Source organism: Bufo bufo, chromosome 10, assembly GCF_905171765.1.
Source record: "Bufo bufo chromosome 10, aBufBuf1.1, whole genome shotgun sequence".
Classification (NCBI taxonomy): Eukaryota; Metazoa; Chordata; class Amphibia; order Anura; family Bufonidae; genus Bufo; species Bufo bufo.
In genome coordinates, this window is record NC_053398.1 from 34906824 (window position 1) to 35051002 (window position 144179).

The 144179-nt window shown below is 44.4% G+C and overlaps 1 protein-coding gene across 2 annotated transcripts; it reads right to left on the reverse strand.

Annotated features, from left to right (window-relative positions):
* Window positions 1-28555: 28555 nt before the first annotated feature.
* LOC120980977 (PRKC apoptosis WT1 regulator protein-like) lies at window positions 28556-95481 on the reverse strand. Of its 2 annotated transcripts, none has more exons than XM_040410395.1 (7): window positions 77357-77465; window positions 47540-47926; window positions 40206-40274; window positions 32483-32517; window positions 30482-30572; window positions 29693-29797; window positions 28556-29465 (listed from the first exon to the last, which is right to left on the reverse strand). In XM_040410395.1, the coding sequence occupies exons 2-7, from the start codon at window positions 47915-47917 to the stop codon at window positions 29361-29363; spliced, it is 783 nt and encodes a 260-aa protein (XP_040266329.1). In that variant the 5' UTR covers window positions 47918-47926; window positions 77357-77465; the 3' UTR covers window positions 28556-29360. The 2 variants fall into 2 exon arrangements, with proteins under 2 accessions (XP_040266329.1, XP_040266330.1); XM_040410396.1 differs by lacking the exon at window positions 77357-77465 and adding an exon at window positions 95169-95481 and having other exon boundaries at window positions 29325-29465.
* Window positions 95482-144179: the final 48698 nt, after the last annotated feature.

Below are 144179 nucleotides of genomic sequence, written 5' to 3' on the forward strand. Positions count from 1 at the left end.
TGCAGAATTATTAGGCAAGTTGTATTTTTGAGGATTAATTTTATTATTGAACAACAACCATGTTCTCAATGAACCCAAAAAACTCATTAATATCAAAGCTGAATATTTTTGGAAGTAGTTTTTAGTTTGTTTTTAGTTTTAGCTATTTTAGGGGGATATCTGTGTGTGCAGGTGACTATTACTGTGCATAATTATTAGGCAACTTAACAAAAAACAAATATATACCCATTTCAATTATTTATTTTTACCAGTGAAACCAATATAACATCTCAACATTCACAAATATACATTTCTGACATTCAAAAACAAAACAAAAACAAATCAGTGACCAATATAGCCACCTTTCTTTGCAAGGACACTCAAAAGCCTGCCATCCATGGATTCTGTCAGTGTTTTGATCTGTTCACCATCAACATTGCGTGCAGCAGCAACCACAGCCTCCCAGACACTGTTCAGAGAGGTGTACTGTTTTCCCTCCTTGTAAATCTCACATTTGATGATGGACCACAGGTTCTCAATGGGGTTCAGATCAGGTGAACAAGGAGGCCATGTCATTAGATTTTCTTCTTTTATACCCTTTCTTGCCAGCCACGCTGTGGAGTACTTGGACGCGTGTGATGGAGCATTGTCCTGCATGAAAATCATGTTTTTCTTGAAGGATGCAGACTTCTTCCTGTACCACTGCTTGAAGAAGGTGTCTTCCAGAAACTTGCAGTAGGACTGGGAGTTGAGCTTGACTCCATCCTCAACCCGAAAAGGCCCCACAAGCTCATCTTTGATGATACCAGCCCAAACCAGTACTCCACCTCCACCTTGCTGGCGTCTGAGTTGGACTGGAGCTCTCTGCCCTTTACCAATCCAGCCACGGGCCCATCCATATGGCCCATCAAGACTCACTCTGTCACGGGGTTCCGAAGGTGCACTCGGTCCCCCATTGCCCGCAGAACTGTTGCTTAGCTTTTGGAATGAGGTTCTGTGTTTGACCTCATTCCCAGGGCGGCTTTACTAGCTGGGTGGCTCCTTGCTCCTAAGTCTGCCTTGAGCGCCGAGCTGATCACTCGGTGCTCGACTGGTTGGTCTGTCGGTCATGTGACGCTGGCCACGTCACATGACCCTCACTCCCCACTATAAATACAGGCAGCCTGCTGGCTACAGGTTGCCTGTTAATCTGTAACGGTCGCGTACACACACACACACAGGGGGAAGGGAAGTGACCACTGCGCTCCACCCTTACCCCTGGCCCTGCCTACTTGCCTCGCGAGTCCTAATGACAGGGGACAACTGGACGGCAATCCCTAACTTGGAGTAAGTGCAGGGATGACAGACAGACAAACAACAGGACGTGAACGGACCGAGTCAATACCAGGAAAGCTGCAAAGTACAGATGGAGCAAGCAGAGAATTGTCAGGAGAAGCCGGGGTCATAAATACCAGGAGAGCAGAGAAGTACAAGAGGAGTCCTAAGAGAGTAGTCAGGTGGGAGCCAAGGTCACAATACCAGGACGAATGCGCAGTACAGGAGGATCAGGCAAAAGGATGGTCAAGGAACAGGATCAGGTAAGTATTCAGCAGTCCAACAAATACCAGGAACCTAGAAATTAACAGGCAACCTGTAGCCAGCAGGCTGCCTGTATTTATAGTGGGGAGTGAGGGTCATGTGACGTGGCCAGCGTCACATGACCGACAGACCAACCAGTCGAGCACCGAGTGATCAGCTCGGCGCTCAAGGCAGACTTAGGAGCAAGGAGCCACCCAGCTAGTAAAGCCGCCCTGGGAATGAGGTCAAACACAGAACCTCATTCCAAAAGCTAAGCAACAGTTCTGCGGGCAATGGGGGACCGAGTGCACCTTCGGAACCCCGTGACAGTCTCTCATTTCATCAGTCCATAAAACCTTAGAAAAATCAGTCTTGAGATATTTCTTGGCCCAGTCTTGACGTTTCAGCTTGTGTGTCTTGTTCAGTGGTGGTCGTCTTTCAGCCTTTCTTACCTTGGCCATGTCTCTGAGTATTGCACACCTTGTGCTTTTGGGCACTCCAGTGATGTTGCAGCTCTGAAATATGGCCAAACTGGTGGCAAGTGGCATCTTGGCAGCTGCACGCTTGACTTTTCTCAGTTCATGGGCAGTTATTTTGCGCCTTGGTTTTTCCACATGCTTCTTGCGACCCTGTTGACTATTTTGAATGAAACGCTTGATTGTTCGATGATCACGCTTCAGAAGCTTTGCAATTTTAAGAGTGCTGCATCCCTCTGCAAGATATCTCACTATTTTTGACTTTTCTGAGCCTGTCAAGTCTTTCTTTTGACCCATTTTTCCAAAGGAAAGGAAGTTGCCTAATAATTATGCACACCTAATATAGGGTGTTGATGTCATTAGACCACACCCCTTCTCATTACAGAGATGCACCTAATATGCTTAATTGGTAGTAGGCTTTCGAGCCTATACAGCTTGGAGTAAGACAACATGCATAAAGAGGATGATGTGGTCAAAATACTCATTTGCCTAATAATTCTGCACTCCCTGTATTGCCCTTTTATGTCCATCTATAGATACTGTATAAGACTGACTATAATAAGTCTAAGACATACCCAGGGACATGGTTTGCAGAAACTGGAATGTCGCCCCACGTACTGACACCTCGACACGTGTTTCGCCTCACCAGGCTTCGTACTCTTGTTCACCTGCTTGTCATCTGTCTACAATTTTGGAAGCTATTGATACTTATGGTCTTTTTGCACTATCTATTGATATTGAGGTAGAATTATAGTGAGGGATAATTCCCTTATATTTATAGGATATTCTTTTCATGGATTGTGCAGTGTTAGGGCCATATTCTTATGATTTTGATGGATGATTATTACTCTGTCTGGTAATGTGCCCCATGTATATTTTCTGTATTGTATTTCCATTGTGTTCTTTTTCCTTCTAATACCTGATCAATATTATGGATTTTTGATAAAGATTTTCCCATTGCTTAGTCTATGTTTATAGATCTATGGGCGATTTTTTCAGATGATGAAGTTGTTGTAAGTGTTTAGGGTTGGAAGAGATAACTGTTGGCCAAACAAGCATTCAATTGGCTATCTGAAGTGTATGGTCAGCTTAAGTGTCAATGTAGTTATTATCGAAGGAGGTCACGTTCAGCTCCACTGCTTTAGGGCGACATGTCACTGCTACAGCCAGTCACTGGCTGCAGTGACACGTGACCCCCATCCACTCCAGAAGTTGATAAGGAGGTATCCAGAGCACAGCAAACTGAAGGAGCTTGAAACAGACAATGGATGTGGAACTAACTGGTTTGATCTTGTCTTCGCTGCAGGGGAGCCACCAGGCTGCTACCTCTTGGAATAGTCTCAGACACTGGTGAAATGCACCAAAGGGATCAGGCAATACTCACACACAGAACTAGGCTGAGGTCAGGCAGGCAGAGTACATACAAATCCGAGAAACAGTCCCAGGATCAGAACAGGTAGCATAAAGTCAGAATCCAGGTAACAGGCACAAGACAGAGCACAGGCAGACAAACAGATCAGCGTAACTGGCACAGATCAGGTGAGATAACAGACAGAGTCGGCCCGAGAGTCATGCAGTACACACTTCAGACAGACTAATGGATTATAACAACTTCACAGGATCAAGCAGACTAGAAAGACCAGTCAGAACCTGAGTGACTGTAAGGTTGCACAGGCAAAGGGTGGAACAAACAGCCAAACATTTACAGCAGGGCAAATAAGCACCACACAGCCTAGCACCTGCACAGAGAGCAAGAGGGAATAATCCATGCATTGCTGGGGGGTTCTGAAAGGGTTCAAAGAATAAACCCTAAAACACACAGAATACTGGCATGTAACAGAGCTGAAACCAAGAAGCAGAGGTGCCCCATGAGAATGGAGGGATGGTGCCCATGCGTGATCACTGCTCTATTCAGTTCTATGGGACTGCTGCAAGTACTGTACTCAGCAATCCAATAGAAGCAAGATGAGTAATGGTTGCACAAATTGCACCAATGCTTTATTCTTATGGGGCATTCGGGGACCTCTGTTTGCGTGACCCTGTCAGTCTTGTGCTTGTTGTACCCAAGCGCGGCTCCTTTCTGTGACCAGCCCCTCTCTCACTGCTTTGCCACTGTCTGGTCCTGTCCGTCAAAGCACCAACAGAAGGGCTGGCCACAGAAATGAGTTTAGCTTGGGTGCAACCAGAATACATCTGGTTCTTATCATCCATTGCCTAAACCAGCTCAGACCTTTATTTAACTTTCCACAAAGTATACTTTCACACAAGTTAGTGGTAATAAAAAGAGGATAAGAAAGTAGGAACAGTGCCAATCTAGCTGGCAAAAACAGAAAAATATAAGCAGCAACAAATTATATAATCCAGGGTGTTCGCGCACTGGATCTGGCTCAGACTTTATCTAAAAATTTAGATAAAGAAAAAACAACAGCACTCCAAAACTGTTAAAAAGCAGTCTTGTTTTATCCACCCATATGTTCACAGGCAACATTTCAGCCCACCATCTTGACACAGGGGCAGATAATGGTGTCTGACAGCCCCCATGCACATTAGGATTAACGTTGAGCGAATCGAGCCTCAGATCCTAGATCCGAAGTCAATCCATTCGAAATTGAAGATTCGTCTCCGTACTGCATTCAAATGTATGGGCTCCGGCGAGGCAAATTCGTTATCACCAAAGTCTTGCGATACTTTGGGATTTGACTTTTAAACTTTAAAACCGTTTTAAAGCATGGATCCGAAGCCGACATCAGATCCATGTTTTAATATGGTTTTAAAGTTTAAAAATCGTTGGCCAAAGTTAGACTTCACGAGACTTCGGTGATAACTCTGTTCACCTCGCCGGAGCCCATACATTTTAATGCTGTATGGAAATGGATCTCCGTACAGTATTAATCCAAAGTTTTGAACGAAGCAACTTCAGATCTAGGATCCGAAGCTCGATTTCTTCAACACTAGTTAGGATCATTGAACATGTCAAAAGATCGCAACAAAAAGGTAGTATCACTGGATTCAAAAACTTTAGACTGCAGTCTGGATCCACGAGCTGGGAATTATCCAATCTTATTTTATTGGATTCTCCTCCAATTCACTCCAGTGTAGTCGGAGGTACTGTATTCATGCAAAGTAAATGGTCAACTCTTATCCAATCTCCTTAAAGAGTAACTAAACTTTTGTATACTTTTTTGTTAACATGTCCCTAATGCCATAATAACAGTTTTTGTAATGTACTTTATAAATGTTGTTTGCATTTTTAATAAACTTTTCCCTCCCTAAGGCCTCATGCACACGACCGTATGTGTTTTGCGGTCCGCAAATTGCAGATCCGCGAAAAAAAGGATGACGTTCCGTACGGCATCCGTTTTTTTTGCGGATCCGTTTTTTTTGCGGATCTATTGTAATAATGCCTATCCTTGTCCGCAAACTAGAAAAAAATAGGACATGCACTATTTTTTTTGCGGAGCAACGGAACGGACATGCTGATGCGGATAGCACACGGTGTGCTGTCCGCGTTTTTTGCGGACCCATTGAAATGAATGTGTCCACATCCTATCCGCAAAAAAAACGGAACGGACACGGAAACAAAATACGGTCGTGTGCATGAGGCCTAAGGCGCACGTTTCGCTGTGCGCTTAAAATCTACTTTTCAGTACACTGCGGACCTCTCAGCGGTGTACGGAGAACACATTTTATCAATGGGGCTGCAGCGCAGTAAGTACGGGCGGAAGCGCACATTGCTACTCCTACCAATACCCCATTATGGTTTTCTAAATCCTGGTATAGCACATGGGTACCCTCTACCCATGTACTATGCCAGGATTAGCTGAGCGGCGCGGGCTCTTGCTTCTGCCTGCTCTGCTAAGCTCAGTGCTGACATGCAGGACTCTTAGCTCAGTGGAGCAGGCAGAAGCAGGAGCCCACTCCGCTCAGCTAATCCTGGCTGGTTACAGGGTACCCATGTGCTATGCCGAGATTTAGTAAACCTCCGGGGGGCACGGGCAGGAGCAGCAATGTGCGCTCCTGTCCGTACACACTGCTGCTGCAGCCCCATTCATACAATGTCCATACTCCGTACACCACTGAGCAGTCAGCAATGTGCAGAGAAGAAGATCTTAAAGGGCTTCTATCACCAGATTTGATCCTATTTAGCTGACTGACACTAGCGATGTGTTAGTGTCAGCAGTCCATAACAGTGTTCTTACTTATCATCTGTCTGCTGCCGTTCACCTTAAAAACGTACTTTTATAGATATGCTAATGAGCCTCTAGGTGCTATGTGGGCGTCATTAGCACCTAGAGGGCTCCGTCCACTAACCATTTCAGCCGCCCATCGCGTCCCTCCAGCCCGCCCCGCTCCTGTTGATTGACGTGAAACTTCTCAGTATCTCGTACCAATTCCCGTGCCTGCGCCGTGCGCTTCTGTATTCGGCGCAGGCGCAGTGAGTGAATGCCGCGCTCCTGGTGCCGGCTTCCTCACTGTAACATAGTTGGCGCAGGCGCAGTGAGGAAGCCGGCGCCGGGAGAATACAGAAGCGCACGGCGCAGGCGCGGGAATTGGTACCAGATACTGAGAAGTTTCACGTCAATCAACAGGAGCGGGGCGGGCTGGAGGGACGCGATGGGCGGCTGAAATGTTTAGTGGACGGAGCCCTCTAGGTGCTAATGACGCCCACATAGCACCTAGAGGCTCATTAGCATATCTATAAAAGTACATTTTTAAGGTGAACGGCAGCAGACAGATGATAAGTAAGAACACTGTTATGGACTGCTGACACTAGCACATCGCTAGTGTCAGTCAGCTAAATAGGACCAAATCTGGTGATAGAAGCCCTTTAAGCGCACAGCAAAACGTGCACTTTAAGGAGGGAAAAGTGTATTAAAAAAACTAAAAACTTTAATAAAGTATATTACAAAAAAAGTGTTATTAGGGCATTAGGGACAGGTTAACAAAAACGTATACAAAAGTTTAGTTAGTCTTTAACATTTCAATAGATTACATTTCTAGCTAAATGCAATTACATTCCTTGGTATAATTTTTCGGCTTTATTTTTTGGCTCGTGGAGTTGTGCTTAGCCCATGCCCCCTCTCAGGCAAAGCCATGCCCCCTTGTTGGGCGAGCTGTAAAAACCTTAGAAATATATAAAACAGTTGGTAAATGTGATGCAAAGCATGCACGCCAGTTTTTTGGCACAAAATGTGCCAAAAATGGTGCATTTTCAATAGTAAATATGTCCCAGTCCCTTTCAGAACTGGCCAAAAACATATAGTTAAATCATGCAATAATTGTACCACTGATCATGTACATGGTAATGTTATTCATCAAGCGAGCTCTCTAGAGCACATCATTGCTCCTGCCCACTCCTCTAAAGCCTGGCATAACACATTTAAAGTATCTCACAAAAGTGAGTGCACCCCTCACATTTTTGTAAATATTTTATTATATCTTTTCATGGGACAACTCTGAAGATCTAACACTTTGATACAATGTAATGCAGTCAGTGTACGGCTTGTATAACAGTGTAAATTTGTTGTGCCTCAAAATAACTCCACACACAACCATTAATGTCTAAACCGCTGGCAACAAAAGTGAGTACACCCCTAAGTTAAAATGGCTAAATTGTGCCCAAAGTGTCAATATTTTGTGTGGCCACCATTATTTTCCAGCACTGCCTTAAGTCTCTTGGACGTGGAGTTCACTAGAACTAAACAGGTTTCCACTGGAATCCTCTTCCACTTCTCTATGACAACATCATGGAGCTGGTGATGGATGTTAGAGACCTTGCGCTCCTCCACATTCCATTTCAGGATGCCCCAAGCTCAATAGGGTTTAGGTCTAGAGACATGCTTGGCCAGGCCAGCACCTTTACCCTCAGTTTCTTTAGCAAGGCAGTGGTCATCTTGGAAGTGTGTTTGGGGTCGTTATCATGTTGGAATAATGCCCTGCAGCCCATTTTCTGAAGAGAGGGGATCCTGCTCTGCTTCAGTATGTCACAGTACATGTTGGCATTCATGGTTCCCTCAATGAACTGTAGCTCTCCACAGCCGCAGGACTCATGCAGCCCCAAACCATGACAGTCCCAGCACCATGCTTGACTGTAGACAAGACACACTTGTCTTTGTACTTCTCACCTGGTTGCCGCCACACAGGACACCATCTGAACCAAATAAGTCTATCTTGGTCTCATCAGACCACAGGACATAATTCCAGTAATCCATGTCCTCAGTTTGCTTATCTTCAGCAAACTGTTTGCGGGCTTTCTTGTGGATCATCTTTAGAAGAAGCTTCCTTCTGGGATGACAGCGATGCAGACCAATTTGATGTAGTGTGCGGCATATGGTCAGAGCACTGACAGCCTGACCCCCCCCCCCCACCCCTTTAACCTCTGCAGCAATTCTGGCAGCAATCATATGTCTGTTTTGAAAAGACAACCTCTGGATATGACGCTAAGCACGTGCACCCAACTTCTTTGGTCAACTATAGAGAGACCTGTTCTGAGTGGAACCTGTCTTGTTAAACCTCTGTATGATCTTGGCCACCGTGCTGCAGCTCAATTTCAGGGTGCTGGCAGTCTTCTTATAGCCTAGGCCATCTTTATGTAGAGTAACAATTCTTTTTTTTCAGATCCTCAGAGAGTTCTTTGCCATGAGGCGCTATGTTGAACTTCCATTGACTAGTATGAGAGCAATAACACCAATTTTAACACACCTGCTCCCCATTCACACCCGAGACCTTGTAACACTAACGAGTTACATGACACCGGGGAGGTAAAATGGCTAATTGGGCACAATTTGGCCATTTTCACTTAAGGGTGTACTCACTTTTGTTTCCCGCGGTTTAGATAAAAATGGCTGTGTGTTTAGTTATTTTGAGGGCACACCAAATTTACAGTGTTATACAAGCCGTACACTGATTACTTTACATTGTATCAAAGTGTCATATCTTCAGTGTTGTCCCATGAAAAGATAGTATAAAATATTTACAAAAATGTGAGGGGTGGACTACTTGTGAGATAATGTATACCAATCTTTAGCAGGGCAGGCACAGGCAGGAGCAGTGATGTGTGCTCCTGCCTGTACAGCGCTTGCTGCGGCTCCAGTGGAATCCATACACCAGAGCACCTTTGACATGTCAGACATGTATGAATGTAGGGATTCCAAAACACAATAGATACCTGACCTATTTTGCAAGGAAACGTGAAAAAAATAGGTTATTTAGAGTAATATAGAGTAAGTTATTTAAAAGTTTAGGTACACACTTTAAGAGTGTCTTTCTTTGCCCGGAAGGCGTAAGCATCTACTGCTTCTTCTTGTGAAAATTTTAGGGATGTGACAATAAGTTTTTTACGTTTTCATGGAGTCCTGGGGGATCACCTTTCGTTTGGATTATCCCAAAAATTACCCACCTGCACATAGTGTTAGGGTTTAATGTTAGGGCTGATTTTTGTGTTTAAGGCATGCTTAGCAAAACTTCTCACATTTAAAAAAAAAAGGAAAAAACCATAGAGAGTGTTCAGGAGTTTTTATTCAACTATTGCTGCTTATTTTGGCACTTTTACAGTAGAGGGTGTGATCATTTATCACTGATCACCCTAAAAGTAAACGTGTAGGAGTCATATCAGTCTAGAAAAGCGAGATAAAGTTACACGAAACCTTTTAACTGCTTTTAGTGATAATCAAAGTGAAAGAGATTTCTCCAAAAGGCCACTTTCACAAGGTCAGTGTTTGGTTAGTAACTTTTATAAGCCAAAACCAGGAGTAAAAAAGTATAATGGAAAGCTTTGAGCCTCTTCTGTGGTTTGAACCTGCTCCTGGTTTGAATTATAAATACTAATAAATAATGCTGACTGTGTGAAAGTCAGCAAAGACATATAATGAGTCAATGTAACAAATATTAGTTCTTCGCATACATAGATAATAGATAAGATGCTGTCTACTGCAGCGTCCCTTCTGTCGGCTGAATTAATAAAGAGAAACCTGTCACCCGTGGGTATATATTGGCTGCTGCTGTGTTGTCCCCATACTTTACAGTGCTAAGCAGGTTATTAAAGGGGTTGACCCATCTCATCCCAGACATTGATGGTATATTGCTAGGATATGCTATTCAGGGTTGCCAATCGTACAGAAATTTCTGGACAGTCCGCGAAAATAGACAACTTTTTTCCTGTGTCCTTGAAAAAAAAAATAGACATGTCCATGATTATTTCGAGGCTTGTGGTAGATTTGATTATTTTGGTGTTAATTATCATCATTGTAGAGCTCACTGTAAATTCTGGTAATGAGTTCTTAGCAGTGTATTGAGTTATAGACATGTATCACTTATACAGTAATCTTCATCATTCAATTTGCTGAGGAGCGGGAGGGTGGGAGTGGCCCTGATGATCATAATGTGTCATGGTGTACTCCCTCTTTGGGGACGGTGCAGTGAAGGAGGGGCACCCTATGTTCCCTCAGGGCACTCCCTGTAACTATGGGCACCCTGCCTGATGGTAGTTCAAGGGTGCTCATGGTGTTAGCACCCATGTGGGTACTAGGCAGGGCAAGTGATAGAAATGAAATGGCCAGCCTGTTGTGTTAAGAGGGTCCAGGAACTAGGCCAGAATGAACTTAACAAAAGTCTCTCTTAACTGTGAGCATAATAGGAGTTGTAGTATATCCAGCAGTTATCTGTGCAAAGTGCAATTTCCGTCCCAGAAGTCCAAGCATGAGCTAGACAGGTTGTTGCAGCAATAGCCTCTGGCGACTCCTTCTCTTGCTAAAGTCCCTGTTACTGGGATCTCTGGTTGACAACTACAATCTGGCAACCATGGCTGTAGGGTCCACTTGTCGGTTGCATAGGGAGCCTTGTTTCCCCTTTGCAGTAGCAGGGTCTGGAACTCTTTAAACTGGATAATATTGCGCTCTCTCTCCCTCTCTCTCTCTCTGTAGCCATGCAAATCCTCTTGCTTGGTTTCAACTTTTGGAGCTAGTGAAGGTGACCGGGCTCCAGGGCTCTGGAATGGAGTCAGGAGGAGAGAACTAGGGGGTGGAGACAGTCCACACCCTGAGCTCCGCAGAGGACTGGGCCAGGATAGTTAACTCTGACCATGCCTGTCTCATGCTTAGACACACTGGAAGTAAGATGCATTACATTAACATTACAAAACATTACATAACATTGCATTGCAAACCAGACATTGCAGAGACCCCAGGTCTGGGGTACTGTATGTCTGCTAAGTGTCATTTTCTTCTCAGAAGGAAAATCTTTTGCCCAGTCTGAGGTCCAAAGCCCTCTGGATCAGATTTTTATTAAGAAAACTTTGCTCCATTCAGATTTCCCTTAAACCTGACAAGTCTCCCTGTGCCAGCCGCTGAAAAACACCCCTACACCATGACGCTGCCACCACAATGCTTCACTGTAGAGATGGTATTGGGAAGGTGATGACGAGCAGTGCCCCGTTTCATCCACACATGACGCTTAGAATTGAGGCCAAAAAGTTCAATCTTGGTTTTATCAGAACAGAGAATCTTGTTCCTCACAGTCTGAGAGTCATTTACGTGCTTTTTTTGCACTTTCATGTGTCTTTTACAGAGCAGAGGCTTCTTTCTGGCCACTCTGTCATAAAGCCCAGATTGGTGGAGTGCTGCAGTGATGGTCAATCTTCTAGGAGATTCTCCTATCTGTACACAGGATCTTTGGAGCTCAGGCAGAGAGTCAAGATTACTTAGGTTGGGCGGCCAGCTCTAAGAAGAGTCCTGATTGTTCCAAACATCTGAGTAGAAATGCCGACTGAGTGCACATGGATTGTAACGGACGGAGACGCAGTAGTCTAAACATGGCAGAAAAGAATATGAAACGTATTACTGATTTTTATCATTTTATGGAATATCAAATGGATTTATGAATAACTGTTTAATCTAATTTGGTCCGTGGAATACACTTGTGAAAGTGCTTGTTCCAAACTTCATCCATTTAAGAATTATGGAAGCCACTGAGCTCTTAGGAACTTTTAGTGCAGCAGCAATTTTTTTTGTCCTCTTCTCCAGATCTGTGCCTCCACACAATCCTGTCTCTGAGCTCTACAGGCTGTTCCTTCCTTCTCATGGCTTGGTTTTTGCTCCGATATGCATTGTCAGCTGTGAGACCTTATATAGACAGGGTTGTGTTTTTCGAAATCATGTCCAATCAACTGGAATTTACCACAAGTGGATTCCAATCAAGGTGTAGAAACATCTCAAAGATGATCAAGAGCAATGGGAGGTTCCCAGAGCTTAATTTCAAGTGTCCTAGCAAAGGGTCTGTATGCTTCCAGGGAAACTTTAGTTTTCGCATTTGAATAAATTTGCAAACATTTGTAAAATGCTATTTTCACTTTCTCATTATGGGGGGGGAACTTTTTTTTGTATTTTAGCACAAGGCCACAACATAACAAAAGGTGAAAAAAAGTGAGAGGGTCTTAAAACTGTAAACACACACCAGCAAGAAGTAAATAGTGATAATGCAAGTGATTTAGAGCACCCCTTCTTTGTCCATGGATATATGATATGCCACAAATGTTTGACAGGTTCAACAGTTGGGATTCCAACCTACGACTAGAATTGAAATCCCATTGTACACATCAGTAAGAGAAGGACCAAAAATCAGTCTGTGTACTCTCCATTTTAGTATATGGGCATTTGGTTGTTTCTCTCAGAAAGTATAAAGAAGTGTATCCTCTTAAGAGCAACTAAAACTCTGGTTTCCTCTTGCCCATAGCTTCATGGTCCACAATGTGACTCCTGTAACAATGTTCCTATGAATTCACCATAAATGATTCTGGTTCAAATAATACTATAATCAAAACGGCTATTCCCATTCATCTGACAACCTTTATCATAACAGAAAAAATGAATTAAGACACCACACAAATGCTGTAATCAAGACAACAACACAAATGCTGGAAGCAAGACAACAACACAAATGCTGGAATCAAGACAACAACACAAATGCTGGAATCAAGACAACAACACAAATGCTGGAATCAAGACACCACACAAATGCTGGAATCAAGACAACACAAATGCTGGAATCAAGACAACAACACAAATGCTGGAATCATGACAACAGCACAAATGCTGGAATCAAGACAACAACACAAATGCTGGAATCAAGACAATAACACAAATGCTGGAATCAAGACACCACACAAATGCTGGAATCAAGACAATAACACAAATGCTGGAATCAAGACACCACACAAATGCTGGAATCAAGACAACACACAAATGCTGGAATCAAGACAACAACACAAATGCTGGAATCAAGACAATAACACAAATGCTGGAATCAAGACACCACACAAATGCTGGAATCAAGACAACACAAATGCTGGAATCAAGACAACACAAATGCTGGAATCAAGACAACAACACAAATGCTGGAATCAAGACAACACAAATGCTGGAATCAAGACACCACACAAATGGTGGAATCAAAACAGCACAAATGGTTGAATCAAGACAACAGCACAAATGGTGGAATCAAGACAACAACACAAATGCTGAAATCAAGACAACAACACAAATGCTGAAATCAAGACAACAACACAAATGCTGGAATGAAGACAATAACACAAATGCTGGAATCAAGACACCACACAGATGCTGGAATCAAGACAACACAAATGCTGGAATCAAGACAATAACACAAATGCTGGAACCAAGACAATAACACAAATGCTGGAATCAAGACAACACAAATACTGGAATCAAGACAACAACACAAATGCTGGAATCAAGACAACAACACAATATCAAGGATCTGAAAGACTTTATTAATGCCATAGCAGTGATAACACACAGATACTGGTAAAGAAGTGTCCCATGTACACACCAGAATCTAAGGCCTTATTTCTCTATAGATTTCTGTCATTTATAAACCCCATCACACATTTTATTGAGCAGTCAAATGGATTATACACACTTTATTAACTGTAAGAAGAGTATTTGCATTTGTAATATAAACTGCATTATAACATGGTCGGCAAACACCTACATAAATCTGGCTGTAGATATGAGACTCACAGAACTGAACAAACTCTCCCCCTATTGCAGTTCATAATATGACATTCCTTTAAACTGAATTGCATTCTTAGCAATGCATTAATAAATATCTAGCACCTTAAAGGGGTTATATTGTGATTGATATAAAAAATGAAAACCAGACATCATATACAGTAGCGCATGACAATCTCTTTCTAACAAAGCTAGAAACAGCCTTGTGCCTCATGTGGATCCAGAAATCTCCCCATTCATTGCTCCAATTGGTAGATTTTTTTTCAAGTTGGCAGCTCAGGGGGCATGTCCTTTCTGCTAAAACTCTTCTCCGATCACAGCTCAGGGGAGCGGTCCCTTCTGCTGCAGCTCTCTCCCTGCAACTGTCACAGCTTCCAACAGAAGATACAGGTGGTGGCAGTTAAAGGCTGGAACTGAGCATGTGTGACCACCGTAGCCAAGTGGACAGAGAAATACAGAGAAGTAGAAACAGCTGGTGGTGCTATACAGATTTTTTTTTTCTAATACCTCAGTGGCTACACTAAATTTCTAATTACATGCAATTACCAAAGTATTAATTATTTTTTTCCATATCCTCATATATTTTAATTTGTCGGGAGTACTGGGACCATTCGTTTAGTGAGGGGAGGGAGGCAGATCCCCAGTTTTTAATTAAAGTAACTTTTGCCGCCATCAGACCCCTCATCCAGGTCTGTCTAACCCGGGCCGAAATTACAGTGTCTGGAGCAAAATATCCCAGCATCACCGTCAAGGCTCCAAGATTATAAGAAGAGGAGGACTCCTTTTTTAAGGTTACAAAGACCTGGTCCCAGAACCATTTTAATTTGCTACAGTCCCAAAGTAGACGGCCGAAATCCACATTCGGGCATCCACACTTCGGACAGCAGCACTCGCGGCCTTTATTTTGAGGGAATTTCGCTTGGATTTTAGTCGTATAATACAGTCGGTGTAAGATCTTAAATAGAATTAATCTATGGGCATTAGATATTGTAGCCTTTCTAACATTTCTGTAAATACTAGCCCAATGCAGTGGAGGGCAGTGCAACTCCTGTTCCCATTTGCCCAGACTCTTAAATACAGTTACAGCTGCCAATGTCGTTCGGAGTTTAGAATACAGTCTGGCTATCTTGACCCTCTCATCTGCCAGAAGAAAACAATAATCAAAAAATAAGTTCTCCCGTGACAAAATATGACTTTTGTTACTAGTGGCCTCATATGCGTGTTTTAAGCTTAAATACATAAACATATCTAATGGCGAGCTATTAGTGAAGTTATATTCCAAAAAAGACTTGAAATGTCCCGAAGAAAAAAGGTGACATACGTTAAAAACACCTTTACGAAGCCAGTAGGTGAAGTTTGTGATTTTGAAGAATTCCACCAGATTCCTATTCTCCCACAGAGGTGTAAAGGCAAAAGTATGAGAAACTTTAAGTATCATCTTGAGCTTCTCCCAAACCCTCTGTAGGGTCCAAGGTATCAATAGGGACTTCTTCAAACCCAAACAACCAGTTTCCAGGCAAGTGAAAATATTATCTATTGGTCTATCCATAACGTGTGGAGAGCAGCACGTGTGACCAATTAGATACAGTTTAATATCATTGTTTTTGATAAAGTTTCTGTGACGACAGCCAATAGGGGGTGAAGGGGGGAGGATATAGGTTGTTTTCCACATTAAATTGAAATATATTGTGATATGAACAAGTTATGCAGGATATTGTTATTCTCCGACATGGCATTATTTGATATAATAGATATCCTGTTTTAGCTATTTTTCTATTGTAATGTGTATACTTTTTATTGTGAATTTTAAAAAGTAAAATAAAAAAATGTAAAAAAAAATTTAAAAAAAATTACCAAAGTATTCAGACATCCAGGTGCTGCTTTGAGAAATGTAGTCATTTTTTTTTTGTGGGACAACCCCTTTACTAGTTTACATGGTAAGTGATTTGAGTAAAATTGCAGGTTAGTTGTGGAGAATTGTGTGGAGTACCAATAACATCTAACCGTCACTGGGACACTGGATATTATCATTGACATATGTAACAGTGAGGGTAAAGGAACCTGTAATATACAGTAAATATTCAGTTGACTCAAAGTAATGAGATTTCCTCAAACAGAAATAAAGTAAAATAAAAAATAAAAAAATAAAGTAAAAATAAAATCAGTATTAAAATGAGTATCAACAAGAGATAGAGAAAAGACTAGAGTAGTGTGTGTGAACCTAAAGTGTATGCATGAACCTACTGAAAATGTGTGAACCTACAGTATATGTATGAACATATATTTGTGAACCCATAATGAATATTTCACCTTATTGGACATGTGTGAATCTATTGTGTAGGTATGAACACATATTTGTGTAACTAGGGTGTGTTTATGACAGGGGTGCACCACCAATAAGGCCAGGTGAGGCGATCGCCTTAGGCAGCCCCAGGTAGGGGCAAGAGGGGGGCAGCGGAAGGGCCATGGTCAATGAGCGCTTTCATTGTGGCAAAGGGGTTAGGTTAAGAAATTGTCATGGAGGGGGTGCCATTTCAGGCCCACACATACACTATAGGTTGACACATAGCGTATAGCTGTGATGGCTAACCTCCGGCACTCCAGCTGTGGTAAAACTACAACTCCCAAGAGGTACATTTGCTTGGCTGTTCTCAGAACTCCATAGCAATGTATGGAACATGCTGGGAGTCATAGTCGATAGCCATAACTGGATAGGATATATGGGAACCTATAATGTATGCATTCAATTGTGGAGACAGGCATCCTTATATTAAATTAAGTCCTCCTGTAATTGAGCCCCTACGTCTAATAAAATAAAATGTCTAAAAGATATCACAAAAAAAAAGAATAAAAATTCACATAAATTGAAAAATTACTATTAGAAATTCTCACTAAATACAAATAACTCATACAATCTGTGATGTTCATATATATACATAAGTATGGCAACTCCTAGTGGAGAACTGTTAAAAATCCATCAAACATATTATTAAAAGGGTTTTCCTGGCTTCTGATATTGATGACTTATTCACAGGATAGGTCATTATTGTCCGATCAGTGAGGGTCCAACACCCCCACTGACCAGCTGTTTCCTAAAGCCTCTGCCCTTGGAAAGAGCACTTTGAATGGAACAGGAAGCACAGCGCCGGTCAAAGTGTAGTGGCGAACCTGGGTTACTGCCCATTGAAGAGAATGGGAGCTCAGCTGCAGTAACCCATCATGGCCACTACACTTTGAACGGAGCTGTGCTTCCTGTTCCATTCAAAGTTCTTGTTCCAGTGCCAGAAGCTGCAGGGAACAAGTGATCAGTGTGGGTGGGTGGTGTTGGACCCTCACTGATCAGATATCAATGATCTATCCTGAGAACAGTTCATCAATATCAGAAGCCTGGAAAACTCCTTGAACTTATCAACACTTTCCTATATTTCATCTTGCATATCCTGCTGTCAAACAATAAAGATAAAAAATAAATAAAAGAACTAAGGAGCACATTTATTAAGACCAGCGTCTAAAACTTAATAAAGCCCCACTGCTGGAGGTGGATCCACCAAAGTTATGAAGATGCGCCGGCCTCTCCATAACTTCGGCGCATACAGCCCCAGTTCTAAATGTTAGACACCTTTCGAGCTGTCTTACATTTAGACCATTTTCTACTCCTAAAACAGGCATAGAAAATGGTGAATGAGACGGGCCTGCAAGCCTGTCCCCTTCCCTGCTCTTGCCACGCCCACAATTTTAGACTTGGCATGAGCGGGGTGAAGTCGCAGACACCGGCGCGACTAACCAGTGCGCCGCTAATACGCCAAAATTAGGCCTATTTCAGAATAGTAAATGACCCCCTAAGTTTTGATTATCAATTATGCCGAATGACTGCACAACTGAGACAGTAACAACCTCTACTAAACTTAAAGGGGTTGTCTGGTTTTAGCAAATTAAGGTTATTTGCCTAATGAAAAGTTATACAAATTTAATATGTTTGCCATATCAGTTCTTTACGGTTTTCGAGATTTTTATTTGCTAGCATTAATTTTAGAACCTTCACAATCTTGTGTGTGATGGGCAACTGTCTCTATTAGGCCTCTTTCAGACGGGCGTTGCGGGAAAATGTGCGGATGCGTTGCGGGAACACGCACAATTTTTCCGCGCGAGTGCAAAACATTGTAATGCGTTTTGCACTCGCGTGAGAAAAATCGCGCATGTTTGGTACCCAAACCCGAACTTCTTCACAGAAGTTCGGGCTTGGGATCGGGGTTGTGTAGATTGTATTATTTTCCCTTATAACATGGTTATAAGGGAAAATAATAGCATTCTAAATACAGAATGCATAGTAAAATAGCGCTGGAGGGGTTAAAAAATAAATAAATATTTTTTAACTCACCTTAATCCACTTGCTCACGCTGCCGGCATCTCGTCTGTCTCCTTCTTTGCTGAACAGGACCTGTGGTGAGCATTCATTCCAGGAACAGGACCTGTGGTGACGTCACTCCGGTCATCACATGATCCATCACATGACCCATCACCATGGTAAAAGATCATGTGATGGATCATGTGATGACCAGAGTGACGTCACCACAGGTCCTGTTCAGCAAAGAAGGAGACAGAAGCGATGCCGGCAGCGCGAGCAAGTGGATTAAAGTGAGTTAAAATTTTATTTTATTTTTTAACCCCTCCAGTGCTATTTTACTATGCATTCTGTATTCAGAATGCTATTATTTTCCCTTATAACTATGTTATAAGGGAAAATAATAATGATCGGGTCTCCGTCCCGATCGTCACTTGCTTGCGGATGCTTGCGATTTTCACGCAACCTCATTCACTTCTATGGGGCCTGCGTTGCGTGAAAAACGCAGAATATAGAGCATGCTGCGATTTTCACGCAACGCACAAGTGATGCGTGAAAATCACCGCTCGTGTGCACAGCCCCATAGAAATGAATGGGTCGGTATTCAGTGCGGGTGCAATGCGTTCAACTCACGCATCGCATCCGCGCGGAATACTCACCCGTGTGAAAGGGACCTTAGAAGACCAGAATTCAATTCCATCCTCTGCTGAATGACAACAAGTAAAGATCTTAAAAACCATGAACAAAAGAAACAAAAAGGATGTTAGAAAATTGCATAATGAAGCAGTGGCAGATTTTGGCCGTTTGAACATACCCTGACATGAATGACACCTTCAGTTCATCCAGACACCACATACTGTAAAGCTCACTCTTGCACAGCAGAACAGAAAACTGGCGCATGCACAGTGTGTGCGCTTGTGTGAACAGAGCAATCACTTTTGTTTTGCCCATGCTCCTCTTTCAAAATCACTTTTTTTCCTTATGTTTTATTCAGTATTTTTCTTTTGTTTATTTTTTATTGTTATGTTTCCCTATTTTTTTATCTAGTTGTGCCAATCTACTTTCTTGCTATATCTTCCATACCTGTTCTTAAAAATATAATACCAAACAAAAATTATGAAAAAAAAATTATATTATTTAAATATATTGCAATTACGGGAGAACTTCACCACTAGGAATATTCTGCATTTGGAGGGAAGTATTTTACATCAATCACATAAACCCTTTAGTCCCCCATTTATCATGCCTTCAACACGGAATTCTGACTTTGAAAAGTAGCAAAATGGGACTTTTGAGACCTTTTGGGCTCACTTGCGAAAAAATGTTTGTGACCTTTTGCATTTTTATACCACTCACTCCAGTTTTGAAATGTGGGTGGGCGTGGTTTGTTATGTTAATTAGTTAAACCCCAGTAAGGGTACTTTCACACTAACGTTAGAAGAATCCGGCAGGCAGTTCCGTTGCCGGAACTGCCTGCCGGATCCAGAAATCCATATGCAAATGGTTATTATTTGTTTGCGGATCCATCTGACAAATGCATTGCAATACCGGATCTGTCTCTCCGGTGTCATCCGGAAAAAAGGTTCCTGTATTTATCGCTTTCACAGATTTAAAGGTCTGCGCATGCGCAGACTGGGAAAACGGATCAGTTTTTCCAGAACACCTGATACCTGATCCGGCATTAATACATTTCAATGGAAATGAATGCCGGATCCGGCAATCCAGCAAGTGTTCCGGAATTTTGAAATACCGCAGCATGCTGCGGTATTTTCTCCGGCCGAATACCGTAAAAGGGACTGAACTGAAGACATCCTGATGCACACTGAACGGATTGCTTTCCATTCAGAATGCACTGGGACAAAACTGAAGCTTTTTTTTTTTTCGGTATTGAGCCCCTATGACGGAATTCAATACCGGAAAACTTTAACGCTAGTGTGAAAGTACCCTTAAAGGGTGGATTTGTAAAACTGTAGTAGCTTTTCTAAACAAAAGTGTTTAAGGGTTTGAGGATAAGATAAATATATCAAACATGCAACATTTGATAAATGTACGCGTAGGTCAATGCAGACTCAAGCAAAACTGACTGCAAATATTTCCCTCATGATAAATCCCCTCAATGTCTGCTTCTTTTATGTATATTCAGTCCTTAGTTTCATAAATCTGAAAAAATTCAGCATCCAGTGTCAACAATCTTAAGCAAGTATGACTACATATACAGGTGAAACTAAAAAAATTAGAATATCGTGCAAAGTTTATTTATTTTAGTAATGCAACTTAAAAAGGTGAAACGAACATATGAGATAGACTCATTACATGCAAAGCGAGATATTTCAAGCCTTTATTTGGTATAATTTGGATAATTATGGCTTACAGTTTAGGAAAACCCCAAAGTCACAATCTCAGGTACCCTTTGCTCAGGGGGGTATGGATGAATTAGCTGTCTAGAGTGTGACACTTTGAGCCTAGAATATTGAACCTTTTCACAATATTCTAATTTTAAGTTGCATTAATGCAACTCCTTTTAAGTTGCATTACTGAAATAAATGAACTTTTGCACGATATTCTAATTTTTCGAGTTTCACCTGTAGTTATTACTCACAGCTCAGGGCTAAGGAAGGGCTACATTTAGCTCAAAATGTATGACGGGTGTTCTCTCTCCTGCAATGGATTTTAACTGGTATCAATAAAGCCTAAGAAGTTTCTATTTATGTTGGATGCTAGATTTTTTCTGTGAGAAGGTGCCTGAACAATAGGTTCTAGTATTCCTGCAGAAGTGTGCTAATTCCTATTAAATGAGATTTGACCCTTTCCTGCCAGACTTTTGTATTGATATGGTGCTGCCTGCCATGACCCTGAGCCACATTTTCGGAAATAATTCGCTTTGCCTGCCTTAATTTCGGTTTGTTCCAGGACTATGGTTTTTCCTGATCTCTTGGTGCTCTACACTGGTGTCTCTTGACCACTGTGGGTCAGCAGCCACTGAACTGAGATTACTCCAGGAGGTAGCGTATTGGTGGTTCCCCTGCAGCAGAGCCCAGATTCCTGACCAGGGGTTAAAAGGATGAAAACCAGGGGGCTGTCAGGGTAACACTCTTAAGAGTAGTCCCAAGCCAAATCAGTGGCACAGCAGACCTACTGTACATTCGCCTCCATAGAACATAAGAGGACACCAGTATTACAAAAGGCAATTGTTAATAGGACACAGGAGCTTCAAGTCTTTTGTCTGGTTTTATCATTATTATTCAAAAACGCAGTAACAGACTGAAAAACTACACTGAGCAGAAATGAGCTGCTCCCCTAGTTTAAATACTATATAAAATCCTCTTTGAAAATGTTAATAAAAACTATTGTTCAAAAAAAAAAAAAAATAAATCCTCATGGAACTGGTATTATAAGGGAGGGGTGACATCTATACAGCTCCTTACTCATCACTAATTTAGGAAAAACTTGGAACCGCCAGCATCAATTATGCAACTACTACTTGTTAATTACAGGTACTTCCACATATTTGAACATTTATTTGCATACATAATTATAACATATCAATATACATAAACTAATAAAAAGTTACGCAACTTTCTAATATACTTAGGGGCACATTTATTAAGACCAGCGTTTTAGATGCCAGTCTTAATAAACCCGTAAGCTGGGGGTAGTTCCGCCTAAGGCTATTTTAACACCTGGGCTTTCCCTTTCCGTTATTGAGATCCATAACACACACAAAAGCGCTGCAAGCAGCAGTTCTGAGTGCATCCTGGGATGCGGAGAAACACGGACCCATCATGACTCACAATGTAAGTCAATGGTGACGGATCCGTTTTCTCTGACAAAAGAAAACGGATCCGTCCCCCGTTGACTTACAATGGTTTTAGAGATGGATCAGTCATGGCTATTTTAGAGATAAAACAACCGGATTCGTTCAGAACCGATGCAGACGGTTGTATTATTATGACGGAAGCGTTTTTGCTGATCCATGACGGATCTAGCAAAAACGCAGACGTGAAAGTAGCGTAAGGTGAATCCTCCACCAGTTCTAAATGTAAGACTGCTTCCGAGCTGTCTTACATTTCGACCTTTTTCTAAGCCTGAAACAGGCGTAGAAAATGGTAAATGAGACGGGCCTATTGGCGCGTCCCCTTCCCCGCTCTCGCTACACCCACTTTTTTAGACTTGGCGTGAGCGGGGAAGAATTAATATAGGCGTATTTCAGCGTCATAAATGATCCCCTTAGTTTTAATTGTGCATAATTTCAGTATCTCAGTTTACTGGCAGTGAATGAGAAGTTCCCTGTTTACATAAAGTACATACCCAGCACTATGTAAAAGATACTTTGTTACAATTGCATCCAGTCCAGTAAATCGTCTGAATACATTTTACCTTAGGGCCCTTTCACACTTGCGTTCTTGTCTTCCGGCATAGAGTTCCGTCGTCGGGGCTCTATGCCGGAAGAATCCTGATCAGTTTTATCCTAATGCATTCTGAATGGAGAGAAATCCGTTCAGGATGCATCAGGATGTCTTCAGTTCCGGAACGGAACGTTTTTTGGCTGGAGAAAATACCGCAGCATGCTGCGCTTTTTGCTCCGGCCAAAAATCCTGAACACTTGCCGCAAGGCCGGATCCGGAATTAATGCCCATTGAAAGGCATTAATCCGGATCCAGCCTTAAGCTAAACGTCGTTTCGGCGCATTACCGGATCCGACGTTTAGCTTTTTCAGAGTGGTTACCATGGCTGCCAGGACGCTAAAGTCCTGGCAGCCATGGTAAAGTGTAGTGGGGAGTGGGGGAGCAGTATACTTACCGTCCGTGCGGCTCCCCGGGCGCTCCAGAGTGTCGTCAGGGCGCCCCACGCGCATGGATAACGTGATCACATGGAAACGTCATCCATGCGCATGGGGCGCCCTGACGTCATTCTGGAGCGCCCCGGGAGCCGCACGGACTGTAAGTATACTGCTCCCCCGCTCCCCACTACTACTATGGCAGCCAGGACTTTAATAGCGTCCTGGGTGCCATAGTAACACTGAACGCATTTTGAAGACGGATCCGTCTTCAAATGCTTTCAGTTCACTTGCGTTTTTCCGGATCCGGCGTGTAATTCCGGCAAATGGAGTACACGCCGGATCCGGACAACGCAAGTGTGAAAGAGCCCTTAGGCTAGGAACTCTTAGGCTAGGAACTCCGGCAGGCTGTTCTGGCGGGTGAACAGCCTGTCGGATCTGTGCTGCCACTAGTGCACGCGTGCCTCCGATATACCGCTCCGGCCCCTTTGACTATAATGGGGGCGGAGTTCCGGCGGCAGCACGGCAAACATGCCGAGAGGAGGACGGAATAAAAGTACGACATGCACGCGTGCACTAGCGGCAGCACGGATCCGACAGGCTGTTCACCCACCAGAGTTCCCTAGTGTGAAATTACCCTTAGATGTTCACTTTATGACAATTAATTGCAAAGTTTCTTGGACATCCCATGTCTGTATGGCACATTAGGCACTGGGTCTCCTCTATGAGCCACAGTAAAGAGACACCCAGTACACCCAAAACATAGGTTAATGGGGATTCCCAGGAGTTCAGTCTGGATGACCTATCCTCAGGAAGGGTCATTGGTATCTGATCAGTGGGGGTCTTACTCCCAGCACTCTCACTCAGCTGTTTGAAGAGACTGTGGTGCTCCTAAGTGTCTCTTCTTAGGCCAGTGATGCTACGTTTATCAGTCACATGGCCTATTTTCAGCTCTGCTCCATTCAAGTAAATGGGCCTGGGCTGCAATACCAAGCACAGCCACTATACAATAGATGGCGCTGTGCTTGATTTGCTATGAGGAGGCTCACCAAAGCATTGCATCCTCCTCAAACAGCTGATTGGTGGGGATGCTGGGAGCCAGACCTCCATCAGATATTAATGACCTATCCTGAGATTATTATTATTATCATTATTGTTATTTTGCATACTTATATAGCACTGCAGTGCTTTAGAGACATTATTATCACTCACTGTCTCCTATGGGGCTCACAATCTAAGGTCCCTATCAGTATGTCTATGGAGTGTGGGAGGAAACCGGAGTACCCGGAGGAAACCCATGCAAACACGAGGAGAACATACAAACTCCATGCAGATGTTGTCCAAGGCACCATTGCTAACCACTGAGCCAACGTGCTGTCCAGGCCATCAATATTAAACTCTAAGAAAACCCCTTTTATGACTGTACATATCAGGAAATGACAGTATATTATATATAATAGATAACTCAAATGGCATCAAAATCCTCCAGAACGATGTGTCTGCTCCTTGCCTTTGTTACTTAGGACCTGTAGTAGATGGCTCCTTTGAGACCAACAGATCGATGAGTTCTGAAGTCCACCCGCAAAATGGTAGAGTATTACTGGTGGACCTGGCCCATCTAAGATACTACATTTCTCTTAAAGCAACTGCTGGACGCAACGTTGAGAGAAATAGGCAAAGTTTACCTCCAACCCCATAACCAAGGTGTGGCATGCCCATACATATATTTTGCTAATATTCGCCAAGCAAGAATAGACTTCATTCCCAGTAAATATTACCATTCATATGAGAAACTAACTATATTTTATATAACTCATTGGTAGAGCCACGGAGGTATTGTGCTGTGGTACTGAAGTAGCCAGGAGCGTAGCTAAAGGCTCATGGGCCCTGGTACAAGAGTCCAGCTTGGGCCACCCTTCCTCAGTGCTTTGTGGCCAGGGGCAGGGAAGCACATAGCCTTCATGTTGCCTGGGGCAAAAATTGAAACGGCACCCCCCCCCCCATGTCAAATAATTCTCAACCTAACATCTTCCCCCCAACCAGAGGTGTAACTTGACTAGCATGCACTTTCTATAATACTGGTGTCTTCGTATGCGGCACATGGGTCTTTGGCCCCCTCAGGCTCCCGGCTACCTCCGCACCCCCTATAGCTACACCCCTGTAAGTAGCTATATGGCAATGTTACTGTCCTATATTCAGACGCTGTCTCACGATTTTTCGGTAAACATAACGTTTTTAGTGACTGAGAAGAGTGAACAATCAGGCGCATTAATAGTCCTCAAGGCCGTAACAGCGGCTCACAACCCTCTACCCTATGAGACTCATTTGGGTCTAGTAATGGACACCATCTGAAGCTACAAGTAGAGTAGATGACTTTTTACTCCATTAGCAGCTGTCAACACTCACATTAGGTGGTCTCACTGTATCTGCACGATGGTAACACTAATCTGTACCCTAGGACCCCTGTTTGCTTGCTGTGTAGACACATGAAACATGCTTACAGCAGCGAAGTTTACAGGGCAACAAGGCAATAAGAATATGTTCATTCTAGTTAGGTTTTGAGATATAGTCAAATATTTTATTGCCTATTAGGAATTAGGGTATGTCCACGAGGGATATAAAATACACAATGGCATAGCTAGCAGCAAAAACCACCACAATAAAAAACATTAACTGCATGCACTTTTTGCTGCAAAAAAGTCTATGAATTTCTCCCTCTTCATTGCAAAAGGTAAAATCCATGGAGGAGTTTCAAATCCGCTCCGGAGGTCAATTTACACTGCTGATTTTTTACTCAGCGTGTGGATGAGATCCTCTACAGCATCCATAGTGTATCCATCCACCCTTATATATGCACCCATATGTAGGTCAGCACTCAATGCATTTCTGAGAAAAGGGAATCAAAACAACCTATTTTACTAGATAAAAAAATGGGTGAATTGTTTTCTGTATATAATTTTTTTAAATCACTCCATATCTACTAATGTATTTTGCACTTCAAAAGACGCGTCTTATAGAGCGAATACTAAGAGAGCTACCATTATGAAAGAACTCATTAGCACACAGTAGGACTGGGGAGCGGTGAATACAGCACCCCTGGTGCTGGCTTTACTCAGCGCTCCCTTGTCTTCTGCTGGCGCCGCGGTTTGTCTTGACTGCATAAAGAGTCAGGACGTAGTGCACGTAAGGACACTGTGCAAGGTCAGGTCACAGTGCAGGGCTGCAGGGACAGCATGCTGGATCTCCCAAGGTGGTGCTGTCCGGAGCAGGAAAGGTAAGTTCCTTTATTTATTTTATGTCTGATCTGAGGTCTGGTGAAGATTGTGGGTCTGATGTGGGTGTCTGATCTTAGGTAGGATGAGGATTGAGGATCTGATTTTGGGGTCTGGTGACGATTGGTCGTCTGATTTTAGATCTATGATTTTTATTTTATTTTTCTCTTTTCCTCCTCTAAGTTCATCTTATGGTCAGGTGCATCTTATAGAGTGAAAAAATACAGTAGTCCCTGTCTACAGTTTATAACTTCATGTTTGTCTGGACAGAGAGACTCACTGAACACTTTGTCAGACCATCAGTCAGACTAAAGACGAGTAAGAGGTGGTGACTCAGTTAGAGCACCCTACCTCGCTTATGCTATCCCAGTGGTGTGACTGGTCAAGACTTCTCACATTACACTTATTTATGCACTGCTCCTCTGTAAGGCCTATCAGGAGCAGAATAGAGCTATACTATCAGTCATTACACGTCTTCACCTACTACTGTAATGAACTAAACAGCTAAAAATTCAAACATATATATATATATTCTACATATATTTGGGTTCATGTATGAAAGACCAAAGTTATATGCCTATCTTTGATATCCCCCACGACATAGGAGGATGTGCTTAATTTATGACGAGGCAGAGGCTGAGTGTCTAGACTGAAATCTACTCCAGCTATTAGCTGGAGATGACTTTAATTATCATTTACATCAGTAAACTGGCCTAAGTGACAGTGAAGGAGCTGGGGTCACACCATGGTCCTGCCACTCTTTCTATTCAGAAGGTGATGTAGAAATGGCTACTAAGCTTAGATGCAATGGCATAGGGGGTCATAATAAATAAACCCTATTGAGTTAAAAAAATAAAATAAATGTCCTTGAAGTCCAACAAAGACTTTCCCTGCTAAAACCTCTATTTTTCCTGCACCAAAGTACGGTAGTAGACACAATAAAGCACTTGGCTCATCCTAAGTGCAATGTTCCATCTTTCCTGACAGTCCCAGTGTAATACTACAGTTGTAAAGCTACGGTGTATGCAAAATGTTTAAAGTCCCCTGATATTTACTAGCGCTTCCCTCTACACTTGCCAAGTAACAATTAAAAAATTATGCACAAAGGTGACAAGATGCCAGATCCATCAGATCCACTAAAATGTTTCCCATTCTAATAAACGGTCTTGGGTCTTTTGAGGGACATGATTACTTTCATAACGTTTTCAAGTACCATATTAAATATGGCTGCCGCGAGTTCATATTTCAAATTGTGACTTATAACAGGCTCACCTTCTGTTTCCATTCAATTTTCTGCATTGTATGACTTTTCATATTAAACAAGACAGACCTGCAGGAATAGACATAGTCCCCCACACATCAACACTATTGTGGAGGTAGGATATTTATAAAGAACATTGGGCCGTGGAAAGCGTCAAATTAGGACCGGCCTTGTTTGCTATTTTAAGTCAGTTTTCAGTCCAAATGAAACATCCTTATAGTGTCAAGACAATATTGCCATACATACACGCCACATGTACCTATGACACTGGCTGACTATGTGCGCTTGGCATCAGAAGGCATCTGTGTTGGTCCCATATTCATATGTGTCCGCATTGCTGATAAAAATGATGTTTTAATATATGCAAACAAGACTATAGGAGCAACAGGGGCGTTGCCGTTACACCTAGAGGCTCTTCTCTCTCTACAACTGCTGCACCCTCTGTACTTTGATTGACAGGGCCAGGCAGTGTATGTGTGTTCATGCCTGCTTAGCCCCGTAAATCAAATTTGAAGAGGGCGTGACAGTTGCAGAGAGAGCAGAGCCTCTGGGTGTAATGGCAACGCCCTCGTTGCTCCTAGAGGCTCATTTTCATATATTACAACTTCATTTTTCTCAGCAATGAGGGCACATATGAACATGGGACCAACACAGATGTCTTCAGCTGCCAAGCGCACATGTAACAGGTCAGCCAGTGTCATAGGTACAAATCTGCTGACAGATGCGCCTAAGTCCAGTAGAGCTCTCCAAACTAATAGATGGTAATTCTGAGTCATAGAAAACCTCCTACTAGGGTATTAGGAATTTTAGATCATTGGGCACAAGAAAACCCCTTTAAGCCCTAAACCTCTCTTACAATTACAGGCAAAATTAGCCTTTTAATCGTCAGTGACGGTGAAAGACTACATGAAGACAAAACTCATACTATATGCTTAAGCAGCCAAGCATGCACAGTAATTTCAGAGTCCTAGGTTAATAAATACAAACTAAGAGCGGTGTGGAGCAGTATTTTAAAGTTTACAAAAGATGCATTTAAGTGGTATTCCCTTCTTGTAATGTTACGGCATATCACTAGAATGGTATGCTACTAACATTACGATTGGTGGGATCTGGCTTCTGAAACCTGGGCCAATCACAACAACTAAGGGCCCAGGGTCCCTTCGGCTAATTCACTACACAGTGGCTCTCTCTGTCACCTGCTGTGCAAAGAACTGCAACACTGCCTTATTCAAGTGAATGGGGATGCTTTGTAGTTCTCTTCATAGCGGGTAGCCAAGAGCGGACAATCTGTGTAGGAGCACCAGCGCTTTTAACTTTGAGGATTGAGAGGGTCCCAGCAGTCATATTCTCTCCAATATATTAGTGAGGGCATATCCTAATAATATGCCATCAGTTAGTATTGTGGGAATACCCCTTTAACTTTGCATCCTCTTTCACATATTACTCACACCTACATGGACCAGAAATGTTCCAATCTTCTCCTTCATCACATTTAAAACCTGTTTCTTACCCCAGCTTCTAGCTTCATCATTGTGTTACAGTCCCTGGTAAATGGCTTTGTAGCAAGTAACTTGTGGATGAATAACTTATTAATCAGTCAATAATTTAACTGATTATTTTAGTGAGAAAATTTCAGTCAATTGATGAGAAAGCATCAAGAAGTTGAGTAGCTATGATAGTCTTGAGTCTTGGCTGCTCAACTGGCCCATCATCTTCAGCAGCATCTGGTTCTCATCCTTCAACCTCTTGCTTTCATCTTCAGCTCTCTTCATTTTCTGCAACAGACATCAGAAGATCATCAGAAAATGTTCCTGATGAGTACTTCTCCAAAATGTGTCTATGGTTCCTCATGACTGATCATCACAGGTTCTTGACCATAAAGAAGACAAAGCTACAGAGTGGGCAATATCTACGGTATCTATCAGATGTGAAGTGCCCTCTTCATGTGTTAATGACATCTTCAAACTATGTTACAACACTTACCCTTGTGTGTAAGATTTACCTGATTTAAGGTCTTCATCTCCTTTTGGAGTAGTAGCATAGACCCCTCCTTGTCATTGAGTTGAATGGTCAGTTTGTGATTGTCTTGTCTCTTTTCTCTAACTGCCTAATAAAAACACAAATACAGTTCACAGTACCAATCACCAGTACCATCAAGCACTTGGAGAGTCCTTTTCTATACTTGACTTGCCTGTAGGCTTTGGCGCTTAGGTCAATGGTGTATCATAATTACAAAATTACGATTAAAGCTGGCATACATTTGATGTATGTCAGCCGAACGGATTTTGGTGGGACTGGCAGACCATTTAATGTGTAGTGGGACCTCCTGATTCTCCACAGTCAGGGTTGAGAAGGATTATGCTGCTGGATTTCAACATGCCTGATCCTTTTGTTCTCTGGAGAATGACCGTCAGAAGAGTCTAGTGGCTATCTAATCTCCCCTCTTTACTGCATGCTTAGCCGAGTCGAGCATGCTGGAGAGATAATGCAGTTGTCAGGTGAACAACCATTTTCCAGCAGCTTTCTTAACGGGTCTAAAGGCAGCCATAACCATTCAATAGCGATAGTTCGGCCAACAGCTATCTCTCCTGACTCCCTTATACACAAATGTGTACGGGTGTTCAATGGGAAGAGGAAAGAAAGCTGCTGCCAGACATTTCTGAAAACTTATCTCCTGATTCTTCTCTCCCCTGACATCATCTCTCGGGGAATATTGGGCAGCCCCCCATACACATTAATGGCCAGTCTAAGTATTGTCCAAGTTCAGACAGCTGTCCAGGAGTGGCCTTACCTTTTGAAGTTCTTCCATCCATGATTGCCTTGTTTTCAAGCTTCCATCCGTACTTTCTGAAGTAGAATCATTCAAATGGGCCTCCGAATTTCTGTAAAGAAACGAAAAATACCAAAAAAGGGATATGCACGCACCCTTTTGTAACCATGCTTTGCATTGCTCTAATGCAGGGATGCCCAACCTGCGGCCCTCCAGCTGTTGCCAAACTACAACTTCCATCATGCTCTGCTGGTAGCTGACAGCTGTAGGCTGTCCGGGCATGCTGGGAGTTGTAGTTTGGCAACAGCTGGAGGGCCGCAGGTCGAGCATCACTACTCTAATGCATATAAAACTAAAAATAAAGTATCTTTGTAAATGGTCTATATAAAAAAAAATACACAACTTTCATTTACAGATCTTTTGCAAATGTATTTGTCTCCATGGTTACAGACTACAAATAAACCCTGTGTTGTCTGATTCTGCAGTCATGCTCCTTTCCACCTGTCCCCTACTTTTTTTGCATTCAGTAGGTTAGCAAGATGTACAGGGAAACTGGGAGCTGTAGACACAAAATACTAGGACGTTTTTAAACAAGGCTAATTGCAAAATTGTTTCTTCCAGTAATAGACGTTAAAAGCCTCAATAAAAAATTCACTGAGAAGCTCAACCCAAAAGATAGGCTTCAAAACAGCAGGTTATCAGACAGGAGAAACATTACTTACCTCACTAATCCACTGCCGTTGCCTTTCAAATGCTTACTGGGTCCCCACTAATCTCTGTTCCTGGTCCCATCTCAAAATTTAGGAAATGTCAGGAGATGCCTGCTCAGCCAATCAGTGGCCGCAGCGGTGATCTCCAAGCAAAGTAAGGGTCGGAACAGCAGCAGCTGGAGATTAGTGAGGTGAGTAATGTTTCTTTTTACTAACCAATTATTTTCCTTATACTGCTGGAAAACCACTTTAAGCAGGAGCGCAGCTATAGTGGAAGCAGAGGGGCCCGAACTTAGAAGGGGCCCACCCGGAAGTGTCATGGCCCCCTCTACAGTATTATACAATGACATACAGTATATACATGTAGAAAAAGGACGGAGCGGCTGCCGGGCATGGTCTGAGAGAACAATCTTGACTAGCCACAGGAGTGGGGGTTGCACGGGAAGAGGAAGTTGTCAAGAAGTTGCTGGGGGGGGGGTGTTTAAAAATGAACTGTGGGGCTCAGTCATTTCTAATTACACCACTGGCTTTAAAGGGGTTGTCTTATTTTGGACATTGGTGCTAGGATACGCCCCCGGTGCCTGATAGGTGTGGATACCACCTCTGGGACCTGCACGTATCCTTAGAATGGAGCCCGCAAAGTGACAGAGAGCACACCACACATGCGCAGCTGCCCTCCACTCATTTCTATGTGAGTGCCGAAAATAGCCGAGTGCTGGCTCAGTTATTTCGGTAAGCCCTATAGAAAGTAATGGAGTGGTGGGCGCACTTGTGCGGTGCACTTCCCATTCATTTCAATGAGACTTCCGAAAATAGCTGAGCGGGTTGCTTGGCTATTTTCGGCACTCCCATAATGAATGGAGGGCAGCCGTGCATGCGTGGCGCACCCTCCGTCACTTTGCGGGCTCAGTTTTAAGTATAGAGGCGGGTCCCAGAGGTAGGATCCACACCTATCAGACATTGGGGGCTTATCCTAGCCATATGCCCCCAATCGTTCAGATGAGACACCCTCTGTGTATGATGTTTCTGTGGTGATGACTAATAATAATAATCTTTATTCATACAGCGCCGATGTTTTCTGCGGCACTTGACAATTCAAAGGGAACATGTGGAGACAAAATCTTACTTAATGCAGTTACACAGTAACAAACTAATAAACAATTCAAACAAGATGCATGAGGACCCTGCTCGCGAGAGCTATACTACCACATTTACTTTAGGATCCTTCACAACTACCCTGTGGGCCACTTTGAGAGACAGCACGAATGTGCAAATTTTACAGAGAAAGCATAAAACCTAATGTAATACAAACCGGTTGGTGCAAGGTCCATCTGATATCCACTTCTCCTGCAAGGCAAAAGACATATTCAGAAAAACCAAGAGGCAAATTATGTAAAGTTGTTGTAAATACATTAATTTATCAGGTGAAACCACTGCCTACCGGTATATTGTGAGGGGTACATGTATCACGCATTCTGGGGAAGGGGGCATCCTAGGAGGAAGCATCTGAGGCATTATATGACAGGTACTCCATGCGGCATCTCTGTGTGCTCTAGGGAGGCATTAGAGGCTGAAGCACTGCATGGGAGCCTCTGGTGCCTACTTATTGAGCTGGCACATACAGTTAAATGATTCTACTTTGCTGGATCCGGCAGGGTCCATCAAAAGCGCTTCCGTTAGGATAATACAACCGGCTGCATCCGTTCTGAACGGATCTGGTTGTATTATCTCTAAAATGTCCAAGACGGATCCGGCACTAAAACCATTGTAAGTCAATGGGCGCCGGATACGTTTTCTTTTGTGTCCGAGAAAACAGGTCCGGCACCATTGACTTACATTGTGTTTCATGCCGGATCCGTCTTGCTCCGTATGCCATGACGCACTCAGAAACACTGCTTGCAGCGTTTTTGTTTGCGTCATGGGAACGCAACGGAACGGAATGCATTCCGGTACACTCCATTCCGTTTTGTCTCCATTGACAATGAATGGGGACAAAACTGAAGCGTTTTCCTCCGGTTTTGAGATCCTGTGACAGATCTCAATACCGGAAAGGGAAACGCTGATGCGAAAGTAGCCGGAGTTATCCAGCTTGGTAAAATTGATGGCCTCTCCTTAAGAACGGCCATGAACATTAGATCAGTTACAACTCTCGGCACCCCCATGATCACCCATTTGAATCACTGGGTCGCTTGTTCAAGCACTGCAGCCTCTTCAGTGATCTCATCAGGTTGCTGATTGGTTCGCACCCGGAGTGTGCGTTCCAAGTGTCACAGCCTTTTCCCATTCACTTGAATAGGCTAACCATATTCTTTTGTGAAATGGCATATACATCTTATGACCTGGCTCTGGTTGTTTATTAGAGGTTTTTCCAGGATTCTCATATTCATGGCCCATCCTCAGGATAGGTCATCAACATGACATTGGCGGTGGTCCGACTCCCGGCATCAGTTGTTTGAGAAAGTCGGAGCTCCAGTTAAGCGCCACGGCCTCCTTGCAGCTTGCCAAGCACAGCACTGTACAGTTGATTGTGGCTGTGCTTGGTATCACAGCTCAGCACATTCACTTTTAAGGGGCTAAGCAGCGCCCAGACCAGGTGACACGCTACTGCGAGCTCCGTGGCCTTCTCAGACAGCTGATCAGGAGGGGTCCCGGGTGTCAGACCTCCACCAATGAGATTCTGATGATCTATCCAAAGGATAGATCATCAGTAAGAAAAAGGCGGACAACCCTTAAAATTTCTGGTGGGTATATATCTAAGCAGCGTACTTAGCAACTCACATTTCATTGTGACATAGGTGAGCCACTCATGTTTCTATTAGGCCAGGTTCACATCATCGTTTCATTTTCCATTCTTCTAATCCTGTGATGGCTAACCTACGGAAATCCAGCTCTTGGTAAAACTACAACTCCCAAGATGCACACTTGCTTGGCTGTTCTCAGAACTCCATAGAAATGAATGGAGCATGCTGGGAGTCGTAGTTTCACCACAGCTGGAGTGCCGGAGGTTAGCCCAAAAATGTTTTTTTTTTTAAATCTTAACCATCAAAAGAACAGAAAACAACAATAAAAGAATCCTGTATTTTAAGTATCCGTTATGCTCAGTTAGGCACATTTTGCATCCGTTTTAGCCTTTTCCGTCTGAGATCCTATATTTTAGACGAAAAAAAGTCACCGAATATTTTTTTTTCCTTCTAAAATAACGGATCTCAGACAGAAATGGCTAAAACGGATGCAAAATGTGCCTAACTGAGCAAAACGGATGCTTAAAATACAGGATCCGTTTTTTTTTTTGTGTGTGTGTGTTTTCTGTTCTTCTGATGGATCAGAAGAGTGGAAAACTAAACAGTGATGTGAACCCGGCCTTATTTAGCATTATGGAAAAATATCTGCAGGCCGCATAACTTGTCGTTTTATATTTTAGTGCTCCAGTGCTATATTTGGTATGCAACTCAACAGTGGCGTTGCTGGGCATGCTACCAGACGTACAGCATCTCCTGGAGGATGTGGCATTAGGTTTTACTATGTTATTGTATTAACGTCAGATGAACTTCAAATCTTGCCCTCCCTGACTGCATTTAGCAGCAGAAGCAGTTTAAAGGGATACTTCCATTAAAAAAAAAAAATTTATCTCTTATTAACGGCCTGTGGATATTGTAGTGTATTTTTTCTTATTCAGGTTTGGAAGCCAAAATCAGGAGTGGATTATAAAAGGAGAGAAATTATACAGGACATATACGACAAATACGACTTGTCAAACAGTCAGGAAGCCTGACTGTTTGGCCGTACACTTCGGTTCACGCGATACATCTGCCGCATTTCTGCCTCTAATCTGCAGCAGAAAAAAGTCACCAAATGTGTGCGCACACGCTGCGGATTTTGTTTGCAGAAAACCTGCAGAATAGACGCAATGTCATTCTTTGCATTGAAAAGGGTGGAATCCGCAATGAAATCTGCTGTATAAATTGAAATGCCATCACAAAATTGTGGGACGGATGAGGACTCATTCATACGGTCGTGTGAATGTAGCTTTAGGATACGGCCACGCAGAGTTTTTAAAAGGATGTCTTGAGGCAGGAAGGAGAAGTATAAATCTTTTCTTTATATTTCCTTTCCTATATATTTCTTTCAAATCCACTTCTGAAGACCTTCTTAAAAAACTCTGTGGTAGATTTATCAAAACCGGTGGAATCTGATTGGTTGCTATGGGCAACTAAGCCAGTTTTCCTTTACACCAGTTTGAACAATCTCCCCCTCTGTGTAGTTACACCCTTAGGCCTCTTGCACATGGCCGTAGCTCTGCCGTTCAGTGCATTGCAGACCAAAAATACAGTTGTGTGAATGCCCCCTTAGGCCGAATGCACATGTAGCATTTTACCCCGCTACAACCTGTTCAGTGTATCTGCATTGTCATCCTGTGTAAATTAACATCACATTCTCACAAATGTGCATATTCTAAGCCTGTTGCATGTATTTTGCTGTAATTTCCATGTACACCAGCAGGTGGCAGCAATGTGTTCAGCAGGGCCTTAGTAACAGTTTAGCATATCTAGACTGGAATAGTTTGTTCCAGTTTAGCTCCCCCCCTCTTTGAGCAGAGTGGGCTCGCCCATATCCTGCCTCATGGGGAGGAAAGGAAGTTAGTGTTAGTGTGCTAGCCACCCCGGCTAGGGGAAGGCTGTGCTGGTAGGAGCTCCCAGTTCTAGGGATCCCAACCCAGGATCGTGTCTCGGCTGAGACCAAAGATCTTCATTCCCAGTCTGAGCCCTTCAGCCTCAACTGGTGACAAGCAAGCAGCCACCTCCAGAACTCCAGGAAGAACAATCCCCTGTGAGCATAACTGTGAGTACCATCCAGAGATCAGGAGAAGCCAAATTCCTCCTCAGCTAGTCAGTCCCATACACAGCAGAAGATAGACAGAGCAGAAGATATAGATTCCTGCCATATTCTCCAGGCATATGATAGAAGCAGAAGAGATAGTAATCCCTGCCACATATTGCCAATACCTGCTGGGACCCAAGACTATTGCTGTATCTGATGTGGATTAATGCTGCCTCCAGTAAAGACAAGTTGAATTATATTCCAAGTCTGGATCTCATTTGCTGCTACCAAGTTCCTCAATTACTCCTACTAGCAACACAGTCATTTATTGCAAGTGAGCCAGGATCCAGGAGTCCAGCCGTACAAAGGTGGGAGACACCGTTGACACTATACCTACTACTATACAGAGACATTACACCACTCTGGCATTCCTAACCTGGTACGTGAGCTGCAACACCTTAAAGGGCCCTGAGACTGTACCCTGCGCACGCTGCAATTGGCGTCACAAACAAAGACTATTAACTATAATTTACACCTGACCCAGTCATTGCATATTATAGCGTCAGTGTGCATTATTCCAGTCCGGCTTACTGCACACATGGCCGTGGAACACAGCCGTGAGTGGTCCGTGGTATCCCGGCCTGGATTCCTGCTAACAGCAGGAGCGCACAGCGTCATTGGTTGCTATGACGCCGTGCGCCTAATGCCGCCGCTGCACTACAGTAATACACTCGTATGAATTAAACGAGTGTATTACTGTAGTGCAGCGACGGCATGAAGCGCATGGCGTCATAGCAACCAATGACGCCATGTGCTCCTGCTGTCAGCAGGATGCCAGGCTGGGATACCACGGACCGCTCACGGCTGTGTTCCACGGCCGTGTGCATGGTCCGTGCATGGTCCGTGAGTGGGCCATATGTTCCGGAGTGGCATACATCGTGCGGGACAATAGTCCCGCGGGCGGCCCGATGCGCATAGTATCATAGTAACCTATGATGCTGTGCGCTCCCATGCGCACGATGTATGCCACTTCGGGACATATGGCCCTCTCACAGACCGTATGTCTCGGAGGGCATACGGTCGTGTGCATGAGCCCGAACTCTTAGGCCTCTTTCACACGGGCGTCCCGAATTTGCTCCGGTTGCGTCGCATGTGCATTGCGGGAAACCCGCACCAGTAGGCACGCAATTACAGTCAGTTTTGACTGCGATTGCGTTCCGATGTTCAGTTTTTTCCACGCGAGTGCAATGCGTTTTGCACGCGCGTGACAAAAAACTGAATGTGGTACCCAGACCCGAACCCGGACTTCTTCACTGAAGTTCGGGTTTGGGTTAGGTGTTCTGTATATTTTATTATTTTCCCTTGTAACATAGTTATAATGGAGAATAATAGCATTCTTAATACAGAATGCTTACTAAAATGTGGATTGAGGGGTAAAAAAAATATATTAACTCACCTCATCCTCTTGTTTGCGCAACCGGCATCGTCTTCTTTCTTCTTCTTTCAGGACCTGCAAAAGGACCTTTGATGACGTAATCGCCCTCTCCACGTGGTGATCGCGGTGACGTCAGCGCAGGTCTTGCTGAATGAAGATAGAAGATCCTTCTCCTTTTTTAACCCCTCAAGCCACATTTTAGTAAGCATTCTGTATTAAGAATGCTATTATTTTACTTTATAACCAGGTTATAAGGAAAAATAATACAGTAAATTGACTTTTATCAATTTACTAACATCATCTCCTAGCAACCATACGTGAAAATTGCATTGCATCCGCACTTGCTTGCGGATACTTGCGATTTTCACGCATCCCCATTCATTTCTATGGGGCCTGCGTTGCGTGAAAAACGCAGAATATAGAACATGCTGCGATTTTCACGCAACGCACAAGTGATGCGTAAAAATCAGCACTCATCTGAACAGCCCCATGAAGTGAATGGGTCCGGATTCAGTGCGGGTGCATTGCGTTTACCTCACGCATTGCACCCGCGCGGAATTCTCGCCTGTGTGAAAGGGTCCCATGAGCCTTTAGCTACGCCCCTGATCGTATTTGCATTATTTAGTTATTTTTCATCTGTATCAGGGATAGGTCTAAGTGTTTTGTCAGTTGGATTTATGCATTTGTGACTTTTTTAAGTATAAATTTGATTTGTAAACATGCGCAAAACTCTGCCAGCCCTTGGCTGGCGTATGTTGCTGCGTCTAGTCGGATTTTTTGCGACTCTGATGATGGTGAAAGCCACATAACAAATGTATGCAACTTTCTATCTATTTTGCGCTTTTGTAAAACATATTTGCGACCTTTCTGGGAAAATGCGACTTTTTAAACCATTAGATTTACGACTTTCCAATGCCACACCAGACATATATAGCATCTGCAAAATACAACACATCTTAAAATAATCTAAAAAGAATGGCAACAAACTGATTTATCAACTCAAATAGAAACACATGATAAATAGGAGAAACTGAAACTTTCAACCCACAGAAGAACAGGTGGCAAATATGGGGGAACTGCTCAAACCCCAAACACTGTAGCGTGTTTCTCATTGGGGGAGCAGTACCACCGCAGTAGGACCCTTGCCATGCCGAGATACCGTGACGTGGTGCATGATGGGCTCCGATGTGTTCCTGACAGGAATATATTGGCAAAAGTCTCAGCTCGCCTGTTTTTAGGCTGTCAATTAGACAACTGTATTTCCTTCCCCTGTCTTTCCTTTTTCAACTATATGTCAAGCACTTCATAAATTAGACTAGGAGTTATTGCCTAGGTATTGCAATTAGTCTGACCTCTAGTGGTTCTTTTAAGGCCTCCTTCACACAACTGTAGGTGTCCCGTTGCCGTATTGCGGAACGCATTTGCGGATCTGCAATACACGGGCACCATTTCGTGTGCATACCGCATCACAGATGCAGACCCATTCACTTCAATGAGTCCGCAAATCCGGAGATGCGGAATGGTGCGGAACGGAAGCACAAAACGGAACCCTGCGGAAGACATGTCATATCTTTTCGCGGAATGGGTGGATTGCGGACCCACAAATGCGGTCTGCAATGCGGCAAAAGGCATCACACTTTCATGTGAACGAGCCCTTAATCTAAAAAATCAAAATAGGCAAACGAGGCACAAATGCCTCCAATACAGGCACATTAGTAAATGAGACAAAACAAATGTGACAGTGTAAGGCTACATGCACACGAACGTTGTTTGTTTCCGTGTCCGTTTTTTTTTTTTTTTTGCGGCTAGGATGCGGACCCATTCATTTCAATGGGTCCGCAATAAATGCGTGTGCTGTCCGCATCAGTATGTCCGTTTCGTAGCCCCGCAAAAAAAATAGAACATGTCCCATTCTTGTCCGTTTAGGCATTGTTACAATGGATCCGCAAAAAAAAAACGTATGGCATACGGATATCATCCGGGTTTTTTGGCGGATTCATAATTTGCGGACCGCAAAACACATATGGTCGTGTGCATGTAGAGATACAGACTCTATAGTAAATGTGCCCCGTTGTTATTATGATTAATATTATTCACATCACATTCACGTCAGTGGTTTTAATTAGTGATGACCGAAGTTATGAAAAATTTGCAGCTTTGCCAAATTTCACAAAGAAATTCTATTTGTGATGAATTACTTTGTCGCGAAGCACATTCCTTCGTATGTAGCAAGCGCAATGATGGAGAACACCTGTCATTGAACCACTCAAATGCTGCGCTCATCGCTGATTGCTGCATCTAAAATTAAAATTAAAGCATTTCAGGGGTTAATCAAGTAAAAAAGAGAAATAGTCACCTCAACCATTGATCGCGGAGAGGCCATCAGAGCCATCTTGATTGAAGACACCGCGCAAAATCTCGCACGGGGTGACTTAATGACATCACTGATGACGTCACCACGCCCGGCCAGCGCAGTGACGCACATATCACCTTGCGCAAGATTTCAAGTGGTTTCTGTAATTAAGATGGCCGGAACGGCCTCTTCATGCGCAAATGGATGAGGTGAGTATGTATTTTTAATACCGCCATTTCAAGAAAAATTTATTCATTCCCATGAAGCGTTAGGAAAATCGGCTTCGCAGCAAATAAAAATGTTTCTGAAATTCGAATCTAAGTCAACTTTGGTTACTTCGATTCGCTCAACGTTAGTTTTAATGTTATAACTGATGGTTTATATAGGACGGGGCAATAACTGTCCAGGTTCCAGGTACATTTTCCTCACCTGACTCTGTATTACAGTCTCTTGCTCTTTGTTCTCCTCATTTGCATCATCTTCATTTTCCTCAGGATCCTATAAATTAACAGTGTGTTAGTCATGGAAAGCATTATTCATTATAGGCAAATGTTCATGAATTCGCAAAGGGGTATTGGAAAAAAGCACACAAGTTTTTTCAGAAATCGCACCACTCACGTCCATGGCATTGCGGCTCAGCTCAACTCAGCTGAACAAGGCTGAAATGCACCAATGGTGAAATACCAAGGGCTGTAAAAATTACGCATCTCTTATTAATTGATATCCAGATGAGTAATAGGTCCAATATATCTACTAAGGCCTCATGCACACGGCCGTTGTTTGGGTCCGCATCTGAGCCAATGTTTTGGCGGCCCGGATGCGGACCCATTCACTTCAATGGGGCGGCAAAAGATGCGGACAGCACTCCATTGCTCCGTTCCGTGGCCCAGCAAAAAAAATAGAACATGTCCTATTCTTGTCCGTTTTGCAGACAAGAATAGGCATTTCTACAATGGGCCGCCCGTTCCGCAAATTGCGGCTTCCGGTTTTTGCAGATCCGCGGTTTGCGGACCGCAAAAAATGGAACGGTCATGTGCATGAGGCCCAATACAGAGGCTGATAACTTAAAAAGGTTACCCCACCCTGTGGACAAGACATAATTTTCCAATAGGTGTGGTACCTACTTCTGGGACCTGCTCCTATCTCTACAGCGGGGCTCATCTTATACTTCCAAAAATAAACAAGCGTGCTTAATGGAAGGTGCCGCACATGTGCAGCCACCTCTCTGCTCCCAGTGGCCCAAGATAGGACCCCATTCTACAGACAGGAGGTGGAACCGCGTCTATAAGACATTTTGTTACAGCGGTGGCTGCAAGCTGCCGCTGCGCTGTCCCGCTCGCGAACCCCTCCCGTCTTCTTTCGGGCAGGCCCAGCTGCCAGGCCCACTTTTTTCCTCTCTGCAAGCTGCAGCTTGCTTGTCAGCAAGACCTCTCCTCCTGTAGCCATAGGGCGTGCCCCCTTCCTCTGGCTCTTAAAGAGCCAGTGTGAGCAATTCCTAATCTTCACCAACCGAAAGCTGGCAACCCTAGGGTAATTCAGGCACCTTCCCCACTGGGAGGATGCCCCAGCAATAAGTCTCTTAGCTTGCTAAGTTCCTGCTTGGTGTGCTTTATCTTGTTGTCTGTTCGTGTACTGACCTCTGCCCATTTACCTGTATTTGACCCTTTGGTGTCTGACCTGTGCCTTTCACATGTATTGATCATACGCTGTTTGCCCAACCTCGGACCTGTCACTGTATTGCAAGTACTCTGCCAGCCCTGACCTTGGCCTGTCCCTGACTACAATTCTACCGGACCACTTGGTGCTCTAATACTAATGGATTAGCTGTTAATCACACAGAGATTACTTCAGGAGGTAGCGGCTTGGTAGTTCCCCTGCAGCAAAGTCCAGATTCCTGTATAGAGGTAAATATCAGGGGACTGCCAGGATAATGCCCTAAGGAATTGTCTCATGTCAAATCTATTGGTTAACACAGTGGTTCCACACTGACCAACACATTTATGGCATATCCTGTATCTCTCACCCGTGCCGTGTTGCTCCAGGCTGACCAGGCGTGATCTGCATGTCTTTGAAGTTCTGTCCACTTTTACTGTGGTGCTAGGACCTCATAAGTATGATGTTTGAATCAAATGGCATATTTTTTTATGTATTTTCTCCAAAAAGTTTCAGTAAATACATTGATAAATCAGCTCGACTGTGAACATTGGTGGATACATTTGGAGTTGCAGTAGCAGTGGAGTTACTGGAGCTCAACTACCTGCAGTCACCTTTGGCGGCTTCACCTATGTGACATTTGATTAACGTTACATAGGGGTAAAAGATGTTGGATGTTTCCGATCAGGTAATGGGTTAGTAATGTGAAATGGCAGACTAATATTTAGAAGAAAAAGGAATGTCCAGCAACCATGGCAGACTAATTAGTATTTTTTAGTTTTTGTCATGGTCTTTGTAGCAGAACCCCTGTTATTGCCTGGACCACAGACTGTAACCTTGTATAAACCCCCATTGTGTTGTTGATTGTGTCACAGACAATACCTATTGTTTTGTTGATTGTATCACAGGCGGGGGGGGGTGTACATTTTTTGGGAATGTCTCCCGACTGTAAATAAACAATGTGATTGGTTATTATGTTTGAATACTGTGGGAGGTCCTCTTGCAGGGGGACTTCCATAAAAGTCAGTGTGGCATGAATAAAGCTGTCTGCTACACCCTTCATCATGTTTCGGCTGGTGTTTGGGTAACTGATCGCTACTTGGGAGAATCTCAGCTACAGCATTTCACTTCTTTTGGATTAAACTGGCGAACGGAGAACTATAATCACGTACAAAATGTAAGAAAAAGAACTGGATCGCACATCCTCAATACTATGCTTTTATCTAACTGCTTCTCAGCATAATTAATATCGCTTCTCAGCGTAATTTATTGTATACCTACACCTATGCTGCATGCTATACATGAGGGATTAGTATACAATTTGATCAAAAAGCATAGGCCCACACACCGCGATAAGGTTGCCTCTTCGAATGGGACCCTATTCTAAATTTGGCGCAGCACTGCACGGCGACAACCGACGCAACAGCACCACCCCAGCAGGCAGCGGGACCCAGCAGTCAAACAGCGCCCCCGCTGTCCGACAAAGCCACCATGGCACTGGGTCCCACCAACCCACCGGGACAGCACATGAGCAACAATGGCCGCCGTGCGATCCAGTTCTGTTTTCTCCCCCTGACAATTGTTATTTGAATCTTCCTTCTTTATTACTGGTATCAGCACTCCTCCCATTCGGCACAGGTGGTTTTAATCACAGAAGTCTGCATATAAGTGGTCATTGACCTGTAGCTCCTGATAGCAATGGACATGTTGTGTTAGACAACTGTTCACATGGTGCAGTACTGCGTGATGGCCTTTGTGGCGCTGTGCTGGTGGGTTGGTGGGACCCAGTGCCATGGGTGGCATTGTCAGACAGCAGAGGTGCTGTTTGACTCTTGGGTCCCGCCGCCTACTAGGGCAGTGCCGCTTTGTGGCCGCATTGTCGCTGCGCCTTTTTGTCAGAGTAGGTCCCACTCAAAGAGGCAACCTTGGCGTGGTGAGTGGGCTTATGCCTTTTGATCAAAATGTACACGAATACCTCTTGTACAGCATGCAGTATGGGGGGCTGTACACTTTAATATAGCGCTGAGAAGCGAGTTTAATTAGATCAAAGCATAGCATTGTGGATGTGCGATCCAGTTCTGTTTTCTCCCCCTGACAAAGGAAAACTATAATCACTCTGGCTCTCGGCCGTTTGGTTCAAAACCGATGAACCCCCTGGCTACCACTTCCGGGGTCCGTTACAGTCTTTCCTATCTTATAAAGTGATGACATATCGCTAGGATATTCATTATCGTGGGGACCCAACATTTAAGACCACCTTGATCCCGAAAAGGAAGGGGATGCACAGCTGGTATAGAGTGCGTCCCCTTCAATGTTGTCCCATGGGCAGTAGCACCAGAACAGCAGCATGGCCCCATTGAAGGGCACAGCTAAGGGGTGAAAAACTAAACCAGTTTTGCATCCCTTCATTCTCAGGATAGGCGGGGATCCCAGAGTTCAAAACCCCACAAGAATAGGACATGTTCTATTTTTTTTGCGGGGCCGTGGCACGAAGCAACAAAATTGTGGAACGGATGTGGACTCATCATATGTTCGTGTGAATGTAGCTGTAGCCTGAATATAGAGCCAGAGGTTTAATGTAGACTATTTGCAAAGTTTTATCATTATTTTACACGCATTCGACCAATAAAAATTGTTGCAAAGATGGACATAACCTTTAACTTGATGTTAGTCAGCTGCAGGTTCAGACCCCGAAATAAATAAGCTTGAATAAGCAAGTTTAAAGAGGTTTTCCGAGATATTTTAACTGGTGACCTATCCTGTGGATAGCAAATGAAAAGAGGTAGCGGCAGCATCTCCTTTGAATCCTTTATTCGGACGGACTTTACAGAAAGTGTGCCATAAAATTAAGCTGCTTAGTTTTATGGCACACTTTCTGTAAAGTCCGTCCGAATAAAGGATTCACCAGAGAAGCTGCCACTACCTCTTTTCATTTGCTATATGGTTGACTACTGAGGATCTGCGGTCGTGGTTTGGCTGTTGCATTGCCGGTGTGGCCGTTTGAGTCCATCAGGGCCGTCTTTGCCGCAGGGCAAAAGGGGCAGCTGCCCCGGGCCCAGTTGCTCCTGGGGGCCCAAGGGAGCTCTGTTTCCCGACTCCCATTCACTAGTCACTAGGTTAAAACATTCATCGCTAGGTTAAAACATTCAGGGCCTGGGCCCCTGATGTTTTGTCCCAGGCCCCGAATGTCCTGCCTGCCTGCCTGCTAGATACAACTGTATTGCAGTACACAGAACGGCAATACAATTGAATCTAATATACACTGTCTGGGAAGAGGTGAAGGACCTGTGGTGACATCACAGGTCATGTGATCAGCAAAACAGGCTGTGATAGGATGACCTGGATGATGTCACCATCATGTGACCAGTGCAGGATTGGACCGGAGTGAAAAGGAGAAGGAGCCTAATGCTGATGTCTGTACATGAGGAGAGGTAAGTTAAGGGAGAGGCAGAGCAATGCTGGGGGTTGTAGTTATTTAACTAGGATGTATGTTAGGGCTGAAGGGAGGGATGTTATTGACATGGAACTGTGTGCTTGAGGTGGCTGGGGGGGGGAGTGATGTTATTTACATGGGACTGTATGTTGAAAGTGGATGGTGGGGGGGAATGATGTTTATGTACATGGGACTTATTGTTTAGGGTGTTTACGTTCACACTTGCGTTAGGGCAGGAGTGCACAACCTGCGGCCTGGGGGCCACATGCGGCCCTCGATACCATTCTGTGTGGCCCCCAATTATCTGGTAGCAGACATGTATGTCTATGTCTTGTGGCTGCTCACATGTATCTTTCATGTAATTTCCCATTAAATGGGAGTACTAGAAGTGTAACTAGACATTTATGATATACCATAAAAATAGTATTTCAGTTGGTAATACCCCTTTAAGTTTTATTTTCGGCCCTTGGAATGGGTTCAAGCCGACAATGTGGCCCCCAACCAGAAAAGGTTGTGCACCCCTGCGTTAGGGGATCCGCTTGTGAGAGCCGTTTCAAGGCCTTGCGCAGCCAAACGGATCCGTCCTGACTTACAATGTAAGTAAATAGGGACGGATCCCTTTGCATTGACACAAACTGGTGCAATTGTAAACGGATCCGTCCCCCATTGACTTTCAATGTAAGTCAGGACGGATCCGTATTGGGACTTAGAAATTCAAATCTAATACAAACGAATCGGTCCTGAACGGATGCATTAGTTTGTATTATCGGTGCGGATCCGTCCTGTACAAGTACAGGACAGATCCGCACGAACGCAAGTGTGAAAGTAGCCTTAGGGGGTGATGTTTACATGGGATTGTGCGTTGGAGGCGGCTGGGGAGGAGGTGATGTTATTTACATGGGACTGTATGGTGGAGGGAGGATTATAACTGCAAGGGGCACTGCAGATCCAGGGGACATTATAGGCGGTCTTATTACTTCTGGGGGCTCTATAGGTGGGTCTTATAGATCCGCCTTTTTTCTACTAAGCCCACTATGGGGGCCTTATTACTACTGAGGGGTCTGTAGGGAGCTTTATTACCACTGGGGGAACAATAGGGGGCCTTATTTCTACTGGGGACTCTGTGAGGGTATTATTAATATGGGAGGGCTCTTCTAATAATGGGGGCATTGCTGAGGAGCATTATCACGGTTGGTGCAGTGTTACTAATGAGGGCATTCTAGAAGGGAATTACTATTGGTGGGACTATGAGGAGCACTATTACTATGGGGGGCAGTAATGTTTCTTCAGGATAGTATTTGGGGGTATTGGGGGGGGGGCAGGAGCGTAACTAAAGGCTCATGGGATCCGGTGCAAGAGTTCAGCTTGGGTTCCCCTTCCCTCAGTGCTTTGTGTGGCTTCTTATGCGGCACAAGTGTCTTTGGGCCCCTTCAGGCTCCTGGGCCCGGTAGCGACTTCTACCTCTGCACCCCCTATAGCTACACCCCTGGGGGGGACGGGGGCACATCAAGCAGCAGGATAACACTGTGGGGACTCCAGTTGGGGGATAATGATAGAATGTGAGGAAGCTAATATGTCTGTGTGTCACACTCTGCAGAGACGAGGCGGCTGAGAGAAGTTGTCCAGACCGAGTGGAGAAGATGATGAGAGAGAAGATCTACAGAGAGGATGATGACAGAGAGGAGACGTCACCTGGAGGCCCTGGACGTGACCAGTAAGTGCTGCTGTATAGCAAGTACAGCAAAGTGCGGGGGGGGGGGGGGGGCGGGATCCAGGGGGCCCAAGTAAATTCTTGCCCAGGGTCCAATCAATATTAAAGACGGCCCTGGAGTCCGTGGGTGCTGCTCTACAAACACTTTTGTTTACTATCCTCTGGATAGGTCATCAGTATCTGATCAGTGGGGGTCCGACACCTGGGACCCCCAGCGAACAGCAGTAGCATTGTGGACTTCTCACAGCTTTTCCTAGGCCATGTGACCTCACATTCATCAGTCACATGGCCTTGATGTAGCTCAGCCCCATTGAAGTGAATGAGGCTGAGCTTCGAAACCAAGCACAGCCGGTATACAATGTACGGTGCTGTGCTTGGTGAGCTGAGAGAAGACTGCAGCCCTACTGCGAGCGCTGATGCCTTCTCAAACAGCTACTCATGACCTATCCTGAGAATAGTTCATTAGTTAAAATATCTCTGAAAATCCCTTTAATTTGTGATATGTAACTCTAAAACGTAATTCCACAGCTGTGGAAGAGATAAACTTAAAGGGGTATTCCCATTTCAAGCATTTACATCTTCAGGATATGTCATAAATGCTGATAGGAGTCAGTAACTCTTACGTTTTGTGAAAACTGAAGTTCTGGGGATTCCTCTTTTTCTGATTCCCAGCCATCATACTTGTCACTTTTAATGGTCGACTGTTTTTGTAACTCCAACAGAGTTCAGTGGTGATGTACACATAAGAAGGTCCTCCTTTCTAATGAAGTGAATGGATTGTACGGCAGCCAAGGACCAGCCTATAAGGGTTTCCAGGCGCCTGCTCACCATATAAGTGAGGGTCCCAAAGATAAAAAATAAATGTTTAAAATGGGAATACCACTTTAACTAGAAAGCATCATCAGAATATGTTTCAGGGTAAACATGACTGTTGATGGGGAGCTGTTAGGTTGTATGAGGTCTTACCACTGTTTGAATCATATTAGCTACTCCTGTAGGTCTTCTTTTCTCCCTGAGTTTCCTTTTTTCAATCTGAGTACGATGCTTCTTCAGTGGACTGCCTTTTTTCTCCTTGGTTTTTGAAGACACTGGATCATGGGCTTCAACATCTAAAGCAGCTGGAGACTGGACTTTGTTGGAAGCTGCATCTTTATCACATGCTTGTCCAATATTTGAGGACAAGGTATGTGTTTGGCGTTCCGCTTCTTGTTGAACCTGGATCTCTACAGACTTACTGCCAGCAAGACTAGAAGTTGACCGTAGCCTCATTCTTTCTCTCCGTGCTTTCCATTCTTCCATAAACGGCACTTGCTCTGTACTATTACCCTTCATATCTCTGGACATCTTTGGTTTCTAAAAAAAGATTTTTACAATAAATCTAAGAATCGCATGAGAAACCCTAATATTGACCTTGTTGGTTAATCCACTAGTGTTCTATAATCCACTAAGTGTTCTATATCTGAAGGTTTTAATGAAGAGGTATTCCCACCATATAATGTTATTATATTAAAACCATGTTTTTTTTTTCACTGTACAGGTACCTCAGAGTGTCTGCAAATATTATGTATCACTCAAAAATCATTCCAGCAAAATCCTCGCTCCAAACACCAAAAGGTGCTCCTTCCCTTCCAAGCCCTACCATGTGACCATACAGCAGTTTATGTCCACATTTATGGCATTTCCATACACAGTACACAGTAGTACCTGCCTACGAATTTAAGTGTGAGTCTCAGAGGACACAAGCTGGACTTGGAACATTGGGTACTAAAATGTTATATCTATGGAAAAATTGCAAGTTTCATATTGCATTAATTTCTGCAAAATGCTCACTCCACCCCTTAATAACTTGAGGATCGGAGTATCCAAGTTGGGGTCAATTCTCAGGGGTTCCATTTATTATATCACCCCAGAGGCTCTACACTTCTCAACACAATCTGTATTAATCACCACATTGGGCCTCAAAATGTGCATTTTATAGTCCTGAGCCCTCTCATACATTTGTGCAAAAGAATAAAGCCACATGTAGGGTGTCTCTAAAACCAGGAAACACAGCATAATAAGAATTCCGACTTTTCACACTGGCACAAGATGTTGGGTACTGAAATGTGATGTCTGGAAAAATTGAAATTTTCACTTTGCACCATCTGCTGTTCATTAATTTTTGCTAAACACCTGTGGGGTCAAAAAATGGGGTCACTTCTCGAGAGTTTCATTTATTATTTCACTACAATGGGCTACAAATGCCCTTTTACTCCTAAACCCTGTTGTATGTCCAGGCAAAAGATTAGGGCCACATTTAGGGTGTCTCTAAAACTAGGAAGCACAACATAATAATAAGAGGTCTGACTTTTTATACTGGTACATGCTGGCCACAAAATTTTCACTGTGCACCATCTACTGTCCATTAATTTATGCTAAAGACCTGTGGGGTCAAGGATAACACCCCTTGGTAAAATCTGTGAGGGGTGTGATTTCTAAAATGTGGTCACTTCCTTGGGGTTTTACACTGTACTGGTACCTCACAGGCTCTGCAAATGCAACAAGGCACCAAGAACCATTCCAGCAAAATCAGCCCTCCAAAAGCCAAAAAGCAGTCCTTCCCTTCTGAGCCCTGTAGTGTGCCCATGCAGCAGTTTACGACCACTGTATTTGGGAATAAATGTTTGAAAAATTGTTGGTTTCTTTTTCTAGTTAACGCAAGTGAAAATTTTAAATCTAAGACTAAAGGGACATTTTATTGGAATAAATAAAATTTTTCAGTTTCATAGCCAAGTGTTTCTAAATTCTATGAAATGCTTGTTGAGTAAAAATGTGCTCAATAAACCCCTCAAACAATTCCTTGCGAGGTGTATTTTCCAAAATGGGTTCATTTGAGGTTGTTTCTACTGTAGGGGTAACTCTGGGTCTGTTCAAATGTGGCATGGCACCCTAAAACCATTCCAGCAAAATCTACCCTCCAAAAACCATATAGCACTTCTTCCCTTCTGAACCCTGCCATGTGCCCATACAGCAGTTTATGACCACATATGGGATGCTCCTGTAAACTGAAGAATCATGGTAATTAGAGTTGAGTGAACCCGAACTGTAAAGTTCGGGTTCGTACCAAACTTTAGGGTTTTCGGCACCCGCACCCGAACCCGAACATTTATGTAAAAGTTCGGGTTCGGTGTTCGGCGATTTTTATGGCGCTTTTTGAAAGGCTGCAAAGCAGCCAATCAACAAGCGTCATACTACTTGCCCCAAAAGGCCATCACAGCCATGCCTACTATTGGCATGGCTGTGATTGGCCAACTGCAGCATGTGACCCAGCCTCTATTTAAGCTAGAGTCACGTAGCGCCGCCCGTCACTCTGCTCGGATTAGTGTAGGGAGAGGCTGCATCTGCTGTGAGGGAGAGATCAGGGAGAAATCTCATCAAGAACTGGTTTATGTACTCAGCAATCTACAGAAAAAGTGTTTTGTGGGTGCAGTACACAATTTTTTTAAGCCTGCCCTGAGCCAACTACTGCTGAAAACGAACTTTTTTTTCTTCAGTTAGTCAATATCAATACATGATCGGCGCCATTTTATGCAACGATAGTGCACCAGCATAGACTATCTGAAAGTCCAGAAATACAGCTTTGGCATACTGGGGTGAAAAAAACCTCTAATATACTGCACATCTGTGATTACACGTGCGTAAGTCACTGTCACATTTAGGACAGAAATGCAGCTTTTTGGTTAGGGTGAAAAAACCCTCTAATATACTGCACATCTGTGATTACACGTGCATAAGTCACTGTCACATTTAGGACAGAAATACAGCTTTTTGTTTACTGGGGTGAAAAAAGCCTCTAATATACTGCACATCTGTGATTACACGTGCATAAGTCACTGTCACATTTAGGCCATAAATACGGCTTTGGCATACTGGGGTGAAAAAAGCCTCTAATATACTGCACATCTGTGATTACACGTGCATAAGTCACTGGAACATTTAGGACAGAAATACAGCTTTTTGGTTACTGGGGTGAAAAAACCCTCTATTATACTGCACATCTGTGATTACACGTGCATAAGTCACTGTCACATTTAGGACAGAAATACAGCTTTTTGGTTACTGGGGTGAAAAAACCCTCTAATATACTGCATATCTGGGATAAGACATGCATAAGTGAGTGTCACATTTAGGCCACAAATACCGCTGTCATATAGAGTAAAAAAAAATAAAAATAGAGTGCAATACCCTACATCAGGGTTTATATTGGCGGTTAATTATTTTTAACATACTTAACCACTTTTTACTTTGCTTTGTGAACGCTAACTATGAGGCAAACATCTAATAAGGGACGCGGTCATGGTCGTGGTGGTGGTGTTGGTGGAGCCTCTGGTGCAGGGAGAGGACGTGGCCGTTCTGCCACAGCTACACGTCCTACTGAACCTACTACCTCAGGGCCCGGTAGACGCCAGAATCTACAGCGATATTTGGTCGTTCCTTATGCCGTTCTAAGGATGGTAAGGCTTGAGCAAGTACAGGCGCTAGTCAATTGGGTGGCCGACAGTGGATCCAGCACGTTCACATTATCTCCCACCCAGTCTTCTGCAGAAGAAACCCATGCCCATCAGTCTGTCACATCATCCCCGTGCATATCGGGGAACCTGTCTGAGCCTCAAGTCATGCAGCAGTCTCCTATGCTGTTTGAAGACTCTGCTGGCAGGGTTTCCCAAGGGCATCCACCTAGCCCTTCCCCAGGTGTGGAAGACATAGAATGCACTGACTCACAACCACTTATGTTTCCTGATGAGGACATGGGAATACCACCTCAGCACGTCTCTGATGATGACGAAACACAGGTGCCAACTGCTGCGTCTTTCTGCAGTGTGGAGACCGAAAAGGAGGTCAGGGAGGAAGACTGGGTGGAAGACGATGCTGGGGACGATGAGGTCCAGGACTCCACATGGAATGAAGGTCGTGCCACTGACTTTCAGAGTTCGGAGGAAGAGGCAGTGGTGAGACCGAGCCAACAGCGTAGCAAAAGCGGGAGCAGGGTGCAAAAGCAGAGCAGCCGTCGCCAAAACAGTTCGCCTGCTACTGGCCACCGTCAACAGGGACCGAGCACACCAAAGGCAGCTTCAAGGAGTTCCCTGGCATGGCACTTCTTCACACAATGTGCTGACGACAAGACGCGAGTGGTTTGCACGCTGAGCCATCAGAGCCTGAAGCGAGGCATTAACTTTCTGAACCTTAGCACAACCTGCATGACCAGGCATCTACATGCGAGACACGGGCTGCAGTGGAGTAAGCACCTTCAAAACCAAGAAAGGGCTCAGGCCCCTCCTGCTCCCTCTTCTTCTGCTGCCTCGGCCTATTCCTCCGCCTCTGGAGGATCGTTGGCACCTGCCGCTCAGCAAACAGAGGATGTGCCACCAACAACACCACCTCCGTCACCAAGCATCTCCACCATGTCACACGGAAGCGTTCAGCTCTCCATCTCACAAACCTTTGGGAAAAAGCGTAAATTCCCACCTAGCCACCCTCGATCCCTTGCCCTGAATGCCAGCATTTCTAAACTGCTGGCCTTTGAAATGCTGTCATTCAGGCTGGTGGAGACGGACAGCTTCAAACAGCTCATGTCGCTTGCTGTCCCACAGTACGTCGTTCCCAGCCGCCACTACTTCTCCAGGAGAGCCGTGCCCTCCCTGCACAACCAAGTATCGGATAAAGTCAAGTGTGCACTGCGCAACGCCATCTGTGGCAAGGTCAACCTAACCACAGATACGTGGACCAGTAAGCACGGCCAGGGACGCTATATCTCCCTAACACTGGGTAAATGTAGTGGCGGCTGGGCCCCAGGCGGAGAGCTGTTTGGCGCACGTCCTTCCGCCGCCAAGGATTGCAGGGCATCATTCTTTGCCTCCTGTTGCCTCCTCTTCCTACTCGGCTTCCTCCTCCTCTTCTACCACCTCCTCATCCGGTCAGCGACAGACCACCAACTTCAGCACAGCCAGGGGGTAAACGTCAGCAGGCCATTCTGAAACTGATTTGGGGGACAGGCCCCACACCGCGCAGGAGTTGTGGCGGGGTATAGAACAACAGACCGACGAGTGGTTGCTGCCAGTGGGCCTCAAGCCCGGCCTGGTGGTGTGCGATAATGGGCAAAATCTCGTTGCAGCTCTGGGACTAGCCGGTTTGACGCACATCCCTTGCCTGGCGCATGTGCTGAATTTGGTGGTGCAGAAGTTCATTCACAACTACCCCGACATGTCTGAGCTGCTGCATAAAGTGCGGGCCGTCTGTGCGCGCTTCCGGCGTTCTCATCCTGCCGCCGCTCGGCTGTCTGCTCTACAGCGTAACTTCGGCCTTCCCGCTCACCGCCTCATATGCGACGTGCCCACCAGGTGGAACACCACCTTGCACATGCTGGACAGACTGTGCGAGCAGCAGCAGGCCATAGTGAAGTTTCAGCTGCAGCACGCATGGGTGAGTCGCACTGCGGAACAGCACCACTTCACCACCAATGACTGGGCCTCAATGCGAGACCTGGGTGCCCTGTTGCGCTGTTTCGAGTACTCCACCAACATGGCCAGTGGTGATGACGCCGTTATCAGCGTTACCATACTACTTCTATGTCTCCTTGAGAAAACACTTAGGGCGATGATGGAAGAGGATGTGGCCCAGGAGGAGGAAGAGGGGTCATCTCTAACACTTTCAGGCCAGTCTTTTAGAAGTGGCTCAGAAAGAGGATTTTTGCAATAGCAGAGGCCAGGTACAAACTTGGCCAGCCAGGGCCCACTACTGGAGGACGAGGAGGAGGAGGATGAGGAGGAGGATGGGGATGAAGCATGTTCACAGCGGGGTGGCATCCAATGCAGCTTGGGCCCATCACTGGTGCGTGGCTGGGGGGAAACGGAGGACGCAGACGATACGCCTCCCACAGAGGACAGCTTGTCCTTACCTCTGGGCAGCCTGGCACACATGAGCGACTACATGCTGCAGTGCCTGCGCAACGACTGCAGAGTTGCCCACATTTTAACGTGTGCTGACTACTGGGTGGCCACCCTGCTGGATCCCCGTTACAAAGACAATGTGCCGTCCTTAATTCCCTCACTGGAGCGTGATCGGAAGATGCGCGACTACAGGCGCACGATGGTTGACGCGCTCCTGAGAGCATTCCCGACTGACGCCGGGGGACAAGTGGAAGCACAAGGCGAAGGCAGCGGAGGAGGAAGAGATCGCCAACGCAGCTGTGTCAGCGCCAGCACCTCAGAAGGCAGGGTTAGTATGGCTGACATGTGGAAAAGCTTTTTCACTTCGCCGCAACAACCGCCCCAACTGCTGATATGGAGCATGTTAGCAGGAGGCAGCATTTGAACAACATGGTGGAACAGTACCTGTACACACGACTACACGTACTGACTGATGGTTCTGCCCCATTCAACTTCTGGGTCTCCAAATTGTCCACATGGCCAGAGCTTGCCCTGTATGCCTTGGAGGTGCTGGCCTGCCCGCAGCCAGTGTACTTTCTGAACGTGTATTTAGCACAGCAGGAGGCGTCATTACAGACAGATGCAGCCGCCTGTCCACAGCCAACGTGGACAAGCTCGCGTTCATTAAAATGAACCAGGCTTGGATCCCACAAGACTTGTCTGTACCTTGTGCAGAATAGACATTTATACCACCATCAAACATACATTCTTGTACTCAAGTCAAGTGCAATGATTCTTTTTTTTATTTATTTTTTATTTGTCCCAATATTTTGGGGGCTACCTACCCCAATAAAAAATAAAATAAAACTTGTTGGCTACCTGTTCCTCCTCCATTGCTGCCTCCACCTACAACACCACATTCACCGCCTCCTCAACCTCTGACTCCATATCCACCTCCTTCTCTAAGTTGCAGGTTAATAATTTGTAATTTTTTGTTATTTTATTTCATTTTAAGTTATTTCCCTATCCAAATTTGTTTGCAGAGCAGTTGCCATGCTCTTAAGCACATTTTACTGCCTTTTACATCCCTCTAGCCTTTTCAAGGACTATTTTAGAGCCATTTTAATTTAAAAAAAATTGCAATTTTAGTGCCCTAAATTGAAAAAATTCCAATTTTAATTGTCGGGTGACATTTTACCATTTTTGGCGTATACAAACCCCTGCTGTGCCTGGGTGAAAGGGGCCTAAATCTCTCAAAATCCTCTGTTGTATTGCTGGGTGACATGAAACCCCTTTTGTCGTGAATGAACCCCTGCTCTGCATTGCTGACAAGGGCCTAAATCTCTCAAAATCCTCTGTTCTATTGCTGGGTGACATGAACCCCCTTTTGCCGTGTGAATGAACCCCTGCTCTGCATTACTGACAGGGGCCTAAATCTCTCAAAATCCTCTGTTGTATTGCTGGGTGACATGAACCCCCTTTTGCCGTGTGAATGAACCCCTGCTCTGCATTGCTGACAGGGAACTAAATTTAGTGAAAACATCTGTTACTGATCGGAAGATGGGCGACTACAAGCGCACGCTGATGATAGCATTCCCATCTGACAGCGGGGGCACAGTGGAAGCACAAGGCGAAGGCAGAGGAGGAGGAAGAAGTCGCCAACGCAGCTGGGGCACCGCCAGCACCTCAGAAGGCAGGGTTAGCATGGCCTAAATGTGGAAAAGCTTTGTCAGCCTTGGAGGTGCTGACCTGCCCTGCAGCCAGTGTATAGTGTGAACGTGTGTTTAGCACGGCAGAGAGCATTATCACAGGCCGCAGCCAATGTGGACAAGCTTACGTTTATTAAAATGAACCAGGCATGGATCCCACAGGACTTGTCCGTACCTTGTGCAGAATATACATTTATACCAGCCTCAACCATCCATTCTTGTACTCAAGTGCACTTATTCTTAGTTTTATTTTGTTATATGTCCCAATATTTTGGGGGATACCCCAATTTAAAAATAAAAAATAACACAAATTAGCGTTGGCTACCTATTCCTCCTTCACTGCCGCTTCCACCTTCACCGCCACGTCAACCTACACTGCCACATACACCCATCCACCGCCTCCTCAACCTCTTACTCCTAGATCCAGATTGTTATTTTTAATTTTTCTGTATTTTATGTTATTTTAAGGCTACTTTCACACATGCGGCAGGACGGATCCGACATGCTGTTCACCATGTCGGATCCGTCCTGCGGCTATTACGCCGTGCCGCCAGACCGCCGCTCCGTCCCCATTGACTACAATGGGGACGGGGGCGGAGCTCCGGCGCAGCACGGCGGTGCACGTCGAAAGCCGCCGGACTAAAAAGCCTGACATGCAGTAATTTTAGTCCGGCAGCCTTTCGCCGTGCACCGCCGTGCTGCGCCGGAGCTCCACCCCCGTCCCCATTATAGTCAATGGGGACGGAGCGGCGGTCCGGCAGCACGGCGAAATAGCCGCAGGACGGATCCGACATGGTGAACAGCAAGTGTGAAAGTACTCTAAGTCATTTCCCTATCCACATTTGTTTGCAGAACAGTTGTCATGCGCTTAAGCACATTTTGATGCCTATTGCAGCCCTCTAGCCCTTTCCAGGACTATTTTAGAGCCATTTTAGTGCCATTTTAGTGCCCAAAAGTTCGGGTCCCCATTGACTTCAATGGGGTTCGGGTTCGGGGTCAAGTTCTGGTCAAGTTCGGGTCCCGAACCCGAACTTTTTTTCAAGTTCGGCCGAACCTGCCGAACCCGAACATCCAGGTGTCCACTCAACTCTAATGGTAATACATTTTGAGGTTTGTTTTGCTGTTAAACCTTATTGTGTTACAGGAAAAATTTACTAAATTGGAAAATCTGCTGACATTTTAAATTTCAACTCCATTTTGCATTAATTCCTGTGGAACACCTAATGGGATAACAAAGTTTCTAAAATCAGGTCTGAATAATTTGAGGGGTATAATTTTAAATGGGGTCATTTCTGGGTGGTTTCTATTATGTAAGCCCCTTAAAGTCACTTCAGACCTGAGCTGGTCGTTAGTTTTGGAAATTTCCTTGAAAACTGCTTTTAAAATTCTAAGCCTTCTAATGTCCTAAAAATAAAATAAAATTTCCAAAAACAAAAATGCCAACATAAAGTAGACATATGGTCAATGTTAATTAACAACTATTTTCTAAGGTATCACTATGGCCCTTTTCACACGAGCAAGTTTTCCGCGCGGGTGCAATGCGTGACGTGAACGCATTGCACCCGCACTGAATCCTGACCCAATTATTTCAATGGGTCTGTGTACATGAGCGTTTTTTTTCACGTATCAGTTCTGCGTTGCATGAAAAACACAGCATGTTCTATATTCTGTGTTTTTCACGCACGGGGCTTCGGTGAAAAAAAAGCATTGCATCCGCAAACAAGTGCGGATGCGATGCGTTTTTCACTGATGGTTGCTAAGAGATGCTGTTTGTAAACCTTCAGTTTTTTATCACACGCGTGAAAAACGCATCAAAACGCATTGCACTCGCGCAGAAAAAACTGAACATCTGAACGCAATCGCAGACAAAACTGACTGAACTTGCTTGCAAAATGGTGCAAGTTTCACTGAACGCACCCTGAACAGATCCGGAGCCAATCCATCACGCTCGTGTGAAAGAGGCCTATATGTGTTTAAAAAAAAGAAATTCCAATTTAAAAAATTGCAAATGTTTCCAAATTTTGAATATAAAAAAAGAAAAGTATAACATATTGACCAAAATTTACCGCCAATGTAAAGTACAATGTGTCACAAAAAATCATCCTCAGAATCGCTTGGATAAGTAAAAGTATTGCAAGTATTTCTCGTGATAGGTCATTAATATCAGATTGGCGGGGGTCAAGTTTCTGCCACACAGCCTGTGCCTCCTAAAGAGGTTTTCCGGACTTTTAATATTGATGAACCATCCTCAGGATAGGTCATCAATATCAGATCGGTGGGGGTCCGACACCCGACACCCCCGACGATCAGCTGGATGAGGAGATGGCGCGCACCGTGCGCACGTGCCATCTCCCTTCTTTCTTCCTGTTCACTGCTGCTGTCTATGGTCTTTGCCATAGACAGCAGCAGTGGACAAGAAGAGAGAATGGAGATGGCACGTGCGCACTGAGCGCACCTTCTCCTCATACAGCTGATCGGAGGGGGTGCCGATTGTCGGACCCCCACCGATGTGATATTGATGACCTATCCTGAGGATGGATCATCAATATTTAAAGCCCAGAAAACCTCTACGAGCTGGTGTCGATTTCTGTTAATTTACGGCAGTTTCTGGTGTAAACTGTAGTAAATCTGGCGGGCCGTGGTAGGGTAGCTAAGTTCTGCTTCATGCCAACGCCCACTGCCTTTTCTCACCACTTTAAAAAAACACCGAAAAGCTAAAAATAGGTACAAATATAGCGTGCACCATAATCTGCGACTTTTTTTGGTAAAATCTCCCCGCGGTTGGTCTATACTATAGGTACAGTAATGTCACAGACACTGCTGCAAATGTAGAGACACAGTGACATCACAATGTAGTTACACCCTAGAATGAAACCGGAACAGAATGTAAGACCTCACGCACACACCTTTATCCACAAACCCAAGGATCTGCAAAACATACCGGCGGTGTGCGTCCTGCACTTTCCAGTTTCCGCGGGTCCCTCACTATTGTAAAAATGCCTATTCTTGCGTTTTCTTGCTACCAAGAATAGGACATGCTCTATGTTTTTTGTGCGACAGCGGAACGGGCATAAGGATGTGGACAGCACACGGCGTGCTGTCCACATTTTTTGCGGCCCCATTGAAATTAAAGGGTCCGCATCCGATCTGTAAAAAATGCAGATCGGAAGTGGAGCAAGAATACAGTCATCAGTCCTTATTGTGTAGATAACATGGTCGGAATGCAGTTGCATGCTGTCAGAAAACACATCCAATAATATCAAGTACAATTATGTCATAGTATAGTCACAGGGCTGTTAGTACCGTGATGTCATAATGTAACCACTATAAAAATAAATAAATAAATAAATAAATAAAAGAAAAACTGTGGTAAAAATGTTTACTTTCATAGCAGTGTCTCTTTTTTGCTCATCCCTCTGCCCCTTTTGAACGGCATCCCGCCCTCTCAAAGCACTTTGGGCACCAGGCTGAATCTGATGACTCCTGGTGCCACATGGAGGAAGCAGCTCTCCATACTGTGGCTGGAGATTTAGCAACTCTTCTGGAAGTCCAGAAGATCGCTCCATTTTCCGGGGATGTTCCAGAAAATGTGGAAAATGTGATCTTTTATAATGTTACACCACAGGGATAAAATTTGGGTGGTCAGATGTCCGGCTTTAGGCTGGACAATCGGTTTCCTGGCACCTTGTTCAGACGCTTGGGTGTCCTCCTTTTCTGTGGCTCCATCAGCATTGCGCTTTCTGAGCGTGAGCTACAGCTGCAAGCTGACTGATTGAGGCTTCTCTCAGCCCCAGTCCATAGTTGCCAACTGTTCCGAATTTGACAGGACTGTCCTTGATTTTCATAGACAGTCCCGGCAAATTTGCGCTGTCATGGGTTGAAAATGGGTGGGGCTAACACAAACCACACCCATAAGTGGGTGTTCCTGTGCAACCCAGGCGTTCCCAGAGGCGTGGCTTACATGTCCCGATTTTACCAATTGAAACGTTACTAAGTATTGCCAGTCAGTCACTAGAGCCGGCGGACATGTCACCCATGACTTACTGAGGTTGAGAAAAGCCTTTAGGGTCTGCACGCAGTTCACATTAAGGTAGTCCTGGTTTTTTTTTTAGTATTATTTTGCCGGCCACTGTTACTGGGAGATGGGCGTAATTTGGAGAAGTTGGGGGCATAGTCTAGAATGTACACCTTTTTAGGATGAAGCAGGCGGCTGCCCTAGATAAAACTGGATTATTTTCAGAGTCAGAAGAGGGGTCCCAGCAGTCAGGCTTCCACTGATCAATGGGTAATAACCTCTAACCCTGGATAGATTATAAATGGCAGTTGTTTCCATCACTCTCATAGAATTTGAAAGGTGAGGCCATCTAGATGCACGACGACCACTCCATTGGAACTCCACCTTCTAGACTTGCTGCTAGGGGTGGCAGGGGACCAGGGTCTCCCACTCTAGCAATTGGTGGCAGTCCCAGCAATGGGATCCCCACCTACCTAACATTTATTACTAGTGTTGGGCGCAAATATTCGAATCGCGAATATTAATCGCGAATGTCGGTACTTTGAGAATTCGCGAATATTTAGAATATAGTGATATATATTCGTAATTTCGAATATTCTAGATTTTTTTTTCATCGGTAACCTCCCTTCTTGCTTGTGGGCCAATGAGAAGGCTGAAATGTCTTTGTCTGAGCTTAGTAACATCCCTAGCAACCAATAGGAAAGCTGCCTACCCCTCACTATATAAGAACCTCCCCAGCAGCCCTTGTATGCAGCATTTTGCAGTTCTGAGGGAGACAGCAGTGTTATTGCTGTGCTCTCAGCTTTCCTGTGTCATTACATTAGAAGATAGTTAGTTAGTTAGTTAGCTTATATATATAATACAGATAGTTAGTGGGAGATAGTCAGTGTAGGTTATATCCTGATATAGTGTAGCTGATAGGTTCTGCTGTCCATACATACATACATACATACATAGTGCTGTGATGTCACAAGTTCACAACAATACTTAGTGCGCCAATCACTAATAAGTAGTCAGACCTGTTAAAATGTGAAGTTGCACGTATTGCGCCAAAATATTCACATCATTAGTGCATATAAAGCTATTGTAATGTTCTGCCGTGTCAACCATTTTCTCCAGTCTCAGGAAACTTCTAGCAGCTTGAAAAATATAGCAATAGTGACCCACGCCTGTATTTCGCACGCATTATGCGAATATTACATTGCCAATTTTTCGCGATCAAGAAAATAATCTCGAATTCGCAAATATATGAAGTAACCATACATAAACAGTGATTAGAGATGAGCAAAGTTTTGAAAAATTCGATTTGGATGCTTCACCAAACTTTGTCAAGAAATTTGATTTGTTACAAATTACTTCATCATGAATTGTCTTCCATTGCATGGAGCGGCCACAATGACAGGGAACGGCGATCGCGCCGCCCCCCCGTCACTTAACTCCTCAGATGCTGTGTTCAACCATGATAGCAGAATCTGAGACTCACATTAAGGTGCTCAGAGGTTAATCCGGGGTTAAAAAATAAAAATTAGACTCACCTCATCCACTTGATCGCGGACAGGCCGTCCGCTTCGTCTTGATTGAAGAAAACCCAACAAAGGACCTGCATCGAGCTTGAAGATGTCACCACATGATCACACTGGCCGCGCGCAGTGACGTGGTGACGTCTTCACGCTCCCCGCAGGTCCTTTGGCAGATTTTCCTCAATCAAGACGGGAGCGGGTGGCATCTCCGCGATCAAGTGGATGAGGCGAGTATAATCTTTTATCCTTTTAGCCACCATTTTAGGAAAATAGATTAATTACCACAAAGGGTGAAGAAATTCAGCTTCGTGGCGAATCAAATTTTTCCTGAAATTCGGATCTAAGTCCACTTCGGATACTTCGATTCACTCAACACTAACAGTGATGAAACAACAGTAATAATCATAGCAACCTTTATTTATATTGTATCAGCGTATTCAGAAAATCTAAAAACAAATACTGCAAAGCATAAAAGGTACAGTGATGCAGTATGAGGCATGGTAAAATAGGTACAGTGATGTCATCTCAGGCACAGTGATGTAGTAACACAGGTACAGTGATGTCATCTCAGGCACAGTGATGTAGTAACACAGGTACAGTGATGTCATCTCAGGCACAGTGATGTAGTAACACAGGTACAGTGATGTCATCTCAGGCACAGTGATGTAGTAACACAGGTACAGTGATGTCATCTCAGGCACAGTGATATGCGAATTTAGCAAAAATTTGATTCGCCGGTTCGCCAAATTTTTCAGGAAAAATTTGGTTCGATCCGAATATATTCGTGGCAAATTACATTAAACGGCTATTTCCTGGCTGCTGAGAGCCTTTATAGTGGTGGAGAACACTGTGCCTTGTAGTATGACTGTATGAAGCATAATAGAATAGGCGGCATACACCGGCGTGCATAAGACAATCCTTTATTGGTACAAAAAAATTAAATCTTCGGGCTGGAGCATATGGTGCGTCGTAACACAGATGAAGTCGGCGGCGGCGGCCGTTTCACGCTAACTTGCGCTTCATCGGGCCAGTGACATGATTGCGCTAACACGCGCATCTTATACATGTCACTGCGTCAGGTTGTCAAGGCAACCAAGACGCTTAACTTCCTTGTAACCGCCCATACGCTCCAGCGCAGCTGAATATAGTAACTTATTTTGCATCACAGAAGCTTCCACCGGGACAGTGTCAAGAAGTCTATACCTTATGGCCAATTTATACGGCTGAAGCGTATAAACAACACTGAGGAGGGATACAATAGACAGTCAGAGGAACTAGAAGGTAGATTACTTGACAGAGGGTACAAGGAGAGAGATGTAGACACAGCCAGAAAGAAGGCAGGTTCCTTCACTCAACAGGAGTTATTGTATAGGAAAAAGAGAAATGTTCATAGTGAAATGGAGAGATTTGTTTTTTCATTCAAATACAGTCCCGCAGAAGGTCTCATTAAACGTGCCATTTGTAACAATTGGGATATCTTGAAAAATAAGGAAGGGTTGGAAGGGATTGCAAATAATAGACCACTTATAGCTTTTAAAAAATGTCATACTATAAAGGATCAAATTGTAAGGAGTAGATTCAGGAATAAAGCGACCAGCAATTGGCTGTCATCTAGTAGACCAGAGGGCAATTTCAAATGTGGGAATTGCTCCTTCTGCAATTACAACAACCAAAGGAAAAACCTGTCTTTTGGTGGGGTTTCACACCGAGTCCCTCAATTCATCACTTGCAGAAATAACTATGTCGTCTACCTGATCACCTGCCATTGCGGGGCCTTTTACATAGGGAAAACAATTCGTCCCTTGTTTGACAGGTTTAGAGAGCATCTAAATTCCCTTAAAACAGGCAAGGGATGCACTAGGCTCATCGAACATGTCCGCAATCAACATGGTGGTAATCCACAGTGTATTTCCTTTGCGGGGATTGAGCAGGTGCCATCCAGGTCCCGAGGTGGGGACAGGCACCATGCACTCCTACAAAGGGAATCCAAATGGATAATGAAAGCTGATGCCTTAGGCCCTTTGGGACTCAATGATAAAAAGGATTTAAGTTGCTTAGAAGTTACTATATTCAGCTGCGCTGGAGCGTATGGGCGGTTACAAAGAAGTTCAGCGTCTTGGTTGCCTTGACATCCTGACGTGTATAAGATGCGCGTGTTAGTGCAATCATGTCACTGGTCCGACGAAGCGCAAGTTAGCGCGAAACGGCCGTCACCGCCGCCTTCATCTGTGTTACGTCGCACCATATGCTCTAGCCTGAAGTTTCTATCTTTTTGTACCAATAAAGTATCGTCTTATCCACGCCGGTGAGTGCCGCCTATTCTATTATCCTTAATACAGTCACATTACTTGCTGCTAAAGCTGTGCACCGCCATTGGCGTGTTCAAGGGACAGGTAGTTGAGGACCAGGTACATATATATATATATATATATATATATATATATATATATTGTGACGTTCGGCAGTGCCACCTATCTCTCTTCTCTCCTCACCATTAAGCCTCAGTCACACGTCAGTGTTTTGGTCAGTGATTTCGATCAGTGATTGTGAGCCAAAACCAGGACTGGAGCCTCCACAGACATAAGGTATAAGGGAAAGATCTGCTCCTGTTCCGCCTTTAGAGCCGGACTGAAGGAAATCACTGACCAAAACACTGACGTGTGAATGAGGCTTTGTGTCTTGCAGTAACATGCATAGGGAGTCTGCTTTGGTAGTGAAACAATACTGTGAGTCCGTATGACATGCAGATGACAGGCATCGCTCTTAGAATCACTGCACACTTCACTTATTAGGGCAGTCACGAGGCCAAAACTGACCAAATAACTCAAGTATGAACTCAGCCTTACAGGTAGATAGCGCCAAGAAGAAGCGCACTCCTTTTACACCGTCGCCAGCTGATTCCACATAGATGTTATCAGAATCTGTTCTATTAAACGTTTATACAAGTAGAGCCCCCCGACAGAGTGGAGAGGGTGTCAGCAATAAATTTGTGTTGATGTCACTGATTAATTTGCCCTTCCTCTGATCCGTCAGAACAATAACCCACAAAAAACGGATCCAGTCTGTGGAGCACACGCCTTCACTCGGTCAGCATTTGCTCAAGAATCCACCAGTATTGCTAATGCCAAAACCAGGAGTGGATCTAAAACAGAGATGACACGTGAATGGAATATTTGCATGTCTTCTGTGTTTTGTACCCACTCCTGCTTTTAGCTAACAAATCATAAGCCAGTTGTGATGGGACCATACAGGCCTTACAGCTGCTACACAGACAGGATCCGTTGTGCGTCTCATTTTTCCTTCCTTCTGACAGATCAGAAGAAAGGTAAAATAAAAGATGATGTCAGCCAGGCTGAAAGGCAAAATAGTGGCGTGGGGAGGGTGGGAACAGCATGAGAAGTCCACACAGTGGACCTATGACATATTAATTAGGTGAAAGCAACATGAGGAGACTGCAGTGTGACCTAATGACAGAGTGTGGAGGTGGCAGCAGCAGCAGAATCAGGAGGAGGCCACAGAGTGGCACAATGACAGAGCCTGGAGGTGGCAACAGCAGCAACATCAGGAGGATACCACAGAGTGGCAAGGTGACATAGTGTGGAGATGGCAGCAGCAGCAGGAAACCACAGAGTGGCAAGGTGACATAGTGTGGATATGGCAGTAGCAGCAGCAGCATCATGATACCATAGAGTGGCAAGGTGACATAATGTAAAGATGGCAGCAACAGCAGCTTCAGGATACCACAGAGTGCAAGGTGACATAGTGTGGGGATGGTGTGGAGATTGTAGTTGCAGCAGCATCAGGAGGATACTACAGAGTGGCAGGGTGACATAGTACGGAGATGGCAGCAGCATAAGGATACCACACAGTGGCAAGGTGACATAGTGTGGAGATGGCAGTAGCAGCATTAGGAGACCACAGAGTGGCAAGGTGACATATTGTGGAGATGGCAGCAGCATCAGGAGACCACAGAGTGGCAAGGTTACATAGTGTGGAGATGGCAGTAGCAGCATCAGGGGACCACAGAGTGGCAAGGTGACATATTGTGGAGATGGCAGCAGCATCAGGAGACCACAAAGTGACCCGGTGACAGAGTGGGGCAGTGGGTGGCAATACCAGTACCTGCTAACGAAGGTGGGTGAAAGAAGGAGCCCTTTGAATCCGATGTGTGGCATCAGGCAGGTTGCAGCATCAGAGAAGTAGCTGAGGCAGGTAGCCAGAAGAAACCGGTCTCTTTTATCAAAGTGTTGGTGTGGGAACATGGATGATCTAGTCTGATGCATCAGGAATTGGTGGTTGGAAATCCTGGCTGATCCACGCCTGATTCATCTTGACAATGGTCAGTCTCTCTACATTTTGGGTGGACAGGCGAGTTCTCCTTGGGGTAACTATGGCCCCCGCCACACTAAACACCCGCTCTGATGCCACACTACTGGCCGGGCAGGACAGCTTTTCCAGGGCAAACTCTGCTAGTTGTGGCCACAAATCCAGTTTGGCTGCCGAGTAGTCCTGCGGATCTTCAATGTGGGTTGGCAGGGTGCTGTCCAAGTATGCCACCACCTGCTGGTTCAGGTCCTGCTCCAGGTCTACCTGCTGCTGGTGATTAGTTTCTTCACTATGCAGGTGAAGAAAGCTACTCATCAGCGACTGTAGACTCAGGCTGCTGCTGATGGAGCTGGTACTGCTCCTGCCACCCCACCCCTCCCCAGCAGCCATGGCAGTGGAACATGAGCGCAGAGGGACCCCCGGTTAGACCTGCAAGAGGATGGACGATGGCGCAGATAGGCGGCGGCCAACTGACTTCATAGGGTGTCTCTGTAGTAGTTCAGTTTGTCCTCCCTCTCAGTGGGTGTAAAAAAGGCCCCCATTCTGGATCGGTAGTGGGGGTCCAACAAGGTGGAGAGCCAGAAGTCATCCCTCTGCCAAATGGTGACAATACGGCTATCACCACACAAGCATGTGAGCATGCATCGGGCCATTTGTGCAAGTGACTCGGAGGGACTCCCTGCCTCCATCTCCACTGCATACTGCCACAGTGTGTCTGGGTCCTCTGTCTCGTCTTCCTCATCACCCTGTAGCTCCTCTGGCTGCTCCTGCTCCTCCTCTCCTGTCACCTGAGTAGAAAAACCACCCATTTCGCAATACATTGCCTGTGATCCAATGTCCTCCTCCCCCTCCTCCTCCTTTTCCAGTTCAGCCCCCACAGGGCTCATGTGTCCGTGAGATCTAGGCACCACGTCTCCAGTCCCCTGACCAGCCATTGTTACCACCTGTTAGTAGTTGAATACCAGCTCACCTGATAATAGTCATCAACCCCCAGTGCACGGAGCAAGTCAGGTAAGACCTTTGATAATAGAAGAAATAAACGTAGTTCCAGCACTTTTTGGTGACCAATTTACAGCATGTAGAAAAATCCAAACACTCCAACACCAGTTAACGCATTTCGGGCGAACCGCCCTTAATCATAACTGATTAAAAATGCCTAACTCAAAGGTATATATAGGTGGTGTCCACTTCCTCTAACCTAATCAAGGGAGGAGAAAAGCAAGGTGGTTAGCCACCTGTTAAATTGAGCAAGGCTTTGTTTCTTACACCTCGTGACCAACATACTAAATACATGTATATTTAAAAACATGTATGCTGCTGAAAGCACCATGCGAATATTGTTGCACTCGTTGTATTCATATTATAAAAATTTATGTGGCAATGAATATCCCACAACATTTTCAACAAAAATCACAAGGTGTGAACATAGGCAAATAAAATCATGTTACCTAGGCGTATTATAACTGCAGAAATACAAAAGTAGACAGGCTGAAAAACCTACCAGTAAAAATACATTAGTTCTTTTCTAAGATTTAAGCCTGATGAATATCGGGTATTTAGTCTGAATATCCAAAATGCTTCTCTTAATAATATCACTTTCTTTATGTCTCAACCTCTGGGGGGAGCTGTCACCTGTTCAATAACATAGTTTTGGAAGTTTTTTAATGATCCGTGTTGTGGAATAAAGTGTCTGTCTGCATTTGAAATACCTGTGCAGGAGGGGTTAGATATATAATTTAAGTGTTTAAGAATTCTGGTTTTAAATTTTCTTGAGGTGCTGCCCACATATAATAAATTGCATTCAGTACATTTAATAATATAGATTACTTCCATTGAATTGCAATTGATAAATGATTTGATGGGGAAAAACTCTGTGTTGTCAGAATTATGAAAATTTTTCACAGATATCACAAAGCCGCATGTTTTACAAGGGTGGCTTCCACATTTCGTGAAGCCGACATATCCCAAACAGGTATTAGGTGCGGCTTTGTTGACACGTGAAAAGAAAAGAGGGCGAAAGGGAATTAGTTACCACCATGTGTTCCAGGACATGAAGCAGTGGAATGACGTCGTTCATCCTGTAGTCCTGGTGACTGACAAATAACGTAGCATCTTCAAAGGGCCTGAGCAAACGGCAGGTGTCACGCATGAGCTGCCACTGGCTGACATTGAAGTTACCCATATGAATTTTATAGTAAATATAAGGAGATTATTCTCCCTAGATTGTTGGGGGTCTTTGCTGAATCGGTGGAGGATGGGAATCTGCCCGATTCAACGATGGAAGCCGTAATAACAATAATTCTAAAAAAAGGCAAGGACCCCACAGACTTGGGATCTTATAGACCGATTTCACTGCTAAATGCAGACGGAAAGCTCCTGGCAAGGATCTTGGCCACAAGGCTCTCCAGGGTCATTCCCTCCATTATCCATCCGGACCAGAATGGCTTCATCCAAAATAAGGGCACTCATCACAATCTTCATCGGCTTTTTGCCAATATACAGGCCCCTGGGGGAACCGACCGCTCCATCCTGTCACTGGATGCCTCTAAGGCCTTTGACAGGGTGGAATGGCGATTCCTGTGGAGGGTTCTGGTCAGGATGGGCTTTGGGGAGAAATTTCTAAATATCCTTAAATTACTGTATAGATCCCCTACGGCGAAGTTGAGTCTCAATGGGAGCTTGACTACTAGCTTTGATCTAAATAGAGAAACTCGCCAGGGCTGTCCACTATCCCCATTGTTATTTGACATTTACATTGAGCCCTTAGCTTTGGCCATTAGGCAGGACGATCAAATTAAAGGATTTGGAACACTAGGAGTAGAAGATCGTATTTCCCTATATGCGGACGATGTCCTCTTTTTTATAGATCATATGGAAATAACTCTCCCAAGAATTATCCGATTGGTTAAATTGTTTGGTGAGGTATCCGTCTACATATAAACTGTTTGAAGACCAGTTTGATGCCAATAGACCCGGTATCCCAAAAGGAGGCTTTGATAACCCAGCTGGATGTTGCTGACACCTTTCAATACTTGGGTATGATGATATCGCCCAAGGTTGAAAATTTTGTACAACTCAATCTGATCCCATTGATAACGAAAATTAGGGCAAAAATAGGGATTTGGTTGAAGCTCCCCCTATCTAGAGCTGACCGAGTCTCATTGGTTAAGATGGTGATTCTACCGCAATTCCTGTACGTTCTCAGGAATACACCTATTTGGATAGAAGACAAGACTCATGGAAAGAATAATTAATGACCTAGTTTGGGGAAGAAAACGAGTGAGGCTCAAATTGGAATACCTATACAAACCACTAGAGTATGGGGGTCTAAATCTCCCCTACTTCAAAGGTTACTTTATTGCTGCTCAGTTATGGATGTGCTATGAATGGCATAACAGTGCACTTTTAGGGAGCTTAGTAGGGAGTTCTTCATATAATAACATATTTACTCTTTTGAAATCTGGACAACTGACTAATCGAGACCGGGACTACAAAGAGACTACAAAATTACTTGCTAAAGTGTGGGTTACTATTAGAAGATGGTTGGGGGTAAAGGGATCACTTATATTCACGCCTCTTTGGCATAATGTTCACTTACAGATTCTAGATGGTATAGCAATGGATCAATTTTGGCAAAAGAATGGGATTCTTTATATCACACAAATAGTTAAGAATAGAGAGATTAAGTCGTTTCTGGATCTATCACATAATGTAGAAAACCTTTCTTGGTTTAGATATCTTCAGTTGCGGTCGGCACTATTTAGTTTGGATGATAAATCCCTATTGGACATAGATAACTCCTGTTTTTTAAATGAATGGATAGGGACGACACCTTTAAGAATGAAGATCACAAATATATATAAACTATTACATTAAGGCACGATTTTGTGAGACACAATCGCCATGACAAAGGGCCTGGGAGTTGGATAGTCCAAATATACAATTAGAAGGGTGGGGGAATATTTTTATTAATTTAGGTTTATTATCTCATAATTTTAACCATATTTTAGTACAGTTCAACAACTATCATAGACTATATGTTACCCCTATATGGCTAAATAAATGTGGGTTAAAAGATACCTCCAAGTGCCCTAGATGTGATACCTTAGGTGCGGATTGCTTGCACATGATCTGGGCCTGCCCAGAACTTAGAGAATATTGGAATGGTATCAACAATTTTCTTATTCATTAACTGAAAATACGGATCCCTTTTGAGTCACAATTGTTCTTGCTGAATGACTTCTCCACAATAAGTAGCCATAAATACCAAAAGATCCTATTAGGTAGAATACTATTACTGGCCAGACTCTTGATCAGCCGGAGTTGGTTCACTCGTTATACTCCAGAGTTAAACACCTGGATAAACCTAGTTAATAAGGTAAAAAATTACGAACGGATCCTTTATAGGCAGAGAGACACATATGAGAAATGGACTAGGATATGGGACGGTTGGAAGATTTGATCTGATTGTACTTTTTTTTTTTTCCCTTTCTTTTCTCCCTCTCCTTTCTCCTTCTCCTTCTCCTCTCTTTCTCTGAGGGGGGGAGGGGAGGGCGGACGCATCACAGGGCTGGGGTGGGGGGGAGATAGGGGTTGGCTTGGGGGGAAAAAATATGAATTATATAGAATTATTACTCAAATCCTTTTTCCATGTGTATTTGTTTTATATACCAATAAAGTTGTTAAATAAAAAAAATAAAAAAAATAAGTTACACAGGGGAGTACTCCTATCCGCTTGCATCATCAAGAAATCGTTGATGGCCTTTCTCTAGTCCAACATATGGAGGTTAGAATTCCAACAGGTGGAAATGTCGCATATCAGCCTATGTTGGGGGATGCCGTTCTGCCGCTGCAGCTCAAGGAGGGTGTGCTTTGCGGCGTACGAGTGGCTGAAGTGCATGCAAAGTTTCCTGGCCCTTTTTAGGATGTCTTGCAGATGGGTGGAAGACTTCAGGAACCGCTTCACAACCAGATTGAACACGTGTGCCATGCATGTTCTTCCCGTTGTCGGTCACCATGGTTCTGCAGCGTCCCACTACATGTGTGTGGGCACTGCTTAAAAGCACTTTTTGTCTTAACAATTGTATTATGCTGTATTGTGGTGCTTTGTATTAATGTATCTGCAAAATCCCTGTTACCAGGCAGATTTGGTGTAATTTATACATCCCACCACTAGATGGGGATATAGCTTAGGTCTTATATATATCTAGTTCAGGCCTAGCTATTGGGTTCAGACCAGAGTTGAGGTCTCTCTGAGGAGATGAGATCAGAGAGGAGACCACAGTTGAGGCAGAAAAAAGTTCAGTTGAGATCAGTGAGTAGAAGACTGATGCTGAGAGTGAGAGAGTGCAGATCTAGCACTTCTGCTCTGATGAAAGTTTAGTCCAAAAAGGGACAAGGAAAAAGGACTTATCTATCCAAAGGATAAAAGCCACAAGTCAGGCATCAAGGACCTTTGGGATATTCAGGTGAAGGATACCATAGCCTCCGGCAACCTCACCAAATTACACTGATATAGAAAATATCCGGCTAAGCTCCAAGTCAAACCTGAAAAGCCTAGAAACAGTGGATTTGCAGAATCAACTCTGTTAACATCAAGAGACTGCATTTTTGTACTGCTGCAACCAAAGTCATCCACAGTAAAAGTTGTGAGTTGCATCTTACCACTGTCTACCTCATTATTACTACTAATGGTTGTACCACCATTAACGGTACTGGCATCACGACAAAAACCATCAAGGGACTCAGCCGCAACAAGCACCCTAAGCACCCCTAACATCAAGGGCACCTCAACCACCATCTTGGCTGATGCTTCCCTACCACAGAGCATGCCCCGGAGGATTTCGTGCTGTCCACCTCAACACTGTGCTGCCAGCCCAGGGAGGCTTTCTGCTAACTGTGAGTAAACTGATGAACTGTGTGTTATATTTTGGCCCCTCATCGGTCCACCGTGCACCTCACGTGTCGCCCCTGCGCTACTGGCTGGCTGAAGTTCCTAATTTGAGTTGTCGGGGAGAAAGCCAGGATTCGATTTCTTGACGAAGGGCACGGAACAGTTCCTCCCCTGTGTGACTCAGTTCGCCCAGGGAAACGAGGTGCAGAACAGCGTGACACTGCTGTGCCCTGCACATGTGGTATGCTAGAGGGGCACTGTGACTTGTCCCTGCAGTGGAGGCTAAGGACATGGTGGAGGATGAAGAGGCGGACATTGTCGCAGGACCAACGGCGTGACAACGTGGAGGCGGAATCGGCGTGACCTGGCCAAGTTGCTGGTGTGGCTGTGCAGGAACCATATTCACCCAGTGGGCCGTAAAGGACATGTACTGTCCTTGACCGTAGTTACAGCTCCACACATCGGCGCTGCCGTGCACTTTGGCAGACCAACAGGCTCAAGGAGTGGCCCACTTTCTGTTCTACATATTTGTGCAGGGCTGGTACTGCCTTTTTTGCAAAGAAATGACGGCTTGGGACTCTCCACCTCGGCTTGGCACAAGCCATCAGTTCTCTGAAAGGTGCAGAGTCCACCACTTGGAAAGGGAGGGACTGCAGCACCAGCAACTTGGACAGGAGCACGTTCAGCTTCTGCGTCGTTGGATGCGTGCACGCATACTGCTATCTCTTGCCAATTGCTTTAATAATTGATTGCTGATGGAATGACTGACAAGGAGTAGGAGGAGCAGGAGCATCAGATGATGGGATTGACAGACAGCTCCTTTCGGCTGAGGTGGTGGAGCCTTGACTTCCTGAAACTGGGTGCGTGCCACTGGGTGATGCAGCGGTTGCTGCGGCAGGCTGGACCACCACATCGGGGCCACGGTTCTCCCAGGCCTTTTTATGGCGACGCTGCGTATGTTGACACGAGGCCAACATTGGCACCCTGGCCACGCTTCACCTTCTGCCCACAGATTCTACATATGGCCACGTTCACCTCCTTCGGCGGCTTAAAAAAAACTGCCACACCGCCGAGTAGGTTATTTTATCCCAACACTCCTCACTGACTGACTGCTACCGCCGCTGCCTCCGTCAACCCCTGCACCGCTACTTCCCCGGCAGGTAGGCTGCTGCAAAGCAGGTAGTCTTCCCCGGGCACGTTTGGCTCCCGACTTCCCACTGCTGCCACCCTGCTGACTCCCGGCCACCCTAGCGACTTGCTAGCTCATGGGCAAGCTGCCACCCTCTTCTCCTGATGATGATGAAGCCCCCTCTGCACCCGGCTCCAAAGTGAGATTGGCTTCATCATCATCGAGTAGTATGTGCACGTCACTGATGTCCTCCTCAACGGTCTCTCGGTCAGGAGCCTGGCCGCTCGCAACACCACCTTCCACACCACTCTCCTCATCACTACTTGCCCGAGTAGTGGAGGAAGCGGCGGATGTCTCCTCCAGATCTTGGCCGGGCAGTAGCTGCTGACCACCCTCTAGTAGCTCTTCCTCGCTGAAAAGTGGAGCTGAGCCTACAGCATATAATAGTTCTCTCGGTGAGGGAACAGAAAAGGACAGAGGCAGGTTGAGGACAGGTGAGGGCACAGGGCCTGCTCCCGGGCCATGCCAACTAAGAGTTGTGTCTGACGAACCAACCGACTGATGGCTGGGGGTGTCTGAAGTCATTTGGGATGACGTGGATGACCGAGTTAACCAATCAAGAACCGCTGGGTTGCTGGTCAAGACACAACCACTAGATGACACCGGGAGCTCATGCATCTCACTGCGACTCCTGCTGCCACGCTACCTTACTCTGCTGCGACCTCTGCCTGCGCCAGAAACATTTAGGCCTCTGCCACTCCTCTGTGCATGGCCTGGCACTTCTCATTCTGACATACTTTTAGCTGAACTAAATAAATTAAAAGCAAATTAAAACACCCCTAAAAACGACAAAAAATATTTTTCTTTTTGGACTGAAATAGGCCTCTAAACGCTTTCCCCACAAATAGATGCACCAGTGAAGTGCGTATATATTTTTCTTTCTATACTTAAATAGGCCACTAAACGCTTTTGCCACAAATAAGTGCACCAGTGAAGTGTGTATATGTTTTTCTTTCTGTACAATTTCAACACATATAACTGCAGAAGTGAACTGAAAAAATATTTTTCTTTTTGTACTGAAATAAGCCAGTAAATGTTTTTAGCAGAAATAAATGCACTAGTGAAGTGCATATATTTTTTTATTTCTGTACTGAAATAGGCCACAAAACGCTTTTGCCACAAATAAGTGCACCAGTGAAGTGCATACCGTATTTTTCACCCTATAAGACGTACTTTTTTCCCCCCAAAAGTGGGGGGAAAATAGCAGTGCGTCTTATGGGGCGAATGCTGCTGATTTTGCCGAATTTTCAATGATACACCCGCCGCGATGCCGCGCGGCGGGTGTATCAGCTGTGAGGGAGGAGGAGCTGGGGGGCATCTGCTTTTATAATGACAGCGGGGCCCGTGCAGTGACTGTATTCTACTACACGGGCCCCGCTCACTGTATATTATCGTATCTGTAATAGTTAATTGTTATGTATATAATCGGGTAATCAGGGCCTGTATACTTACAACTACAAGCGATCGGTAGCAGAGAGGAGGGAGGAGGCAGGCCGGGAGGACGGGCGCTGGCAGCGTGAGTCACTACGTCACGCGCCTGCACCGCCCACTTTATGAATGAAGCAGGCGGCGTGGGCGCTTGACGTAGTGACTCACGCTGCCAGCGGCCGTCCTCCTGGCCTGCCTCCTCCCTCCTCTCTGCTACCGAGCGCTTGTAGTTGTAAGTATACAGGCACTGATTACCCGATTATATACATAACAATTAACTATTACAGATACGATAATATACAGTGAGCGGGGCCTGTGTAGTAGAATACAGTCACTGCACGGGCCCCGCTGTCATTATAAAAGCAGATGCGACCCCCACCCCCTGTATTGAGGGTCATTCACTACAGGGACACTTATGGAGGGGATCTGTGGATGACACATAGCATAAGATGCTATATATGTGTCATCCACAGATCCCCCCCATAACTGTCATACACAGATCCCCATAACAGTGCCATCCAGAGACCCCAATAAGAGCCACCCACAGATCCTCCATAAATGTCACCCACAGATCCCCCATAAGTGCCACCCACAGATCCCCCATAAGTGTCACCCACAGATCCCCCATAAGTGTCACCCACAATTCCCCAATAACAGTGCGTCACCCACAGATCCCCCATAACAGTGCGTCACCCACAGATCCCCCATAACAGTGCCATGCACAGATCACAATTAGTTCAAAACCCACCAAAAGCACACCTTTTGGTTCAAAATATTTTTTTTCTTATTTTTCTCCTCAAAAACCTAGGTGCGTCTTATGGGCCGGTGCGTCTTATAGGGCGAAAAATACGGTATATGTTTTTCTTTCTGTACAATTTCAACACATATAACTGCAGAAGTGAACTGAGAAAATATTTTTCTTTTTGTACTGAAATAAGCCAGTAAATGCTTTTAGCAGAAATAAATGCACTAGTGAAGTGCATATATTTTTTTATTTCTGTACTGAAATAGGCCACTAAACGCTTTTGCCCCAAATAAGTGCACCAGTGAAGTGCGTATATGTTTTTCTTTCTTTACAATTTCAACACATATAACTGCAGAAGTGAACTGAGAAAATATTTTTCTTTTTGTACTGAAACAGGCCAGTAAACGCTTTTAGCAAAAATAAGTGCACCAGTGAAGTGCGTATATATTTTTTTCTTTCTATACTGAAATAGGCCAGCAAATGCTTTTAGCAGAAATAAATGCAGAAGTGAACTGAGAATATATTTTACTTTCTGTACTGAAATAGGCCAATAAACGCTTTCACCACATATAACTGCAGAGGTGAAATGCATATATATATTTTTCCTTTTTTGTACTGAAATAGGCCACTGAACTCTTTCACAAATAAATGCAACAGTGAAGTGTGTATATTTTTTTCCTTTTTGTACTGAAATAGGAGACTGAATGCTTTCACCACATATAACTGCAGAAGTGATATGCGTATATATTTTTCCTTTTTGCACTGAAATAGGCCACTAAACTCTTTTTACACAAATAACTGCAGAAGTGAAATGCGTATATATTTTTCTTTTTCCACAGATATAAGCCACTAAAGGCTTTTCAACTAAGATGCTGTGAAATGATTCCTCCCTATCCTTTCCCTGCACTCATAAATTGTTTTTTCAGTTTTTTTTTCACAATGACGTTTTTCCAATTGCTGTCCCTAGCGCCTTCTCACGTCTGTCCCTGCACTCAGAACGCTTGAAAATGGCAGAATCTAAAATGGCCGCCGTATTTATAGGGCTGGCTGGCTGTTGATTGGCTGCATGCATGGCATTATGGGTCAGCCCACCTTCCCAGAGTTCCTTGCCCCATGTCCTGACACGTGTAGCCGCCATTTTAGGAAAAATTGTGATTCGTTACCACAAATTTTTCCTGAAATTCGGATCGAATTCCACTTCATCTGATTCGATTCGCTCATCTCTAATAGTAACACAGGTACAGTGATGTAATCTCAGGCACAGTGATGTAGTAACACAGATATAGTGATGTAATATGAAGTGCAGTGAGATAATAACACAGGTTCACTGATGAATTATGAGTCACAAGCAAACAGTAACAAAGTAAAACAGTAACACAGTAACACAGGTTCAGTGATGTCATATAAGCCAAGGCACAGTGATTTAGTACCACAGGAACAGTGATGTAATATGAGGCATAGTAATATACAAAAGCAGGTTAAGTGATGTAATATCAGGCACGGTGATATACTAACACAGGTACAGTGATGTCATATCAGCACAGTGATATAGTAACACAGGTACAGTGATGTAATATGAGGCATAGTAATATACAAACGCAGGTTAAGTGATGTCATATCTGGCACAGTGATATAGTAACACAGGTATAGTGATGTAACATCAGCATGGTGAACAAACACAGGTTCAGTGATGTCATAGCATGCATAGTGATATAGTAACACAGGTACAGTGATGTCATATCAGGCACGGTGATATAGTAACACAGGTACAGTGATGTCATATCAGGCACGGTGATATAGTAACACAGGTGCAGTGATGTCATATCAGGCACGGTGATATAGTAACACAGGTACAGTGATGTCATATCAGGCACGGTGATATAGTAACACAGGTACAGTGATGTCATATCAGGCACGGTGATATAGTAACACAGGTACAGTGATGTAATATGAGGCATAGTAATATACAAACACAGGTTCAGTGATGTCATAGCATGCATAGTGATATAGTAACACAGGTACAGTGATGTAATATCAGGCACGGTGATATAGTAACACAGGTACAGTGATGTCATATCAGGCACGGTGATATAGTAACACAGGTGCAGTGATGTCATATCAGGCACGGTGATATAGTAACACAGGTACAGTGATGTAATATCAGGCACGGTGATATAGTAACACAGGTGCAGTGATGTAATATGAGGCATAGTAATATACTAGCACAGGTACAGTTATGTAATATAAGGTGTAGTAATATACTAGCACAGGTACAGTGATGCCATATCAGGCACAGTGATATAGTAACACAGGTACAATGATATCATATGAGGTGTAGTGATATAGATATAGTAACACAGGTACAGTGATGCCATATCAGCACTGTGATATAGTAACACAGGTACAATGATGACATATGAGGTGCAGTGATATAGTAGCACAGGTTCTATGATAAAATAGCTCTTACAGTGATTCAGTAACACAGGTGACGTGATGTAATAGTAAGTACAATGATTAAGTAACACAGGTACTACAGTAATGTATAAACACAGGTAATGTAATAATAGTGACGTATAGATTGCAACCTCACATACAATAAAAGAAACTGTAATAGCGTAGGGGCAGTAATGGAGTAACACAGGTACAATGATGTAATACAAGAGATATAGAAATGTAATAGGAGAAAAGTGATAGTATGACACATGTATAGCAGTGCAATAGCAGGTACAGCAGGGTATTAACACAGGTACAGTAATACAATAGGAGGTATACTGAGGTAATAACACAGGTACAGTAATACAATAGGAGGTATACTGAGGTAATAACACAGGTACAGTATTGCAGTACAGTGAGGTAATAAGAGGATGATGATGATGATGTTATAAAAGGTACAATAAGACAGGTACAGTGATGCTATAACATTGGCATAGTGATGTAGCAGGCATAGCAAGCAACAAGTAGGTGGCATAAGCATACAGGTAGAGATTGTTAATAATTGCTCAGTGGGCATTGCAGAGTCCAGTAATGGGGGGAGATGACCCCATGCCTGATACCTCCTTGCTGGAGAGAGGATCCCTCTGCTTCCGCCTGCAGTGTGGGAACTCCCTGGGGGAGGAGTGAGACCCCCTGCCCGAAGCTGTGCAGATCAGACACTGCTTCCCAAAGGACCAGAAACCTCTGATCCTGACAGGAGGAGCCTCGCAAACCCTCTTCCCCCCTCCCGAACACCCCAGACTCCATATATAGGAACGTGCCTGGGACTTGGCATGCTTTACTTCCAAAAGGCAGTGAATCATTTCCTCCATTTAACAAAAAAGGGGGAAAGCTCCTCATGATTGATGGTTAAATTTAGATGGAATTTTTTTTATTTTTTTTTACTTTGCAAAAAAAAAGAAATATGAAAAAAATGAAATACATGAATTGTTGTGGTTACAGGAGCCAACAAGTGCATGGATGATGAGAAGTGCGATGTGAAGAGTGTGCGGGACGCTGCACAGAACATGATCTGTGAGCTCCCCCACCTGACACAATGAGGTAAACACCAGCCACCGAAGTTCTACGTGATCTGCTGCAAGGACCTCTGAACCTTCTAATACACGTCGACGGAAATTCTCCACTGACGTGTCTGTAAATAATATGACTGATGTCAGAGTGTGACGATTGTACTGAAGTGAGCAGATGATGAACTCATTGATTCTAAACAAATTGAAATAGTTATGAATTTCCCAGAAACTTCAGTTTAACGAATCCAAAGTTTTGGGGATTTGTCGAGCATGAATCAATCGAAATGGCATCCACCATTTTACATATCATAATACAGGGAGGATGAGAAGATGAAGAAGGAGGATCACATGACCTCATCCAGGCGGGTTTGTCCATAATGCCTTGCAGTCAGCCTGAGCCAATCAGGAGGGACTAGAGCTGTGATGTCAGTAGACGTGTTACAGGCGCTATGTGAGAAACCAATCAGAATCTGCCATGTTTTTCTGTTTTTTGCCTGTTAGATAAGAGGAAAGAGATCTTAATTTACAGACTACAGCTAGTTTAGGGTCAGAGAGGTTATTTCACAGTGAAGAGAAGACAATAGTTACACACTTACCAATATATAAGTTGGCAAATTCAGGGAATGTTAGCCCTGCCCCCGGGAACACCCCAAGCCCACCAGAGAATGCCCAGTCCTGGGTGGAGCTTATATTAGCTCTGCCCATTTTTAGCCTTGGATAGTGCGAATTTGTTTGGACTGTCTCTGAAAATTAGGGACAATCCATGCAAAGTCGGGATAATTGGCAAGTATGTAGCTATACTTGGAAAAAGAGAAAAAAAAGTGGGCCCAGCCAGACTCGAGGGCGCCAACCCTGTAACGTAGTGTATGAATAAAACTAAATAGGAGAATGTAGTAATGTCTAATAACAATCAAAATACATAGTGGGTATCAGATAACACCTTAAAACATATCAAAAGATAAGAACAAGGTAAAACCAAGAAAATCTATGTTATGACTCACTTCACGAGGGGAGATAGTCTATGGCAGTGTTTTCCAACCAGTGTGCCTCCAGCTGTTGCAAAACTACAACTCCCAGCATGCCCGCACAGCCAAAGGCTGTTCGGGCATGCTGGGAGTTGTAGTTTTGCAACAGCTGGAGGCACACTGGTTGGGAAACACTGGTCTATGGGATAAACTCAAGACACCCATAGGCTTAACTCCCCCGCCAGGATCGCATGTAGAATGACAGGAAGAGGCCGCAGTCACCAAGTGGGTACGTCAGGAAACTTCCCTTTTATTGCAATCGAGGCTCAACGCGTTTCGGGGGCTATACAGTGCACCCCCTTCGTCAGGAGCAATAACATAGGACAAACATGAGTATGTAGCTATTCAGGTTTTATAATTATTAACTGAAATTTTAAAGACAAGACAGAAGTCAGTGTGCCTTTGTGTAACTTAGGCTGCCTCAGGCACACTGGCAGACATTTTATTGAGAGCTGCATCATTTAAAGTGGCAACACTCTAGTGTTAAATAGGTTCTCTGGGAATAATTTAAAATGTCCGCTAGCAACCTAGAACGTGAGGAGTACTGGTTGCCTCCATTTGCAGAGATGCCTAGGGGGTGAGGGGGCCTCACGACACACTACACTGTGACAATTGCATAAACGACATATTGGTGAGTGTTGCTGTCAGGCTGCTCAGCAATGATGACATATCGTAGGCAGGATCACATCATTACCATCTATTGTTCAGCAGTGTAGGCCACACCCTCTCACCTCCCTAGGCAGCTCTGAAAGTGGAGGCAACTAGTCCTGCTCACATTCTAGGACAGGTTGCTGGTGGTCATTTTAAATCATTCCTTTAATGTAAATCACCCCAACACCCCAATCTTCATCATATAATTCACAATTCAGTTAGGCTTTCTCAGGAAGGCTGTTGCAAACATGATGTTAATCAATGTTGCATGCATTTATACAACTCAATTTATTATTACTGTGAACCACATCATCCAAAATCACAATAAATCTTTCACAATATTAATCCAGGTACTGATAGTGTACCTCCTGACGTATTGGTGTGCGTTTCACCACTGGAGCTTGTTTAGGGCAAGCTCGAGTGATGAAGGTCCATGCCGATTTCTCCTGTGTGAGAATTTTTCACAAAATTGCTTGCCAACAAAACCACCTCAAGCTCTCTAGGCAGAGAATAAAACATGGCCATGAAGCATGGGAAAACAGAAATAGCCAGCAATGTGAGCAAAGCTACCACTTGGCCAAGTGGTTGGTGGTACATAGACTGCTGTACCACTTAATGGATTGCACTGCCTTTAGGCAACTTGTCAAAAAAAAGCCATCCTTGCCTTGCACTTTCACATAGCAGAGAATGTGGGCCGCTCCTTGGAATTGTTGCTGTGTGGCAAGGTGCATGCCTTGTGGAGTAGTCCTTACAGCCAAGGACAGTACATGTCTTACAAAGCGCACTGAGTCAGTGTTGTGCATGGCCATTTACAGCAGTAATGTTTGTGTAGGTCAGGTTCCCACAACAGATGCTTATCGACCTCTTCCATGTCCTTCTCAATGGACATCTACAGTATCTTCCCATCATGGACAGAAACGGAGCAGAGCATTGCTTCCACTCTTCCTTCCTCCTTCCTCCTTTCATATATGTAAGCTGAAGCAGTCTTACAGCTGATGAGCCTGGACAAGAGAAACCACGTAGAAAATTAGTTGAAAATTTTCTGTTGAATGTCTCCCCACCAACTACCATTGGGCAATGTGGTCAACAACAATGGCAGGAACATCGTGGCTGTACGGCATTTGGGAGAAATAACACATGCCCCTGCATGTGTCATGTCATAAACATCTTTTACAAATATATTGAGGCTTGCAGAAGATGCTCACCAGCTAAAAGCAAAAGATATATTTTTGTGAAGCATCCCAATGTTGAGAAGTGGTGCATGCAGAAGTTCTGTGGAGATAATCTGTCTTTTGGACTCCACAGCTCACTTGTCCAGGAGATGAAAGGCTTCAGAACTCTGGACATACTTTAAAGTCAGACTGTGAATCTGCTAAGGCCCACATCCTGCTGAAGATACTGTGGATCCATTTACTGTGAGTGCAGCAACCTGGAAAATGAGCAGAACTTAGTCTGTCATAGAGAAGGTGTCAGCCCATGGTTGCATAGGGAAAGTGAGAAGCGTTGCACCTCTATATCTGGATCTTTAAAGTGGTTTTCTAAGACTTTAATACTGATGACCTACAGTGCATTGAAAAAGTATTCATACTCCTTGAACTTTTCGAACATTTTTTTACGTTACACCCACAAACTTAAATGTATTTTATTGGGATTTTATGTGACAACACAAAGTAGCAAGTATGTGTGAAGTGAAAAGTTTTTAATAAATACAAATCTGGAAAGTTTAGTGTGCATTTGTATTCAGCCCCCTGAGTCAATACTTTGTAGGACCACCTTTCGCTATAATTACAGTTACAAGCAGTGCTTTAAGTGGGCCAAAAGAGGTGCCGGTACTCTATTAGGCGCCGGTACTGGTACAGAGAGGAACGAATGTGCGGTGGGGGGGGGGGGGGGTCCTGGTACATAGAGGAACTAATATATATGTGTGTGATGGGGGGGTCTGATGTGCAGGGGCCCCCTACACTGGGAGGGGGGGGGCTAAGCAGACAGATTGCCAACAGGAAGGGGGGTTGGGGGTGCTAGCAGGCAGATCGACAACTGGGGGGGGGTCGGATTAAAATTTTTGAGAACAGGTTCCCTACTACGGCGGGCGCGTGGCGTCGGGACACGTACACCATATATATCCAACACACATACATATAAATACACCATATACATGGTACACATACATAAATACACTATACTATACAGCAGCACGTACCTCTCACATCCAGGGCCTCCCAGGTGACGTCTCCTCCGATGTAGATCTTCTCTGTCATCATCTTCTCCGTTTGGTCCAGACACTTCTTTCAGCCGCGTCTCGTCTCTGCAGAGTGTGAAACACGGACATCTTAGTGTCCTCACTTTTCTATCATCATCCCCCAACCTGGAGTCCCCACAGTGTTATCCTGCGGCTCGCTGTGCTCCCCAATACCCCCAAAAACTATCCTGAAGAAATAATAGTGCCCCCATAGTAATTGTGCTCCTCATAGTCCCACCCATAGTAATTCCCTTCTAGAGTTCCATAATTAGTAATACTGCCCCCTACACTGCCCCACATTAAGTAATATGCCCCCCACACTGCCCCACATTAAAGGGGTTCTGCACTTTTTTTTAACTGATGATCTATCCTCTGGATAGATCATGAGCATCTGATCAGTGAGGGTCCGACACCTCCGCCGTTCAGCTGTTTGAGAAGGCAGCGGCGCTATAGGAGCGCCGCGGCTTTCTCAGTGTTTACCGCTGGCCCAGTGACATCATGACTAGTATCACTGGCCTGGGCGGGGCTAAGCTCTGTTCACTTGAATAGAGCTTAGCCCCGCCCAGGCCAGTTGATACTAGTCGTAATGTCACTGGGCCAGCGGTAAACAGTGAGAAAGCCGCGGCACTGCTATAGCGCCACTGCCTTCTCAAACAGCTGAACGGCGGGGGTCCCGGGTGTCGGACCCTCGCTGATCAGATGCTCATGATCTATCCAGAGGATAGATCATCAGTTAAAACAAAGTGCAGAATCACTTTAAGTAATATGCCCCCCCCCCCACACTGCCTCACATTAAGTAATTTGCCCCCCACACTGCCCTCCATTATGTAATTTGCCCCCCCCACTAAGTAATTCGCCCCCACACTGCCCTCCATTATGTAGTTTGCTGCATTTCCAGGAAATGCACTTTAATGCTCCATGAGTCATAGAGCATTAAAGTGCATTTCCACCTTCTGTTCAAGCTTTAACCTGGCTGGACCTGGAGGCCAACCCCCCCCCCTCCCCCAAAAAAATTTAATCAATACTATAATGGGGTATTAAATGAAATCATCTAAATATAAAGTCAATATGCGCTCTCTGCGCTACTTACCACACCTCCTCCTCCCTCAGGCGCGGCAGTGGCAGGTCTGGCTGGCTGTGTGAGTGAGTCACTGCTGTCACGTGACTCACCACCCAATCCATTAGCTCCAGACTCGAGTCCTAGGCCTGCTGGCTGCTCCTGCAGTGCATCCGCCGCGGCGCCACTCATCAGGCAGTCACACCCCCTTCACCACGTGACGGCCGGGCAGACGTGCTTGCGAGTAATAAGTAAGGAGAACTCCGGCGGCCAGCGGGTGACACCCCATCAGACTGGTGTCACCCGGTGCGGCCCGCACCCCCCTCGCAACGCCACTGGATACTGCCAGCTCTCCGCTGCGCTCCGGTACCGGAAACCCACGTACTGGGCGCACGGAGAGGTGCTGGTACTCTCCAGGGCAATTTTTGGAAGTGGCGGTACTGAGTACCGCCGCGTTCCGGCCCACTTCAAGCACTGGTTACAAGTCTTTTGGGGTTTGTCTCTACCAGCTTTGCACATCTAGAGGCTGACAGTTTAGGTAGACTACCATGTTTTGGTAGGTTTGCAGTTGTGCCATCAGATGATGGATTGATCAGAGCTCCGTGAGATGTTCAGAGTTTGGGATATTTTATTATTAACCCAGCTTTACACTTCTCCCCAACTTTATCCCTGACCTGTCTGGTGTGTTCCTTGGTTTTCATGATGCCATTTGATCATTAATGTTCTCTAACTAACCTCTTAGGCCTTCATAGAACAGCTGTAGTTATACTGAGAATAAATCCTCTGGATCTGCTTTAATCGGTGTGCCTGATCTTCACTTGTAAGTATTGTTTTATTGGTAAATGTGCCTCATCATTGCCTCCACGCTTAAGGGGACACCCCAACCAACACCAGGCAGAACCCCTGAACCATGGTGTGCCCTAAAGTGAAGAAAAGGTGCGCCCTTCTTATCACTGAACGGCTTCAGGGGAATGACATAGCAAGAGAAATGCTGCTGTGAGTAGCTAGTACTCAATTATTGCTACTACCATTCCTATTCTCTCGCTCTCCCCTGCGCTTCACTGTAAAACCCCCACTGTTACCAAAAACTAGAAGCCCGAAGCTGGAGTAGAAATAGCTGATCATGCTCATACCGTGTCAGTCTTGCCCATGTGGCTGTGTCTGGTACTGCAGTTCAGTTCCAATCCCTTAAACAGGGCTGAGCTGCAGTACTAGATGTAGCCACATGGATACTGATTTTCTAATGTGCATTGTCTTTCTAACTTTATTCTAGGATTTGATTTTGATGAAATAATGATTACGGTAGCTTTAGCTGCATTTTTTCTTTTTACAATGAATGCAATCTTTTTGCGAAAGCTGCTTTGCCTTGCTCACGGCTGCTTCGACTATTCGTGTTGGATACTTTTTGTCTCAAAAATGTTACTGTCCATAATGCTCTAGTAACTACTGTAGCTTCCCTTACACTCCTTTGCAAGCCCCAAATGGGTGTTGACGCACGTGCAGACACTTCTTTTTCTGATTATATCGAGTCTTTTATCTAAACGAGCAGACATGTTATCAAACACGTATGTGCCAAATCCCAAGTGCACATGCACTAGCTCTCACCATTGGTCCTGCGTCTTCGGCCGCAAGAAAATCCTGCGGATAAGGCTGCTTTCAAATCGCCGCTATTATTTTCTAATCTTCTGCTCTGTTATATGAGCAGAAGAACAGAAAAAACTGAATTGTGGGATTTGGCACATAACTGACACAAATGGAACCTAACGGATCCTTTTAACTATAATGGGATGGGATCTGTTCAGTTTCTTTTCCAGATTTTTTTTTTTAGCAGAGCAAAGATTCCTGCTTGGGGAACTTTTCTCTCCACTATTTTTGACAATTTCTTTGATGGAGGCTCCAACGCAGATGTGAACATACTGTATGGGCCAGACGCACCAGGCGAATGCACAAACCCCTAGCTGTTAGTTACTGCAATGAGCAGAACAAATATTTTGGCAAAAAATGAATTATTTTATACCTGACATTTATACCATGCACTTGTACAAGTTGACATATGTTTCTAGTACATCAAACCTAGAGTATTTCCTTCCCCTGCTGGAGATTTTTAAATCTCTATAAAGCTTGTTGTATATGTTACATTTGAAGAAGGGTCTAGTAACTGGAAATGCATTATGTTTGGATTTGAATAAATACCTTATTAGATCAAATTTGGCAAGTATTCGTGTCCAGAACTTTTTTTGAGCTTTTTTTGTACTTCTATCCACACCAATTTGTCCTGATGTCCATAGCAGTCCAGTCACGATTTCTTGACACCTGTAGCTGACAATCTGTTAAGGACAATAAGGGTGGAACTACTGCACCAACTAGGGCTAGACTTGGGGATAATCGTAAGGCCGTTATCCTGGCAATCCCCTGGTTTTCACCCTTTAACGTATATACAGGGATCTGGCCTTTGCTGCAGGGAAGACAACAGGTGGATACCTCTAGGAATAGTCCCAGTGTAGTTGGAAGAGGATCATAAACACTGGTGCAAGGCACCGAACAGTAAGGCAATACTCATAGTCAGGAAACAGTCAGCAGGCAGCATTTGTACAAATCCGTGACACTAGACCAAGGTCAGGGCAGGCAGCAAAGCGTCAATACAGTAAACAGGCTAAGGTCAGGACAGACAGGGCAGGGTCAGAGTCTGTAAACAGGCAGAGGTCAGCACACAGGTAAACAAGTAGAACTGAACACCTTTACTGGTTACTAGCAACTAGGCAACCTAACGTTCAGGCACCTTCCTCAAGGAAAAGTTTTCACTGTAGTGACAAAGTTTGGGGTGGTCCCAATGCGAGGGGTGCCCTGGACACTGTCAAGGTGTCACCATGTATTGCTGCTCTCCGGGGGGGAATGTAAGGTGTGGTGCACCCAATGGGAAATAATTCCAGAGAGCCAGAATTTGCAGTAAACCAGTGTGCTTATTTACTGGAGGAACTTAAGTGCAAAACAATACAGGCAAGGCATAAGGCTGGCTTACACAGTCTCCTCCCAGGCAGAAGAAGGTTCTGTGCTGAGAAAAAGCCTGATCTAACTGTCCCTCTCTCTGAGAAGGCTGGTATCCTGGCAAAAGGGCTGGTGGCCCAGAGTCTGTGATTCAGTCATCAGGTTGGCCCTCTGGTTAAAGGGCTAGTGACCCAGGGTCTGTGGCAAAGTATCCCCATGTCAACGTCTTCTTCTGGTCACCTGTGCGTTCTGTCAGAATCTATTCTACTAAACACTGGTCCCTATATGCAGACAACATGGGCTCTAACTTCTTCTAATGGGCTTTTCTAATAAGAGGGGTGGAGTGGAGATGCACAGCCTAAACAAAAACATTGTTGCAATTTCAGCCTGTCATAGACTTATATAGAGTTTCAATACGAGTCTATGGGAATAACTAAGCAGTTTTTCCAGACAGTCAAAACATCAGTGTGTCCGTTTTTTCCCTCTAAAACTTTGCATAGTCCTTTATAGTAACTGTGGAAGATTTCTAACTTATTAGTACATAGATAGAAAGTCCCTATAGTTTCTCAGTATTAGCTGGCTGTGCATTAACCCTTTCAATACTGCAGTGCAGATATAGTGCAATAACAGTGCAAATGAACAGGATACGTACATTACAATAATAACACAAAAGCGGTTCAACAATACAGTAAAAGTGTAAACAATGGCACAAATCATAGTGCAAGTTAACCCTTCCAAGTGCACTAAAGTAGTGAGTTGATGGCTTTGAGCAGGAGCAATAGGGGCAAATGTTCACAAATGTCCATAGTCCAAAGTCAATGGAGGAAGAAAAAAAGAATGCAACAGTGGAGCGCCAGCGGCTGAAGAAAAGGTAAGATAGTGAAAAAGCCCTAATGGGGATTTCAGAGGGACCTCTGATACACCCATTGGGGCTTGTTCACTATCTTACCTTTTCTTCAGCCGCTGGCGCTCCACTGTTGCATTCTTTTTTTCTTCCTCCATTGACATTAACTGCAAGTCAGGCCGGTCTGGACATTTGGTCCTATCTAGTGTGAGCTGCCTCTCTTGCCTTTGACGTTACTTTTTTCTAAGTTACCACATCCTGTGGCGCCCGTCTCACTACCCTCCCTTCCTCAGCCCTTCACCCACCACCCCATTCCACTTTTTTCCATTCCCCCACCCCTCTTTTTTCTCCTTTTCCCTCCCCACTCCCCCTCCCCTTTTCCTCCCCCTATTATTGATCCCCTTCTGATGCTTCTTTTTTGTTAGAATTTCTTGCATAGTCCAAAGTACCCTTGCTCCAGGGCACTACATCTTATAAACCCACAGATGGCTAGCCATAGGCTGGAACGGATCAGGACATGCACGCTGGCTCTTTTAAGAGTTGGCAAAAGCGCATTTGCTTTAGAAACAAAGGGAGGAACTATATCATCAGGAGCAGGCTGTGGCCTACAGGCAGGAGACACATGGGAATGGCAGCCTTGGAGCCTCGAGACCCCGGCAGCTTCAGCGCAGAAGGAGAGTAAGAGATATGGCACTCCTGCCTACTCCAGTCAGCAGGTCGGCAGTGGGAGAGGAGTGCCACAATAACACAGTCCATTTGATTCATGTAGGCAAGCCTAGTTGTTGTGGTTTATCCAACAACACAAGGTAAGACCATGCCCTCAAGTTTATCTCTATTGGTCCATGTGCTTATCCTGGGTAGCGCCCAACGCTGTTTTCTCTTCTTTTCCTAAAAGCTCATATGGATATGGATGACAGTGCATGAGCTACCTTACATTTACTTTTGGTACTGTAACAATTCACTCACTCTCATAATTCTGACATGCTAAGGTTCCTCCATTTTCAGTTTTTTATATTAAAATGAGAGCCTCCCTTCCCTTCAAACCTTATGAACCCCCCTCCTCGCTTCACCGCTCCAACCTCCCCTCGCCCCCGGCGATATTCAGTTATATTACGGTACAATTCTTATTTATATTACTTATCCCTGTAATCCTGTTTGCAATAAAGCCTAGTGGTCTGGATAATATTATCTCTAATAACACACTTTACCGAAAAAGGTCCTTAGTGGAAAAATGTCTGAATTAACCCCCAACGGCTGCTGCACATAGTGCTCTTAATTCAGACTGATCTGTGAGAATGTAAAAACCCAAAAAAGCTAATTTAGAACATAATCTAGTGATCAGTTTGTTTTTTTTGCAACTTATTTTCTTTTATCATCACAACCCACTTTCCCCTCTTCCTGACAACTTCAAACCTGCTCTAATGTCTGACATTAGAAAGAAGGAAGATTTCTTTTTTCGTAAAACGCGCCACCCTTGTCCATAGTCTGTGCCTAGCTAGTAGCTGGTAGCTGGATAGGGATTTAAGTAACCATACATTTAGGACACTGTTGCCTGGGCGAGGTTGCCCCCTATTTTATGTCAGAAGCCACCTGTGCTGTCAGGTTTCAGAGTACAGGGAGTGCAGAATTATTAGGCAAGTTGTATTTTTGAGGATTCGTTTTATTATTGAACAACAACCATGTTCTCAATGAACCCAAAAAACTCATTAATATCAAAGCTGAATATTTTTGGTAGTAGTTTTTAGTTTGTTTTTAGTTTTAGCTATTTTAGGGGGATATCTGTGTGTGCAGGTGACTATTACTGTGCATAATTATTAGGCAACTTAACAAAAAACAAATATATACCCATTTCAATTATTTATTTTTACCAGTGAAACCAATATAACATCTCAACATTCACAAATATACATTTCTGACATTCAAAAACAAAACAAAAACAAATCAGTGACCAATATAGCCACCTTTCTTTGCAACCACAGCCTCCCAGACACTGTTCAGAGAGGTGTACTGTTTTCCCTCCTTGTAAATCTCACATTTGATGATGGACCACAGGTTCTCAATGGGGTTCAGATCAGGTGAACAAGGAGGCCATGTCATTAGATTTTCTTCTTTTATACCCTTTCTTGCCAGCCACGCTGTGGAGTACTTGGACGCGTGTGATGGAGCATTGTCCTGCATGAAAATCATGTTTTTCTTGAAGGATGCAGACTTCTTCCTGTACCACTGCTTGAAGAAGGTGTCTTCCACAAACTGGCAGTAGGACTGGGAGTTGAGCTTGACTCCATCCTCAACCCGAAAAGGCCCCACAAGCTCATCTTTGATGATACCAGCCCAAACCAGTACTCCACCTCCACCTTGCTGGCGTCTGAGTCGGACTGGAGCTCTCTGCCCTTTACCAATCCAGCCACGGGCCCATCCATCTGGCCCATCAAGACTCACTCTCATTTCATCAGTCCATAAAACCTTAGAAAAATCAGTCTTGAGATATTTCTTGGCCCAGTCTTGACGTTTCAGCTTGTGTGTCTTGTTCAGTGGTGGTCGTCTTTCAGCCTTTCTTACCTTGGCCATGTCTCTGAGTATTGCACACCTTGTGCTTTTGGGCACTCCAGTGATGTTGCAGCTCTGAAATATGGCCAAACTGGTGGCAAGGGGCATCTTGTCAGCTGCACGCTTGATTTTTCTCAGTTCATGGGCAGTTATTTTGTGCCTTGGTTTTTCCACACGCTTCTTGCGACCCTGTTGACTATTTTGAATGAAACGCTTGATTGTTCGATGATCACGCTTCAGAAGCTTTGCAATTTTAAGAGTGCTGCATCCCTCTGCAAGATATCTCACTATTTTTGACTTTTCTGAGCCTGTCAAGTCCTTCTTTTGACCCATTTTGCCAAAGGAAAGGAAGTTGCCTAATAATTATGCACACCTAATATAGGGTGTTGATGTCATTAGACCACACCCCTTCTCATTACAGAGATGCACATCACCTAATATGCTTAATTGGTAGTAGGCTTTCGAGCCTATACAGCTTGGAGTAAGACAACATGCATAAAGAGGATGATGTGGTCAAAATACTCATTTGCCTAATAATTCTGCACGCAGTGTAAAATGGGTTCCATTAACGCATAGGTATTATCGTCCAGTTAAAACTACATAGTAACACATATCCGTTTTTTTATGTGTTTTTATTTTCTGATTGTAGATTTTTTTTATTCTGTTTCCTGAACATGATTATGAGGCGGCCATCTTGCCTGAGCTGTTCTAAACAGCATTTAGAAGGCATTAAGGGGGTATTCCTATCTCAGACAATGGGTGCATATCGCTAGGATATGCCCCCATTGTCTGATAGGTGCAGGTCCCACCTATCTCGTAAACGCAGCCAGCAAAGTCCAGGAGGGTGCCCTGCACATCAGCACCTGCCCTCCATTTATTTCAACGGGGCCGCCGAAAATATCCAAGTGCTGGCTTGCTATTTCCGTCGGCCCCATAGAAATGAATGGGAGCGGTGGCCGCGCAACAGTGGTGCGCTCCCATTCAGTACTATAGGGGGAGAGCGCTTGGTGGTGGCCGGACCCGGAGAACTCCGGGGACTTCCGGCCATCACCTTCCCCGCTTCATTCTCAATGTAGGTGCGGGTCCCAGAGGTGGGACCCGCACCTATCAGACAATAGGGGCATATCCTCGCGATAAGTCCCCATTGTCTCAGATTGGAATACCCCTTTAATTAAATTGCTTTATGGCAGCCCCATGGTCCATAGACACAATGGTCAGGAGGGGACCTCCATGACTTCTATGGGAGTTTCCTAGGCCTGCTCTGTGCCCTGTGCAGAGGTCATTGTACAAGGAGAAAATAGATAAGCTCTGACAATCACCTATTGCAAATGGTGGATCTATGTCTTATCTATACACAAAGGTGATATCCTTAGGCCTCATGCACACGACCATTGTTTGGGTCCGCATCCGAGCCGCCGTTTTGGCGGCTCAGATGCGGACCCATTCACTTCAATGGGGCCGCAAAAGATGCGGACAGCACTCCGTCTGCTGTCTGCATCCGTGGCTCCGTTCCGCGGCCCCGCTAAAAAAATATAACATGTCCTATTCTTGTCCGCGCTTCGCGGACAAGAATAGGCATTTATATTGCCGGTGACCGTTCCGTGACGCAAATTGCGGAAGGCAACACCGGCGGCTACCGTTTTTTGCGGATCCGCGGTTTGCGGACCGCAAAAAAACGGAACGGTCGTGTGCATGAGGCCTTGCAGGCAGGATTAGAACGACAGATAACTGATAACTATTAGGCAAGGTGGCCAGTTCGAAAACTGCAGGATTTTATGTTTTTTGTTTAAATATAGATAATGACATTGAAAATTAAAAATAACATCAAAAAATTCTTAACAAAAACGTTAAACATAAAAATGTGATTTAAACAATAGGTCATTTTCTGATATATAAAACTGTTACATCATTTCCAACACAAATTAAAGGGGTACTCCGGGATCAGACTTTTTTGTAGTGATCAATCCACTATCCCATACATCACCTTTGTAATGTATTCACGGTACCGATTCAGGTCCATTTTGGAGTTTGTTCGTGATATCACATAACCCTGCCAACGGCATTGTGCTCTTCAGCAGTGACGCCATGTCTACAGGCCACTTGGTGTTCAGACACCTCAGCAATGACGCATGCGCTGGCCCAGCACGCAGTAGGTGGATGCACACATGCATGCATGGAAGAAGGAAGAAAAGGGAAGGGCAGAGCATCGTACCCGGCACAGAACAGTGCAATGTACAAAAAACTGTAGAACACTGTGGGGATTGTTGAATTTAAATTTTTTGATGAAATTGGAAACCCCCTTTAAATTAAGGGCTCCTTTCATTCGCTATGGGACTGCCAGAGAGAGGCAAGTACAACGCGGCAATATAATATAGATATATTTTTTTCAATTGTATTTTACTCACCTATATAGCACTACTATATACTGCAGCACTTTACAGACATTAGCATCACAGTGTCCCAAATGGGGCTCACAATCTAAGTTCCCTATCAGTATGACTTTGTCTTTGGAGAGTGGGAGGAAGCACAGGGAGAACATACAAACTCCATGCAGATGTTGTCCTTGGTCTGATTTGAACCTGGGACCCCAGCGCTGCAAGGCACCAGTGCTAACCACGGAGCCACCATGCAGTCCCATAGCAAATTAATGGTGCATGCTTGACCTGCCGCTCCAGTTAACATTTTTGAGGTTTGGGCACTTTAAAAACTTCAAACCATTGACAGGTATATTGACTGAGGTGGCTCCTTCAGAAAACACTTCTCCAGTGGACAAAATTACCATCATTGGGATTGTTATGTCTACTCCATCCGACTGCTTTGCAGGTAAAACCTCAGTACTCTATATGTACAACTTAAAGGGGTGCTACTATAGTGTGCGGTCTCTTGAGACAATAACACTATAGTGTGTGGTCTCATCATCGGGACCGTTGCACTATAAGCAGCATTCGGCACAGCAATAGTACTGCAATAATACTGCACTGTGCAGTCTACTCACTGGGACCACACTCTACAGTAGCACAGTATCAGAACTCGGCATAAGGGCTCGTTCACACGACCGTTGGCAAATTGCGGTCCGAAATGCATGGGAACCTTCCGTGGGGCAGGTGCATGGGGATCGCAGACCGATTTTCTTGAATGGGTCTGCGATTCCCTCCGTTCCGCAAAAAGATAGCGCATGTGCTTCCATCACGCTATAGTAGCACCTTAAAGATCTTGCCCCATTTGGATAATCCCTTGACAAATGACCACAAAAATCAACCGATGATCACAGGCCTGGTTTCTCAATAGTTGGTCTATGTGGCTGTAGTATTGCATGGTGCCCATTTAAATTAAAGGGGTTGTACCATGATTAAAAGGTATCCCATATCCACAGGACAGGGGATAACTGATTGATTGAGATCAGAACGATGGGACCTTGAAGAATCCCAAGAACGTGGGTCCTCTTCCCCCATCCCGATAGAGCATCAGATCAAGCATGCAGCTGCTCCATTTATTTGCTATGAGACTGCCAGAAATAGGTAAGCATAGCACTTGACTATTTCCGCCAGTTCTATAGAGAATGATTGGAGCGGCAGGGTGCATGCTCGACTAGGGATCGAGGGATCAGTGTGGGTCCCAGCAGATGGACCTCCATTTAGTTAAAGCGGTTATCCCATGAATAATGTAAAAAAAGAAAATCATACAAAATCAAGTACAGGGCAACCTCCTTCTAACAAAGCTATAGAACCAGCCCTGTACCTGACACGGAACCAGAGATCTCCCCATTCATTGCTCCAATTGTTCTGCTAGATTTATTCTAAGCTGTCAGTTTAGGAGGTGTGCCCTTTCTCAGGGGGCGTGTCCTTTCTACTGCAGCTGGTGGCAGTTGAAGGATGGGACTGAGCATGTGCTTCCATCTCAGTGAGCAGGACAGAGACATTAGAAATAGAGCAAACAGCAGGTGGCGCTATACTGATAGAGTTCAGTGAATAACTCAGTAGCTATAATAATTTTTTTTTTACCTGCAGTTAGAAAACTAATCAGAGCCAGGTGCTGGTTTGAAAACTGTAGAATATTTCTCATGAAACAACCCCTTTAATATAAATTTTACTCATAGCATAACCAGTGGCGGATCCAGAGCCTGGTCTCGGGAGGGGCACTTACAGATTATTTTCTGTCCGCCGCCACAAAACAATGATGCTTATAGAACAGACTACACAGTGTAGAGGTATACTGTATATTGTGGGGCACAGTGTAGAGGTATACTGTATATTGTGTGGCACAGTGTAGCGGTATACTGTATATTGCGTGGCACAGTGTAGCGGTATACTGTATATTGTGTGGCACAGTGTAGCGGTATACTGTATATTGTGGGGCACAGTGTAGAGGTATACTGTATATTGTGTGGCACAGTGTAGCGGTATACTGTATATTGTGGGGCACAGTGTAGAGGTATACTGTATATTGCGTGGCACAGTGTAGCGGTATACTGTATATTGTGTGGCAAAAAAACATATTTCACATGAAAACTTACAGTTACTTGGCTTGGCCCTTGGGGATCTCGGACACCACTTCCACACTTGGCCGGGGGCTCGGCGGAGCTGATGTTGTGTTTTATCCTAATGAGAAAGATTTCATAATAAGGATTTGGAGAATGGGCAGTGGGATAGCAGAGCAGGGAGAGGCTGGTGCTGCTACTAGGGGGTCATACCATGGGGGAGTAATAAAGCCCACCATAATGCCCCCCCCCCCCCCCCCCCCCAGTAGAAATAATTCCCCTTATAATGTGACAGTGAAAAAAATACCCCCTTGTAATGCCCACAGTTGAGCTAATGTCCCCATAGTGCCCCCATAATGTGCCAGTATAAAATACCCCTATATAGTGCCCCCAGTAAATGCCTCCATAGTGCTCCTCTCCCCCCTACCTCCTAGTGCCCCCCATAATGTACCAGTATAAAATGCCCCAGTAAATGCCCTCAGTGTCCCCCATAATTTGCAAGTATAAAATACCCCTTCTTAGTGCCCCCCGTAGATGACCCTATAGTACTCCTCTCCCCCCTTCCCCATAGTACCCACCATAATGTGTCCCAGTACAAAATTCTACTGTAATGTGCCAGTAATAAGTGCCCCCAATAATGTGCCAGTAATAAGTGCCCCCAATAATGTGCCAGTAATAGCCCCCCCAATAATGTGCCAGTAATAACAGCCCCCCAATAATGTGCCAGTAATAACAGCCCCCCCAATGTGCCAGTAATAACAGCCCCCCCATCATGTGCCAGTAATAACAGCCCCCCATTATGTGCCAGTAATAACAGCCCCCCCATTATGTTCCAGTAATAACAGCCCCCCCATTATGTGCCAGTAATGACAGCCCCCCATTATGTTCCAGTAATGACAGCCCTCCATTATGTGCCAGTAATGACAGCCCCCCATTATGTGCCAGTAATGACAGCCCCCCATTATGTGCCAGTAATGACAGCCCCCCATTATGTGCTAGTAAAAGTATTGCATATATAAAAAAAATAAAAATAAACACTTATACTTACCTCCGTGGCAGCGATGCGATGCAGGCCTCTTCCGGCCTGTGTCCCGCGCTGTACGGCTCAGGCAGCGCGATGACGTCATCGCGCCGCCTGCGCCAGCCTCTGATAGGCTGCCGGCCTAGTGCCTGCACCCTATCAGAGGAAGGGAAAGGGACACGCCTCTCTCTCTCCCCTGTCTCAGCACAGTCATCCTTATTGTAGTCCTGAGGACGGCGATACAGATGACTATGGAGATGAGCGCTTCCACAATGCCACGCGGGAAACAGCGAGAAGGCCATAGCACTACTGCGAGCACCGCAGCCTTCCCAAACAACCGATCGGTGGGGGTCCTGGGTGTCAGACCCCAGCCGATCAGATGTTGATGATCTATGCAGAGAATAGATAATCAGTAATAAAAAGGTAAAAAAAAAAAACTTTAAAAGAGTTGTCCAGGACTTTTATGATTTCCCTCCCATCCCAGCCAGCGGTACCTGTGATGAAATCTGTATTTACCTGCTTTTCAATGCTTTATTCCAGCTCCATGGCTCCTGGGCTGCCTTCACTGGATTTCCATCCCCTTCTGTCTTCTTCCGTATGGACAGGTTCACGTACGCCGTTGCAGCTTGGCCTCCGTGGTGGCATGTCAGGATCTTCTAAGAGGCATGTGACAATGCGGTCACAACCGTAGAACTGGACTCTGTAAACAACATAGTATCACTGCTATTTAGTTTCCATTATATAATGGTTAGCACTGTTATTGGTAATCGCATACTGATAATAAAGATTATTTTTTTGCATTCATTTGAGTAAAGAGTTTCTGCAGCAGCTGAAGTTTTGGTTTTCTAAATAAGTTCAATAGCTTTGTGCCAGTCAAGTGTCTTCTGTGAAGTGCCAGCATGTGAGTGGAGGCCAGACATCGGTATGCCTGAAATGTGCCATCTAGCAGCACAGCCTCGTGCACACAGTTATCAGTCCATGTCACAGGACAGGTTGAGACTATTTTCTTGGTAACATGACCGGTGAGAAGAGCCCAGACCATTCTATGAAGAGAAATTATTACCATTAAAGGCAAGAAGCCGGAGAAATATTTCTTTGATAAATACTAAACTAAAGAAAACGTGGAATAAATGTATCATTAATAGGTGAGGCTGGTAATAGTCATCCTTTGGGTTCCTCCATGTTCAGGATGACTGAAGTCACATTGTACCTATAGGTGTATATGTAGATTAGTTTTCCTTGGAGTTGTAGTATACTGTATTTTAAAAAATAATGCACCAATAGCAAGCAGCATCTCGCAAGCTAAATATGGCAAATCCATGCAAGTGACAAAGGGGACAGATACGCCTATGAATAGAGAAAATTGAGAAAAGTATAAGGACAAGTGACACCATGTAAAGAGAACAGGGGGCACAGGTGACACCGTGTATAGAGAACAGATAAAATAGATGAGACCATTCATGGAGAATAGAGAGGATAGATGAGACCATGTATAGAGAATAGAGGAGACAGGTGACACCATGTATGGAGAACAGAGAAACTAGATGAGACCATGTACGGAGAACAGAGAGGACAGGTGACAGTGTGTATAGAGAATGGAAGGGACGGGTGACAACATGTATGGAGAACAGAGAAAATAGATGAGACTATGTATGGAGAATAGAGAGGATAAATGAGACCATCTATGAAGAATAAAGAAGACAGTTGAGACCATAAATGTTGCTAGAGGAGAAAAGTGACACCATAAATGGAGAAGAAGAGGAGCCATGTGAGCCCATGTATGGAAAATAGAGAGGATAGATGAGACCATGTATGGAGAAAAGAGGAGACAGGTGGGATCATATGTGGAACACAGAAAGGACAAGTGACACTATAAATGGAAGAGAGAGGAAGCATGTGAGACCATTCATGGAGAATAGAGAGGATCGATGAGACCATCTATGAAGAATAAAGAAGACAGTTGAGACCATAAATGTTGATAGAGGAGAAAGGTGACACCATAAATGGAGAAGAAGAGGAACCATGTGAGTCCATTCATGGAGAATAGAGAGGATCGATGAGCCCATGTATAGAGAATAAAGGAGACAGGTGAAACTATGTATGGCGAACAGAGAAAATAGATAAGACCTTGTAGAGGGAAGAGAGAAAATAGATGAGACCATGTTTGGAGAACATAGAGGACAGGTAACATTGTGTATAGAGAATGGAAGGAACAGGTGACACCATGTATGGAGAACAGAGAAAATAGATGAGACCATGTCTGGAGAACAGAGAGGACAGCTGACACTGTGTATAAAGAATAGAAGGGACAGGTGACACCATGTATGGAAAACAGGAGGGTAGCGAGGAAGTAATGAAAAACTATAAGGAAAAAAATAGGATATGTAAAAACTAATAAAAGCAGCCAAACTAGAGACCGAGAGATTAATTGCCAAAGAGAGCAAAACTAACCCTAAAATGTTCTTCAATTATATAAATGGTAAAAAGTATAAATCTGAAGGTTTCGGCCCTCTACAGAGTAATGAGGGGGGAGTTGCAAAAGCGATGAGGAGAAAGCAAAGCTATTAAATATTTTTTTCTCCACTGTATTCACTGAAGAAAATAAACTGTCAGATGAAATGCAGAATGTAAAAGTTAATTCCCCATTAAAAGTGCCCTGTCTGACCCAGGAAGAAGTACAGCGGAGTCTTAAAAAGACTAAAATAGACAAATCACCAGGACCAGATGGCATACACCCCCATATCCTAAGAGAACTAAGTAATGTCATAGCCAGACCCTTATTTCTGATATTTAAGGACTCTATACTGACAGGAAGTGTTCTACAGGATTGGCGCATAGCAAATGTAGTGCCAATATTCAAAAATGGTCCAAAAACAGACCCCAGAAACTATAGGCCGGTAAGTTTAACATCGTCGTGGGTAAACTGTTTGAAGGTTTTCTGAAAGATGCTATCTTGGAGTACCTCAATATAAATAAGCAAATAACGCCATATCAGCATGGCTTCATGAGGGATCGGTCATGTCAAACAAATTTAATCAGTTTCTATGAGGAGGTGAGTTCTAGACTTGACAGCAGCGAATCAATGGATGTCGTGTATCTGGACTTCTCCAAGACACTGTACCGCATAAAAGGTTAGTATATAAAATGAGAATGCTGGGACTGGGAGAAAACGTCTGTATGTGGGTAAGTAACTGGCTCAGTGATAGAAAACAGGGTGGTTATTAACGATACACACTTAGATTGGGTCACTGTCACTAATGGGGTACCTCAGGGGTCAGTATAAGGCCCTATTCTCTTCAATATATTTATTAATGATCTTGTAGAAGGCTTGCACAGTAAAAAAATATATATAATTTTTGCAGATGACACTAAACTGTGTAAAGTAATTAACACTGAAGAGGACAGTATACTGCTACAGAGGGATCTGGATAGATTGGAGGCTTGGGCAGATAAGTGGCAGATGAGGTGTAACACTAACAAATGTAAGGTTATGCACATAGGAAGGAATAATGCAAGTCACCCGTACATACTAAATGGTAAAACACTCGGTAACCCTGACATGGAAAAGGATCTAGGAATTTTAATAAACAGCAAACTAAGCTGTAAAAACCAGTGTCAGGCAGCTGCTGCCAAGGCCAATAAGATAATGGGTTGCATCAGAAGGGGCATAGATGCCCGTGATAAGAACATAGTCCTACCACTTTACAAATCATTAGTCAGACCAGACATGGAGTACTGTGTACAGTTCTGGGCTCCTGTGAACAAGGCAGACATAACAGAGCTGGAGAGGGTACAGAGGAGGGCAACTAAAGTAATAACTGGAATGGGGCAACTACAGTACCCTGAAAGATTATCAAAATTAGGGTTATTCACTTTAGAAAAAAGACGACTGAGGGGAGATCTAATTACTATGTATAAATATATCAGGGGTCAGTACAGAGATCTATCCCATCATCTATTTATCCCCAGGACTGCGACTGTGATGAGGGGACATCCTCTGCGTCTGGAGGAAAGAAGGTTTGTACACAAACATAGAAGAGGATTCTTTACGGTAAGAGCAGTGAGACTATGGAACTCTCTGCCTGAGGAGGTGGTGATGGTGAGTACAATAAAAGAGTTCAAGAGGGGCCTGGATGTATTTCTGGAGTGTAATAATATTACAGGCTATAGCTACTAGAGAGGGGTTTTTGATCCAGGGAGTTATTCTGATTGCCTGATTGGAGTCGGGAAGGAATTTTTTCCCCTTAAGTGGGGAACATTGGCTTCTACCTCACAGAGTTTTTCTTTTTGCCTTCCTCTGGATCAACTTGCAGGACAACAGGCTGAACTGGATGGAGAGATGTCTTTTTTCGGCCTCATATACTATGTTACTATGTATGTGTGGAGAATAGAGAGGATATATGAGACCACCTATGAAGAATAAAGGGGACAGTTGAGACCATATATGTTGATAGAGGAGAAAGGTCACACCATAAATAGAGAAGAAGAGGAACCATTCCAGACCCTTTATGGAAAATTGAGAGGATAGATGAGACTATGTAGAGAATAGAGGAGACAGGTGACACCATATATGGAGAACAGAGAAAACAGATGAGACCACGTATGGAGAACAGAGAGGACAGGTAACACTGTGTATAGAGAATCAAAGGGATAGGTGACAACATGTTATGGAGAACAGAGAAAATAGATGAGACTATGTATGGAGAATAGAGAGGACAGATGACACCATGTATGGAGAATAGAGCAGACAGGTGACACCATGTATGGAGATTGTAGGGGAAGATTAAAGGGAACAGACGAGACCATGCATACAAAATAAAAGGGTCAGGTAAGACCATCTATGGAGAATAGAAGGGATAGGTCACAACATACATAAAGAATAGAGAAGACAGGTGAGTCCATGTATTAAGAATAGAGACAGTTCCAGTACCTGGGCAGACATTCTTCTCCTTTCAGAGTTCATCTTTTAACTGTTTCCAAAGCCAGAGCTCCCTCTTGTGATTGTGTATGACACGACATGGCTTTCTGCAGTGGTCATGCTATACATGCCAGAGCTAATCTAATAGGACTGCCCATATAAACTTTATTATGAGCACCAACAGGTGCCAAAGATTGAGGTTCCATCCTTACTCCAGCCCTCTAAGAGTTCTTTTACAGGAATGAAGGATCATTACTGTGATCATATATCCCCCATCATTTGTCAGCAGCACATCCCTGTTTACACCTGGCAGTGTGCTGCCACATGAAAGATGTGATTTCCCAACAAACAAGCGCTTATTCGTTTGTCAGGTGATGTGACCTTTACATGGGAAAATTATCAGGAATACACGGTGTTGGTTCCCAATGATTGCTCCAATCCTCAGCCCTTGTAAAGGGCCCTAAGCCTTGTATCTGTGACCATCTATTCTACCTGATCTTGGCTTTTGACTACATTTTTGAACAACTGTTGGTGACCCTAATCTTGGTGATGACTGTTCTCTTTGGTCTCGATATGGTACTTCTTCTATATACGTTAAGGGGCAGACCTCCAGGTTGTACTGTTTCGTGGTCTTTCATGTTGAAAACAGGAGACCTGTTAGTTACCATGCCTGGAGACTGTCAGCACTAACCATAAACTGGTGAAAAGGAACCCTATACCAGGTGGGCAACAAGGATCAGGTCAGACCATGGGGCAAATTAACTAAGCCTGTGAGACCAGACAGTCTAGAAATGTTCCAGGTTTACCACAGTGGCTGATGTTGGATATTAAATCTGGCACTCCTTTAGGGAGCATTCACATGACCCTAAGTGGTTTGTAGTCACAGTGTGGACCGTGGTCTGCATGTTGTGGTGAAGTATAGGACATGTCCTATCTTTTGATGCAGAAGCACACAGGAGCCCTGGATGTTGGAGACTTTGTTCCTTAAATAAATGCAGTAATAATTCAAGAACTGTTCCACAACACATTAGTGAAATACCTATACTAAGCAGTGCAAAGCACATTACTCCTTCCCAGCTTTCCACAAACTGTCATAGAAGATATTTAGAGCAGCCACTAGGGGGAGATCACTGCATGCAGATTATTACAATTTCCACTGAGTTCAATAATAGCTGTACAAATCCATATGCAGGGAGCTCCCCCTAGTGGTGAAAGCCAGTAAAAAAAAACAAAAAACAGACATTGCTGTACACATATATACAAATAAGGGTACTTTCACACTAGCGTTTTTCTTTTTTCGGCGCTGAGTTCCGTCCTAGAGGCTCAAATCCGGAAAAGAACTGATCAGTTTTATCCCCATGCAGTTTTATCCCCAGGATGCATCAGGATGTCTTCAGTTCAGTCTTTTTGACTGATCAGGCTTTTCAGAAAAACGTAGCATGCTGTATTTTTACCTCCGGCCAAAAATCCTGAACACTTTGACTGAACGCCGGATCCGGTCTTTTTCCCATTGACTTGCATTAACGCCGGATCTGGCGCTGTGTGTTCAGTCAAACCGGATCCGGCTTTTGCATGTTAAACCCGAAAAATGTGAAAAAAAAGTTAAAGTCCATAAATGGCGGATCCGTTTTTTCCAATGCATTTTTTCATTGTGATCAAAATCCTGATCAGGATTCAAATGTAATCCGTTTTCACACGTTTTTCCGGATCCGGCGGGCAGTTCCGGTGTCGGAATTGAACGCCGGATTAAAACAACGCTAGTGTGAAAGTAGCCTAAATAATGAAATTAATCAGCACAAAATCGTTTCTTTTAAAAAGGAACATTGGACAGTAGCTTTTATAAAGTCAAAGTACATTTGACAGAACTTTCCCCAGGGAGGGGAGCAGGTACTGAGAAGTGCTATGGGATTCTATGTCTTATGGCAGCAGCCGGTGCCCATCACCGCGCCTCTCCTGCTGGTGGGCACAGCCACTGCCTTGCTCACTCGCTCCATAGCTGCAGGGCTCCTACAATACGGTCCCACCAGCATCCCTAAGTGCCCAGTGGGCCTAGCCACAAGAATAACACTGTCATTCTACACAGGCTGAGGCCTGCTTCCAGCTGGAAACACCTCTTACTCTCACTCTAAAGGTCAAGCACGCACCCTAATCATCTTCGGCAAATAGATGGTTTTCCTCAGATACTTAACCCCTTAAGGTCTGAGCCTATTTATATTTAACAACCCTTTGGGCAGCCCTCGGTAGGCAGGGAGTATGGTAGTTGTCACCTCACTATGGCACAGTGCCTCCACCTAAATCTTGCTTGGAGCTCTATAGGTTAGCAGGAGAGTCTTCCTCTTCTGCCAGGGGCCGACTTAAAAGCTCCCTGCCCAGCTCAGTACACACTCAACCCAGGAAGAGGTTAACTGATCAACAGATTTATTTGGGAAAGGGTGAACAATTGTGAAAAACATAAAGATAATGCAATAAAAGGAACAAAGCACAGATTGCAATTCTATCTAAGAAAAACCCCTGATGAAGGGGGTGGACTACCTGTAACAGTAAGCAGTGATGGTGATCACACACACTCTCCTTAGGAAGATAAATACAGTATGCACTTCTCAGCTACCTACTCCTAGCACTCAGCTTACTATACCCTACTACCCCAGTTGCAGAAAACGTTGGCACGCTAATGTTGGTGCACTTACGATTGTCCTGCCCGGGAACCAGCTGGGAGCTGTAGCATTCAGAAGCTTGGTTGGCAGTGGAGTCGGGGGCAATAGCCTCATGGGATGCAGGCTTCGCTGTAGTGGTAATGCAGCAGCTGACTCTTCCCTTCTTGCACTGGAAACACAGGAACTGTCTGGGCTGTGCTGTAGGGTTAATGCAGCTGAGCTTAATCTGTTCTCATACAGGAATTACAAGAGCTGTCAAGACTGTGCCATAATGTCTGCACAGAAGCAAGGTACACTTCTGTCTGTGGAGATCTCTCAGTCTCTCTATCTGCTGGCCATGCTGCTGTATCTAAGATGGCTGCTGTTCCTCTTCCTTACTTAGCCTTTCCCCCTGGCCCCTCTGCTATTTGCTGCAGGGAGGAGCAAGTGCTCATGGGATTTGTAGTCCACTTCACCTTAGAAGAATCAGCACTAGTACCTGCTGCTGCGAGTTCCCGATTGTAATTGAAACAAACACACACCATTTCCAGGCCATATAGGCACAGGGGAGAAATATGGCCACATGTTAATGAAATTTGGGTGTATCACTCTGGGGACCTTAGTAACATTCCCCATTGTATCATAGGTTAGCATCATTTGGGGCCTAGGGTCTGAGATGAGTGTGTACTATAGAAGCATCTTCCTCGACCCCTGGCTCTTCACTTTCAGGTTCGGGCTCCATCATGGCTATTTCTTTATCTGGTGGCTCCATCTCCTCTGAACTCTCCCTCGACTGGGGTCAGAGAGAGCTGAATCCTGGACTAGATTATTTTGGATAGTCCACATCAAGCAACTGATCCACACTGTCCTGAACAAAGGGCCTGGGGTTGCTTGCCCATCCATAATCTATACCCCATTCATCACTTGAATCACGCTCACTTCCTTCAGGAGGAACACTTGGACTAATCCCTCAGTGGTGGCTGGGGGTGGTTGACTTAGATCCATCTGGTTTTGACCGTCTCCATCGGACAGTCTGACCCACAGGTAACAGGTGCTCACGATGATAGGTTTTGATGCCACTCTCTGGCTTCACTCTGTATGCTTTTCTACCACCACACAGGGTTCCGGATTCCACAGATCAGCAAGCTTGTGCTTTCTGTGAAGGCCCAGCTATTGAATGAGGACTCTATTCCCAGGCTGCAGAATCTGCTCTCTGACTCTGCGGTCATACCAGATCTTGTTTTGCCTTCTTGATCGACTGCAAACCCTGTCAGCCAATCTGTAAGCCTCCTTCATTTCCTCCTTTAACTGAAATGCACACTTCAGATAGGTCTTCCCAGATGATTGGTTAGATGATGAAACTAATATCCACTGTTAGTCGAGCTTCCCTCCCGAACAGGAAGAAAGGGGAGCACCCGGTCGACTCATTTTTGGTATAATTATAGGCATGAACTAACTGACTTATGTGCTGGCTCCAGTGTCCTGTCTACTTGGGGTCTAGAGTGCCCAACATGTTTAAAAGGGTATGGTTGAACTTTTCTGGTTGAGGATCCCCTTGAGGGTGGAAAGGTGTGGTTCTAGACTTTTTGATCCTGCAGATCTCACACAACTCTTTAATCAGCCGGCTATCAAAGTCTCTTCCTTGGTCAGTGTGGATGTGGGCTGGCAGTCCATAATGTACAAAGAACTTCTCCAACAATGTTTTGGCCACAGTGACTGCACTCTGATATTTGGTGGAGTAGGCTTGGGCATAACAGGTGAGGTGGTCAGTGAACACCAATACATTACTGACATTACCCTCGTCAGGCTCAATGAAGAGGAAATCAATTCCCACTAGATCTGGTGGGCCCTGACTGGTGATGTTGACAAGAGGGGCTGATCGATTGGGCAAAGTCTTTCTCAGAACACACAGTGCACAGACTGGGGAAGACGGGATACGGAGTCAGAATCAATGTTGGTGGATCCTGGATAGTACTTCAAGCTGAAATCATATACCACCAGAGAGGCAAGCCACCGGTGTCCCATAGCATGTAGCTTGGCTGTGGTTCTCACGTAGGTCAGAGGATTGTTGTCGGTATGGACTTCAAAATGCACCCCATAGAGGTACTCATGCAGCTTGCCCACTTCAAGGCTAGGAACTCCAGCTTATGCACTGGGTAGTTGCGCTCACTGGAAGTAAGAGAACCATTATGTTCCTGATACAGGATAGATCCGAGACCCTCAAAGGAGGCAACCACATTCAGCACATATGGCTTGTTCGAGTCTGCATAAGCTAATACCGGGGCATGTGTTAGGCAGGACTTCAGCTTCTCAAACGCCTCATCGCAAGCAGGAGTCAACCTTTCTCCAAACGGCTCGTTAACCCTGAAATAGGCATGCCTAGCGGTCTTCTTAGAAAGAGTGGTCAATCTTGGGAGAGGATACCCCTGGGTGAGAGAAGTCAGAGGCTTCGCAATCTTCGAGTTCTGTGGCACAAATCTTCGGTAGTACCCACAGAATCCAAAAAGAGACTTGAGCTCCCCCAACTTGGTAGGCTTGGGCCATTGGACTACAGCTTCCAATTTGTCTGGGTCTGTAGAGTTTCCTTCACTGCTGACGAAGTGTCCCACATATTTCACAGCCTTCTGGCAGAACCAACATTTGTTAATGGATAACTTGAGCCCAGATTTTTTTTTTAACCAATCCAGCAGCTTGAACAGTCTCTGGTTTTGCTTTTCTAGGGTCTGCCCAAACACGATCAGGTCATATAAGTAGACAAGTACTTCCCGGAAGTTCATGTCTCCCATCACCTTTATTAACATGTGTAAGGGTGTAAGCATGATTTACCAATGTAATTGAATGTAGAGTGTAAATTGCCTGCTATAATTCGTTTGGTAAGTAGATGGCAGCAAAGGACTAATCTACATTGAAGTTTACTATAGAGAAAATTCTTATATTCATTTACCCTGTAAAGTCAAAATACCGATAATTTAGGGGCAGGCTAGGACTTTTAGAGGGGTTATGGCGAACTGTAAATGCAGGTTTAAGGCTGCACTTTGAAAATTACTTGCTGCATCACAGTCTCCCTGTGAAGGGGAGGGGTTTCCTGGCAGAGGTGAATGCTGTGGACGTCAGGAGAGAACCCCTGTGGAGTCAGAAAGGGATTTGCGGCTCACAGGGTAGAAGGACACCAGCCCCAAGGAAGACACTTGTAGCGCCGCCCCCAGGAAACACGTGGCTGGCGGTCCGGTTCGTGCTTGAGTGAACCGGGAGATCAATAAAAAGCACCAAGAGACTGCCAAGAACTGTAAGTGCGGCTCTGCCGCGTCACACCTCGTTGTACTGTACCAGTGACACTTTGGGGACATATAAGAAAGCGGCAAGATACAGACTTCACCTTGTTGGATGACAAATAGTGTTGCGCAATACTTAAGGGTGCACCCCAAAGACAAAGCTCGCTCAGGAACATTCGGGCACAGCCAGGCTGCTTTATGGACTGTGGGGGAATATTTCACAATAGCTAGTTTAGCGTTAGGCAGTATTACTGTTACTGTTTGATTTATGCTCTGTTGTTATCCTGTTTATATATGCCTAGCCACTTATCCATTACTACTGTTCAGTAAACTTTACTGCTGGGTAAGAACTGTTGTCTGTGTCTGTGTGGCATCGTGTACCCTCTGTACCTATGGACCCAGCCCTCGGTCCTCTTTCACATGCACCTTTGGAATGTGGCAGGAGCACCCTTAACTCCTTGGGGCATCCTCCGGTGCAGGTAGAACCCAGTGGGGCAAATGAAAGCGGTCTTCTCTTGATCCTCTTTACTCATGGGTATCTGGTAGCAGCCACTCCGAAGATCCAACACAGTAAACCACCCGCTGCCCTGTAAGCAATCCAAGCTTCATCAATCCTGGGAATTTTATATTAGTCAGGGACAGTGCGTTTGCTCAGAGTCCGGTAATCCATACACAGACGGATTTCTCCATTCTTCTTCCAAGCAATTACTATGGGAGAATCATACAGGCTGTTTGACTTGATGATTACTCAAGTGCCCAACAGGCCTTTTAGGTGCTAGCTGACATCTTCGATGTCTGCGGGAGCTAGCCTTCGAGATCTCTCTCGGAAAGGCTTCTCATCATTCATCTGGATGCAATGCTCTACTCCTTGAGTCAGGCCCAAATCCCAATCTGCCAATGAGAAAGCAGCACCACGTTCCATCATGCCTGCTACTAGCGACTCCTTTTTGTCCTCTGTCAGGTCACTACCTTCAAAGCAGGGATCAAAATATTCAGGGAGGACCTCCCCTCTCTTTGCCTCTTCCTTTCTCACATAAGGAGTTAGACAAGCTGGGTGAATGGTGAGAGTCTGCAAAACATTGTATCCCACGACTTCAAGGCACCACTGTGCTAGTGTAAGGAAGATGTTTGCATTTGTCCCCACTGTTATAGGTACTGATCTCAAGTCAGCTTCTGCCTCCGGGCAGACTAAAACTATGATAGGCATCTCCTTCTACACTCCCGCAACTCTCTTTGGGAACTAAATCCTCGGTATGGGTAGCTATGTTCACTCAGTCCCCAAACCACGAGTCTAGATAAGGCTGTATGGACACCTCCGATAGGTGTTTCTTGTACCATTTGTCATCATCAGACACATTGAGGAGTTCATCACATCCTGCAAAACTATATTCGTCAGCAGTACTCGTCTGTTCACACCCCGTTTACGTTTCCCTCTGTGAAAGTTTCAATGGCATCTGTTACTGTCAATCTCAGCAGTGCCTCCACTGTAACACCCCTTTGGGCAGCCCTCGGTAGGCAGGGTGTTTGGTGTTTCTCATCTCAGTATGGCGCAGTGCCTCCACCCAAATCTTGCTTGGAGCTCTATAGGTTAGCAGGAGTGTCTTCCTCTTCTTCCCAGCTCAGTACACACTCACTCCAGGAAGGAGTTAACTGATCAACAGATTTATTTAGGAAAGGGTGAACAAAGGTGAAAAACATAAAGATAATGCAATAAAAGGAACAAAGCACAGATTGCAATTCTGTCTAAGAAAAACCCCTGGTGAAGGGGGTGGACTATCTGTAACAGTAAGCAGTGATGGTGATCACACACACTCTCCTTTGGAAGCTAAATACAGTATGCACTTCCCAGCTACCTACTCCTAGCACTCAGCTTACTATACCCTACTGTCTAGCAATTAACCCAGTCCAAACGTTGGGACCCAGTTGCAGAAAACGTTGGCACGCTAATGTTGGTGCACTTACGATTGTCCTGCCCGGGAACCAGCTGGGGACTGCAGCATTCAGAAGCTTGGATGGCAGTGGAGTCTGAGGCAATATCCTCATGGGATGCAGGCTTGGCTGTAGGGGTAATGCAGCAGCTGAGCTTTCTCTTCTCATACAGGAATCACGGGAGCTGTCAGGATTGTGCTATAATGTCTGCACAGAAGCAGGGCTCACTTCTGTCTGTGGAGATCTTTCAGACTCTCTATCTGCTGGCGGCCATGCTGCTGTGTCTAAGATGGCCGCTGTTCCTCTTCCTTCCTTAGCCTTTCCCCCTGGTCCCACAGCTATTGGCGGCATGGAGGAGCAAGTGCTCTAGTCCTCAGAAGAATCAGCACTAATGCCTGCTGCTGTGAGTCCCTTCTAGACCCACTGCTTTCTCTGCTGGGGTTACATTCATTTTTGCATTTTTGATTTTTTTTTCTCCCCAAATTCTAATAGCCATATTTTTTTATTTTTCCATTCACATAGCCATATAAGGGCTTCTTTTTGCAGAACAAGATGCATTGTTAATGGTACCGTTTAATTTACCATGTCTTCTATTGGAAAATGGGAGAAAAAAATCTTTGTCGGGTAAAACTGAAAAAAAAACAACACAATTCTGCCAAGGTTTTTAGGGTTTTGACATTACAGCGTTCAATATGAGCTAAAAATGACATGACAACCCTTTTCTGCAGTTCAATACAATTACAGCAATTACCAAACTTGTATAGTTTTTATTTTGTTCAATTACTTTTATTTTAATAAAACCCTTTGGAAAAATCGAAATTATCTTTGCATTGCCATTTTCTGACAGCGATAACTTATATATTTTGGTTTACAAAGCTGTACGAGGGCTTGTTTTTTTGCTGGATGAACTGTAGTTTTTATTGGTACCATTTTTGTGGTACATACAATTCTGAGATCACTGTTATTCAATTTTTTGGGGGGATATGGTGACTAAAAAATGTTGAATCATGTGTTTTAAATATTTTTTTCACTATGACATTCACCTCGCAGAATTTAAAAAAAAATATTTTAATGAAGAAACCGAGGCCTTCATTGATCAGGACGGCTGAAGTTGTGCATGAAAGCAGCAGATTGCAAGCAGCCCCCAAAAATCAACTTGAGGACTGATCTCTGAACCTGAAACCGTACCGAATAACGTGTGTTCAGGAACTGAAAGAATCTGACAAAGCTAAACGTGTAAATTACTGGACTTGGTTGCTGACAGACATTTGGACCCATTGCTATACTTCATGACGGACATAGCTTGGTTTTATTTATCAGGTCATGTAAATTCCCAGAATACGAGGTACTGGTCCACTGAAAATGGAACACAAATAGTGGGCCCAATTTTCTTCAAATCAATTGTGAATACCTCAATTTACCTGGACGTCTCTGAACAGTTTTACAACCAACTGACACCAGAAGAAAAAATGTCTGCTTTTTCCAAAAAGATGGGACAACATGCTGCAGTTCACTGGCACGGGTTCATGAACTGTTTACGGAGGAGCGAACTGTGAGCAAGGGGTTATGGCCACCATGTTCTCCAGGCTTGTCCACATGCCATTTTTATATGTGGGGAAATTTAAAATAGAAAGTGTCCTCTAACAATCCACATCCCCTGGAGGAACTCAAGGAGAACATCACAAACACCATCCACAGCATCACCAGCAGTATCCGCCACCATAATCCAACCTGCCCAAAGAGGCAGAGACCAGAACGGGGACCACTTTCAGCATCTTTTCTGACTTGTGGGTAATTAAATAATACAGTCCACTTGCTCGTTCATCTTGTCATACTACCGCTGGAGGCGGGCGACTTTATCGTGGGCCACCATGTATATGTATAGCTACATCTAGCCCATCACAGTTTAAATCTGTCTTTTCTGTAAATAAAGAGTTAATCATAACCCAGTCTATGTCTGTTTGCCTATCCTCCGGCATAGTCCACAGTGATAGTGAAAGCCACCAATATTAGTGAACAGAATGAGTGCTCTGTAAAAAGCCCTGGTCCTTTCTTCTGTCAACAGCAGGCCACCCAGTCTGCACAGCGTCCTAGGATGCTGCCTAGATGCCGTTGTGCAGTTGCAGATCGTACATGTGAAATGATTAAATCACTGGCTGCACTATACTGTGGCGCCATAGACCACTGCAGACATACACACAGCTAACAGAAGAAAAATGATATGTTACACGCATTAAAGGGGTAAAAATATTTAGAATTTTTCAAACCAGCACCTGGCTGTTAATACTTTTGTAATTGCATGTAATTATACACCCCTGAGTTATTCAGTAAAATGTATCAGTATAGCGCCACCTGCTGTTTGTTCTTTTTCTTATTTCTTTGTCCTGCTCACTGAGGTGGCCGCACATGCTCAGTTTTATCCTTCAACTGCCTGCTGAGCTGTGATAGGGAGAGCTGAGACACGCCCCCTGAGCTGTGATAGGGAGAGCTGAGACACGCCCTCTGAGTTGTGATAGGGAGAGCTGAGACACGCCCTCTGAGCTGTGATAGGGAGAGCTGAGACACACCTCCTGAGCTATGATAGGGAGAGCTGAGACACGCCCCCTGAGCTGCCATTTTGATATAAATCTAGCAGAGCAATGAATGAGGAGATCTCTGGATCCATGTGAGGTACAGGGCTGGTTCTAGCTTTGTTACAAAGAGGTTGTCATGTACTATACAATGTCTGATTTAAATTTTTTACATTAATCATGGGATAACCTCTTTAATGCTTCTGGCATAGCAGTAAAGACATGAGAACAAGGCATGGGAGGTGGCCCAATTGTTGTATGGGGCAAAGACCCCAAAAAGGAGCGATGTGCTGCCTTGGATTTTTTTCCATGACTTCCATAAAAATCTATTTTTTTTATATAAATTACAGTGCAGACTGCATATTATGCCTACAAGTAAAACAGAGTTAATTTATAAAAATTAAAGAAATCTGAAAAGCTGAAGAGAACACTTCAATATTTAGGCCATATCTTTGTGGGATTTTTTTCTCATTAAAGGGGTTGTGTCAAGTTTTTAAATTATCCTCTAACCACAGGATAGGGGAGAAGTAGCTGATCGCTGATATCTTTGGTGCTCCCATAGACAATGAATGGAGCGGCAGTGCGCATGCACTCGTGATCAATGGTGGTCCAAGTGGTCGGACCCCCTGCGATCAGCTAGGATAGGGGATAACTTGAAAACTTGGCACAACCCCTTTAACTACACTGCCAAAAATGTCCTGCAAAAAATATGTTTAAAATACATATTTTTACATTTTCCACATTTTTTTCCTATGTGTGATCAGAGTGCGAGTGTGTTGAAAGCTGACGGTAGAATTCCTCCAGTGATTGCTGCCCTGGTAATTTAATCTTCCAAAACCAGTGATTCACAACCTTGTTACTATGGGTGAACTCCCCCAAAAATTCTCTTTTTGGAGAATCCCTATAATTATCCCCATTCTTCCTGTTAAAAAGTGACAGTTCTTGCTGTTCCTTTGAACCCCCAAGGGGGATCTAAAAGGGAATTCCTGGACTGTATTTCTTTACATTACACCTACAGCTCATTTATTTCAGTGGGTACCATGCAATGTTTCATTTAGCTTTTGGTGGCGCTTAGGGTTGGCACCTTTCCCAACAAAAAATACCAGCCAAGTTAAGCCACACCCAAAAAGGGTGTGTGGTTGTGGGGGGCATGGCTTAACAAGGGGTGTCGCCATGTCATAATGTGGCTCCCAGTATTAATAGTGGCCCCCAGTAATATTATTGCCTCCATTAGGGCCCCCCAGAATTGATAATGCCTCCATTAGTGACCCCCAGAATTGATAATGCCTACATTAGTACCCTCCAGAATTATTAATGCTCCCATTATGGCCCCCTAGAATTATTAATGCCCCCATTAGTGCCCCCAGTAATAGTAATGTCTCCATTAGTGCACCCCATAATTAATAATGCCCCTATTATTGCTCCCCAGAATTAATAATGCACCTATCAGTGCCCCAGTACTAGTAATGCCCTTATTAGTGCCTCCCAGTAATATTAATGCCCCCATTAGTGCCCCCCAGTAATAGTAATGCCCCCATTAGTGTCCCCCAGTAATAGTAATGCCCCTATTAGTGCTCCCAGTAATAGTAATGGCTCCATTAGTGCCCCCCCCCAAGAATTAATAATGCCCCATTATAGCCCCCCAGAATTAATAATGCCCCCATTATTGCCCCCTAGAATTTATAATGCCCCTATCAGTGCCCCCAGTGATAGTAATGCCCTAATTAGTGAACCCCAGTTAATAGTAATGCCCCCATTAGTGAACCCCAGTAATAGTAATGCCCCCATTAGTGCCCCCCAGAATTAATAATGCCCCCATTATTGCCCCCAGAATTAATAATGCTCCTATTAGTGCCCCCCCACTAATAGTAATGCCGCTATTAGTGCCCCACAGTAATAGTAATGCCCCCCAGTAATAGTAATGCCCACATTAGTGCCCCCCAGTAATAGTAATGTCCCCTTCTCTTGTCTGTGCAAAAAAGAAAAAGAACTCACCTCCTCCATTTGCTCGCGCCGTGGTCAACGCTCACTGCTGACCGGAAGCTCAGGACAGGACCTGCGCTCCAGCGTGATGACGTCTCGCAGGTCCTGTCCTGAGTTTCCAGTGAGCAGCGAGCATTCACAGTGGCGCCATCAAATGGCGGAGGTGAGTTTTCTTTTTTTTTTCTTTCTTCTTAACACAAGTGGGGGAGGGGCGGGAGTTAAAGTCTGTACTAATGAGCGCTGCACAATGGAAGCGCTGATTAGTAACAGTCCATATAGGAATACACCGGCAATTATTATTTTATTATTGCCTGTACAAAAAAATTACCAGCACCAGCAGGGCACTAAAATACCAGCCAGGTGGCAACCCTATTGGCGCTGCAGGGGAACTGAACACTTGCTCTTGGATTCCCCTGCAGATTTCAGTTGATTGCTAGAGGTCTGTGTGCGCTATGATCAGCTAATTATCTGAGGATATTTTTTCTGTCAAAAACTAAAAAAAGTGGAGAGCTAAACTTTCTCTTACTATCAGCATATTAACAGAACAGGACATGGCGCGATGCCCTACCACGTAACCATACAAACAAGCCTTTTATTTACATGGACACGCCAATGAATATCATGCAGAGCGGTAGGCACAGCACTCAGTGCCTCTTTAGATAACACAGGACAGATCTCTTTTAAAGGATTATAAACTGAAATCCATTTTAATAGCTTTGTGTGGCGTCATTTGCAGATACAGCGTACCCAATCCTTCAATATGTGCTGCTGTTACAGTACACAAAAGGAGATACGGCCCCCGGTGTACAGCAACTTGGAATTGCGTGACCCTTCCCCCAAATATGAGGAGCTCAGACGCTGCCTCGTTTCCACCACTGCTTCCCATCCCTGCAGAAATGGCCCCCAAAAAGAGCAGTAATTAATTAAATTAATAATAGCTATTAAAAAAGAATACAGCCCCTTTTAATATATAGACTGGAGTAAAGAAAATATACTATTTAATGGGGTTATGCCATGATTGATGTAAAATCAGACACCATATGGTACATGACCATCTCTTCCTAACAAAGCTAGAACCATCCCTGTACCTCACATGGATCCAGAGATCTCCACATTCACAGCTGACAGCTCATGGGGGCGTGTCCTTTCTGCTGCAGCTCTCTCCCTATCACATTTCAGGGGGGTGTCCTTTCTGCTGCAGCTCTCTCCCTATCACAGTTCAGGGGGAGGTGTCCTTTCTGCTGCAACTATCTCTCTCTGTCACAGCCCAGGGGGTATGTCATTTCTTCCGCAGCTCTTTCCGTATCACAGGTCGGGGGGGGGGGCTTCTGCTCCAGCTCTCTCCCTATCACAGCTCGGGGGCAGTGTCCTTTCTGCTACAACTCTCTTCCTATAACAGCTCAGGGGGCATTTACTTTCTGCTTAAGCTCTCTCCCTTTAATTGTCGCAGCTTCTAACTAGGGATGAGCGAATCGACTTCGGATGAAACATCCAAAGTCGATTCGTATAGTATTAGAATGTATTGGCTCCTATGAGCCGAAGTTATTACTTCCCGAAGTCTCAAGGGACTTCGGGTAATAACTTCAGAAATGAATTTCTACTATTAAAAACCTTTTACCAAACTCAGTTTCAGTTCCAAGTGGTACCTTGGAACCGAACCCGAGTTCGGTAAAAGGTTTTTAACAGTAGGAATTAATTTCTGAAGTTATTAGCCGAAGTCCCTCGAGACTTCGCGAAGTAATAACTTCAGCTCATAGGAGCCAATACATTCTAATACTATATGGAGCGCTCGCTCCGGAGAGTATTCTAACAAAGTCTTATGCGAATCGACTTCGGATGTTTCATCTGAAGTCGATTTGCTCATCCCTACTTCTAACAGTAGATATGCAGCGAGCCCCTAAGGAGCCAGTAAAGAGAGAATGGAGAGGATGGGAGTGGTAGTGGCCCTGTTGAGGTGTTGTGTCACGGTGTACTCCCTCGGGCCACTGCTCCCTGGGGATCAGTGCAGAGAAAAGGTGGTTTGAAGAATCAGGCCAGAAGTAAATGTATAAAAGCCTCTTTGTGTAAAATATACAGTGGGGCAAAAAAGTATTTAGTCAGCCGCCAATTGTGCAAGTTCTCCCACTTAAAAAGATAAGAGAGGCCTGTAATTTTCATCATAGGTACTCTTCAACTATGAGAGACGGAATGGGGGGAAAGAATACAGGAAATCACATTGTAGGATTTCTAATGAATTAATTGGTAAATTCCTCGGTAAAAAAAAGTATTTGGTCACCTACAAACAAGCAAGATTTCTGGCTTTCACAGACCTGGCACTTCTTCTGTAAGAGGCTCCTCTGTCCTCCACTCGTTACCTGTATTAATGGCACCTGTTTGAACTTGTTATCAGTATAAAAGACACCTGTCCACAACCTCAAACAGTCACACTCCAAAGTCCACTATGGCCAAGACCAAAGAGCTGTCGAAGGACACCAAAAAACTAAATTGTAGACCTGCACCAGGCTGGAAAGACTGAATCTGCAATAGGCAAGCAGCTTGGTGTGAAGAAATCAACCGTGGGAGCAATTAGTAGAAAATGGAAGACATACAAGACCACTGATAATCTCCCTTGATCTGGGGTTCCACGCAAGATCTCACCCCGTGGGGTCAAAATGATCACAAGAACGGTGAGCAAAAATCCCAGAATCACACGGGGGGACCTAGTGAATGACCTGCAGAGAGCTGGGACCAAAGTAACAAAGGCTAACATCAGTAACACACTAAGCCGCCAGGGACTCAAATCCTACAGTGCCAGACATGTCCCCCTGCTTAAGCCAGTACATGTCCGGGCCCGTCTGAAGTTTGCTAGAGAGTATTTGGATGATCAAGAAGAGGATTGGGAGAATGTCATACGGTCAGATGAAACCAAAGTAGAACTTTTGGGTAAAAACTCAACTCGTCGTGTTTGGAGGAGAAAGAATGCTGAGTTGCATCCAAAGAACACCATACCTACTGTGAGCCATGGGGGTGGAAACATCATGCTTTGGGGCTGTTTTTCTGCAAAGGGACCAGTGCGACTGATCCGTGTAAAGGAAAGAATGAATAGGGCTATGTATCGTGAGATTTTGAGTGAAAACCTTCTTCCATCAGCAAGGGCATTGAAGATGAAACGTGGCTGGGTCTTTCAGCATGGCAATGATCCCAAACACACCGCCCGGGCAACGAAGGACTGGCTTCGTAAGAAGCATTTCAAGGTCCTGGAGTGGCCTAGCCAGTCTCCAGATCTCAACCCCATAGAAAACCTTTGGAAGGAGTTGAAAGTCCATGTTGCCCAGCGACAGCCCCAAAACATCACTGCTCTAGAGGAAATCTGCATGGAGAAATGGGCCAAAATACCAGCAACAGTGTGTGAAAACCTTGTGAAGACTTACAGGAAACGTTTGACCCCTGTAATTGCCAACAAAGCGAATATAACAAAGTATTGAGATGAACTTTTGTTATTGACCAAATACTTATTTTCCACCATAATTTGCAAAAAAATTATTTAAAAATCTTTAATGTGATTTTCTGGCTTTTTTTTTCTCATTATGTCTCTCAGAGTTGAGGTATACCTATGATGAAAATGACAGGCCTCTCTCATCTTTATAAGTGGGAGAACTTGCACAATTGGTGGCTGACTAATACTAATACTTTTTTGCTCCACTGTAACTTGTGGCACATTCCAGCAGTTTTAAGTACAAAATGCAGATTCTAGCACCAGATGAGGAGGTATGGTGGCTGGTCAGATGGCAAATGATTGACACTAGAAGACAGTTATGGATATAGGTGTCCACTGTGATACAGCCTTGATTTAAGTCTGGCCTGGTGATGATTCTACAGTGGGATGCGAAAGTTTGGGCAACCTTGTTAATCGTCATGATTTTCCTGTATAAATCGTTGGTTGTTATGATAAAAAATGTCAGTTAAATATATCATATAGGAGACACACACAGTGATATTTGAGAAGTGAAATGAAGTTTATTGGAGTTACAGAAAGTGTGCTATAATTGTTTAAACAAAATTAGGCAGGTGCATAAATTTGGGCACCACAAAAAAGAAATGAAATCAATATTTAGTAGATCCTCCTTTTGCAGAAATTACAGCCTCTAAACGCTTCCTGTAGGTTCCAATGAGAGTCTGGATTCTGGTTGAAGGTATTTTGGACCATTCCTCTTTACAAAACATCTTTAGTTCATTCAGGTTTGATGGCTTCCGAGCATGGACAGCTCTCTTTAAGTCACACCACAGATTTTCAATTATATTCAGGTCTGGGGACTGAGATGGCCATTCCAGAACGTTGTACTTGTTCCTCTGCATAAAGGCCTTAGTGGATTTTGAGCAGTGTTTAGGGTCGTTGTCTTGTTGAAAGATCGAGCCCCGGCGCAGCTTCAGCTTTGTCACTGATTCCTGGACATTGGTCTCCAGAATCTGCTGACACTGAGTGGAATCCATGAGTCCCTCAACTTTGACAAGATTCCCAGTCCCTGCATTGGCCACACAGCCCCACAGCATGATGGAACCACCACCATATTTTACAGTAGGTAGCAGGTGTTTTTCTTGGAATGCTGTGTTCTTTTTCCTCAATGCGTAACGCCCCTTGTTATGGCCAAATAACTCAATTTTAGTCTCATCAGTCCACAGCACATTATTCGAAAATGAAACTGGCTTGTCCAAATGTGCTTTAGCCCACCTCAAGCGGCACTTTTTGTGCTGTGGGCAGAGAAAAGGCTTCCTCTGCATCACTGTCGCATACAGCATCTCCTTGTGTAAAGTGCGCCGAATGGTAGAACGATGCACAGTGACTCCATCTGCAGCAAGATGATGTTGTAGGTCTTTGGTGCTGGTCTGTGGGTTGACTCTGACTGTTCTCACCATTCGTTGCCTCTGTCTATCTGAGATTTTTCTTGGTCTGCCACTTCGAGCCTTAACTTGAACTGAGCCTGTGGTCTTCCATTTCCTCAATATGTTCCTAACTGTGGAAACAGACAGCTGAAATCTCTGAGACAGCTTTCTGTATCCTTCCCCTAAACCATGATGGTGAACAATCTTTGTCTTCAGGTCATTTGAGAGTTGTTTTGAGACCCCCATGTTGCTACTCTTCAGAGAAAATTAAGAGGAGGGAAACTTACAATTGACCCCCTTAAATACTCTTTCTCATAATTGGATTCACCTGTGTATGTAGGTCAGGGGTCACTAAGCTTACCAAGCCAATTTGAGTTCCAATAATTAGTTCTAAAGGTTTTGGAATCAATAAAATGACAACAGTGCCCAAATTTCTGCACCTGCCTAATTTTGTTTAAACAATTATTGCACGCTTTCTGTAAATCCAATAAACTTCATTTCACTTCTCAAATATCACTGTGTGTGTCTCCTATATGATATATTCAACTGACATTTTTTATCGTAACAACCAACGATTTATACAGGAAAATCATGACGATTAACAAGGTTGCCCAAACTTTCGCATCCCACTGTAGGTGATGGGTGTCTGAGCCGTAATCCCTCACCTGCAGAAGTGTCTGTAAAGCTGTAATTTCAGTGATCACTCTGCTATCTTGACACACTGAGGCTTTCTTCAAGCATTGTTATTCAGCTGATCTCTCTAAAGTGTTGGTCCCACAGGAGAATTGGATACGGTCCCTTGGAGTAGGAGCTCTGGCAAGTGCTTCCCCCCCCCCCCTTCTCCAGCTGAACTGGAACTCCCTCTCCTGGCAGGATCCAGGACCATCCCACTCCTACCAAGAGAGGAGGAACAGGATGGTTAACCCTGTTCCTGCCAACCATACCTCTTCTTCTGGAATAAATGGCCAAAACATTAAAATACATAACAATACATAACTATATAGAATTGCAGATAACCTTAGGTCTGCGGTACTTAAAATAAAACAGATAGAACTTGTAAAATGGAACTGAGAATGTACAACCACCTCACTAGGTGGATTAAAAACCAGGGGGTAAAGAGAATAGCTAATAATTGGCACATTATTGTAACAGAAGGTAAATAACAAAAGTAACACGTTTTTCATGCAGAGTTATATTAAAATAACATTAACACAGACTCTAAAAAAAAATATGACATATACCGCTGTCACTATTAAAGACATATAATGTGCCGTCACAATTTCCAGAAGATCTTCCATCTAAATTACTCTGTAATTTACATGTGGTTTTCTTTAAAACCTCCTTAAACCCTCTTTCATTGTTACTGTCCTTTTAAGAACATGCAGGTGGGCCAGGACTCATAAATAACAATTTTATGTAATAAAAGCTTCAGGCCAGGGGCAGTCTCAGAATGAATGTGAAATCCTGCTTTAGTCCAAAGTAGGAACTGCATAAGCTCTCGGGCTGACGTCTGTAGGTTAAGTAACATGCTCAGATATTGCTCTGTTACATTGAGTGTTTATACATCCAGTACAGAACGTCTCCCAGTTCCTCGGGCTGTATAGGTTTTAATGTGTACGGCCATAAAAGGTAGATATAACAGGACTGTGCCATCCGAAAGGGATGTGTTATTGTTAGGATGCTATAGAAACTAATCTTTATATAAAAGAGTTATTACAGGAAAAAGAAAATCTCTTTCCCCTTCGAGGCTCATAAGATAATCTGTGACAAGGCCTGCGGTGCATTGCATAACTTCAGACCTTGCAGTAATAAAGGGGAACTTCTTACAGTGCACATATACGAATGTTCACTTATTCAGCTTTAATTTCTTCTGACGTATCTAAGCTGACATTTTATTTTCCACGAATTGTTACTTTAGCAGGGAGTAAGGCCAGCCATACTCATTAGATAGCTGTGGGCCAACAGCTTTCTCTCCCAAGACCACCATAAACATGCATGTGTCCTGAACAGGGAGGGGAGAGTAAGCCGCTGCCAGGCACCTCTGGAGGGTAGTTTATCTGCCTGATGGATCAAGAACGTCGAAGTCCAACTGCCTGATCCTTATCTCACCAACGCCTGCCTACGATCCTTATCTCACCAACGCCTGCCTACGATCCTTATCTCACCAACGCCTGCCTACGATCCTTATCTCACCAACGCCTGCCAACGATCCTTATCTCACCAACGCCTGCCTACGATCCTTATCTCACCAACGCCTGCCTACGATCCTTATCTCACCAACGCCTGCCTACGATCCTTATCTCACCAGCACCTTAGAGTTAGGCGGCCTCCATGAATATTGGATGGTTGGCAACTCTCGTCGAAATTGGTGGGTTTGCCAGACATTTATCTAATGCGTATTGCCCAAAAGTAGTCATTAACAATCACTTTAAGCTCAGCTATGCAGTGGGCCTTATGTGGGGCCCTGTAGTAAATCTCAGTGGAAATGGACCTCTTACTTGTTAGGCTGGTAGCAATGCAGTGAAGATGTTTCCATGCCCCCTGAGTCCAATGGTGGTCTGCATTACACCAATGCAGCCAAGGCTTGATAATTGCACATGGTGATGTAAGGCACACGAGCAACTGCTGGACCCAGAAAGCCTTCTTTATGAAGCTCCTGATGGACAGACCTTGTGATGATGCCACTTCCAGAGGCAGTTCTAGAAGATTAGAAGTGTTTCAAACCTACTTGTGACAAAGGTGGCATCCTATGACAATGTCATATTTGAGCTCTTCAGTATGACCCATACTGGTGAAATACCCCAGAAGGACTACTGCAAAGTCATGCAAAGAGCTCATGTAATATTTTTGAGTTAATGTTGTGATTTGCCATGTTTTGTACTGTATATACTTAAAGGGATTGTCCACTTTTTACTATTGATGACCTATCCTCAGGATAGATCATCAATATCAGATCGGCGGGGGTCTGACTCTCAGCACCCCACCGATCAGCTGTTTGAAGAGAAGGCAGTGCTCATATGAGCGCTGCCTTCTCTGCTCTGTTTACCTGGAATTGCTGTGGTAAGCAGGTGTAATTACAAGTATGTCCTCCCCATTCACTTCTATGGGATGGCTCTGTCTGTTCAAGTGAATACCACAGAGCCGTCTCATAGAAGTGAATGGGGATGCCATACTTGCAATTACACTGCTCACCACTGCTATTGCTGCGTCGAGCAGGTAAACAGAGCAAAGAAGGCAGTGCTCATACAAGAACTGCCTTCTCTTCAAACAGCTGATCGGCAGGGGTGCCAGGAGTCAGACCTCCGCTGATCTGATATTGATGACCTATCCTGAGGATGGTCATGAATAGTCAAAAGCAGACAACCTCCTTAATGCAAAGTGTGGACAACCTAACGGTTAATAATTTGGCAAACTATTAGGGTGCTAGGGTGATGGACAAGGTCTGCCCTGTGTTTAGTGTTAGAAAGGGTGTATCTAGCCAAGCTACAGGCAAGACCTACATGTGCAGACTTCTTAAAGCTAAGCCCAAGCTCAGAGAACCCTGGTCTCTAAGTCTACAGCTTCCAAGGAAGCAACCCTACTTCCAAAGTGCTCATGAGAGAAGGTCTAGAATCCAAAAGATCTTGCAATGGATTCAGACAGCAAGGTACTGCACTTCTTTACAGCAGAATGACTTTGCTGCTGTGAGAGGGAACATTGCTAAACCATGAGTGGCTTCAGTGCTTGTAGCAACATCACTGTTGAATCCAATCTTTGGCTTGAGCGGTGCATGTGACCATGAACTGCCGGATGTAATTAGTGTGGGGCCCGGAAGATGGAGAAAGCAGAGGCAGTGAGGTGAACTGGAGCGGTGTGGAGCAGGTGAGTATGGATCTTCTATTTCAGGGGCAGGCTGTGTGCACTTGCTTAAACAATATTACAGAAAAACCCCTTTAACCACAGTTACTAATGATCTGCTAACTACCAAAGCCAAACATTAATCAGTGCTCCTCCTTCTAGATCTGTCCTCTGCCTTTGACACAGTCGACTACTCTCTCCTGTTGCAAAGTCTCTTATCCCTTGGCATCATCAACTTGGTCCTCTCCTGGACCAACCAGACACTCAGTGTCTCCCATGCACACACTATCTCTTTATCTTGCTCTCTTTCTATTGGTGTACATAAAGGCTCAGCTCTGGGACCCCTTCTCTCCTCCATCTACACCTTTGGCCTTGGACATGGAGATCACTAAATTCATTATCTTTCCCCCATCTTACTCAACTCTCTGAACAGAACTATCAAATCAGAGTTAATGGCGTCACATTTTCCCCAGTCTCACAAGACTGTCTTTCAAACTGTGCATCCAAACCCTTACCACCTCCTGCTGCCTCCACCTCAAAAACATTTATTACATTTTCTTATTCTTTTCTTAGCTTTGAGTTAACAAAAATGCCTGTACATACCCTCATAATCCCCTGCCTAGACTACTGCAACATCATTCATTGTAGCCTCCCATCTAACTCTTTTCAGTCCCTCCCATCCACCCTCAACTCTGCTGCCCGGTTAATCCGTCTCTCCCATAGTTTCTCTCCACTCTGCCAATCCCTTCACTGGCTCCTCATTGCATTGCTCAGCAAAATCAGTTCAAAATAATAACAACCACATACAAGGCCATCCACAACCCATCTACTCTATACATCTCTGACCTAATCTCCCGATACCTCCTCACATGTAATCTCCGATCCCCCCAAGACCTCCATCTTTGCTCTTCTCTTGTTCACTCCTAAATCTATTATCTCCAAAATTTCTCCAGTATCAACCCCATACTCTGGAACTCACTACCCAAACTGATCAGGCTTTCCAACACCACCCAGACTTTTAAAGGCAATCTGAAAACCGTCCTCTTCGAGAATGTCTACAACCTCATTTGCGGCTGATCCCTTTCACATTTACACGCACCAATTATCAGTATAGTTAGACCGATATCTGCACGAGGAAATGGATCCATAACATTTGATCTGGTATCAGAGACCAAATGTATATTTGTCCATCTGAGATGTGTCAGATGGGCCAGATCATTCATACTATTTTTTAAAGTTAGAGTAACATGCAAGAATAGTTTCATGAGGACTTCAGTGAGAGAGGAAGTAGCTAACTTCTCTTCCTATTTGTGTTTCTCTCAATATAACTAGCAGCCTAAGAACTGCCTAAAAAGAAAAGTAAGCAGAAGCATAGCTATAGGGGTGCAGAGGTAACAGAGCTAAACCCAAATACACCTTTGCTACATAGGAAGACACCAATATTATAAACAGCACATATATGGTTGTAACGTAGAGATAACCACATAGATGACCACATGCATCGATCATTATAGGTTCATGCCACCTCTATCGTCTTCCAACTATTATCATTTAAAGATGACCAATTATAATGTGAAAGGAATCGTTATTAGACATTACAGAATTAAAGACGGAGACTGAATTAAAGACTGAGATTGCCTATAAGACTCCGTACATCAGCTGGTATCTCCGCAAGGAGAAACAAACCACCACCAGCCCATCCCTGAGAGCTAAAGATTGAGCGATGTGCCTAATATACTGGTTCCCATATAGAACATGTCATGATAGTAGCATTCAGTATATATTGGGGCACTCATTTATTGACACCACATATTTGAACATATTCATGAAATGGCAGCACCCAGTTGTGGTAGTCGTAGAAAATACATGGGTGGTGTGGGGAGATTAGCTTTGGCTGTAGAAGAAGTTCTGCATGACCCCCCAGTCACCTAGTTACAACCCCCAAATCAAGGTGAGAGGCATGATATAACATTATTATGTTGGTAATCCTGCAAATACCAGTCACATAACGCAAAAGCACAGGGGGGCATAGAAAACAACAAGGAAAAGTATTGTTCACTGGGTAATGACCAAGGAATGTGAAATATGCTAAACCATGTGCTATTCTCTCAACCAAACCCCATGCCTTTTTTATAAATGACCGTCCATAAGAGGTAAAAACAAAGGTATTATACTGAAATACACCTAAATTAGGCGTATTTAGAGCGCAGATGGGACTATCTGCGCTTTCTGCAACTTAGCCCCGCTCACACCAGATCTAAAATTGTGGGCGGCCCGTCTCATTTACCATTTTCTATGCCTACTAACAGAAATAGCGTGGTGTTCAACAGGCAGGAAATGCTCAAACCAATATGCAGTTATGCACATATATACAGGGGAGCAAATCCTGCACTTGTGGATAAACTCCAATTTAAATGTGCCTGTTTTCCATCTACAGGCTACATTTAGGTGCACCTGTGAGGCCTGGGCCATACCAGACAGTCTTGAGTGGGACTCGCAGACTCCTCCCTCCTCCCATTACTGGCATGGTAAATGCTGGAGGTAACTGGTGAGTTGTCTGTGAGTCGGTCCTCACGCTCCTGTAATGAGCCCACTGGCCCCTGCTATTGCCCATACGGCTCAGGTAGGTGAGTTTTTGGGCCCGAGCTACTTGAGAAACCTTGGTGCAGTGCTCGGGCTCAGACATGTCCTCCTGGTAGGACATGTTGGCTAATCTCTCAATTTTAACACCAGTTTGAGGGCTTAGTAAGATCGCAGAGTGCACCTGTCCTTGCTATTAGATCATTTTCTATGCCTGTTTTAGGCGTAGAAAAATATCTAAATGTTAGATAGCTCAAAAGCTGTCCTACATTTCGACCTGGCGCTGGATGAACCGAAGTTATGGAGAGGCCGGCGCCTCTTCATAACTTCGGCGGATCCTCCGCCAGCTATGGGGCTTTATTAATGCCGGCGTCTTAAACGCTGTTCTTAATACGCTCTTCAACCGTATTTTGTCTGGTGAGACAGTAAGGTAGCAGCATTTACATGTCAGGTTGTTATGCGCCCAGGTGAGTAGTTTTCATACCCTTCCCCTAAGGTGTTGCTCTATGTGCCTTCTGTGTATTTTTTCAGATACAAGTTTACAAGTTTGTATAGGTCAAGTCATGCCGCCTTAACAAAAAACGGATATTTTGGCCATATTGCTTTTGTGGTTATGTTTGAATATGTTTTTCCTTTGCAAAATGTGGACATTTAAAGGGGTATTCCAATGCGAATTTTTTTATATAACTGGGGTCGGAGAGGGCGAATTTTTTTATATAACTGGGGTCGGAGAGGGGCGAAAATAACAGTGAGTACTCAACTCACTGAGGGCAGCATTTAGTACCGAAAGAAACAATGATATCAGCAGTGTGTCACTCATGAGCTAAAATGAAGAGCTAGCCGAGAACCAGCATTATAATCATCACAGCCTGGGCCAGGTGAAGAGTCACAGCTATCTGAGAAGAGTCATGGTTATTCATGTGAGCAGTGGCCCCCAAGACTACGAGGTGTCGCGACATGTTGCATCCACATCCGAGCATCTTCCTCTGGTCACTCATATAGTTTAGCAGAGTCTCTCCTACTAAACACTGGTCCCTATCTGCAGACAACTAGGAGCTCTGACTGCTTTCCGTATATACAGTTTCTAGCTAAGGCTACTTTCACACTAGCATTAACAGATCTCAATACCAGAAAAAAAAAAAATAAGCTTCCGTTTTGTCCCCATTCATTGTCAATGGGGACAAAACGTAACTGAACAGAACAGAGTGCTCCAAAATACATTCCGTTCTATTCTCATACAGGAGAGAAAACCGCAGCATGCTGCAGTTTGCTTTCCGTCCTGGGATGCGGAGCAAGACATGACCGTCATGACCCATAATGCAAGTCAATGGGGACGGATCCGTTTTCTCTGACACAATAGAAAAAGGATCCGTCCCCCATTGACTTTCAATAGAGATCATGACGGATCCGTCTTGGCAATGTTACAGATAATACAACCGGATCTGTTCATAACGGATGCAGATGGTTGTATTATCAGTAACGGAAGCGTTTTTACTGAACCCTGTCGGATCCAGCAAAACCGCTAGTGTGAAAGTATCCTAAACTAGAACCTTCTTGTGGGAGGGGTGGAGTGGAGAAGCACAGCCAAAACAGAAACAATGTCAGACATAAACAAGTCTTCAGACATACAGGGCTAAACCAGACAGTCAGAAGGTCACTGTATCGGTTTTTTCCCTCCAAAACATTGTATAGAAAGTCATAAAGTCTCTCAGTATTAGCTGGCTGAGTATTAACCCTTTCCGCAGTGCAGTTCAGCTATAGTGTAATAATAGTGCAAATGAACAGGAAGGATCTATTACCATAAACGTAAAAATGCAGTTCAACAATGTAAAGCAGTATACCTGCACACAACAGCATAAATCACAGTGCAAGTTAACCCTTCAAAGTGCAATAAAGTAGTGAGCTGGTGGCTTTGCATAGTAGCAATTGGGGCAAATGTCCACAAATGTGTATACAGGGAGTGCAGAATTATTAGGCAAGTTGTATTTTTGAGGATTAATTTTATTATTGAACAACAACCATGTTCTCAATGAACCCAAAAAACTCATTAATATCAAAGCTGAATATTTTTGGAAGTAGTTTTTAGTTTGTTTTTAGTTTTAGCTATTTTAGGGGGATATCTGTGTGTGCAGGTGACTATTACTGTGCATAATTATTAGGCAACTTAACAAAAAACAAATATATACCCATTTCAATTATTTATTTTTACCAGTGAAACCAATATAACACTCAACATTCACAAATATACATTTCTGACATTCAAAAACAAAACAAAAACAAATCAGTGACCAATATAGCCACCTTTCTTTGCAAGGACACTCAAAAGCCTGCCATCCATGGATTCTGTCAGTGTTTTGATCTGTTCACCATCAACATTGTGTGCAGCAGCAACCACAGCCTCCCAGACACTGTTCAGAGAGGTGTACTGTTTTCCCTCCTTGTAAATCTCACATTTGATGAGGACCACAGGTTCTCAATGGGGTTCAGATCAGGTGAACAAGGAGGCCATGTCATTAGATTTTTTTCTTTTATACCCTTTCCTTGTCAGCCACGCTGTGGAGTACTTGGACGTGTGTGATGGAGCATTGTCCCTGCATGAAAATCATGTTTTTCTTGAAGGATGCAGACTTCTTCCTGTACCACTGCTTGAAGAAGTGTCTTCCAGAAACTGGCAGTAGGACTGGGAGTTGAGCTTGACTCCATCCTCAACCCGAAAAGGCCCCACAAGCCATCTTTGATGATACCAGCCCAAACCAGTACTCCCACCTCCACCTTGCTGGCGTCTGAGTCGGACTGGAGCTCTCTGCCCTTTACCAATCCAGCCACGGGCCCATCCATCTGGCCCATCAAGACTCACTCTCATTTCATCAGTCCATAAAACCTTAGAAAATCAGGCTTGAGATATTCTTGCCCAGTCTTGACGTTTCAGGCTTGTGTGTCTTGTTCAGTGGTGGTCGTCTTTCAGCCTTTCTTACCTTGGCCATGTCTCTGAGTATTGCACACCTTGTGCTTTTGGGCACCCCAGTGATGTTGCAGCTCTGAAATATGGCCAAACTGGTGGCAAGTGGCATCTTGGCAGCTGCACGCTTGACTTTTCTCAGTTCATGGCCAGTTATTTTGCGCCTTGGTTTTTCCACACGCTTCTTGCGACCCTGTTGACTATTTTGAATGAAACACTTGATTGTTCGATGATCACGCTTCAGAAGCTTTGCAATTTTAAGAGTGCTGCATCCCTCTGCAAGATATCTCACTATTTTTGACTTTTCTGAGCCTGTCAAGTCCTTCTTTTGACCCATTTTGCCAAAGGAAAGGAAGTTGCCTATTAATTATGCACACCTGATATAGGGTGTTGATGTCATTAGACCACACCCCTTCTCATTACAGAGATGCACATCACCTAATATGCTTAATTGGTAGTAGGCTTTCGAGCCTATACAGCTTGGAGTAAGACAACATGCATAAAGAGGATGATGTGGTCAAAATACTCATTTGCCTAATAATTCTGCACGCAGTGTAGTCCAAAGCACCCTTGCTCCAAGGCACTACATGTGCTCCTGCCCTCTTTGCCAACCTGCAGATGATTGGCAGGTTCTGTCTTCGGGAAAACAATATATTGGCATGAGCACTCGAATAACCATAACTCTTCTTAGATAATCATGACTGTTTTGATATGCGTGCGCACGTGGTGTGCCTGGGCACACCCTAATAGTCACCTCCGTGCTCACTGCCCCCGCTGATTCCCCTGTCTGTTATGCTGGCTGCCGCCGCCCGCCGCACTGATTTTTAATTTACAATACCTGGCTGTGGGCGGTGGCTAGTATTCACATAGGGGGTGGAGTCCTGGACCCAGCGGAGGCAGAGAGGGAGCCGTACGGTGCGTGCTGTGCGGCGCAGGCTGAGTTGACGTAACGTGATGTAACTTCACGGTCACGCTGGCATCTGTGTGTACCTAGCGTGCCTGCAAGTTGGTGAGGTGAGGTGGGGGTGAGGGCTGAGGGCATATAAAAAAAGAAGTATGTACCTTTGTAACCCCCTGTCCCACAGTGCTACGCCCTCCTCTGTTGTCCCCTGTATTACCCTGATACCCCTCAGTTATATAATATATCTGAGGGGGTATCAGGGTATATTATACAGGGGGGTATATAACTAGGGTATCAGGGTACATGAGGGGTAATATAACTGAGGAGGGCTAGGCTACTATCAGACATTATACAGGGGTAATATAACTTATCTTACCCCTCACCCCTGTATTATGTCCCTGATATAGCCCTCCTCACTTATATTACCCCTGTATAATTTACCCTGATACCCCTCAGATTATATATTATATAACTGATGGGTATCAGGGTACATTATACAGGGCGGGGTAATATGACTAAGGGGTATCAATGTATATTATTATACAGGGTAATATAACTAAGGGGTATCAAGGGACATTATTATACAGGGGTAACATAACTGAGGAGGGCTATCAGGGGACATTATACAGGGGTAATATAACTTGGATGCCCCCATATCAGTGTGTCATCCACAGATGCCCCCATAACAGTGTGTCATCCACAGATGCCCCCATAACAGTGTGTCATCCACAGATGCCCCCATAACAGTGTGTCATCCACAGATGCCCCCATAGCAGTGTGTCACCCACAGAGCCCCCATAACAGTGTGTCATCCACAGATGCCCCCATAACAGTGTGTCATCCACAGATGCCCCCATAGCAGTGTGTCATCCACAGATGCCCCCATAACAGTGTGTCATCCACAGATGCCCCCATAACAGTGTGTCATCCACAGATGCCCCCATAACAGTGTGTCATCCAAAGATGCCCCCCATAACAGTGTGTCATCCACAGATGCCCCCATAACAGTGTGTCATCCACAGATGCCCCATAGCAGTGTGTCATCCACAGATGCCCCCATAACAGTGTGTCATCCAAAGATGCCCCCATAACAGTGTGTCATCCACAGATGCCCCCATAACAGTGTGTCATCCACAGATGCCCCCATAACAGTGTGTCATCCACAGATGCCCCCATAACAGTGTGTCATCACAGATGCCCCCATAACAGTGTGTCATCCACAGATGCCCCCATAACAGTGTGTCATCCACAGATGCCCCCATAACTGAGGAGAGACTGAAAGGCAGTAGAAGATCCGCGAAGCAAGCAGAGGACGGCACAGCAGGCGACTGAATAGCTTCTTTTGTAAGTAAATTATTTATTATAGTGCTGAAACTGCTAAACTCTAAAGAAAACTTTTGGAGGAGTGTTTCTCTCTTTCTCAGGTCTTAAGCAATACCGAGGAAGAAAGGAAAACTCTTGAAAGCATGGTCTTTTAAGTATTAGGATAGTACAATAAAAAGGAATCCCCGCATACCGCAATACTCTTTATTTTGTAATCTTATTTTATAATACTTATTTGTTTTTTTTCAGTAGTATTGATTAAGTGGTGAAAATTACTTAGTGCCCCCAGCCCCCCCCCCTTTTTTTGAGCTGTGGTATCTAATGTGCCCCCCCCCCCCCTATATATTGTTCCTAGGCGCAGAGGCGGAGTCATGCAACGCTAGGGTGAGGCCCGTCCTGTGTGTATGTATATAATATAATATACTATACTGTATATATATATATACATACACACGTGCGCGGGGCGTGTGTGTTTGTGCTTTAGGGTGCACAACCTAATGCAATAGGCCTGCGCACGCCTATGACTATTTTCCAAGCTGAGGCTGCGATGATTATGATGCCCGTTCTCGGCAATCACTTACCTCATGAGTGACAGACCTCAGAAATCAGTGTATCTGTCACAAACTTTAATGATACAATACAACAGGTACCCTTTATTATCAAAGAAAGCCGACAAAGCCTGTCTTGCACCTCCCGTTATGTTAATCTGTTCATAGTTGTGCCATTGAAGACGAATCTGTGTAGTCTCCGGAGCCATACTGCCATAGCATATTTACCAATAGTCCCCGAATTTGCAGGAACTGACCTTAATTTTCAGAGATAGCCCCTCGCAAATTTGGGCTGGCCCAAGGCAGAAAATGAGTGGGTGCTTAAATGTCCAGGGCCCGGGGCAGGGCTTACATGTTCAAATTTACCAACTGCAACCTTGGTAAGTATGCCGTAGCCTCTGTAAAGGATTTTGCTGCCACCTGAGACATTGTGAGCTCATCCTGTGCCTGCCTTAAGGGGTTTTCTGAGATTTTAACTGATGACCTATCCTCTGGATAGGGCATCAGTATCTGATTGGTGGGGGTCAGCCACCTGGACCTCCGTCATTCATCGGTCGCGTGGCCTATACGCAACTTGGCCTCATTGAAGGTGAATCGGGGCAGAGTTGCAATACCAAGTGCAACCACAATCAAGTGGACGGTGCTGTGCTTGGTGAGCAGAGAGAAGGCCGCAGCGCTATTGGCGAGCACCAGTGCCTTGTCAAACAGCTGATCGGCAGTGTTCCAGGTGTCGGACCCCCACTGATCAGATACCTGATGACCTATCCAAGAGGTAAGTCTTCAGTATAAATGTCTCAGAATACACTTTAAAGAATTTTCCCCCAGCGTATAAGGTGACGCTTGGATATGCCATAAGGAAGGGGTTTCACAGCTGTATAGACTGTGTTATTACCTTCAATGTTTTCCCAGCGCAGAAGCAACAGGAACTGCAGAGCGCGCCCCATTGAAGGGCACAACTAAGCGAGGGGAAGAAGTAAACCAGCGCTGCATCACTTCATCCTCAGAATTGGTGGGGATCCCAGAGTTCAGAGTAGTGATGAGCGAAGCGAGTTTTGGATGCTACATCCGAAGTCGCTTCGTTCAAAAATTCAGATAATACTGTACGGAGATCCATCTCTGTACAGTATTAAGATGTACAGGCTCCCATGAGCGCAAGTAGTTATTCGCAAACTCATGCGAGATTTCGTTGAATAACTTTGGTTATTGATTTATTTAAAAGTGGAAACCCTTTTAATACTTGGAACCAAACTCGGCTTTGGTTCTGAGGTTACCAGTCGGAACTGAAAACCGAGGTTCGGTTCCAAGTTTGGTTTTCCACTTTAAAAATCAATTAGCGGGTATATACCAAAAGGGGTACTGCAAAGAAATTTGCTTCTATATGGGGGACCATGGATGCAAACGCCGGGGTATACCATCTGGTCCCCTCTTATTGGCCGATATGGGGAGAAGCCTTTTTGGCTAAGACACACAAGGTGTATAATATTCGCTGCTCTGGGCATTCTATCCTGGTTTTGGTACTGGCTGATGGAGCGGAATGGGAAGGGGTGGATCGTAATGGTCTGGTGTGGTTCGGGGTGGGGGGAGGGGAGGGGGTATTATGATATGTTATATTGACTGAATTGGTCTTCATGTCTTATTATATGCCTACATGATACTGCACTGGATTACTTTTGACAATCTTGGATGGATGTCAATACTGCTTGTACTTACGTTGTACTTAAGAATTATATGCAAAATTTGAATAAAAACGACATGATTAAAAAAAAAAAATCAACTAGCAAAGATATTCAATGAGCTCTCGTGCGATTTTGCGAAAAGCTGACTTCGGCTCAACGGAGCCCATACATTCAAATACTGCACGGAGACCAGATCTCCGTACAGTATTATTCTGAAGTTTTGAACGAAGTGACTTTGCTCATCACCTGTTTCAGAGCGCCGGTGCCTTCTCACACGGCTGATCGCTGGGTCTCCCAGGTGTCCGACCCCCACCGTTTAGAAACTAATGACAGATACAGAGGATAGGTCATCAGTATAAAAGTTTTGTAAAAATCCTTTTAAACAGCGGCCTCCATCTACAGCTACACATTGTCATTTGAAATATTCTCCAGCAATATCTCTCACCAGTGTTTTCCCATAAACTCTAGTCACCAGAGGTCATTTTGCAGCATCTTGTCATATATTTTGCACGATTCAGAACGGAAATAGCATTTTAATGGTGAGTATTTATAGAAGAATGGATAAATAGCATATATTTGAAGACAAAGAGGTTCCAGAAAATCTGATAGACAGTAAATAATAATCTGGGATATTGGTGTTGTAATTTCACAGGGCCACCACTAGGTGGCGCAGCGCGAAGCTCATCTGAGCCTACTTCTTCCTAGCAGAACACTGCTTCTTGTGTGTTTGGGAGTTTAACCTTATAAGGATCCCTGCCGTCTGCTCCCAGCTTGGCCGGATTCTTCTCATGTGAAAGCACAGCCTGGTCCCTGCCGTGCGGCCTTTTAAGGCATATAGTGGCTGGCTGTTTATTGTTTCTTAGATGGCTGCCAGAGAAAGGAAGCCGTTGGGGGAGCAGCTTCTTCTCTTGCCCAGAGGGGGTTGCAAGCACAACCATCTCTAGCAAATCTTGCTTGATGTCCCAGAGGAAAAGTCAGACAACCTCGTTTACCCCACCCCGGCTTTCTGTCTCACCACACTTAACTTTAGAGTTTTCGGAGCCAAATCAACGCCTGTTTTCTGACACGATTCCAAAAGAAAAGCCTAACTCAGATCAGATCTCAAAAAGGTTTTTCCACTAATTGTTAAGTGAACATAGCAGAAAATTAAATTGACCGCCACGTCCCGCCCCAGGCAAGAAGACGGAGACTGAAAAAAATAAGATAATAATAAACTTCATCTTCTGTTTCCTCTTCACAATCCTTCCTAAAAAGTCTCAAGATGTTTAAGACTGCAACTCCTATCATGCTCCAAGGACTAGAGCAGGGAGAGCTACAAGTCGCCCAACCCCTTTTAGTATGAGACCTTTCCCCCCACCGTAAAAATCCTTGGATATTTCAGATGACAGATTGGTTTTCTTCTTAAACTGCCCTCATCATCCAAGAGCAAGTGTTTGGAGAGGAAAAGTTCAAGGTCTGGCCCCAGGCTCTGAAATCACAGGTGCCCCAAAGGTCCAGGAGAATAAGAAGCCTGTGTTGGCCACATTGGAGGCCATCACTTGCCAATAGGGTCTATTTCTTTGAATCAAAACCTATTAGACATTATTGATGATATAGGGGTTGATCCCTGAGATAATTTCCTCTGCTGGACCCATGGAACCCTAGGTCCGATACTGGATACGGTCTTCCGACTTTTCAGTCTTCAGGACACATATAGTGAAATATATGAGCAAAGGGTTCTTTTACTTCTAAGCAACATTGAGATCCAGGCTCTTACCTATCAGATTTCATGTTCACATTGGAGCCTGTATGATAATCCAGAGCTGCATTCACATTTCTGTTGGCTTCACAGCTGAAATCTCTGAGCATTCTGTGCTGGCTAAGTTTCCGCACGAGATCTTGGTTTGGCAATCATCATTTTGGAAGTGTAGTCTTTAAAACAGTGACAACATAGTACACTATGGCAGAAAATCTGCATGTTCCACCTCATCGTAGACATGTTAGGTCCACATTTACTTTTGTGGCTGCACCTGAACACTGGCGTAACTTGCATCAAAATTTGGTGGTTTGGAATATCTCATTTTAGAAACATTTCTGACATAAGTTAAGCCCAAAAATAATAATCTAATGCACCTCCCGTACTGAGGGCACCTGCCTTAATGGGAAGGGACGTGACTTGGAAACAAAGGGTACGCTTGAAATACAACATGGACTCTCTAACCCTTTCATGTGCTTTTCTATGACCATCTGATCATCCAGACTTGCACCTATCAAATCCCTTTCATTCTAGATTAAAGGAATCCTCCTGTAGATATTTTCTGCACTGTATCCTGCCACATTTCTTCCTTTCCATCCTTCAAGTTCAACAGAAGGAGACGACTAAACAACGTTCTGCTGCTCAGATTTATTGGGCTTTGAGGAATGACAGCATTCTTCTACCTAGGGCCAAGTAGATTTGGCTCATGTTGTCAGGTCTCATTATAAGGACTAGTGAGTTAGAGCAATGATTCTGCTTCTCCAAGAGCAAGTCAATGGAGGGAAATAATATAGTGACTACCCAAGAACTATTACAATGAAAAAGGGAGGAGGAGGAGGATGTGTCGGAGGGAATACAGAGAAACTCCAGTTGTCTGTTTGGTAATGGGGTTGTTTTCAGATCCTTCTATATTGATGGACTATCCTCGGGATAGGCAACAATATTTGATAGGTGCTGGTTCGACAGCTGTTCTGCAGTTAGTAGCTCCGTCCACTACACACAATGGTTGGAGCTACTGCTGACACACCCGACCAGTGGGGGTGCTGGGCATCAGATCCCGACTGATCAGATATCTTGGCCTGCCCCGAGGATAGGTTGTCAATATAAATGGACCTGAAATCCCCTTTAACCACCGGCATAACTATAGGGGCTGTAGAAGAATCTGAATTTCATTGCCTATTATCACTGCTTGAAGTTGAATGTCCAAAAACTGGCAGCTCCCCTCTTTGGTGTCTCCATGATATAAGATCGCTTTCTGTTCATACTATCATAGAGATATGGTGTGGATCCAAATGACCATCCACATCAACCATTTATACCTTGCTTAAATAATGCCACTTATGTCTATACGTGTAACCCTTTATGCACATGGGGGCAAACTGTAAGGTGGTCACTAAAAGTTCCCTATAGTTCTACTATGAAGTTGTAGGCACTGTGTGACCTGTGAGCCAATGTATGGCTCCTCATACACTATATGAAAGGTGTCCATGCCATAATGTAAACCATCATACAGTACATGACAACCTCTTTCTAACAAAGCTAGAACCAGCCCGGTACCCATCACATGGATCCAGAGATCTCCACATTCTTGCTCCAATGTTTCTGCTAGATGTATTACAGGCTGGCAGCTCAAGGGTGTATGTCCTTTATCATGGTGCATGTCCTTTTTGCTGCAGCTCTTTCCCTATCACACCTAAAGGGGTGTATCCTTTCTGCTGCAGCCCTATCCTTATCACAGCCTGGAGGGTGTGTCCTTTCTGCTGCAGCCCTATCCTTATCACAGCCTGGGGGGGGGGGGGGGGGTCCTTTCTGCTGCAGCCCTATCCTTATCACAGCCTGGAGGGGGGGTCCTTTTTGCTGCAGCCCTATCCTTATCTCTGCTGCAGCCCTCTCCTTATTACAGCCCGGAGGGGGGGGGGTCCTTTCTGCTGCAGCCCTATCCTTATCACAGCCTGGAGGGGGGGTCCTTTCTGCTGCAGCCCGCTCCTTATCACAGCCCGGAGGGGAGGGGTCCTTTCTGCTGCAGCCCTCTCCTTATCACAGCCTGGAGGGGGGGGGGTCCTTTCTGCTGCAGCCCTCTCCTTATCACAGCCCGGAGGGGAGGGGTCCTTTCCATTTGTTGTACAAAACTGGAGGTTGGATCTTCTGAATCATTGTTCTAACACTGTCTGGACATATGAAACCCAGAAACAGGAAGATTTGTCATGGGATCGAATGCTGCATTGTACCTGTATTATATATTCTTCAAAAACCCAAAGCCACATAAAGTGGAGAACCAGAACTTTAACCCTAAAGGGGTATTCCAGTCAGATTAAATTATTCCCTATCCACAGGAGATAGGTGAGCCCCATACCCCCTGCAGCCCCCCTGAAATGAACCAAGCGGCTGGTCGCACATGCGCCTGGCTGCTCCTTTCATTTCTATGGGAGTCGAGTACAGCGCTCACCTATCTCCGGAATTCCCATAGAAATGAATAGAGCGGCCACAGGCATGTCTGACCAGCCGCTCAGTTTATTGCAGGGGGACGGAGCCCCCGTTCTCGTGATTGGTGAGGGTCCCAACAGTAGGACCACCACCGATCTAATAGTTACCTCCTATCCTGTGGATAGGGGATAACTTGAAATACCCTTTTAAAGGCATGTCACAGTAAAGTCAAGTTATCCCTTATCCACAAGATAGGAGATAATGATCAGATCATTGGGGGTCCTACCACTGGGACCCCCACTGATCGTAATATCGGAACCCTGTAGCCCTCAGAGCCCCCTCAATGAATGTAGCAGCAGGACAAGCATGCACACTGCTGCTCCACTCATCTCTATGGCACTGCTGGAGATGCTAAGACCACAGAAGAATAAGCCAGATGATCAGAGACATACTGTACATTTATCTTCTACACAGTCTATTCAATTCCCCAAGTCCCTGATCTCTTAGGTCTCTTCTATATTCAAGCCAGTCATCCAATGCAGAAAACATTTCTGAATAAGGTTAGCAGATAGCAACCAAGAATCAATGTGTACGCCAGGACTTAAAATACCATATAAATCCCAAAGGGTGCACACCAGATGTAGGTTTCTTCAACTGTGACTTCTTTCGAGGCATACTCCCATAAGCATTTTTTGATCCATATGAAGTATACAAAATGTAGTATTTAAAACATATACAAACCTACCACATTACAGTGGAGAGTGTATAAAATATATAATTTTGTACCGTAAAAATCCAAGGCCAAGCTTTCAGTATGTAGATGGTCTTTCTTTACTACCTCCAGGTCAACCTCCAAGTCAATGACTATTCCACCTTCTCTCATTTACGTGCATTTTATGTACATATATATATATATAAAAATGATGGAAGTTCAGGGCAGCACTCCTTGTAGCAAGTGTTAGGTGCCAGCGGTGTCGACACTCGACCAAAGTGTCAAATAACCAGAAGAATAAACACACCGCAGCACATCCATGTGGTGAAAAAATAGTGGGATCCTTTATTCACCCAAGCAGCGACGCTTCGGTCCGCTTGCTGGGACCATTTTCAAGCAATGCATCAAATACAACTGTGAGTATTTATATAGTCATGTCAAATTAGCATACATAAGTGATACTTAAACAAAAAAGTGGAAAATAAAATACAAAACATTTCATATGGATACATCCGGACATCATATATGAGGGACAATGCAATCAAATACATGGATGCATATAACTCAAATATACGAGGCCATCGGTACATAAAGTATATACTTATTACACTCAAGTGATAATCAACAGTGCATAATTGTCACCTGTGTATGTGACACCGTAGGAGGGCCAGGCATGAAGTCAGGCAAGCTCAAATTGCAGGTGGATGCAGGTTTCCGTGCTGTGTCTCGTGGATACGGCGTCCCGGAACTAGACTTGCGCATGTCCGTGACGTCACTGGAGGAGCGGTCACGTGTTCACATATAGTGCATCACATGACCCTCACGTCATAGACAACATGAATAGAGCGCTTCAATGTCAGTACAGAGTAGTGTATAAGGCCAAACATAATTCAGGATAATCTACCCAGGGTGCACTGCCGGCTGATGTGCTATCTTGCGATGCACTATCATCCGGAATGTGCGAACGGGGGAGGAGGGGACAGCGGCAGCTGTTACCCTAGCATCCCCTGTATTAACCCTTAGCGGGCAGAAAACATCCAAAGTTAGCCATATTAAATGTAAAAAACGCATACTGAAGCGCATCAATGTGAATACAAAGGTAAGTACAATGTGGTCCGGGATAAACCGCTCGTGTCCAAAGCATCCAACCTCCTGCTGAGCTAGGCCCTTCCATCCACAGGTCCTATATGTGAAATAAAATAGTGAATTAAAAAATATATTATCCAAATATATTTAAAATAAAAACATAACAAATTTCTCATCACTGATGCCGACAAGGACACAAGAATATATGCAATCATATGAACAGCCATGGTTTATATTCCACTGTTCATATGATTGCATATATTCTTGTGTCCTTGTCGGCATCAGTGATGAGAAATTTGTTATGTGTTTATTTTAAATATATTTGGATAATATATTTTTTAATTCACTATTTTATTTCACATATAGGACCTGTGGATGGAAGGGCCTAGCTCAGCAGGAGGTTGGATGCTTTGGACACGAGCGGTTTATCCCGGACCACATTGTACTTACCTTTGTATTCACATTGATGCGCTTCAGTATGCGTTTTTTACATTTAATATGGCTAACTTTGGATGTTTTCTGCCCGCTAAGGGTTAATACAGGGGATGCTAGGGTAACAGCTGCCGCTGTCCCCTCCTCCCCCGTTCGCACATTCCGGATGATAGTGCATCGCAAGATAGCACATCAGCCGGCAGTGCACCCTGGGTAGATTATCCTGAATTATGTTTGGCCTTATACACTACTCTGTACTGACATTGAAGCGCTCTATTCATGTTGTCTATGACGTGAGGGTCATGTGATGCACTATATGTGAACACGTGACCGCTCCTCCAGTGACGTCACGGACATGCGCAAGTCTAGTTCCGGGACGCCGTATCCACGAGACACAGCACGGAAACCTGCATCCACCTGCAATTTGAGCTTGCCTGACTTCATGCCTGGCCCTCCTACGGTGTCACATACACAGGTGACAATTATGCACTGTTGATTATCACTTGAGTGTAATAAGTATATACTTTATGTACCGATGGCCTCGTATATTTGAGTTATATGCATCCATGTATTTGATTGCATTGTCCCTCATATATGATGTCCGGATGTATCCATATGAAATGTTTTGTATTTTATTTTCCACTTTTTTGTTTAAGTATCACTTATGTATGCTAATTTGACATGACTATATAAATACTCACAGTTGTATTTGATGCATTGCTTGAAAATGGTCCCAGCAAGCGGACCGAAGCGTCGCTGCTTGGGTGAATAAAGGATCCCACTATTTTTTCACCACATGGATGTGCTGCGGTGTGTTTATTCTTCTATATATACTGTATATATAAAGGGTATGTCTGTCACTAATTTCTAATGAGATAGAACAGCTTCGCAAACAGTTTTGACTATAAAATGTTGTACAAAGTTTGGGCACCCCTGGAAAAAATTACTGTTACTGTGAACAGTTAAGCAAGTCGAAGATTAAATGATCTCCAAAGGCATAAAATTAAAGATGACACTTTCCCTTTGTATTTTAGGCATAACATTTTTTTTTTTCCGTCTTTTTTATTTTAAAAATACAAAAAAATGGGGCGGAGCCTGACCGCTAATGGAGGAAGACACGTGAGAGACAAGCTCCTCCGCAGCAGTCCCTATCTACAACTTCCAGAACCAGCACTTTAGCCCAGACATGGTGAAATATGGCAAAGACCGGCTCTCTGAGACCACAAGTGTCCCTCAGCATGCAAAACACACTCGTTGGACATCCATAAATACCTGCAACAGCGATCCTCCAGCTCCCTGCAGAAGCCTCTCAAGATGGCGTCTGGAGACTCAGCAACGCCAGACAGCGAGGATGACTCTGACCAGCATATCGGCGGCATAAACGAACAGGGTGAGTCGGACCTTGCAGCCACATCTAAAGCCTTTTTTAAAACTACCATTACACAAGCCTTACGCCCGGTTCTCTCTGAACTTTCAGAAATAAAAACTGAGATCAAGCACGTGGGCGCCAGAGTAGAAGGCCTTGAGACCTCATCCGCTGCCAATATATCGCACTCCTCCGCCCTGGAGGCTAGATCCAATGAACATCTTGCCCACATTAATAAGGCGCTGACCCTAATAGAAGACCAGGAAAATAGAAACAGGAGGTGTAATGTATGGATTAAAGGACTACCTGAATCCTGGTCAACTGATTCTCTCCAGAAAGTCACCCTGGAGGTATTCGCAGGGTTAATAGGTGAAACTGCTGCCCAGGAGGTGGTAATTGAAACTGAATTCATAGGTCTCTCAGACCCCAAACCATCATCCCCCTACCCCTCCAAGGATGTGATATGTTGATACAGCCAAAATCTTTAAAAGCTTCTAGAGAGAAGTCCCCGGGTTGACATATGCTGGAACAGAGATTGCATTGTATAAGATATAGCTCCATCTATACTGGGCAAGCGGAGAATACTCCGACCACTACTTGAACAACTGCGCCAGAAGAACATTGCTTATTCATGGCTCTACCCATTCGGGCTCTCCATCCTACATAATGGGAAACTCATACGTATACATACACCTGGGGACCTTATCAAAGCATGGTCGCTCCTAGATATAGAGCTGCTCGAGATCCCTTCCTGGTTGCCAGTGGATAGCCATTTTAAGACAAATCGCATCCCCAAACTCCCTGGCTCAACCTTCTCGCTATGGTTCCACAGCTGCAACACCACATCAGCCTCTAAGGGAGTATCAATAGAGATAATAAAAAACAACACTGGGCAGCACAGCAGTTTCAACGCGTAGATGTGGAGTGCCAGGGCTACCGGGCTGTGGGGGGGAGCGATCCACCTCCAATAATCAATAAACGAAAAAAAAAACATTCCAGGGCACATCCAGGGCGTAAAATCAAAGTGGTTTCTTTTTATTCACCAGACAGCGACGTTTCGGTCCACTTGCTGGGACTTGCCAGCATTGTGGACCGAACGTCGCTGTCTGGTGAATAAAAAGAAGCCACTTTTATTTTACGCCCTGGATGTGCCCTGGAATTTTTTTTCTTTGGGAAGTATCAATAGCTATACACAAGTCAGTTCCCTTTGTACCCAAACAAGTATATCAAGATACAGGAGGGAGAGTTCTGATGGTCAAAGGAGAGTTAGGTTCACAGATGTACACGTTAGCCAACTTTTATGCTCCTAAGGCTCCATTCACAAGTCCGCAATTGTGATCCGCATCCGTTCCGCAATTGGTGCGAACGGGTGCGGACCATTCATTCTCTATGGGGGACGGAATGGATGCATCCGCATTTCCAGAGAGCGCCGCCGATCTTCCGGGTCCGCGGCTCCGGAAAAAAAAAAGGGGAGACACATGTCCTATTCTTGTCCGCAATTGCGGACAAGAATAGGCATTTCTATGGGGGTGCCGGGCCGGGTGTAATTGCGGATCCGCAATGCACTACGGACGTGTGATGGACCCTAACACTAGTCAAATTCCATGATTACTAAAGGCATTAGATACACTGACAATTGTTTGCGAGATGGAATAATAATACTAGGATCTGACTTAAATGTCACTCTGGACCCGAATGTGGACTCTTCTTCATCCAGTCCCAGACCCCAGCCAAACTCTTAAACAAACTCAAAGACAAACTCAAGGACGTGCATCTGGAGATGTAATGGAGGCTCAGCAACCCATCCACGAGAGACTATACCTTCCATTCCATCCTCATAACTCCTTCCAACTTCTAGATGATATATTTGTCTCAGCTTCTGCTCTCTCCCTCTTCTCCTCAGGCCCAAATAGGTCCAATCACCAGCTCAGATCATGCCCTTGTTCAGTGTCATGCCTCTTTTCACAACTTCCCCGGGGGTGAATGGATATGGCGAATGAATGAGTCTCTATTAGACTCTGAAGCTCGAGGCTTAAAGGTCAGACAACAACTCCAACAATTTTTTGAAGAAAACTCTTCCCCCCCCCCCCCCCCCCCCCCAAAACATCCCCGTCATTATTATGGGAGACTCACAAGGCTTATATAAGAGGGGTTCTTGTCGCAATGGGCTCAAGAGTAAAAAAGTAGAGACAGCAAAAGTTAGACCGCCTCCTAGACCAAAAAGCGAACATGGAACGACTCGATAAAGACTAATTCTTGCAGAGTAGACAAGACAACCATTCCAACAGATATTAGACCTTAGAGCAGCAAAACAACACTTGTATTTTAAACATAAGCTATATGCACACGGAGACAAGGGAGGCAAACTCATGTCCTCAATGATCAAAAAGTCAAGAGACAGGACTTCTTTCCATAAAATCAGAGAGTCCCAAGGGCCTACTACAGTCCTCCGCTCTACCAACTGAGCTATCGAAGGTTTGCCCGATAATTTTTATTTATTTTTTTCCCTTGGGGAGTAACAGGCATTGGGGAATGGGAGGGTAATTTATAAATGATACTTACATTGTCTTTATAATGTAAAAATATTAATATTGATGATGATTGTAATGAATTTTTGAGATACCAATAAAGATTATATATATATATATATTTTTTTTAAAAGAGAGTCCCAAGGGCCACTACACAAACGCCTGATATAGCCAAAGCATTTCAATCATACTATACTGGCCTATATAACTTGAATAACTCTCCAGATTCCTCCCAGCCCTCACATCTCAAATCTTTCCTGAATTCACAAAAATTGGCCACAATATCTTCAGAAGAAGCAGCTGCTTTAATATCCACAGTAACCGCAGAAGAAGTACAAACCATGCTTCGTAGCTTTCCCCCTGGAAAAAGTCCTGGCCCGGATGGTCTTCCCCTTTATTTCAGAAAATTTGAAGACATCTTATTACCACACTTAGTCTCTCTTTGTAACCATCTGCTTTCAGGGGGCAACCTCTTCCCACAAGCACAGGAGGCACATATTACACTAATCCATAAAACGGGGTAAAGATCCACAATCATGCGGTAATTAACGTCCTATCTCTCTCCTAAACTTAGACCTGAAGATTTGGGCCAAATTGTTGGCTACCCGTATTAGCTCTTTACTTCCACGTCTTAATGGGAAAGAACAAGCAGGATTTATCAAAAACAGAGAGGGAAGAGACAACTCTTGTAAGCTACTTCATGTCATGCATCTTGCCCACATACGCAGTATACCCTAGCTCTGCTAGGAATAGATGCTGAGAAAGCATTCAACGAGTCAATTGGGCTTTTATGGCAGCCACAAATTTCATTTTCCCCATGAATTGATTTTGGCCATATTCACCCTTTATGCACAACCTTCAGCCCGTATTAAATAAATGGAACCTTATCCCCCCCTTTTAAAATCACAAACGGGAGGTTGCCCACTCTCCCCCTACTTGTTTATTTTAGTTGTGGAGACCTTGATTCAGAGTATCCATCAAACCCCTCCTTGCAGGTTTTAAGGTAGGCTCTTCACAATTAAAATGTGTCGCCTTTGCAGACGACCTACTATTCCTACTCTCTAAACCAGCCACGGACCTCCCATTGCTACACGTTTACTAGAAGGTAGATTATCCAATTTCAAAGTAATGTAACCAAGTCAGAGGTACTAAATGTCCTCCATTCCAATAAGAGAAGAAGTCATAGCTAAGCAACACTCTCCCTACCCCTGGGCATCTACATCACTCAAATATCTAGGGATCCAACTACCTAGCAGGTTAACAGACCTCTACAAACTCAACTTTCTCCCCCTTCTAACCTAACTAAAACACCTTTTACAAGAATAGGACTTCTTTATCTCGTGGATGGGTCGCAAAACCCTACTAAAAACATATATAGTACCAAAGATCCTGTATACCCTATCAATGATACCAATGCACTTACCTGCAGCCTTCTTTAGCACTGTCAGAGCCACTCTCTCCAGGTTTCTGTGGAAGGGGCGTAAACCTAGGCTGCCCTATACCTTACTGGTCAAGACGCGAGAACATGGAGGGTTAGGACTGCCTGACATCTTGTCATATTATAAAGCTATTTACCTTAACAGATGGATAGATTACTCAAACCCAGTAAGCAATTAGATACTGAAGCTATAGCTCAACAATCTCTGGGTTAACTACTGTCTAAAACCCTCTGGATGCCAAAGGCAAGTACCATCAAGCGTCCTGATTTTGATCCGCTATTAGGAGGCACATGCTCTGTCTGGCTATCCGTGAGAGATGTCATGGCTCCTACCCTTCTCCCCTACTCCCCTCGAGTCTAATTCCAATGGCTCATACAAAGCTAGACTCCCCATACCTAGACCTATGGGAAAACCTTGACCCTATTCCGATAATGGAACTATTCCACTCAGACAAAGCACCTTCTATCGAGAAAATACAGACTTTAGTACAATCTGCGCACCTCACTCCACTTCATGTAGCACATTTCCATAGGGTTACTGGGAGGGTTTCTGAATGCTTTCTCTTATAAGAGAAAATTAACGCCATTTGAGTCGGCCCTATCCACATCAGACCCGTTACTGAGGAAGGTGGGAAGGCTCTACTCTTTAATCTTATCCCCTCCATCTATCACGAAACCTGCCTTTATCTCTTCATGGGAGAAGGAGCTGAACATCTCATTGTCAGACAATGAAGTTCGAGCCATTCTAAGCTCGTCTCATGGATTTTCCCCATGTGTAAAGTTGCAGGAAAATCACTATAAATTGCTAACACGCTGGTATAGAACTCCAGAGTTTTTATTTACCCACAAACTTTCGCCTGACAAAAATTGCTGGAGATGCAGGGAACATTTAGGCTCCTTCTCCCACATATGGTCAAATGTCCTCTCATTGTGCCATATTGGAACCAGATAGAGAAAACCATTCAACTAATATGCATACTACTTTTACTCTGAAGATTGACCGGGTTGTCCTTAGCTAGAGCGAGCTGAACTTATAAGCCGCCCAAAACTAATTTAGTTTACCCATCTACTGGCAGCTGCCAAAGCTCTGATTCCTCTGCATTGGCTCAGCCAATCTCCACCATCTCATGTAGAGTGGGTGGCGAAAGTCAACCAGATCTGTCACTTTGAAGAACTCACTAGCATGACCAACAGAAACAGAAATAGATATCTCAAATATGGTCTCCTGGCAGTGATTCCGAGATAGCCCAACATCACAATAATGTAATTCAATACCCCCTGCTCCTTCTCTCCCCCCACTTCCCTCTCCGAATTTAAGATTATACAACATGTTACCGTGACTCAATGTTGTGAGTCGCATATTCAGCTACTTATGTGAAACTCTTATACTTTACATCAGCTGCAACTGATCTTGTTTATCCATGCTTTGATGTACTGTATCATTCAAAAATGAGACTATACATTGTGTTTATATGATTTCACTATAAATAAAGAATCACAAAAAAAATATACCAAAAAAGGAAAAGGGCCCAAAGCCAACTTTGCGCTCTTTGCATTGTAGTACCTAGTAGCAGGGTTGGACTGGACCACCAGAGTTTCTAAAACCATAGTAGGCTCCATAGATCCAGTAAAAAAATAATAATAATCTCACGCGCGTGCAAAACGCATTACAATGTTTTGCACTCGCGCTGAAAAATTTGCTGCCTTCGGACCAAGTCACTCGCCACTAGGTTCCATTTCTGTATTTCAAAGCCTATTAAACTTTATCAATGATCAAGGGTTGGGCCTTAAGAATAATTTTCTCTAGTAGGGCCCCA

What these genes read in the sequence shown, in the direction of transcription:
- LOC120980977 (XM_040410395.1), bottom strand. Translation starts at nt 47,917, where the DNA reads ATGTCCAGAGATATGAAGGGTAATAGTACAGAGCAAGTGCCGTTTATG. An exon ending in GGATGGAAGAACTTCAAAAG is followed by an intron (nt 29,798 to 30,481) that starts GTAAGGCCACTC and finishes TGTTTTTATTAG; the next exon opens with GCAGTTAGAGAAAAGAGACA. An exon ending in AGATGAAGACCTTAAATCAG is followed by an intron (nt 29,466 to 29,692) that starts GTAAATCTTACA and finishes TGTCTGTTGCAG; the next exon opens with AAAATGAAGAGAGCTGAAGA.